This window comes from Castanea sativa, chromosome 6 (genome assembly GCF_040712315.1).
Source record: "Castanea sativa cultivar Marrone di Chiusa Pesio chromosome 6, ASM4071231v1".
In the NCBI taxonomy this organism is placed as follows: domain Eukaryota; kingdom Viridiplantae; phylum Streptophyta; class Magnoliopsida; order Fagales; family Fagaceae; genus Castanea; species Castanea sativa.
The window spans coordinates 60,033,385-60,155,425 of record NC_134018.1 but is presented as its reverse complement, the minus strand read 5'-3'; the positions used below and the strand labels follow the sequence as shown (position 1 = coordinate 60,155,425).

Here is a 122,041-nt window from a genome sequence, read left to right as displayed (position 1 = left end):
TTTGCACGAATCTCAGTACGTGACTAGAAATCTATCACATTTTTCACATGTGACTTAATTGGGAAAAGAAAAAAAAAACAGTGATTTTTTCTTATAACAAGTGGTATATTTCTATTTTTTATTTAAAAAGGTGAAATCTTTGATTGAAACTTGGCATTGCATTTTTTTTTCTTCTTTTTTGAAGAAAAGAAGCAATGATATTTGTATAATGCAGCGTGCATCTTAAACACTTTTATAATTACTCTCATTCACGTTCCTTTTTTGGTTTCTATTATTCTAGTTCTAAAAGTCTTTTAGATGCATAGGATAAGACCTTTAGAATTTCGCCTAGCTAGCTGGATTTCAAACAATGATCCAAATATGCAAGAAATTTATTTCGTCAAAAGAATTGATTGTAACAAATTCTGTCAGAATGGGAACCACATCCTGCCCTACTTGAGATAGAGAAAGAGAGAGAGAGAAAGTCCATTAAGATCATAGTTTCCAAGAAAGAAATGAAGCAGAGTGTTTCAAAAAACTGAGGCGCTTTCTATGAAAGAACAAAAACATTCTAGCCATCATCATCATCATGAGGCAGAAAAAAGACAACTTGATTATCATGATGCATGAACAGTGGCATGATTTTCTCTATGCCAGGTAGGATGAGAATAAAATGTTAGGCACTATTGAATGCTAAGTATGGTCGGAAAGGGATATATACTTTACGGCTTGTAAGTCCGTGTCGGATCAATCCAAAAAAGAAAAAGAGTGGCTACCAATTAACCACTGGTTTTACATACATAGAAATTGTAAATCCCTCGTGCAAATTTCCATTTGTTTGGCTGCCAGAGTTTGAGTAAACTTTTAAAGTAGAACTGTTTTTCCTTGTCTCATTTGCCATGCACCCAATAACCAGTTTTTTGCTAGTATGTCACAATCCCGAGTTAAGGTTCAGTACTAGCACTTTATGTGTGGTGTCTAGTGTTTTTGGCTAAAATTCACCTCATTTTTCTCCTCATTATGATCATACAGATTTTTTGCAAGCATATATCTGTTTTAGATTATCCCAAGTAAATTCTTGTGTTTTGTCAATTAATCTGCCTTTTGATTAAACAATAACGAGGGCTACCAATTATTTTTACACTTGAATAAATATGGTAATCTCTGCAATCAAACAAGGTTGTCATCTCTTCTTTAATTAGTTCCAGCAAGTACGTGACTAACTCCAGCAACTTGAAGAAATTGTTGTTGATTGCAAAGTTCTTCACTTCATCAACAATGAAGTTCAAAAAGTACTTGGTTACAAAACCCTAAGACGCAAAAAACGTTGTAACTTCTTACAGAGAGAATAAGGCACTCGGTCACTTTTTCATATGTTCTCTATGTGCATACCCACTATGACAGCCTTTAAAATAAACCTTATATATGTCTAAAATTGTGAGAAAAGAAACCCTACACAAATATTTCAGCATAGGCTGAAAATCAGATGTGGAAATTCTGATTTCGTAGATCTCGATAGATTCAGCTTCTGTCGAGCTTCCTTCATTAAGTCTCGATAGATTTTCTGTCGAAGTATCTATCGAGCTTTTATGAACAATATTTATGAACAACTTTTCTTTACTTGTTTCTTGATCTAATCTTCATGGCTTTAATACTTGGCTTGAACAACATGTTTCTTGAAGTACTAAACTCATCCTAGATCTATCCAATTACAAGCAAAGTGCATTTTAAGGATTATTTTAAGGCCCGTCTCTAGGTGGTTGCACTTGTTGTTACACGCATAATGTGGCCGGAGACAGAAATTGTTCTAGTTCATCTTTCTCTTTGTAGAAGTTACTACGTTTTTGCGCCAAAGGTTTTGTGACCAAGGAGCTTCTTGATCTTCATGTTGATGAATTAAAAAACTTTGCAGTCAATATCTTCTTCAAGTTGATGCGTTAGTCACATACTGAGATTCGTGTATCATTGTTTAGTCACGTACTAGAATTCGTGCATTGAACGGAGAGATTGCCGCTACAATACAAGTCCAATTGGGTATTGGGGTAAGGATTCAACTGTAAGTTGGTATTAGGTACTGGGATTCCTTTTCCTTGTAACCGCTTGTAATTGATAATAGTGGATTCTCGGGAGTGATGACCTTAAATTCACTCGATGGGGTTTTGCTTCGGAAGTTTTCCCCATTTGTAAATAAATCACTTTGTCAATTTTATTTTCCGCTGCATTTAGTTTAATTGGTGATTTGTTTATGCTACCACGCTATTACATGTTAAATTGACTTAATTAATTAACTTGGATAATTAATTAATTAATTAATTTGCCAAAAGAGTCAATACATTCTTGGCCTATCAATAAATTGGACACTATAAAAGTTCAGGTCTTTTGGCCAGTGGTTGAAAGTTTAGAGGGTGTATGAGCATTTTTTCCTAAAAAGCTAAACGAATGTATTAGTTTTCAACAAATAAAATGGTATATTATAGCAAGTGATATATTGAACAAGTTTAAAGACTTCCACTTGATTCCAAGAAAAGAGAAAGAAGTTGAAAGAAAAGCCCATCTGTCATCGTAAATCCTAAAGGGCGATACAACAATAGATCATGTCACATCTATGATAATTGAGGTTAATTAGTTTGAGTTCAATTCTCACTTCTCTTTTTAAGATGATCACATTATATGTAATGTTGGGATGGCAACAGGACAAGATGGGTTGGGGTTGGATTAGGGTGTCCCATTCCCATTTTGTTCTCTCTTTGAGACAATACACACACACACACACACAAAACTCTTATAGAGTGAGAATTAGGAAGGTTAGGGGCAAGGTGGATTGGAGATATTTTTTATTTTCTAATAAGGTGGCTTTGAAATTAATGAATTAGAGATGATAGAAAAAAATGAGGGACAATTGAGAGAGAGAGTGTGTGGGGTTTAGGGATGGCACTAGAATATGTATACATAAAAAATAAAAAATAAAACTATAAATAGGATCAGTGGCGAAGTATGGATTTCGGTCTAAGGAGGACAAGATTAAAAGTCAATATTAAAAACAACATCAATCTTATTTTTTATAGAATATCTAAAAAATATTAATTGATAATAATAACAAAATGATCATACAATTGTGAACAAGTGTGTATATGTTTCATATCATTAAAATAAAAATAAAAAACAAAAACACCCATTTCAAAATTACTAACAATCAAAGTAAGAGATTTATTTAAATATACAAAATTTAGACATCAAATTTGATTTGTTAAGATAAATTGAGAAATCAAATTAGTCTAGATGTGTTAAGATGTGTCAAGAATATACATGCAAAGTTTATATATATATATATATATATATATATATATATATATATTATCCAAAGTATTTAAAATTTGAGTTTATAATAACAAACCAGAGTTTAAAACATTGAAAAAGTCAAGATATAGAATAGAAATTAAATAAATAATAAAAAAAAGTAGTGGTGATACATCATCTTATAAGACTAATTTAGTAAAATTTGTAATATTAGTAACATCAATCATCAAGAAAAGTTATATGAATAGTGGGAAGAAAAAAAAAAAAAAAAACAAATCACTGGTGAAATTTAAACATGGGACAAGAATAGTGAAGTAGGTGTAAAAGTCATGCTTTGCTACTGGTGGGAAGTCTTTTTCCTCTTTTTTATTTTTTATTTTTATTTTTTTTATGTTGGCGTCAAGCTTTATTTTTCTGGAGTGTTGAGTCTTTTGTTTTGTTTTTTCATCATGTTAGGTAGGCAACTTAAGAAGAGAACTAAAGTTTTTTAGGACAAGTCAAGGGAGGCAGTTGTCCTTGTTAGGATTAGTGCCCTTAAATCCTATTGTATGATGTTATGTATGTTATTATTTATGACATTATGTATGACTTAATGTTGTAATTAATAAAGTTGTTTTATTATTATCTAAAATAATGGTAACATGAATATTGGGACATTATCATATAGTCTATGAGATGATAGTATGTGATTTACGTGAAAAGTCATAGAAGATATAAATCACAAATTCTTTGTAAACTCAGAATTTTAGTTCGTAGTCGGTGATGAAATTGGGCATTTCATCTGCGAAGACTATAACATATCAACTAAGATGATTTGTCTTGATCATGGAAATGGAGATTTCTAGTTGATATGTTTTAAAAAATAAAACATATTGAACTAGACCGGTGTGAGATTTATTATTCTCCTAACCACTGTCAAATGAATAATAAACTCACGACTTATATTTACATGAGCTTTAAATCCTGAGAGGATAATGGACCTGATCATGAAATGTAGATTACTTTGATATATCAGGAGTGGGATCTAAAGTTACGGTCAAAATCTCAGTATGTTGGGCAACTACATTTAGTGTTGATGGAACATATATTCTCAAGATGAAATTCATAATCTCTTAACGGAGATACAAAATGTTCCCTTGAGATAAGTTTAATGGGTTTGTTATTCAGAATATTAGGCCTAACTACTTTAGTAAATAGTTACTAGAGTATATATTTATGAAATTTGATTTCATAAATATATGGTGAATAACTTGAAGGATTAAACCGGGTACTCAAGGATAAGATGTAATAATTTACAAAGTGACAGTCTACATTCATGACTTTGTATTACTACGAATATTTTATGAAGGGGTTGCATGTACAATAAAGTCTTGAGAAATAATTTATAAATAAGGCCTAGAGTGCAACTATATTTATATAGTGGTATTAAATATAGTTAATGGTAACTTTGGACTTGTTAAGAGTTGACAAAAAAGTCCAAGGTCCATTAGAGCTAGTGTCTTATTGGTCCCTTTTGATCCCACTCCAAGCCACACACTCAAACCCAATTGGAAAAGCCCAAAAGACTAGTCCAATTAGATAATCAGTTAGATACAAAGGGAGAAACATACAGAATTTTCGGTAGAGAATTGCAAGAACAACATTGTGAAGTGGTGCATATGTAAGTGTTAGACACTTTCACATTCTCATTTTGAAAACTGATTGAGAGACCACACATCTTGGGCGTTAGTGGAATTGGAGTGAAGATTGAAAGTGTTCTCAAGTGCCTCTGATCTTCGGTTTTGAAATTCACCGCTCCAAGGTACACTCTCTTATTCTCAAATTCTAAAACTTACATAGTGCATGTTAACATTTATGAATGAAGTAGATCCGTTATTTTTCCGCTGCGTATATGCATATTTCCATCAAATGGTATCAGAACGGTCTTCATTTCGTATCTGTTTAACATGTTTTAAGTTTTGGAATTGTTGACAATAGTTTCATGTTGTTAGAAATTAGTTTTCTGCATGGTTGTTGAAATTATTGTTTGATAAAAACTAATATTGATGTTATGATGTTGTTTAATTTTTAGTTTATGTTAAACTAAACTTTAAGGTTATAGCATCAATGAAATTCAGTTTTGATATCAAATTATGTCCATTATGTTTATATGATGGTTGTTTTGTTTATGAAAACATTAAAAAACTGTCTTAGAAAAATTCTGAAAAATTCGAAATTCGTGATGCTCTATTGATCAAGCATCAATCGAGCTGACAAAAGTTTTCTCGATCGATCGAGGATCTGTCGAGCATCAATCGAGCTTCGTGGAATTTTTCTTGATTGATCGAAAATCTGTCGAAGATCGATCGAGTAGCCAGAACTTTTCTTAATTGATCGAGGACTGTGGATTCAGAATTTTTTCTAAATGCTTTTACATATATAAAAAGCAAGGCTATGTGTAATTTTTTTTTTATGCATGTTTTAAATTAAAAACCTTTATTTTAAAACATCTAGTGAGAGAGAGATACAAGGGTTGGATCTCACGGCCTCCATTGTTGGTTCATAGTAGTGTGAAATATATACTTTGTCTTTGTCTCGAGCTTAGCATTCCATGCGGAGAGTATTTATTTTATGGTCCTATAAGATTGAATTTCCTAGTTTATAATGGTTTGATCAAACACCTTGTCTTAGCTTCGAGTTTTGCATTCCATGTGGAGGGTGTTTGTATCATGGTACTACAAAATAAGCCTGTTAAATGGGTGAAATGTGGCTACACATGATTCTAGACAATGTTATACACTAGACTAAGTATTATAGTATCCTCTATGCTGAGTTCTTACTATCATTACTTAGAGGCTAAATGTAAAACGGCATATTATTAGTGTTTGATAAGAGTTATCATGATAGCACTAATAATAAGAATAGTTCTTAATCAATCATAGTATTTAATGTTCACTCTATCCTGAGGAATATTGAATATGAGATTGGGTTGTCGTTGTATATATTATGTTATGGTTTTATTAAGATTCCATATTATATGCTTATATGTTAAATTGATAATGTCCAGTTTACTTATTATATTCATGTTTATTGTTTTCAGATTTGAACATGGCATCATTTAGCCCACTTGTTTCTATTCTTAATCAAAACAAACTGACTAGATCTAACTATGTTCACTAGAAAAAAAATTTGGACATTGTTTTAACTGCTGAAGAGCACAAATATGTGCTTACTTAACCATGTCCTAGCTTTCCTTCGTTAGCACAAACAACGATATGATCGTTGGCAGAAATCTAATGAAATGGCCAAGTACTATATCCTAGCATCCATCTCAAATGTTCTACAGCATCAAATGCAGGATGTAAAACTTGCTTCAGACATTATACAAAGTCTGAAAGAGATGTTTGATGAGCAAGGCCGTTCTGCAAGACAAGAAACCATAAGGCAAATTTATAATACTAAAATGGCTGAAGGTACTTCAGTTAGGGAGCATTGTCTTACAATGATCTCTAATCTGAATACATTGGAGGTTTTAGGTGCCGATATTGATAGAGAATCCCAAGTAGATATGATACTCCAGTCACTACCGAAATCATTCAAGGAATTCAGACTGAATTATAATATGAACAAAAAAGTTTATTCTTTGTCTGAATTGATGAATGAATTGGTGGCGGCAGAAAGCATCCTTGGTACTTCTAGTGTTGAAGCCAATATGGGTGAAGCTTCTACTTCTCAACCTAAGTCGAAAGGTAAGAGTAAGAAGAAGAAGAAGAAGGAGGAGGACTTCATTAAGCAAGAGAGTAAGCAAATTGCCTTAGGGGTTGCCGACAAGGGAAAGAAGACCAAAGGAAAGTGTTTTCATTGTGGTGAGAAAGGACATTGGAAAAGGAATTGTCCAAAGTTTAAAGCTGCCAAGAACAAGGGTATGAAAAGTTCTTTTCTTCTTGAAATATGTTTGGTACAGAATCCCACGGATTCCTGGTGTGTGGATTCAGGTTGTACTGATCATATCTGCAATTCTTTGTAGGGGTTTCAGGAGACCAGAAAGCTGATTGAAGGGGAATTGTTTCTTACTTTGGCTGATGGGAGCAGGATTCCGATTGTAGCTGTTTGTGTTGTTAATTTGTGCTTCGAGTCTTGGGTTTTAATATTGCAAGACTATCTATTTGTACCTAATGTTCGTAGGAATTTAATTTCTACAACTTATTTAGGTAAACATGGGTATTGTATTATCCTGAAAGACAATGTTGTAATAAAGAATGATAAAATGTTTATCTATTCTGGAAATATTGTGGATGGTCTTTATATTTTAACTCCTGATAAGCATGAATTATATAATTCTGAATTAGATAATAATTCACATATGAAATCATTAAAGAGAAAGTTTCATTCTACTAGTGAAGCATATCTTTGGCACTTGCGTTTGATTCATATTAATTCAAACAGAATTCAAAGACTTATAAAAGATGGACTTTTAGGGCCCATGGACTTTGATGAAATTTCAATTTGTGAATCTTGTTTGGAATGTAAAATGACCAAATGACCTTTTAATACAAAAGATAGAAGAGCTTAAAATTTGCTAAAACTAGTACATTCAGATGTATGTGGTCCTATGTCAATCTTAGCAAGAGGTGGCTATGAGTATTTCATTACTTTCACTGATGATTACTCTAGATTTGGTTATGTGTATCTAATGAAACGAAAGTCCGAAACTTTTGAAAAGTTCAAAGAGTTTAGGGCTAAAGTTGAGAATCAATTAGGTAAACACATAAAGGTCATTCGATCTAATCGAGGTGGCGAATACCTTCTTAGGGATTTCAAGGATTACTTGACTGAAAATGGGATTATATTCCAGTTGACTGCACCTAGAACTCCACAACAAAATGGTGTAGCAGAAAGAAGGAATAGGACTCTTTTAGATATGGTTAGATCCATGATGAGTTATTCAACTCTACCAATTTCCTTTTGGGGATATGCCTTAAGTACTGCAATGTATCTTCTGAATTTAGTACCTTCGAAGTTTGTTCCTAAAACACCTATAGAATTGTGGAATGGACGTAAGCCTAGAATGAGACATCTCCGTATTTGGATTTGTCCAGCACATGTGTTAATAGGAAAGTCTGACAAGTTATAGTTTAAAACAGAAGTGGTTTTCTTTGTAGGGTATCCAAAAGGAACAGTTGGATGTTTATTCTATAGTCATAAGGATAATAAAGTGTTTATTAGCACAAATGCCAAATTCTAAAAAAATGACTATATGAATAATTTTACTTCTAGAAGTAGAGTTGTGTTGGCTGAAATGAATGAACCTGTAGTTAAACAACCGATGTATGAAACTAGGGATGGTGTGGTTGTATTAGATACACCACAAGATACTACTCATGAGATGTCTAGTACACAGGTGCCTCGTCGTAGTGGGAGAATTGTTCAGCCTTTTGTGAGATTTATAGGTTTGGGAGAAACTTATAAAGCTATCTCAAAAGAGGCTGAATTGGATCCCTACACTTATGAGGAGGCAATAAATGATATAGATGTACATCATTGGGTCCAAGCTATGAAATCTTAATTAGATTCGATGTATTCCAATCAAGTTTAGGATCTTGTAGAGGCACCTAACAACATTAAACATGTTGGTTGCAAATGGGCTTACAAGAGGAAGAGATGGATAGATGGAAAGGTTGAAACTTTTAAAGCAAGACTAGTGGCGAAAGGGTATACACAAAAAGAATGCATTGACTATGATGAAACTTTTTCGCCAGTAGCCATGCTTAAATCTATCAAAATTCTCTTATCCATTGCTGCTCATTATGATTATGAGATTTGGCAAATGGATGTCAAGATTGCATTTCTTAATGGTAATCTTGAAGAAGAAATCTACATGTTGCAACCGGAAGGTTTCATAGCAAAGAACCAAAAGCATATGGTATGCAAGTTGAAAAGTTTCATTTATGGACTTAAGCAAGCATCTAGGTCATGGAACATCAGATTTGATCAGGCAATCAAATCATTTAGTTTTGAACAAAATCTTGATGAACCATGTGTGTACAAAAGACATAGAGATAAAGTAGTAATGTTCCTAGTGCTTTATGTTGATGATATTCTACTCATTAGAAATGATGTATTCATAATGTCATCGGTAAAAGTTTGGTTGTCAAGTCAATTTGATATGAAGAACTTGGGTGAAGCTAACTATATTCTAGGGATCAAGCTTTGGCGAGATCGAAAAAATAGGATGTTAGGTTTGTCACAAGCTGGATATATAGATAAGGTTCTAGAACGGTTTAGCATGCAAAACTCCAAGAAAGGATTACTTCCTTTTAGACATGGAGTTCCTTTGTCTGATGACTAAAGGCCTAAGACTCAAGAGGAAGAAAATATGATGAGACAAGTTCCCTATGCTTTTGCTGTGGGAAATCTCATGTATGCCATGCTTTGTACTAGACCGGATATTTGTTATTCAGTTGGCATGGTCAGCCGATATCAATCAAATCTAGGACCTAAACATTGGCAAGCTGTAAAGCATATTCTCAAGTATCTACGGAGAATAAGAGATTATATGTTTGTTTACCGTTGTGAGGATTTGATTCTCATTGGCTATACAGATTCAGATTTTCAGTCGGATCTAGATTTCAAAAAATCCACGTCGGGTTGTATATTCACCTTGGGAGGTGGAGCCGAATATGTTGGAGGAGTGTTAAGCAATCTTGTATTGCGGACTCTACCATGGAAGCCGAATATGTTGCTGCTTGTGAGGCAGCAACGTAGGCTATTTGGTTCAAGAAATTCCTTTTTGATCTTGGTGTTATGAGAATTAAACAAGTTCCTATTACATTGTTCTGCGACGATAGTGGAGCGGTTGCACAAACCAAGGATCCAAGGAATCACAAGAAAGGAAAGCATATTAAGAGAAAGTATCACATCATTCGAGACATTGTTGCTCGTGGAGATGTGGTTGTAGCAAAGATTGATGGTACAAAAAATCTAGTGGATCCCTTTACCAAAGTCTTGCCCCAAAGGACTTTCGAGTCACATTTGGAGGAGATGAGAGTTAGATTAGTGCACAATAGTCTTTAGTGCAAGTGGGAGATTGTTAGGATTAGTGCCCTTAAATCCTATTATATGATGTTATGTATGTTATTATATATGACATTATATATGACTTAATGTTGTAATTAATAAAGTTGTTTTATTATTATCTAAAATAATGGTAACATAAATATTGGGACATTATTATATAGTCCATGAGATGTATAGTATGTGATTTATGTAAAAAGTCACAGAAGATATAAATCACAAATTCTTTGTAAACTCAGAATTGCAGTTTGTAGTCGGTGATGAAATTGGGCATTTTATCTGCGAAGACTATAACATATCAACTAAGATGATTTGTCTTGATCATGAAAATGAAGATTTCTAGTTGATATGTTTTAAGAGTTAAAACATATTGAACTGAACCGGTGTGAGATTTATTATTTTCCTAACGAATATCAAATGAATAATAAACTCACGATTTATATTTACATGAGTTCTAAATCCTGAGAGGATAATGGATCTGATCATAAAGTGTAGGTTGTTTTGATATATCAAGAGTGAGATCAAAACCTCAGTATGTTGGGCAACCACATTTAGTGTTGATGGAACATATATTCTCAAGATAAAATTCATGATCTCTTAACGGAAATACAAAATGTTCCCTTGAGATAAGTTTAATGGGTTTGTTATTCAGAATGTTAGACCTAACTACTTTAGTAAATAGTTACTAGAGTATATATTTATGAAATTGGATTTCATAAATATATGATGAATAACTTGAAGGATTAAACCGAGTACTCAAGGATAAGATGTAGTAATTTTCAAGGTGGCAGTCTACATTCATGACTTTATGTTACTACGAATATTTTATGAAGGGGTTGCATGTATAATAAAGTCTTGGGATATAATTTATAAATAAGGTCTAGAGTGCAATTATATTTATATAGTGGTATTAAATATAGTTAATGGTAACTTTGGACTTGTCAAAAGTTGACAGAAAAGTCCAAGGCCCATTAGAGCTAGTGTCTTATTGATCCCTTTTGGTTCCACTCTAAGCCACACACTTTGAAAATGCCCAAAAGACTAGCCTAATTAGATAATCAATTAGATACAAAAGGAGAAACATACAGAATTTTCGGTAGAAAATTGCAAGAACATCATTGTGAAGTGGTGTGTATGTAAATGTTAGACACTTTGACATTCTCCTTTTGAAAACTGATTGAGAGATCACACATCTTAGGCATTAGTCGAATTGAAGTGAAGATTGAAAGTGTCCCAAGTGCTTCTGATCTTCGGTTTTGAAATTCACTGCTCCAAGGTACACTCTCTTGTTCTCAAATTCTGAAACTTACATAGTGCATGTTAACATTTATGAATCCGTTATTTTTCCACTGCGTATATGCATATTTGCATATTTCCATCAATCTCCTCTTGCCCCCCCCCCCCCTCGGGCTTTGCCCTTGAATAGGATATCTCACTACAAAAAAATAAGAGATCTATAAAAGAGATTATAATACACATACACACACACACACACAAACATTTGAGTTGGGCAAGATAAGTAAAACTCGATTCCGTCCCTCGTCACCTCCTTAAGATGGTAAAAATCTATCATAGGTAGAGCGGAATTGAGTGAGCAAAACTCGTTTTTGTCTTGTCACTTCAAAGCAAAATAATCTACATGGGACAAAGCAGGATGGGATGGTTCATGAAGGACAAGGTATCTACCATCCTTAATCATACGTTCCATTCCCTCCTTACAAATTGTTTCATATTTTTTGGATAATGGACTAAAATAGGTTTATTTAATTATTTAAAACATATAAATAGATTAATTAATAGAATATAAAAATATATATTTAAAATATTGATGTTTAATAAAAATAGTTAACTATAAAAATAGAAAATATCAATTTTGAAAATTTTATTGGCAATTTTAATAATACAAATTGACATAATAAACAACTATAGTATTGGACCATCGGTAAGAGATTGTAGCTCCATTAAATTGGAGTACTTCTTCTTTTCAAAAAATTGGACAACTTCTATTTGACATAATAAACAACTATAGTATTGGACTATCGATAAGAGATTACAGTTCCATTTAATTTGTAGTACTTCTATACAAGTATAATTTAAAAAAAAAAAAACGTTAATACATGTATTGTACATTTTTTGTTGTTGAGAATCACATGTATTGTTTTTTATTTTAAGAAATAATTACAATATGCTACTAATCTCATATTTCGAACTCTTTCTCCCTAAACCCCAAGTAATTTATGCATCATGGGAAGGTGCCAATTCATGTGGATTGTAATTTTAAATATACACAACATAGAATATATATTTTTTGGGAGCTCTTGAGTTTTGTAAAACAAAAGGTTTTTTTCCTTTTTCATTTCTTTTATTTATTTTGACCCATTCGGGACTAATGATCAAAGGGAAAACTCAGCTTTTCAACTAATATATATGTAAAATACTTTTGCCTCTAGAATGAATTGAAATAAAATAATCCATTTCTCTTAAAATTTTTGGAGTCAATAGAAAATTGTAACAAGTTATATGCTAATAATTAATCAAGTTTTTTTTATAATAATTCTTTAGTTATAATAATAAGGAAATTTGAAATTTAGTTCTCTTCATGAAAGAGGACAGACAATGCCACTAAAATACAACAAATAAAGAAATTGAAATTTGGGAGAGAATAAGCCTGCAATCAGCCACAAGGGAGGCATTAGAAGCGTTAGACAAGCTGTCATTGTTAATCAAATCAACAACTACTTTAGCATCTAACTCTACTATTAGTGCATAAATCCTTAAATCTAAAAACATGCTTAATCCATCTCTAATCGCCCAGAGTTCAGCTAATAGGCTAGTAGTGATTCCAATGTTTCTTGAGAAGGCTTTAATCCATGCCCTGGTATCAGAGCAAAGAATACCTCCACCACCTGCATTTCCAGGATTTCCAATCGAAGAGCCACATGTATTAAGCTTGAACCAAGCCTAGTAGGCCTATCCCAATGGATTATTTTTTTCCACTCAGGCTGTCTGATTGTGTGCACAGAAAAAATACTCCGCTGCCCTTTAAGTAACTTCAGAATGGATCACTTGGTTGGGAGTTCTATTATGAAACACCACTCTGTTACAATGCTGCCAAATGGTCCATAGACCAAAGGAGAATAGAACATACCAAGGGATTAGGAGAAGGACCAACTTTGACATCCCATCTACAATATTTCTCCAACCATTCTCTACTATCTAGGGAGAAGAACCCTTAGCCAAGGTTCACTCCAAGATCCTGCCAGCAAGAGGTGGCCAAATAGCAGTCCCTTAGTACGTGAATAATGGATTCAGGATCTTGGTGGCAAATAGGGCATGTTAAGTTTACTTGCATACCTCTGGAAGTTCTACAAACACTAGTAGCTATGCTATTATGGAAACACATCAAAATAAAGGTTTGGATTCTCGGGAGAGTTTTAACTTCCAAATCTAGCTGCCATTGAAAGGCTGAAAAGAGTCCAAGTTCTGGGTTGCAAGCAGATAAGCACTGTTAAGATTAAAACTGGCCATTTGAAGTCCCAGTCCAAATAATCCTGTCCTCCTCAGAAGCAACACAGGCGTGGGGCATAGCTCGAATTTCTTTGATAATATCATTTAGCAAAATGAAGAATATTTTCCTACAATCCCAACCCAACTCCACACTATATCCTTAATTTTGGATTCCTCTTCCCCTCTAGAAAAGGGACCATAGATTATCAATCTCAAAGGCCCTTTAGAAGTCCAAAATTTAAGCCAAAATTTGATGTTGCTATCACGACTGGCACTCCACCGAGTGCCTTTGTCAAAGATATCCATACCCTTTTTCATTGCTTTCCATGTCCGAGAGGTAGGCAAGGCTTTCTCATTTTCGGATGACATTCTCCTCTGCGTTAAATATTTTTTCTTTAATACTTGAGACCACAAAGCATCTTTTTCTGTATGGAATCTCTAATTAAGTTTAGCAAGGCATGCTATATTTCTCCCTTTGGTTGTTGAAGCCTAAGACCTCCCTCATCTTTAGGCCGAGTCACCTTGTTCCATCCCACCCAGTGGATTTTCTCTTGGATTCACAAGTGCCCCACAGAAAGTTTCAGTTCAGTCTATCTAAACTATCTGAAATTCTAAAGGGGAGATGGTTGATTCGCATAACATAAGAAGGAATGGTGCTCGTGGATGCTTGAATAAGAATTCTAAAACCAGCAAAGGAAAGTAAATCTGCTTTCCACCCAGCAAGTGTTTGTTTAATTCTATCAATAATGAAATTAATGTCTTGATTTGAAAATCCAGTGTGTCTCAGTGGAAAACCCAGATATGTGCCTAAATTAGTAGTGGATCGAAATCCCAAAATATCACAGAATTCCTTTCTTCGATCTCTTTCTACATTTGGAGAGAAGTAGATTGTGGACTTGATAGGGTTCACTTTATGCCCAGTTTCATACAAAATTCATCTACAGCATCTCTTACACTTCTACAATTAGTGATATCTGCCCTTACAAAAAGGAGTAGATCATTCATGAAGAAGAGATGGGAGATAGCAGGCCCACTGTTTGAAGCTTTGATTGGCTACCACTCCCCATTAGCGCATTTCTCATCAATAAGTTTGCCCAACACTTCTATACAAAAAATGAATAAGTAGGGAGATAACGGGTTAAGGAAGGAAAGGTTCCAACACTGCACCATTAAAGAGGATAGACGTTGAAGTGGAAGAAACACAACTCATTATCATCCGAATTAAATCTGGGGGTAAATTTGCACGATAAAGCACTTCCCTGATAAATGACCACCCCAATCTATCATAGGCTTTCTCAAGGTCTATTTTGATAATCATATGGCCAATCTTCCCTCTTCTCCTACTAGCCAAGTGAATAATTTCTTGGGTTATTCGATTTTCTTTTTCATTTAATAAGAAGATAGGGCACTAGCTTTTTTATTTTTAGAAGAAAATAAGGACATGGTAACGGGCCCAGGTCCGGCGGAAAAATACAATCATGCTCCTTTTTAATCTCTCTCTCTCTCTCTCTCTCTCTCTCTCTCTCTCTCTCTCTCTCTCTCTCTATATATATATATATATATATATAAAAGGTGAAACTTTTGTCTATGCTATACTATCCAATAACTTTATATTATATGTATATTTCCACCATTGGATTACCTTGTCTTCTTATCTTCTATGCTTACAAAACATCAAGATGATCAATTGATTAATAACCATTTCATCTATTAAATTTTAACTTTTTTAACTTTAAAATTATATGCAAGTAATGAGTTTATTAATCAAATAATAAAAAACTTTCGATCGACACAAAGCTTAGCACCCACGTTAAGAACATAAAGTACATGTAATCCAATATCAAGATTTTCAAATTATTAATATGATAAAAAATACAATATAAATCAAGATTAATAAGTATCTCATCACTGTAAGTCTAATTTATAACCCCCCCCCCCCCCCCCCCCAACACACACACATAATTATTTGAGGTGCAAAACTCTAGCTAAAAGATTATAAAGAACCCCTTAAATTGGTCTACTTTAGTCGTGTGCAATTGCAATATCGGCTGCTTGATTATTTATGAAGGGCCCTTAATTTGGTCAAACGATATTTAAGCCCAATTTCTTTCAAAATTTGATTAAATTATAAAAGATGATATGCAGATGCTCTAAGTACAAAGAAATTCTGAACTATAAAGCATAAAACCTTTGCAGACCCACTGACAAGACTCCCCAGTCCCACGTCCATACCAAAGATCCATACCTTAGTAAGTTACATTCCAAACACAAACAGAGCTCTCTAACTCACAAAGATTCATTCATGCTCATCCCCAGAAAATGATCTGAGTTGGTAATTAAAAACCTGTAGATGACAGTTTTTGTCATATTTCATTTCTGAAAAGATCAGTACTATATATAACAGCACAACAAGGGTTTATGAAGGGGTAGGAATCTTTTCTGAGTACCTATATTCACATTGATCATAAACCATGACTGCCTATTAACCGCTATGCCATTTACACGTGGGAGAATGGAAAGTACAGAGGAGAAAATGCTGAAGCCGACGATGATAACAGTTAAAGCCTTCCAATCACATTTGCAGTCAAAATGTCGGTAATTGATGTATCCTTCACTGCGTCTTGGCTATTGTCTTCTTTAATCCCTTGACTATCTTCACAAACCACATCATGTTCATGACAGTTAGCACCAATGGCACCACAGATACTAAAAATAACCCAAAGAACCGCAACTGCTTAACCTGTTTGGTGAGAGAACAATAACATGAATACATAATGATTCTGCATATTGGCCAAGTACCATTCAGTTAAGCAAATGGATACCAAAAAATGGAAATATCTGGATATCAAGTTAGTTTGTACATGACAGATCCATGCAAACATTCTTTATCTACCAACTACTGTCACTAAATATTGTGTCTATCAGTGATGGAGTACCATGCTATTAACCCATTTTATGATATGTAATTTTTGGCACGAACATGTTTGGTTGATGGTATTATGAAAGTCTTCAAAAGTCAGGACCTACAATCAAACCAAATAGTACTGCGGTCCCAAAGACTAATTCCTTTCATCCATCATCTTGGTGAAAAATGAATCATTAATTATGATGCACAAAGTGGATACTGCAACCCAATCATTTCTGACTTGTGATTAAAAACAAGAAACAACAAAATTTGGCAAATTAAGCTTCTTATATGTTAGTGCATTGGTGCAAAGGTAAGTTCATTCCACCGAAAGCAACAGGTCGAGGCTTCAAGTCCAAGAATCAGCCCCTCCATTAAATAGGGGGTAAGACTACCCACCATGACCTCTCCCAAAACCCGCAAAAGTGGGAGCTTTGTGCATTGGGTGCAACCTTTTTTATATGTTAGTTTTAGATAAGACATAAGGTGTGCTTGCCAGATTTACAACAGATACAATATTCACCAGGTGAACATATACAGGTATTGTTATTACTTATTACCTGATCATAGTGCAAGTAGAAATGATAAAATAGATACATGAACAGGATTATTCTGGCAACCTGCAAAAAATGTGAAATGTTAAATGACCATGAACAAGGATAGGAAGTAATGCCAAGCTCAGGGGAGATTTGCAAGTGTCTTCTGTTGGCAAAATTATAAAAGCAAGGAACAAAAGCTATGTGAAAAAAATAAAATTTCTAAGTACCAGCCAAGCAAAGAACATAACGACCCCATTTATGACATATGCTCTAGACCTCTTCTTTCCAATTGCATCGAGATACCTTCACAAACCAAACTGATATGCATCAAAATCAGAAAAGAAATCAATACCTTTATAAAGTAAGCCAATAAATAAAAGATTACCATCTCAAATTGACCCCAGGGGTGGTCGTCTCAGAGATAAGAACCATGTAGGTGTATAGCTGCCCCTCCCCAGTAAACATTGCATATGCTACCGCTGCTATTGAAAGAAGATGATGAATCACCTGAAATATTAATATTATAACTATGTGCTGGACAATATCCACGTTAAAACTTAAAAGAAGTTCAAACTAGATTAATTCTTCTCCTCCTCACCCATGACACAATTTGTTTTCACAACTTATTAATGAATTTCACATGGGTCCACCATTAATGCTACTTTATTATCTACCATTGACAAATGACAACTTGCCACTTTAGTAGCTATGAAAAAATTTGTAAAAAAGTTGTGTTGTAAAAAAAGAACACCAAAATATAAAACATTTCACCTCTCTCTCTCTCTCTCTCTCTCTCTCTCTATATATATATATATATATATGTGTGTGTGTGTGTGTGTGTGTGTGTGTGTGTTTATGTTAGGATTTAGTGTTGGCAAGTTCAATGTGACAAATCATGTGTCAAAACAGGTTGTAAGTACATGTTATAAAGCTAGGTAAAATTATATCAAAGAATTGCTTGAGGAGAGGAAGGTTCAGAACAGCAAAATCAGAATTCGCAAGAGAAATCACTAAAGTCAAACAAATAAGTCAAGAGACGCCTGCACAATCCTTGCTACAGCAAGATTATGAAAATTTGATTCCAAGTTCTACTTAAAGTCTGACTTACCCTAACCTTTTGCTTACCAATATATATTCCTTGAGGTACTTATCAAATATATATACATTGAGGCATGATTTTCAACCTAAGGACACAGCAGTACAAAAAAACATCTAGAGTGTTTTTCTGTCTGTACCTAAACAGAAAAACCAATCCTTGTGTTTATTAAACTTCGAGCTTAAATATATTTTCCTCTCAATTTTCCTTGAAAGTTGAAACCAAAGAGTTTGTTCCTTGACAGTGAGTCCACTGTTGTTGCCTTCCGAAGAGTTCTTTGGAGTGCCAAAGTACTGGGTGGTTGCGGATGAGTTTTATCATAGAGGAAGTTCTATAAAAGGATTCAAGAGTTTTGGGGCCACAATGCTTGGAGGCAAACGATTAGTTTGCTGAGGTTGCATGGAGAGTCTATGCTATGAAGGTTTTGTATGTACAAACAGCAGTAACTTGTAACCAATTCTTCTATAGTGAATTTCCTATGTGGTATATACATATACCCACGATAATCATGATGTTAATGAATATATAGCACCTGATACATCTCTTTGTTAATGTCACCTCCACTTGCTTTTCTATTAGATTTAAATTTTGAAAATCCTACCAATAAATTCTTATTGTTTTTAAAACGTTCGCCAAATTTAATGTTAATTAGATGTTATTGATTTTACCCAATCAGCCAATCCATAAACTCATTTTTTGTGTATACTTTCAAAATATAAAAAACATGGAATTAAACATTTTATAGATAAAAAAGTTATTGATCTTTGATTATCTTGATATTTTACAAGCATAGAAAGAAAAAGGAAAAAATGAAATTCAATGGTAAATTTGTTATAAAAAAAATTAAAATTAACCTCATCTAATAGAAAGTTATTATGTACTATAACATTGACAAAAATTACACGTGTAACTTTTGTTTGTATGTATATGAGTTATATTACACACATAGATACACAGCTTGATTGTATTTATTCAAAATTGAATATACTTACATACTCAAATCCACCTAGAGCAGGATAAAACCATATGATCATCCCAAGGTCAGCCAGGAAGTAACCAACCGAAACCTGTTAAAATTATGTCAAAATATGAAACATAGTTTTTACCAGATAAAACACAGCAGGAAGTGAAACAGGCATACAATGTTGAAACAGCCCAAACTTATGACATAAGGTAAAAAACAATATTTCATCAAGACAGCTTTAATGCAAAAGAAGGTAAGATAGCATGTATTAGTAAGATGAATTCATTTCCCCTTGCATGTGTTTCATAAGTTTATATAGAGGAAAAGGAAGTTAAAAGAATCTATAACACAAGGTCCTTTGAATTGACTTACTAAATACACATAAGGTATTCATATTCATTCAAGGCCTCTATTGCAGGTTCAAGTTTCTTCAAAATTGGGGAATAAAGCTACTTATCAACTACCTCTCAGTCCCTACTGTAGCTGGAGCCTTGTGCACCAGATATGACCATTTTTATAAAATAGATTTGCAATTCCTTTCTTTTATCTTTATTTTCTCTACATCTCTACTTGTATCATTGACTATAGTTTTTCCGTAAGAACTAAGAAAGAAAGAAAAAAATAGTGGCATATTCGATTTGTCAATAGGCAGTATAAGGATCTCATAATAAAACTCTATCCACACCCAGTATTAGAAAGAATGACTTGGTTTCATGTAGATACTATAGCTCCTCACACCTTTCTAGCTCTCAAAAGAAAATCTGGAATTGTTGACTAACAAAAGTAATATTAGATATCTAAGGGAATTGTACCTACAGGCCAACATGGACTAAGATATCATATATATTGGCCCCCACAAAAGTTTCCCTTATTTTATTTCTTCCCAATGTAAAATGGCTGGCCAGAATTCAAGCTGGCTCACATTTATGCTATGAAATACTATATCAATATCGATGTGTACTCTGTATTTCATTGATGGGTAAACACTACTTACACGCCTTACAGGATTGAACTCATGACCTCACCCTCAACCCCTTGTTTATGGGATAAGGAGATGCCATTGAGTCCAAAGACTCTTATAAGAAACACACAAACATAATAATCATAAACATCAACATCAACAGCAGTAATGGCAATAGCAAATCAAATAACTTTAGGCATACTCACCCCCAGGGCAAATGTGGACAGTTGAGAACATCGAAGTGTAATAAGGCCAGCAAATTGGTCAGAATAGAGATCTGACCAGAACACAAAGTATAATGATATAGTTGCGATATAAATGGCATGAAGAGTTGATATGGCCCTGCATAAACAGTTAACATATATATAAAAATTTGCAACCAAGAAGGGGAACAAGGATCAGACTAAATAAGGAAATATTCAACACCTGTTATTCCACTCAACACGCTGCATTTTTGAAAGGCTGGCATAGCTCTTGAAGTAAATAGAACTGATCGTCCGGGTAAGATCATAGACCTGAAAAGGAGGAAACGCTTAAAAGAGGAAAACAGGGAAGAAAAAAGAGAAGATACAGAATTAGGGGAAAAAGTTGACAAGGTATGTATAGAACATATGAGAAGCAAATATTTTAAATGGACTGATGTGGCACAATTAATTTTAGCAATGATGAGAAATACCACTTTGGAAGCAAAAATTCCACCAATGATGGAAGTGTAAGGTGTAAATGAATCTGCAAGTACATAATCATTTAGCAGCTGCCCAGCATGGTTTTGGTACAATGTGATTTCCATAGTTGCCTGTTCAGAAACCAGCATTACAGGATACTCTTTAGCAAATACCTAGACGCTTTTTCTATTGCGTAATGCTCTTCTTCTCTTTGTTCTCTGCTTTTGCCTCTTTGGTGAATATATAATGCGGAAGACTAACAAAAGGAAATTTAGCTATTAGAAAATAATTAGGTAAATCATCTAATAAAAATATAAGATAAATTAGATTAATGACAAGAAAACACATGTGCTTACACCATTTACACTGATATAACCCCGTAGATAAAAAAGACTTATGTTATGATTCAAGAAAAAAAACTCAAACAAAAGATAAATATCCAATTTTGGTCTAGTACCATTACCATAGCCATCATCACATGGGGAGATAGGCACACATGCCCCAGGGGAGGGAGGGATTTAAAAGGAACAGAAATGCTAAAGCAGATACATCACAGACACACATCATATGTGTATTAAGCAACAAAAGTAACAATCTAGCATCTGCTTTGGTGCTTCTCAAAGACTTCACTTATCCTTAAAAGTACAAAAATATCAAACACAATTATCGCAATAAAAAAATAAAAATAAAAATAAAAAACGGATTAGTACTACACCCATCATGGCAGAGCAATACATGGAAAATCACCTGTTTGAATCTTAAACATTAATTTAAAATAAATAAATACAATAAAAGCCTGTCTTTTCTATACAACCTAAACCTGCCTACTAAGAAACTTTCTTCAAAAAGGAATGGAAAAGTTGAACAATACACTCATTGTGACATAGAATTCACCAAAAAAGAAAAGAAAAGAAAAGAATATTAGATCAATTTGTTTCAAGCAACACATTAAGTTTTACTGTAAAGTTTCAAAGAAAGTTAGCATGATCCCTAGTTTCAAAAGTTTCTAATAAATTCAACTAAACTTATACTACCTAGTTTCAAAACTTTAGTGATTGAAATCTATAAAAATAACTCAAATTGCAAGCTAATACACTATGGAGAAGCAAGTGATCATATGTCCCAGTGGCACAAGCAACAACACATTACAGAGAAAACCATGATTTGCTTACCTTCTTAAAATCTAAATTGACTATAACCAGTTCTTATCAAAAAGCAACAAGACCAAAACTTTAACTCCAACTATCACAAAACAACTTCAAATGAATCCCAAGAAAGACAGTAAAATTAGTTTGTTTATGTTTTTTTCGAAACATCTAAGACTTTCTCAAGAATAAATAAATAAAACACAACAAACTCATGTCCCAAAGCGCAAAAAAGATTAAAACATAAAAACATATGGGAATTAAAAGCTGGGTCAAAAAAAAGATTGTGTTTTTTGGGTTTACCTGAATATTGGAAGAAAAGGAAGTTGCTGGAAAATTATGGGTATTGGTTTTCAGATAAGCGGAGAGAGAGAGAGTGAGAGAGAGAGAGAGAGGGATTAAATAGAATACAGACAGACAGAGGGTACGAATGAGAATTGAGCTTTGGTCCCAAGCAAAGCAAAGTGGGGCACCCAATCTCCGATTCTTATACGCGTTTGTTTTTGGGTTACGTATGCTGTCTACATCTGAACTGTCCAGAATCTATATAAACTGTCCCCATGACTATAAAACAAACTGAAAAATAAGGTTATGATTGGTTTAATCTGATCTCACTCACTCCTTAAATTACTTTATTACCCATCAATCGGCATTTTTTGAAAGATAAAGAATACTATTTGCTTCTCTCGTATTAAAAAAAAAAAAAAGGGTGTAACTTGTGTCCGGTGGAAGTTTTCACTGAACACGTTAGATGGTGGACACGTGTCCACTCTTGAATACGTGTCCGAATCCAAACGTGTCCAGTGGAAATTTCCACTGGATAGAAGCCTTACCCAAAAAAAAAAATACAATTTGCTAAAATATAACGTCTTATCCTTTTTTTAGAACAACGCTAAAGTAATAAGTAGTTATTGGTTATTGAAAAAATATTATCAGTAATGGGCTAATGGACTCAAATAAGAACAAGTAAAAAATTTTCATAGCAAAAGTTTGTAAAATAATGTGTGATTGTAATATTCCTCTAAAAAAATTATATTTTGCTAATATTATTAAAATGTTCTTAATAATTAATTAATTATTAAACCACTTGAAACTTTAATACTCTCTCAAAAAAAAACTTGAAACTTTAATAGAGTATGTAATCTGTAAGCTTTACTATAAATACAAAATTATTATAGATAATCGGAAAAATTAAAATAAATGTTGAATTGTTGAAACTCTTGGTAATAGAATTTTAGTTGGAGTAAAATTATATGATACAGTTTTACATTTTAAGAATACTAAGTATTTTAACATACACAGGAGAATGGAGAAAGTCTTAAAAAAAGAGACAGTAATCTATATCCGAAATGACCTAACTCTTGGATACGTAACACATGTTTTAAACCTCTTTTAACTCACACTTGTTTTCCGACTTGGGATTAACCCATTATTCTTTCTTTTGAAAATACTAAGTATTTTTCAAAAAGGATGACTGGTATTCTAAAAAATAAAAATAAAAGTTACATTTTTTTAATTGATGACCTTAAGACGAAGTTCCTTACTTTTGATTTTAATTCTTTTTCCTTTATGTCCAAAAGTTGTGATGCTAAAGCAAAATTAAAGCAGAAGGAAAGCTATGAGGTTTCCCAATTAATAAAGCAAATCAATCGCTTCTTTTTTATTATATACAGTACATAAAAGAAGCTTTTACTTCCAGTCCTCCTTTGGAATTGTCTCTTCTCGCTGCACAAGTTAGCTTCTAGCTAACGTGCGGTGCAACAGAGTTTCTTGCTTATGGGTTCATCTCTAGGGGCGCAGCTTAAGTTCAGTGCTCCAGGACACTGAACGTGTTGCAATTGTGACATATGTTCAAAGATAAACACGGTGCGGCTCCAGCGAACTAAAGCACTGAACATAAGCCACAAGGACCACACCCCATCTCAAACAGTGCTTGCATCTCTTAAAGTGACTTTTTATATATATATATATATATATATATATCACAATAAAATAATATAAATTACGTAATAAAATAATATATTCAAAATGCATTAAACATCACACCAGCCACAACAAGCACAAACCACCACAGCCACGCCTAGCCACAACAACCACCGCTACATCCACGAGAACCACCACACAGCCATAGCCACTGCAAGCACCACCCACAACCGCAAACCCAACCACCACAATCCCTACAAATTGCAACCCACTAAATCCAAAACAAAATCACCACCCAAAACCACCTCACCGCCACTCACAACCTCTGCAAAATCGAAACCCCCACCACCCAAAACCACCATCACCGGCACCCATAACACCTGCAAATCTAAACCCCCACCAAGATGATATATAGCAATAGCAATGAACAAGTTAATGTTTCTAGCGCCATTTGTTTCATCTTTTCATTGTATATATAATGAACAGAGAAATCCCAGTTGGCAGATTAATTGAAAGAAGAAACGGGGGCAGTTACGGAGTTACCTTGGTCCTTTAGTAAAAGTGGGTCGCCATTTAATGTTGAATCCGAGAACGAATTGAGTCTTCTTGGCCTTGTGGAGTTAGCGATGGTGTGAAGAAGGTGTTTGGAGAAGAGAGGCGTTTGGAAAAACAAGCCCCCGGTTTTCTAATTGCAAAAACTTTTTAAATCTTCTACATTTAGACTGACTCCTCAGGGAGCTAAAATTGGGAATTAATACTAATTTTCAAACAATATAATTAGTCGGCATTAATACAAAATTATATTTTTTATTAATATCTTGAGTTTCGAAAACTCGATTTCAGAGTTCTGACTTGGCGTTTCTTTCACATGGCGTCTACCAGAAAATCGAGTCTCTAAAACTCAATTTATAAGCCAAAAAAAATTTAAGTTTAAATCATGTACAAATCATTCCTAGAAATACAAAAAAAAAATTAAAAATTAAAAAAACCCAAACCAGATCAGAGAGAGAGAGAATCTGAGGTATATTGTGAAATTATTTTCTTCAATGGAGTCTACGATCTCAAACCCATATTTCAACATAGAAGAAGAAGTGTTTGAAGTGAACGAATCGTAGAAAAACCGAGACGGGAGATTCAGAATTGGATCCAAAACCCGAGACGATCAAATGGAGATCTGAATCGGAGCAAAGCTCGTTGAAGCTCTTCGCCAAGTCCGCCGCAATTCCTCCTCCTCCTCCTCGTCAGCCAAGCTCTCCTCCTCCTCTTCCTAGGATGACACCGCAAGATCCAAGACGCGGCGACCGAGTTCTCATCGTATCGGCGCCACAACCACACATGGTTCACGCCGAGCTGAAGCCAGCCACGCCAACTTGAAACCCACCTACCCATGGTCCCAAGCCGATTTAAAGTCACCCACTCTGATCTCGATCTTCGACTGACTCAACCTATGTTTCTGTTTCTGGTTTTTTTTCTCTCTCTCTCTCTCTCTTTCTTCTCTAATGAGAAGGTGTAAAGGGTGTTTTAAGGGTTATAAATCAAGTCATAGAGACTCGATTTTCAGGTGAACGCCACGTGGAAAAAATATCACATCAGACGTGATCAGGCCATAAAAAGTTACTCGATTTATAGCCCAAAATCGAGTTTTTGAGACTCAAGATGTTAGTAAAATATATTTTTTTGAAACCGTGCCTACTAACTATATAGTTAGGAAAATGGGCTTAATTCCCAATTTTAGCCCTATTCAGGGATTGTAAAACTAAATATCATTATTTTATTATGACTCTCTCTCCTATTTGTCTTGTACTCACTTCATTTTCATTATTTTATAGGTTTCAGTTAGTTTAATTAGTAAAGTTTCTGATGGTTGAATAAGAGATCTTATTTTCAATCTCTGTCTACACTAAAAATTAATTGGTGTTTTGATCTGATGATAAAGAGTATCATCAAAAGCAGATGCCACAAGTTGAAACTCTCTAAAAAAATTATTTTCATTATTTTAATTAGTTTTTTATGAAAAGGAAGAGAGAAAGGGTTGGTGAAAATAATATTTTAATGAATATATGATATAATTAAGAAATAAGATATTGAGTGTGTTATAAAATGGTATGGTATAATAGATAAAGCAGCTTTTGAGATTGTAAAATGAGATTCTTGTAGATACCAAATGCTAATAGTGCTATAATAAGTTGCCATTTATGACAAGTTACTGTAGCTAGAAGCTACAAGTTTTTACGTTTAGCAACTTTGATGTAATGGAGTTTTTAGAGTTTTTTATGCTAAAATAGCATTTTAGAAATTTTAAGAGCTTTGATGAGAATACTAAGATGACTTTTTATTTAGCAAACTATATAATAATAATAATAATAATAATAATAATAATAATAATAATAATAATAATAATATTTGTTACAAGCTTTATAACTCAACTAGTTGATATCCTTTTCTTTTTAAAAAAAAATTAGTTGACATCTCTTGATATTTCGGTCCAATTTGGTCAATTTAAGTCCAATTAGTTTACTCGGTCCATTAGGTCAATTTTGGTCCATTTGGTCCCAATTAGGTTCATTTGGTCTACTTCCGTCTATTCGGTCCACTTCGGTGATGCTTGAGGATGAGAGATTTGTATAGAAAAATGAATTACTTTTTTTTTTAGAAACAAAAATGAGCCATATATCCAACTTTTTTTTTTAGAGTTTCACAACTTATGACGTTGCTCTTAATGATATCTCTTTATCATCAGATCAAGACACCAATCGGTTTTTGGTATAGGCGGGAATTGAACTCCAGAACTTTTATTCAACTATTAGAGACTATATTAGTTGAGCTAACTAGAACTTTAAAAAAAAAAGTCACTTTAGATGTCAGTAGGTTTTAATAAAATTACATTTTTCTTATATTATTAAAGTCTTTTTTTTTTCTTCTTCTAAAATAAAAAGTCTTTTTTTTTCCTGAAACAATGTGGATTTACTTATATTTGCTTCTTATTTAAGTTATTCAAGACATATAGAGGATAAATTGTTATAAGGAGTACTAGAAACAAAATCTAATGACACATTTACAAAATATATCGCCTTATATAATAATTGAATGTAAAATGCATAATGTTTTTTTTTTTTAATGATAACACTTTCAAGTTTCAAGTAATAAATTTAGATAACTTAATTTAGAAAATATAGTAAATTGTATTAACTATACTTTATTAATAAATAATCACATTATTTTAAATAGAGTTTGTAACTAACACTTTGGGCTTATCCACTAATTTCATTTTTCACCGAACAAAACAACAAATCATCAAATTTGTTGACGCATCATGCACTTGTAAGTTATTATTCTTCTACCTTCGAATTTGCAAATGGTTAAATACTTAAATGCGGGATAATTCATTATTATTTTACAATTGGATGCGAGCTATTTTGCTGCTATTTCTTGTCCAAGGTTGACCTTGCTAAACCTGGATTTATTTATGGGAGTTAAAGTTGTAAACTTGACACCGACCCAAAGATTACCGAGGACTATTGTTGCACTTTTAAACCCACAAGAGAAATAAAGTCCAAAATCCTAGAACTAAATATGGGCAGTGAACTGTAATTAATATCCAACGATAAAGTGAAAAGTAGAATAGTACAGGTCCGGCAGCAATACGTAAACAAAATAATGAATGTCAACAAAATGATGAGTGCTAACTGCCCATGACAAAGCAAAAGGAAAATATAAATGCTCCTTAATACATATCACTTCAATTATATATATATATATATCCTAGAACTAAATATGAGCAGTGAACTGTAATTAATATCCAACTACAAAGTGAAAAGTAGAATAGTATATATATATATGTATCCTAGAACTAAATATGGGCAGTGAACTGTAATTAATATCCAACGACAAAGTGAAAAGTAGAATAGTATAGGTCCAGCAAGAATACGTAAACAAAATAATGAATGTCAACAAAATGATGAGTGCTAACTGCCCATGACAAAGCAAAAGGAAAATATAAATGTTTCTTAATACAAATCACTTCGATTTTATATATATATATATATATATATATATATATATATATATAGAGAGAGAGAGAGAGAGAGGGAGAGAGTTGGATTCGAGTTATACCTGGGGTAACTCTAAGCAATGTTACACCACCCAATAACTTAATATTTAATTAATATTATGAAAATCCAACCATTAAATTATATAATCTTAACATGCATACCAATTTTCATATCAATCGAATGCTATTTACCATTTGATCCATAAACTCATATTTTATGCATTATTTTAAATTACAAAAATTTGAATTTTAACAATTGATAGATGACATGGATATTAATTTTTTATTACCTTGAAATTTTGCAAACATAAAAAATATACAAAGATAATGTAATCTAACAAAGGATTTGTCAATATTTGTATCCAATTAAAAAATATTGAATAGTGTAACATTGCTTACAGTTACACCAGGTGTAACTTAAACCCAACCCATATATATTAAAATGGAACTTGATACGAGATTCTCTTTAATATCTTTCACAATGTGACTTTTGTTGATTAGCTTAAAGGAAGATAGTAGATATTTAAAGTAAATAAATGACAATTTGTAAGTTGCACTTTTTGTGAGGAAGATATGTTGTTGGGTAATGAATTGACCCAATAGTTAATTAATTCAATTACTCAAGTTGATTAATTAAGATAAATTATATGCAAATCGTACTAATAAATTACCAAATAAACTAATATGTAGTGAAAATTTAAAAACACGATGATTTGTTGACAAATGGGAAAAACCTCTCTCAAGGCAAAAATCTTACTGGGTGAATTTCAAATCACCCCTCCTAAGAATCCACTAAACAAGATTAAGCGGTTACAAGTATAAGGTATCTTACCACTACCCTGGACTATCCCAAAATACTAACCTACAATTGAATTTTTACTCCAATCCTCAATTGCACTTAATCTTGTAAAAGACTTCTTCCTTTACATAGATCTTAGTACATGACTAATAAATTCCAAGCAATTAATTGATTGTTGTTAGCTGCAAAGTTTTTCTTCAAAGCACATTGAAAATCTGGAAGTACTTAATTACAAAACCCTAAGGCGCACAAACACAGTAACTTCTCACAGAGTGTACGAGTTCTCTAATTGAGTCTCTGTGTCTTTGATGACTTTGAAATAAGCCTTTTATATGATCTAAGGTTGTAGAGAGAGAAACCCTAATCATCCAAGTCATCATGAGCTGAAATTTAGATTTGAGAATTTTGAAATCGTAAGTCACGATAGATCGAGCTTATGTCGAGCTTCTTCGTTAAACTTCACTAGATGCTAGTATTGAGAGTAGTGTTGAAAATTAATGAAATTGCTTTTCTTTACTTGTTCTTGGACAAATCTTCATAACTTTAATGATACCACTCAGAATGTAGACTTCACATACTTCTTGATACACTAAACTCAACTTATAAGTAAAATATATTTTATCAAATGATAAGCCAATACATAGAAAATATGACCCTAACATATGTAAAATGAAGGTCCATCCATCAAATGACTTAAGGTGCCCACTTGAAGGATTGCCACAGAAAGCGTAAATTAGCATACTAAATGGATATAAAGAACACCAAATGTCCCTTCAGTTACTTTGAAGAAGAAATGAACCTTCATTTGTTCTAGAGAGTTGTTGCAAGAGCAGCTTGCAAAGTTCAGCGTAAAATGGGGTTTAAAATAGGTGTAAGTCCAATAGATTTAATAGCTCAGTTGATCAGCTTCCTAATAGAACCCTTTGTAATTGTTAAAATGGAATGGGGAAGTAAAGAATTCGTTTTAGAGCAATGTTAAGGGCAATTTTTTTTACAACTAAAATGAACATCAAGTAAGTATAGGGATTTAACAAATCTTTCAGGTGGATTTTCCCAATTGTAGCTATCCTATTCCTCAGCTACTCCAATCCACTTCATTGTAGTTTAAACACACCTGGTCCTAAGTCTTCCCCACTCCATTGTATCCCTATATTTACTCTAGCTATCATCGTCCCTATATTCAATCACAATATGCTAAGTTTTTATCCAATCATGGATTTGGTATTAGGTATATCTGTGATATTTAATGATCCTTTCACATGTGAGAGTGATTTTACATATCACAGTTGCACAAATAAAATTTTCCAATGATAAAAGCTTGTGCAAGTCCACCAAAGCAAGACCTAATCACAAACCGGCACATTTATGACCTATATACTTGGCAACAAGCTTGGGGTCACCTTCAATGTTCCACAGATGAATTTCTTGATTTAGAAGACTAAACCAGTAAGAACCTATTATCCCTCGATAATAAAAATGATGTTATTGTTTGAACCTCTTCAATATCTCTTTCGACTTTTGCTTCCCTGTCAAGTAATAGTATGGCATCTTCTTTATACATACTTATAATCTGCTTCCCATCACTCGTTATTTCCAATCAGATATCCTTCGAGTTCTTTGCCCTTTCCAACACTCCAGCTCTCTCCCATCTAGGTGCCACATGCAAATACTCTTGTCATTGACACCAGAGAATATCCATTTGCCACCTGGAGACCATCCACAAGACACCAGGCCAACACCAGCTTTCTCATAAACATGAAGGCACTCACCAGAAGAAACATCCCAGCGCCTGACAGCTTCCTCCACTCCACAGGTAAGGAGCTCATTGCAATCGGGACTCCATGAAACAGAGCAGACAGATTTCTAATGACCACATAATCTATGCTTCATAGACACACCACGATTCACATCAACCTACAAACAAAAAAAATGTATAATATGTATGACAAAACTTAGACCACCCCTTTGCAAAAATTTCCAAAGGCTAATACTTCAGATCTTCTACAAGAGTAAAAAGTGTCGAGTCCAAGAAACAAAGCTCTAGCGCTTTTGGGTTCTTTTCCCTTTTTTAACTTAAATAATGGTAATTTTCTAAATAATGATACCAGATTCTAAATACTTAAAAAAAAGTAAAACCTTATCTTTTTGACAATAACAAAATGGTAATTTTCTCCTACTAATGGATAGATTTTAGAATGATAGGATCTTAATCCAAGCCTTCATGATGCAACACAGAATTCTCAAAAGGATTTACGGCACGGGAAACAAAACCGACAAAAATGGATAGAGCTTAAGAGTTAGCACCAAGATGGGAGGGATAAAACCTAGAAATCGGCATATCAACACTTAGGTTACTCAGAGTCAATATCAAGCAATACATAGCAAGGTTTTGAATTCTGTTCTGGTGACTGTTCCGAATTGGCTACTGGAATGGAATGTTTCGGTTCAAGTGTGTACCGGTGCACTGTTTCAGGATTATGCACTAGAGAGAGAGAGAGAGAGAGAGAGAGATATATATATATATATATATATATATATATATATATTGTAATAATAATAATAACAAAGTTATTATTTTATTAAAAGAGAGATAATAATGTTATTACTTATTATATTATTGTTAAACTAAAATTTTCAAATCGATTATCAAATAAATTTTTTTAAAGACTTTTCTAATGAATTGATGAAATGGCATTTTTGCAAATAATAAAGAATATAATGACATTTATAAACGGGGAGCACCTTCCTAGAAGCTTCCCATTTACTCATCTCACGTAAGCATCAACTAATTCATCTCTCTCACCCATTTTTCATGTCTCTCTCACCCATTTTTTTATACAACTTTTTCATGTCTCTCTCACCATTCCTCCTCCCAATCCTATTCTTTATCTTCTTTTTCCAGATCCGTAACTCCCTTGTTTGACTTCTCGTCCTTTTTCATTTGTTTTTGTATTTTTAACGTACCCCATATGACATTCTCGATTCAATTATTTCATCATATTTGATTTTTTTTTTTTGGCTTTTCACTCTTCCTTTTCTAATTCAGTTCGTTTTCTCCAAATTTCATAAAATAAGGAAAGGAAATAGCTTCATAACCAACTAAGGAAAATGAATAGCCTGTAACCTTGTTGGATTGGATGTCTGTTGTGGGTTGTTACTTTTTCTGTTTGATTTTTTTTTTTCGATTTGATTGATCATTGTAATCTGTGTGCATGATTGTATTGTCACCATTTGTATACATCATGTACTCTTGGGTGGCTGTTTTCCTGGTTTCAATAAAATTTTCATTACTTACAAAAAAAAAAAATTTAATCCTAAAAATTCTTAACATTTATCCGTGTTAATGTTCTCAAGGTGTAATTCTTAGGTACTATCGGAGCACGAAGAATGGAACTTTTTCCTCTCACATTCATGGTGGAGTCTGCTCATTAAATTCATGGTGAAGTCTACCATAAATGTGAGAAGAGGAAGCATCATTTCACTATACTCCGAGACTACCTAAGAATTTTCTGTTCTCAAGAGTCAACATCCATCAATTTCAACAGCATTAAAATCGTTCAGGTCCAACAAAATCAATCAGCACCAACCATTCAACAGGCATATTTGATCATGTTACAAACAGCTTCCATTAACAGAGAACACATCACCAACTATCTTGAGTGATTTATCTCTCAGCTTGACCTTGATTGGTAACAGCACAAGTGCATTCATTTCTAATTCAATATCTTCATCACTGAGCCATCTTTAACTGCTTTTTTGTTCCATTATGCTCATTTTGTAGTTGTACTTCTAAGTAGGCCAAAACTTCACTACTCCATCTGGCAAGGTTTTCAATCAAGCCATTCAAAATCAATACAACAACAACAACAATCAAGGCTTAGTCCCAAATTTTTGGGATCAGCAATTGATCCTAAACAATTTATTCAAGGTCGATCACTTGTATTCTAGAAGACATCTTAAAAAATTTGCCCTTTATGGAACCAACCTAATATATTAAGACAAGATGAGCACAAGGATATATATATATATATATATATATATATATATATATATATATATATATATATATATATATATTAATATAAACGGCTATCCCGTCCAGGAGGTACAGGTTCCACCCTATCTGAACAAGATGAGATACTAACAGAAGCATAATATGTTAAGCCATAATTTAGTTGGTAGCTCAATTGGTTAAGTATTTCAGCACTTTTAGTCCAATGCAATTGTTCCCTGCTTAATTGTAAAATATTTATCAAATGATTGCAGCTCCAGAAAAGGTTAAAACCATGACTTCAAAGTCAAACTCTTGATTTTTGGGACCAAACCTCATTTTTAAGTGCAAAAAGGAGAAAATTACAACAGAGACAAAGCAATACTGTTACATCTGACCAAACAACGCCAATATCAGAATGTCACCACACCATACCAAGAATTGATTTGATATTTAATCCAGAAACACGGAGCAAACGTCAATTAGGAACTCTGACATGTAAGTGCGGAAGAGATGCAAATCATCATCAATGAGAAAGAAGAAGAGAGATACTCTTCATAACTACAATCACAAAGCTATAATTCATGACAGGGGTGCACTTCTCAGTGCTGATAAATAACTAAATATGGAGGGGCAAACAACAATAATGAACTCTGGCATGTGACTGCAGGAGAGAGATGCAAACCATCATAGATAGGAAAAAAGAAGGGAGACATTCTTCATAACTAAAATAAGAAAGCTATAATTCATAATAGTGCAGCACTTGTCCATGTTGGTAAATGGCTCCCCAGCAGGATTTTTTAATAACTTGATAAGTCTTAATGCGAGGTGATTCTCTCTCACCGCTACTCTTCATTCAGGTTTTGAAGGTGTTGAGTAAAATGTTGAAGAGAACCAAGGCAAGGTAATCCTCTCTCACTGCTACTTTTTATTCTGGTTTTGGAGGTGTTGAGTAGAATGTTGAAGGGAACTGAAGCAGGGAGTTTAATCTCTGGATTTAGAGTTAGGAATGGAGAAAACAGCCTTTTGGTTTCCCACGTACTATTTGCTGATGACACAATTTTGTTTTGTGATGCTACCATGAAACAACTTCTTCACATTAGGATGATGTTAACATGATTCGAAGATGTAACAGGCCTAAAAATGAACCTCAGTAAGAGTGAACTTGAACAGTAGGAGGGGTTGGAGACATTGATTAAGGTTAAAGACACTGATGTTTTGGAGAACATTTTTGTTGTATGATTGGCGGCTTGCCCTTGAATTATTCAAGTATGCATTTTAGATCACCTTTTAGAGCAAGTGGCACGGAACACCATTTTAGAGGAAATGAAACATAGACTATCGAGTTGGAAACATTGTATTTGTCAAAAGGGGGAATACGCTTTCCAGTTTACCAACTTATTATCTTTATATTTTATAAGTTTTGTCTAAGGGCCCCAATGGGAGATTCAAACTAGTAACCTCCACTTAATAAGGCTTTGTCCCCAGTTGATGTGCTGCCCATTTGGATTTGATAAGTAAGTTTTCAGTTTTCACCATCCTTTCTCTTGGGGCGAACATATTGGAGATATTGCAAAGGTATTTCTTACGGAGCTGCCTGGGTGACGAGTTCAAACTCAATCTTAGGGATTGGAAACGAGTATGTCCTTTTGCCTCTAATGGGAGTTTGGGGGTGTGCAAGCTAAGCACCTTTAGTAAAACTGCTATGGTGATTTTGGTAGGCAGATACTCATTTGTGGAGACTGGTTGTCAAGTCAATGAGGGAGTTGAGAAGCACATAGAGTTGTACCTTACAAAGGAGTATTAGTATGGGTTTGGGGGCGTGCAGTTTGTGTTAAGGAATGGAAGTCAAGTGAGGTTTTCGCATGACAAATGGTGTGGAAATCAATCCTTGAAAGAGTACCCAGAGCTATATGTAATTGTAGTTGATAAGGATGCTTCAGTCAACTCTCACTTAGAGGGCACACTCATATTATTATCAAGATTATCCATGATGTTAATGATTGGAAATCAGGTGAGGTTTTTGCAAGACTAGTGGTGTGGAAATTAATCCTTGAAAGAGAAGTACCCAGAGCTATTTGTAATTATAGTTGATAAGGATGCTTCAGACTCTCATTTAGATGGCAGACTCATGAAATATCAAGATTATCCATGATGTTAATGATTGGAAGTCAGGTGAGGTTTTTGCACGACAAGTGGTGTGGAAATCAATCCTTAAAAGAGAAGTACCTGGAGCTATATGTAATTATAGTTGATAAGGATGCTTCAGTCAGCTCTCACTTAGAGGGCACATTCATGAAACATCAAGATTATCCATGATGTTAATGATTGGTAATCGGAGTAAGTAGAATTGCTATTTTGTATTACAACCTCCCAAGTGAAGCAGGCCCTGATTGAGTGTGAAGGAGGTTAAATGGAAATGTTGGGTTTGATGTTCACCCATATTATGAGGCATGGAAATGCTCCAGTTATGTGAAGTTCCCTAGAAAATGCATTTGATGTGGTAAGGCTACAAAAAGAGTTCTTTGTGTGGACAACCAACATGGGGCACAATTTTAATATGTGATCATAGTCATCAAAATAGGAATTGAATTGTGCATTGATTTATCAATATTTTGTGTACCGTGTATCTTAAGGTACATGAACATTCAATAAAATTTATAAAGAATTATAACTATACACATATAAACTTGAAACACAATCAATTATTGACATATTTTATCATCATTTATGAGATAAGATTTAAGAAATATAAATAGGCAAATGAAAACGTATTTGCAACTTCCGTGATTTAGTAAATTATTATATAATTTCAAGTAATAAGAAATAGATAATTAACAATTCACATTTAAATGGAGTATACTCAAAAGTCAGAACATTTAAATGGACTATCTAAAAGTAACTATAACAACAACAACAACAACAACAAACCTTAGTCCAAAAGTTGTCCCAAAACTTTGGGGTCTGCTATGGATTCTCCACAAACTAATCAAGGTCGACTACATGTATTTTTCTTTGTCATTCTATCCTATCCAACATTATACTCTCTATCATCTCTTTAATTAACACAACATCTTATTTAGTACTACCAACGGACAATCTAAACGCAACTAACATTAAAAAGATAATTCATTCAATATAAATTAAAGATCACAAACTAAAATACACAGTCTAACTCAAAGTATCCAAAAATCTCCAAATACGCAGGAAAAAAAATATCAAGATAATATATATAAAAGAGTTTCAATCTCAAGTAGGACTACCTTTTTCATTATATAGTAGAAGAAAATTACTAAGTGGGTTTTTTTTTATTTTTTTATTTATCTTCTACTGTTTTTCCCATCTATAATCTTTTCTTTTTTTTTTTCAGCTACTCCTAGGCATGCATAGACCACTTAGTAATTAGTAGAAAATTACTAAGTGGTTTATGCGCATGCCTAGGAGTAGCTGAAAATAAAAAGATTATAGATGGAAAAAACAACAGAAGATAAAAACAAAAGGGAGGAGAGGGGCCAGAGCGTGGTCTCTTGGATGGCTACTCTTTTTGGAAGGAAAAAAAATGAATGAAAGAAACAAAAGATCAAAAGGATTTTTTTTTTTTTTTTTAAGTTGAATAAGCAAAACCTCAGGTACCATATAAGAGGTTACAACTCACCAATTCGAAACAATTCACAACGTAAAATTTATGAGCATCTTTGATACATCCAAATGATTCAGAACCTTTTTTTTTTTTTTTGATAAGTAATATAACTTCATTGAATAAAGAAAAGAATACACGAAAGCAAAGCACATAGGAAGTGTAATAAGGAACCAGAAAAAACAGCAAAAACTATAAAGCAGTTAAAGTACAACTATCTAACAAATCTGTCAAAGAAAATACACCCAAATGATTCAGAACTTTTTGCAAACATTTGATATATATCTTACAATACTCAATACGATTCATCAAATACTAACAACCACACATGCAATAATCTCATGAAGAAAGGAATTACTCTAATAGATTGGCGTTGCAAGTGTAGGGAAACAGTGAGACGGTGGACCATTTGTTGTTGCATTGTGATGGCACAAATGGTCTAAGTGTTTGGAGTTCATTGGATAATGCCTAACAGAATTGTTTATCTATTATATGGATAGAGGAATCGGTTAATTGGTTTAGGAAACGCTCATCCTTTGTTTGGAAACTAGCCCATTAATGTATGTTGTGGCAGAGAGAGGGATCATTGTACATTTGAAGATCTGGAACCTTGGTTGTTCGACTAAAGTTGTCTTTCACAAGATCATGTTTAAATAGCCCCCATTCCCTGGGTTATAGTAACAATCTTTCTATTGTAATTTTCATTGATTTGTGCTTGTAAATTTTATTCTTTGTAATTCTTTAGGACTACATCATGTATACATTTGTGTAAATGAGCTAGTGCCTCTTTAAAAATAAAATTTATTACTTATCAGAGGAGAGAGAGAGAGAGAGAGAGAGATCACAATACAGTCAAATCTAAACCCATTAAAAGTATCAATCTTACCTCCCATATGATAACTGAACGATCATTTGATGATGAAGCCAAGTACTTCCCATTATGTGAAAACTGCAAGAACCAGACTTCATCGCTGTGGTCTCGTAATATCTACTCAAATAGAAATAAAAGAGAGAGATTCAAGATGGAGATCTAATGACATGTAGATACCAAATTCACAATAGCAGCTTTAACTAAAGCAAATGCATAGTCCAGTAAAGGTTAACAAATTCACCAGAAAAGAAACAAAACAGAGAAATTGGAAAAGATCATGAATTATTATCAATAAGTACAAATGTGGAAATAACCCAAAACCAAGGGTCACAGAAGTTGTAGGTTTAACCCAAACCAAAACCTTCATTCCCTCCCTTTAGGGACCTCACTACTATAAGAGAAATAAATTTCTCATGCATAAGAAACTTTTCTCTCTTTCTTTATTTTTTTATTTTTTTAATGAGGCTTTATAAAGGGCGGAAAATAGATATAAATCGACATCTTGAAGCATTTGTAGCTAACAACTAAGTGCGCTTACCACAATCAAGTAAAGAGTATCTTAAGGTATTATAAACCCTCTAATTTGCTTTCTTAACTATAAGGTAAATGTATGTGTTCCAAGTGAATCAGAATGTCATCAAATTGATGTAAGCTGAACACCTAATCAAGAGATCCTCAATTTCATGCATAGCACAGTGTTTTTGAATCCTTATTCATTCACTTTTAGCTGCCTTTAATGGCCTTCTAAAGACAAATTAGTACTGCATAATGCCACTTTTTCTGATATTGCTGGATAAGTGTCCTATACTGATCATTCTATTTACCTAGTAAAGTTGTAGAATAACTCTGAATCATTCTTTTGTTTTTCAATTAGGACACACAATAACTTTAGGAATCTTAAGCTTATCAGGTGTCTTGTAAAGTAATAGTTAATAATAATAATAAGTGGAGAGAGATTACTGACAGGGTTCATGGAAGAGTATGAAGGTAAAAGTCACAGGAATTCCTGAAGCCACATAGCTGAACCTACATTTTGATTTGGGATGCTTCCGTGCAGGCCTTACAGTCAATAGACATTCTAGGATTATGAAAAGAGGGTTGCACGTTTAGGATTGAAGAACAAGTGCTGCTTGTGGATTAAGTAAAAAATATAGTAGTATAGAGTTAAAAGAAGAGGATGAAAGGACGTAAAAGTTAAAGAATCTAGATCATGTATTCAAGAATACATGAAAATTTCAGCGCTCAATTTGGTGGGAAGCCTAGGTTGTCCGGCATCAATTTGGTATCAGAGCTCAATTCGATCAATCAAAATTTCAGCAACCCAAAATCTCTTCGTTCTTTCAACCACTGTCAATCCAACATCACTGCGAACTCCTTTCAAGCCAAACAGGAAACATCCAGCCACTTTGATCAACTCTACAGCCTAACCAGCAGTACAACCCACGATCATTAACACTCCAAGCATGTCTCACAAGATTTTTGCATATTACCACCAATCAAGCCATATCTGCTCAGAAACAAAGAACCCAAATTGCACCACAACCCCAGCCCGTCAGATCAAGAGAAAGAGAGTTTGAAAGTCAACAAGCAGCCGCCAATGTCACTATTGGAGCAACGCCACTGAGATCCGCCATCACCGATCTCCCCATGCCGCTTCACGAAGCTCGGAGTTCCACCACCAGCCACCGAGATCTAACTTGCAAGTTTTGATCTCCACCTTCGAGCACCACCACTAGCCATTGCCAATGAGTTCATGCTGCCTCTGCTTTGAGGAACCCAGTGAAGCTTTCATGACTGCTCTCTCTGAAGTTTCTTCTTTCTTAGTTTACTCTGAACTTCTTTCTTTAGTTTCGGTGTTTCAATGTTTGACGTCTGTTCAGTAGATTTTAGTTTTATACTGTAGTTCTTTCTTTATTGTATTTCCAAAAAAAGGAAGTCAAAAGGCTGAAAAGTTCCAGCAAACACTAGAGTTCACTTACAAGCCACGCTCAACAAGCCCCACATAATGATCAGCACCAGCCAAAGCCCAGATTACCAAGCCCATGTTCATTTCAGATTTTTGAAGATCTATTCCAGTGAATCATGGTAGTCTCAGAAGCACCAATATTTGATGGATGTCCAGATCCATGGAACTTCATTAATTGGCTAGATGAGATGGATCAATTCTTTGATCAAATATGTCTGCCAGATGCTAATAAGGTTTGGTTTGCCAGGTTGAAATAGAAAATTAGAGCTAGAGACTTTTGGCGTAGTATCGAGAATCATCCAAAGGAAGGAGCAAGCTTGCCATAACTGATTGGAATGAAATGAAGCAAATACTTAGAGAGATATATGTTCCCCAATGCTATCAAGAGAATTATCAACCTCAATCCTCTCATAGGAATTTTCTACACCATAGAAATAGTATTCGTCAAGAAAACACCTCATTTTTCCGTCAAGAACTCACCGCCATAGCTCAAAACTTAAGAAAACTAATAAAGGTTTTGCTAGACTCTTCTACTCAGAAAAAGGATGCTCAAGTTCCACCAAAGACTAATGTTGAAATAGACGTACAAGTGCCAATAGATTATGTTTCAACATTCATGCAGCAAGAAGAACCTATTATAGAGTTTACGCAAGAAGAGAAATTTCAACAAGTTAGCAAAGATTTAGAGTGTGCCCTTGATGTGGAGGTTGATTTTGATGAAAGTGCTACTGAGCCCTTCATGATCCATGAGGTTGATGAACATCTACAGGTTGATGAAGTCCAAAAGGTTGATACTATGGTTCAAGATAAAATTGTGCCTGTTCAACACATTGATTTTGTGTTTCCAGAGGAGTTCTATGGTGTCGTGGAATTGAAGGTTATTCTACTCTCAGTGCTTCCTAGGGTGATTTCTGATCTGAAGGAAGTATTAAGCATCAAAGTCTTAATTCTTCATCACTACAAAACTCGAGGTCAAGGTTTCTTAAACCTAGGGAGTATAATGCAGGAGCATAACCAAAAGCTAGTTCAACATTTCATTTTAAATTTTCAATGGATAATTTCAGATTGTAACGTAGTTATTTGTTTAGTTTGGATTGGTATTTAAGTTTGGTTAAGATTAGTTCATCATTATCCTTTGTTTAGGATTATCGAATTAGTATTTGAAATTTTTTAGAATTATCAGATTAGTATTTGAAATTATTTAGGATTTGTTTAGGAGAGTTTATCCTTATCTTTGTGATTCTTGGAAGCTGCATATAAAGCTCCAGATAATTTCTTTTGTATGGACAGACTATGATTATTATTATTATTATTATTATTCAAATTATTTGCAGAAATTGCATTGTGTTTGTTTGATGGTGAATCCAAACACCTTAGGTGGGAAGCCTAAGGTCTACAGTGGGACTAATCTAGGTGGGAAGCCTAGGTTGTCCTGCATCAAAATCTCTTCATTTGAGTCTCAAATTCCTTGCTAGACACAAGAGCATCTGAAGGATTGGAGTCATTGGACATTCCACCATCCTCATATCTTGTAAGGAAACCAACTTCCAAGAACATGTTCCTGATCCTAGCTGGCCCTTCGGAACAGACATGAATATGATTGGAAGCTAACATATTCATGATCCTAGCCCTGATTGGATCATGGGCCTCCCCTAAACCTTTCATCCTGAAACCTCATTCGTGAGGCTGCTGCAATACTTCTGATCAGCCACAAAAGAAAAATAAATTCATCTCCTTTACGTCAGCTTCAAGCAATAACATCAACCTTTGAAAAACCTCACAAAATAAATAGTCAACTGATAACCAATAACTTTTTGATTGGTAATTGATAACCAATAACTTGCAGTTAATTGATTGTACACTGGGTAAACGACTTGTGATGTTACATATAATGAGAAAAGTACACTTCTCGTGACATAAGAGAACAATAATGACCCAACACATACATTACATACTACTAAGACTGGTTGCTACTAACAAGTACATCATAACCACAAAGAAAAGTACAAGTGCATCAGGATACTGTCAACCAAGAACAAAAGGTAAACATGAATAAAAACTATTTATGAAGCTTACACCCTCGAACAGAAAAGATTTTCCCTAACCTGTAAAGTTTGAGAAGGAATCTGATCTCTTCCACACTGATGATCAGTATACAATGACATTTCCTTATCCAAAGAGTTGTGAAAAGGGCAAGCATCTTGTTGCAAAAGAAGTGCCTGTTCGACTAAGTGTTCCAACCTTCTTTCAGGTATCATAATGGTTGGGGGAAGCAGTTTCTGCAATTCCTCCAGTAGCTTTGACCTATATTTTGCCCTCAAAATGTCTTGACTGTGAGACCCAACTAGAACAAACTGTGAAGGGCCAACTACACGGGAAGAAAGTTCACGAACTCTAGTACCATTAATGCATAGAGGAGTTATCTCAGTCCTCAATGTATTCAAGGCATCCATGACCTTTTCTGCATTTAAAAGTTCAAGAAACTTCTGCTCCAAAATAAGAAAAGAGGCTGATTTAACAATGCTTTCATCTAGTAGTCCAATTTTTTTTAATGTGAGAACACTTTCATCCCAATTGCCATCAAGTACTTGCTGCATAAACAGATTTACCACAGAGGAGTGTAAGGGTATTCCAGACTCTTCCTCTAGACGTTCACCACTCTTCTTATAACCAAGAGAATATAATGCTTTGGCTATTATACGGACAAACTCAACCCTTTTAATAACTCCTTTTGAACCAACAACCTCTTTGTCCCCTTCAGATGACAGGGGTCGACCCATCAAGTCACTTGAAGAGCCAGATACGGGCTCTATAAGAGATGAACCGTTAGAAAGACCTCTCAATTCTTCAGTGGACAATTTCACGCGTTTCGTGGCTGGTTCTTCATCCTCTACACCTCCCATGAAATGTGCACCTCAGCCCATATATTATTACCACAGACAAACAATAAGGAGAGATAACTTAAAAGCTGCCTCCAATAAATCACAAGAAATAACTCCCTGCATAAAAAAGTCAGGATTGGTCATAAATTCCTAAAATTGATTGTAACAAATAAAACAGGCAATCGCAAAGACCCTCATCACTATCAACAAATGCAAAACAATAACTTGGCTATTTTCATCGAGTACAATATTGACAATAAATTTCTAAATGTAAAGAGAAAATTAGAATACTTGGGCAAAATTATTCATCTATGTTGGTGATGTTTCTAAAGTTCGGTACAAATGTACCACAGTTCTATGTTGGTTGCACACATTGCTTGCTATCATTTCAGTGACAACAAATTACATCACACATATCATTTCAAAAGTTTCTAATAAATTCAACTAAACTTACTACCTAGTTTCAAAACTTTAGTAATTGAAATATATAAAAATAACTCAAATTGCAAGATAATGCACTATGGAGAAGCAAGTGATCATCCCAGTGGCACAAGCAACAACACGTTACAGAGAAAACCATGATTTGTTTACTTTCTTAAAATCTAAATTGACCATAACCAGTTCTTATCAAAAAGCATCAAGACCAAAAAAAAAAACAGTTGCTATTAGAGCGTGATTATAAAAAGCAATTATGATGCTATAAATATATTTTCTATTTTCCAAAAAAACCCAGATCACCGATTCATGTATTTCCTCCAATTTTCTCGAGAAACAAACGGAAAACATACACAGAAAGAGAACAAACAGCAAGAAGAAGAGGCAGAGATGGGAAGAATGGAAATGGAGAAAATGAATGCAGAGCTTTACCTCGTGAGGAGAGAGAAACGAAGGAACGAGGGACGTTTGGCAGAGAAAGAGAAAGAGAAAGAGAATGCTTTGAGATAACTCTGAGAGATATGAGCAGCACAACTCTGTATGGAGAGACTTGGTTCATTTATACTACTTCTAAACTCACCAACTCACCAACCCCTTTGCTGTTGTTCTCTTTAGTTCTATTTTCAATTATTTTTTTGGTTATTATTGTCTCCAGTAATTCATAGATACTTTTCAAAGCACAAAGAATTGTGCTGTTGTTCTTCACATTTATGGTAAAATTTGCATATTAAATTTATAGTAAGGTTTACTATTAATGTAAGAGGAGGGATCGACATTTTTTTGCGCTTAAAGAATATCTAATACTTTTCTTATTATCTCATCTTTTTTTTATAAAAGCTCCTTTTTATTTTTATTTTTTTAATAAATAGAATATATTTATAGCATCATAATTTCTTTTTATAATCACACTCTGATATAACCTGTTTTTTTTTTTGTACGGAGAGTTTGAATTTTATATAGCAAAGGCAAACTCATGTCTCAAAGCGCAAAAAAAGATTAAAGCATAAAAACATATGGGAATTAAAAGCGGGGTCAAAAAAAAGATTTTGTTTTTTGGATTTACCTGAATATTGGAAGAACGGGAAGTTGCTGGAAAATTATGGGTATTGGTTTTCAGATAAGGGGAGAGAGAGAGAGAGATTCAATAGGATACAGACAGACAGAAAGGGTACGAATGAGAATTGAGCTTTGGTCCCAAGCAAAGCAAAGTGGGGCACCCAATCTGCGATTCTTATACGCGTTTGTTTTTGGGTTACGTTACGTATGCTTTCTACATCTGAACTGTCCAGAATCTGTATAGACTGTCCCCAAGACTATAAAACAAACTGAAAAATAAGCTTATGATGGTTTAATCTGAACTCACATTTAGAATTACTTTTTTACCCATCAAGAGGCATTTTTCCCAAGATAAAGAATACAATTTGCTTCCCTCAAATAAAAATTTAAAAAAAAAATACAATTTGCTAAAATATCACGTGTTATCTTTTTTTTTTAGAGCAATGCTGATGTAATAAGTAGTTATTGATAATTGAAAAAGTATTATCAGTAATGAGCTCAAATAAGAACAAGTAAAAATTTGTCGTAGCAAAAGTTTGTAGAATAGTGTGTGATTGTAATATTACTCTAAAAAAAATTATATTTTGCTAATATTATAAAATGTTCTTAATAATTAATTAGTTATTAAACCACTTGAAACTTTAATAGAGTATGTAATCTGTCAGTTTTACTATATATACGAAATTATTATAGATAATCGAAAAAATTAAAATAAATATTGAATTGTTGAAACTCATGGTAATAGAATTTTAGTTGGAGTAAAATTATATGATAGTTTTACATTTTGGGAATACTAAGTATTTTAACACACACACACTAGAAAAGGGAGAAGGTCTTAAAGAAAGATACAGTAGTGTATATCCAAAAGAACTTAAATCTTGGATATGTAACACATGTTTTAAACCTCTTTTAACTCACACTTATTTTTCGATGTAGGATTAACCCACTATTTTTTCTTTTGAAAATACTAAGTATTTTAACACAAAGGATGATTGGTATTCTATAAAAATAAAAAATAAAAAATAAAATAAAAAGAATTGCATTTTTTTAACTGATAACCTTAAGACGAAGTTCCTTACTTTTGATTTTAATTCTTTTTCCTTCATGTCCAAAAGTTTTGATGCTAAAACAAAATTAAAGCAGAAGGAAAGCTACGAGGTTTCCCAATATTTTTTTTTTTTTTTTTTTTAGAAGAGGGAAACATCCTCATAATTCATTAATATGGAAACAGAGTCATTGTACACGGCTTGCACTACAGGTGGAGGGGTTTCCTCCATCCAGATAACATCATGAGACACGTTCTTGGCCTGCCTAGCTAACAAGTGGGCTACTATGTTGGCACTCCTTTTAGCAAACAGCACTTGTGCCCATCTAAACTCATTAAGCAGATAGAGTACATCTTGGATTTATGGCCTGGGCGAGATGATAGATTTTTCTTCAGCTCCAATGCAGGCAAGACCGATTGGTTGTCTCCTTCAACCACCATCTCCCTAAAGCCACACTCCAACGCAAACTCCACTGCTCACCGACACGCAAGAATTCATGCTTCCTCGCTGCAAGACACCAGTGGTCCATTGCCTGAAAAAGCCGCCATAACTTCTCCGCGCTCATTTCGAATTATTGCACTGAACCCAGAAGCTTCTTCACCCTCAAATATCGCAGCATCGAAGTTTAGTTTGAACCGGTTCAGAGGTGGTGGTCTCCAACAGATCGGGTTCAAGTTTGGGGGTCTTGTGACTAGACGAGATTGAGCGCTCTTAAATTCCTCCAAATAATCTTCTGCCCTTCTATTCAGAATCCTAAGTGCCTGCCAATGTTTTCCACGGACCATAGCGTTTCTTTGGTTCCACATTATCCAAGCCTGCACTAAAAACAATTCCAACTCATCAATGGTTAGCCTAGCGATCAACTCTTCCCACAATTGTAGCATATCATCCTGACCCACTTGGCACTTCTGCAGTCTAGCCGAGCAACAAGCCCAAATGTCCTGCGCCACGCCACAGTTCCATAATGCGTGGATTTCAGTTTCCGGTTCCGTCTTCACATCTATTGCCTGCAATAATCCGCTTCTTAGACAAATTTACCCGTGTTGGTAGGATGTTGCAACAAGCCCACCAGCCAAAAACCTTAATCTTGTTTGGCACCTTTAGCTTCCACAACATTTTCCACACCCCTCCTCCCACAACTCCCCGGGTGCTTTCAATCCAGTCCATTTCCTTGCATGCCTTTCTCATTTCACGATATCCAGACCTCATAGAATACTCACCCGATTTCTCACCAATCCAGACCACTGTATCAGATATAACTCTGTAGCTCAAAGGTACACGCAATATGGCTTCAGCATCATCACTATGAAAATTCCGCCAAATGAATTCTCGATCCCACCCTCTTGAATCTTGGTCTATCAACTCAGAAACCTTCATATCTTCTTCAATGTTTGGTGCTGGATGGAGTACTCTGTTTGTAGGGTGGTTAGGGATCCAAGCATCATTTAGAACCCGTATGTATCTTCCATTGCCTATCCTCCAGCATGACCCCCTTTGCAAAATAGGTTTGGCTGCCATAATGCTATTCCACGTGTAGGAGCTATTTGGCGAATAAGAGGCTTCCAAAAAATGGTTTCGCGGAAAATACCAATCTTTCATGCATTGGGAAAGCAATGATTCCTGGCCTTGCATAACCTCCATCCCTGCTTTGCCAGCATTGCTAAATTGAATTGATGTAGATCCTTAAAACCCATCTCTCCTTCTAGCTTCGGTCTAGTTAATTTATCCCAGCCTAGCCAATGAATCTTCCTCTCATTTCCAACCTATCCCCACCAAAATTGAGCACACATGGACTAAAGTTCATCGCATAATTTGATAGGCAACTAAAATACACTCATAATGTACGTGGGAATCAATTGTGTCACTGCTTTGATTAGAATTTCCTTTCCTGCCCTTGAGAGAATTTTTCCTTTCCACCCTTGTAGCTTTATCCACACTCTTCTTTGAGAAAAGAAGAAGTATGATATTTACTCCACCTCACCAAAGTTGGCAACCCTAGATAGGACTCAAACCTCTCCACTTCATTCACTCCAAGCATGGCTTCAATTATTTTCCTTTTTTGGGGAGATGTATTGCTACTAAAGTAGACTGAAGACTTCTTCATATTTATGCATTGACCAGATGCTTCTGCATATATTTTGAGAATCTCTAAAGCTTCCCATGTCTCCTTTTCAGAGGCTTGGCAAAATAATAGTGAGTCATTAGCAAACAGGAGGTATGAGATTTTCAAGGCTCTCCTGCATATAGAAACACCATGGATATATCCCTTCATTTCTGCTTTTTGCAAAAGAGATGTGAAACCCTCTACACATAAAAGAAATAGATAAAGTGACAAAGGATCTCCCTGCCAGAGACCCCTAGTGGAGTAATCATACCATATGGTTTACCATTAATCAAAACTAAATAAGAAGTTGAAGAAATACAACTCATCACTCTATCAACCCAAACTCCTGGGAAACCCAACTTCAGCATAATTTGCCTTAAAAAGCTCTATTCTACCCTGTCATAGGCCTTATGGACATCCAACTTTAAGGCTAAAGTACCTGTTTTACCTTTTTTTCGGCCATGCATCGTATGCAAAGTTTCATAAGCTACAAGAACATTGTCTGTGATCAATTTCCCTAGAACAAACGCACTTTGTGTTGGGGCAATAATTTGAGGTAATATCTGTTTCAACTTGTTTGCCAAAACCTTTGCAATAATTTTATAGATGACATTACAGAGGCTAATGGGTCTAAAATCTGACATCTTAACAGGATTTTTAATTTTTGGGATGAGAACAATATGGGTATGATTTATTGCAGGCAACATATGACCATTATTAAAAAACTCAAGAACAGCAGATACAACAGTATCACCAACAATATGCCAAAATTTCTTGTAAAAAAGGGCATTCATACCATTGGGTCCAGGCGCCTTGGTAGGTCCCATTTGGAATAAAGCTACTCTTATTTCATCTGCATTGAACTCCTTGGTTAGAATTTGTTGCATTTCTAATGTCACCTTATGTGGTACAGCTTCAAGGCATTCCTCAATTCTTGTACATGGGCCCGTGAAAAATATATAGTTGAAATACTGTATTGCTACACTTGCCACCTCTTCCATATCCTCCACCCAACAACCCTGTGGGTCCATAATTCCTTGGATAAGGTTTCTCTGCCTGCATTGGGATGCTTTTAGATGAAAAAAATTTGAGTTTTTATCACCATGTTTAATCCAATTAACCCTTGATCTCTGAGCCCAATAAATTTCCTATTTTCTGAGCCATTCATCCAACTCCTTGCTAGCTTGAAGAAATTCACCCCTATTCTGTTGCGTTGGTGGAGCCCGGTTCAACACCTCAATTCTTTTTTGCAAGCTTTTTATTTCTTCTGTACCTGAGTGAGTTTTTGAGGCACCCCATACAAGCAACTCAAAAGCACACCCGCCAATCTTCTTACTAATTGTTTCTAAGGCCAAACTACCTCCTTCTCCGTAATCCCAAGCTTCCTAAATCACCTTCTCACAACCTTCCCAATGGAGCCAAGCTTCTTCAAACTTAAAGCCACATCGCCCCTTATGGCTATATTTTGGAGCTACCTAGTTCTAAAGAATCAGAGGGAGATGATCCGATGTATGCGAAACAATATGGGTTACTGTAGTCCCAGGAAATTTAGATCGCCACACCTGGTTCGCAACCGCTTTGTCCAACCGTTTCTTGGTGTTGGCTGCCCCTGGTCGCCTATTATTCCAAGTGAATGGATAGCCAATGAAACCCAAGTCCACCAGATTACAATGCTCCAATGCAACACGGAACGCATCTAGTTGTCGAGGTGGGGCTGGTCTGCAACTGAGTTTTTCCGACGAGTTCAACATCTCATTGAAATCACTGATACACATCCAAGCACCATCAACAAGAGAACAAATATGGGAGAGGAGAGCCCAGGATTTATATTGATCTTGAGTCTCTGGCCAACCATAAAAGCCGGTTAAAACCCACTGGTATCCATCACTCTCAGTTACCGTAGCGGAAATTTGGTTGTCTGAGAACTTAAAAACATCCAACCCAATATCTTCCTTCCACAACAAAGCAAGTCCACCTCCAAGACCCAGTTTTTTCACCACAAAACGGTTCTTATAGGGGAGTTCCTTGCACCAGTAATTTATACCTTCTCTGTCCAGTCTAGTTTCCATGAGAAAACAGATAAAGGGAACTTGTTCCTTCACGATTTTGCGAAGGTTTCGAACTATCCAAGGGTTCCCAAGCCCTTGGCAATTCCAACTGAGGATTTTCATTGCTCCTGGTAAGGGTGGTCATCCACCCCTGCCCCTATAAAGTCAGAGTCACCATCGCTGATGTCTACCTTGGAGCGTTTCTGAGACAACGTTACTGCCTCTGCTGCGTTATTCACGTCCCAAATATCCTCCACAGGTCTTTTTCCAAACATGATCATGCTAGTGGATTGAGTTAAATCATTCGGCCTAACCTCCATTCTATTAACTCTAGTCCACTTAGCTGTTTGTTTTATGGGTCGTGTAACAGACAAGCCCATGTCCTCATTGATTTCCTTTAGCCCATTAATATTTCCTACATTCAAGTTTGAAGCAGCATCTACCTTTGGCACTATACACGGCACGTGATTATCCATGCAAGATTCCTCATGCGCGATACCCTCTAAGATATTTGCCTGAAAATTTTGATCAACCCCGTGCATTACGTTCTTACCAAACCAAGATTGTGGTTTGTCACTAGGTGCCAAAACCCTAGCCGCCGAATTCGCCGCTGCGTTCATCTCATCGTTCTTCATCGTGTCGTAATCCTCCTTATCACCCTACGCATCTCCAGACGAACTAGCATCACTCCAACGCGGCGAGGATCTATTCCTTCCACTTGATGCTTTCAACCAGTCCCCATACTGATAGTCCATATTGGTAGCCTTCTTTGATGCTTCAAAGTGTGTCGGACAATGCCTAATATCATGCCCTAAAACCCCACAAAAATGGCAAAACATCGGCAGCCTTTCGTACATGTAGTCGTCTCGATCTACCTCTCCCTTTCCCTCAATTGTTGATCACTCTCTCTTCCTCCCTCTCTCTGTTTGACCAAATTTTTGAGTTTAATGAATGTTTTGTTTTGATTTTTGTTTTGTTTTGCTTTCATTTTTGTTTCTTTTAAGTTCATATATTGAAATTTTCTATTATGAAATTTGTTTGAAAGCTAAGAAAATGGTTGAGAAAATGTGAGAAACTAGTAGAAAAATAGCATTTTCAGAATGCAACCAAACACATGAAAATATTTTCTAAAATAATTTTCATAATGCAGCCAAACACTTGATAATATTTTATTTTCCTAAAAATATTTTCACCTGAAAATATTTTACACTCAGAAAATATTTTACACTGAAACAAACGCAGCCTAGAATAGTAAATTGATCACTATCTTGTGTCTGCACTACGACGGAAAAAGGTGGGCATGAACAAAATAAATAGAGAGCAAATTGATCACTGTCTTGTGTCTTGCGTCTGCTATTGTATTGTTTATGAGAAATGCTTTGAAAGCTGAATTGTTTGTAAAAATTGCTAGGCCTTAGATTGGGCCCTTTTTGCTTATGTAACCACTAGGCATGGTGAAACCAGCCGCGAAGGTTACTGCTGCTATGAGTGCGACCACAAGTAAATGCAGATATTCTCCTCTCTTGAATTGATCAATGATGTCATCGTCTTTGGGGTTTGTAATTTGTTGATTTGGGTTTGTGGGTTGTGAGTTTTGTTGATTGGGTTTGTGGCAGATTGGTGCACTGATCAATGGCGGATTAGTGCACTAATCTGTGGCAGATTTGTGGGTTGTGATTCCAAATGGTGGGTTCAAGAGAATGGTGGGATTTGGAGGATGGTGGGGATCGATGGGTTTCCAAGTTGGATCTGATTTTGTGTTTCGATGGATTGGTGGGTTTCCAACTTGGAGATTGGTGTTGATTTTGTGAACAAAGAAGATGTAGATCTTTTGATTTTAGTGGGTATATGTTGGGTTCAAATTTCTGGATATGTAGATCTGTTTCTGGGTTTGATTATTGGTGTATGTTGATTTCTGGGTTTTGAATTTTGGTGGGTGTATGTTGATTTCTAGTTTTGATTGGTGTATATTTGTAGATTTGTTTAGACCCCTTAAACACAACCAGATTAACCTAGTTATTTAGCCAAGTTATTACTTAGTCCAAATTTCAGATCTAAGTTAACACAATCATATAATCATATCAATGCAAAGTGCGGAATATAAAAACACAAACATATGATGACCCAGGAAAACTAAACCGATAAAAAACCTGGGGAGGATTTAACCTAGCTATCCTCAAGGTAAACCTGAATCCACTAAGAAAGAATCGAAGTTGTACAATAGTGACTTAGACCACTAACATCCTATTGTTACCCATCAGTAGAAAACTTACTGACACGACCACGTGCAAGCTCCGAGACCTTGGACTCCTTCTTTCTTGGATTCTCCAGCAAGTACAAGCACTCCCAATTGTGTATCTTTAAGCTCTTATGGCATCAACTGAATAATCATCAAGTTCTTGAAGAAATCTCCTTCTTGATAATCCTAAGCTTGTGTGAAGGCAAGCACCTCTCAGATCTCACAAGAGATTCACACAAACAACAATATGAGCAACTCCAAAAACGTGGCTAAGGTTTGCCTTTTATACCTAGGGCAAAACATAAAACCCTACACGTCATATGGGCTTAGGGCTGAGTTGGAAATTCTGTAAAAAAAATAATCTACACGACTTTCAATCGGTCAAGTCTAATTCTCGATCGATCGAGTCAGGCAGAAATGCATAATAACTTCTGCAGTTAACTCGATTCCAACTTTACATAAATAACATACTTTGAGCAAGTCTAAAACAAGACTAAACACCTATTTTGATCATGGTTTACCAACAATACACATTAGAGTTTTAATACATTAGTTCCTAAGTACTTAGAACCTAACAAACTCTCCATTTGGCAATCCGTGACAAAACACAACTAAAAGCTCAAAGTTTACAAAAAAAAACCCTTTACAAAAATATTTTCATTATAACAAATCCAATCCTAACTATTATCCATCAGTTGCAAGTGTAGACAGCAGCTCAATTGAATCAACCCGTATTTTTCCTGAAACACTAAACAAAACGCATAAACGTATGTGTGAAAAATACAAATAAACAAAAATAAAAATCTTGATTTCACAAAACGCAAAATATAGACAAATATCAATGAATAACTCATAATCATAAGTCTATAAGTAGTGAAACAAGAAACATAAAAAAAAAACTCCCCCTAACAAGAATACATCAAGAGCCAAAAAACAATAAGCACAGAGTGAAGCACCTAGATACAATCTAATCTCCACAAGCTCACAAAATCTCAAACTCTCCAAGTCAACAAAACTCAAAACTCCCCCTGACTAGATACAAACTAATCTAATTCTACTCTACTCCCCCTTTTTGTGACGGAATGCCAAAGGACAAATCAGAATCCATCATCAAAAGGAGGTGATGAAGACAAATGTCGAAGAAGCGCCAAATCTGCTTGCAAAGCACGGATCTCATCCAAAATGTCCACCAAAATATGCCATGAGCCGCCTGAACGGTCACGACAGACTCCAAAGTACGACGAATGTCAAAGTCATCCGAAGTCGATGGTGGAGGAACATCAGCAGCAGCAGCACCTACAGGATCAGTAGATTCCTCACCAGATGAACACGTGTAGAAGTAGAAGGGGGTACAGTACTAAAAGACTCAACTCTAGGACGTTTAGAGCGCTCTTTCATCTGAGTAGCCCTCTGCCTATGAAAAGTGGCACCTATGGGAGCAATAACATGTACAGGCTCAAAAGCAGGGAAGTCAGACAAACCTAAAAACAACAAAATCCTATGAATGAAAATAGGATGAAAAAGATCATGAGCCGTAGAGGAACGCCTATAAACTTCGTTCAAAGAACGAAGAAACAGATGAGGAAAACTAATAGGAGCATCCGTAACAAGAGCATACAAGAATGCACATCGCTCCATAGGAATGGTGTGCAGATGCGAAATAGGCCACAAGGAATGACACGTTATCCTAAAGATAAGATAGGTAGACTCAGTGAGCTCAGCAAAAGTGATTCGAGGATCAGAACTCCACCGGATAGAAGTACCAGTGATGTATGACATGATGTCGTCTAGGGGAGGAGACACATCATAGGGGTAAACAGGATGCTGAATAAAAGGCACCCCAAGAGCATCAGCCATTATCAAAGGGGTAATGGTGTACTCATCACCACGAATCCAACTCCTCACAAGAGTGCCAAAATCATAAGGGTGAATAGAGAAGTTCGAATAGAACTCTCTAATTAAGATGGCTGAAGGAGGAGAATCAAAATCCAAAAGAGACAACCAGCCTCGACGCTCAAAGTTTGCCCTAATGGCAGGATCAAGCTCATCTAACAGAACCTTACGCTCAACCCAAATCTTTCTCTTAAGGTTAAGGGTCTCAAAGGTCTCTTGGTGCTTCGCACTCAAAAATCTGTCACTCTCAAAGGAAGGGTTAGAGGTAGAGGTGGATTACCTATGGGCTCTAGTCTTCCTAGGCATAATGCTAGAGTTAGAAACAGAGACACACGAGAAAGAACAAAAAAAAAAAAACACAAGGGCAGACTGCAAGTTAGTACAACAAAAAAAACCTATATGATGCATGAACAGATAAATGATTATGATGCATGCTCTAATGCGGTGACAACAAGTTCAAATTTGAAGTTTAGAATCACAAAAATTTGGCTTGAGTATAGAGTTTAAAACATAAACTCCAAAAATTTGGAAAAACCACTTGTAGAAATTATACTCAATTGACCAATTGATCATCACACAAGTTTGATAACAGTTTATAATTATCAATTTCATCAAACTAACAAGTCAATTTCATCAATCAAACTCAATTGGAACAAAAACCCCAATTCGGATCAAAACAAGCCCTAGAATTTTCAATTCTTCACAAAACACCAAATTGATCAAATTAAACACTATAGAGCATGATTATAGCATTGTATAAAAAAAACCCATTGATCAATTTCAGAAAATATGGCTTGATTCATCAAAAACCCCAAAATATGGTTAGGTCCGAAAAACTTTTTGAAAAGTGAAAAGAACACGTGAAAAGGAATCTTTTTAAAAAGTCTCTACACGATTTTCGATCGATCGAAAAATAGACTCGATCGGTCAAAAATGCTTCGATTGATCGAAAACCAATCGAGCACCGATCGAAAAAAACAGAGGCTGACCAGAAATTTTAATCGCAATTTCGATCGATCGAAAAATAGATTTGACCGGTCGAAATTCTGGAAAACATAGTTTTTGAAAAAATAGAGCAATTTGATGCAAAAACTCCTCAAAGCATTGAATATTATGAATAAAATTCATGAGTATGAGATGAAATGCTTTTCAAAAACACAAGTTTTGAACCCAATTTTCCCAAAATGAAGATTTCCAAACATTTTCCTTGAATTCTCAAGCATCAAATCTATTTTGCATAATACTCGAGGCATTTTCAAACTTTGTTGGTCAGACCAAAAACACACACAATAATATTACAAAGTTTAGCAAAGAATAACTTGTGTAGTGTGTGCAACTAGCAAAAACTTGAGATACATGTGAGGTGATATGTAAATGGAAATCAATGACAAAGTCTACAAAATTCATCACAAAGAATTTGAAAGAGACTATCACCTAAAGAGTTACATCATATAACTCTCACATCTCCTAGATCATAAGCTTGCAATCATGTAAGTTTCTTGATTTTGCCTCATATTGTACACACAGATTTTAATTGTTCAGAAACTTATTAAAAATAGCCGGGATATTGTACACACCAATTTTATTTATTTGATTTAGCATTAAGCCCAATAATGTACACACCAATTTTAATTATATAAACCGAGGCTACACCTTATGTTCTTTTTATGTATGTGCTACACTTTCATGAGTACAAAATCTTACGATATGCACTAAGGTGTTCATGATTGGTTTGTAAACAGTGGTGAGATGGTTATTTATGCCTTTCTCAAAAAGTTCAAATCCGATAGTCAAAAACATGTGACTTCAAGATCATAACAAAGTAGTTAAAAACTACAAACATCTTCCCACACAACATGCACTACAAAGCTTTAACTAGTAAAGTGCAAGAAATAAGCTCATCCAAGCTAAACACAGTACAACGACATGTTATGTGAAAATAAATTGATCAACCTTGTTTTCAAAACCAAGAAAATACATGCAAAACACATTTTGCTTCCCCCTTTCCCCCTTTTTTTTTTTTTATTATTATGAGAATAACAAACAAAAACCTAGAATGAAATGCATGAATGTTATACAATGCAAATCCTAGAAAAAAATGGTCACAAAGAGTAGAGCAATGAAGCACAAGGATCATGAAGACCAAGAAAGACTAGGGGCACAGAATCACATGAATTACTTGACGAAGTGCTTCAAACTTACTTCCATCAAGTGGTTTGGTGAAGATGTCAGCATTTTGTCGTTCAGTAGGAATATATTCAAAAACAACAATCTTCCTTTCAACCAAATCCCTAATAAAGTGATACCTAATCTCTATGTGCTTAGTCTTAGAATGTCAAACAGGGTTCTTAGAGATATCAATAGCACTAGAATTATCACAATAAACAACCATGGTGTCTTGTAATATTCCATAATCATTCAAGAGCTTTTTCATCCAAAGAAGCTGTGAACAACAACTTCCAGCAGCAATATATTCTGCCTCTGCGGTAGACAGAGAAAAAATTTTGCTTCTTACTCATCCAAGCAACAAGATTAGCTCCTACATAAAAACACCCACCAGTGGTGCTTTTTCTGTCATCGGCATTGCCGGCCCAATCAAAATCAGAAAAACCAGCAAGAGAGAGATTAGACTCCTTGCTATAAAACAATCCATAATCACAAGTTCCACCAACATATTTAATGATCCGTTTAACAGCATTTAGATGTGAAACCTTAGGATTAGATTGAAATCTAGAACAAACACCAACACTAAAGGCAATATCAGGCCGACTAGTAGTTATATACAAAAAGACAACCAATCATGCTTCTGTATAATGTAACATCAACAAACTCACCTGACAGATCATTGGTTAGTTTTGCATTTGCAGCCATTGGTGTTCTAGCATGTGCAGCCTTATCAAGTCCAAATCTCTTGACTAGATTTCTTGCATACTTTGCTTGGTTGATGTAAATTCCCGAATCCGTTTGCTTTACCTATAATCTCAAAAAATAAGTCAGTTCACCAACCATACTCATCTCAAATATCACCTTCATTTCATCTGCAAAAGATTTAGCAAGAGAGTCATTAGTAGCACCAAAAACAATATCATCAACATATATTTGAGCTACAACAAAATAATTCTTATGATTTCGAATGAAAAGAGTAGTATGTGCAAATCCTCATTTGAATCCATGCTTAGTGAGATATGTAGTTAACCTATCATACCAAGCCCTTGGAGCTTGTTTCAAACCATAAAGAGCTCTCTTCAACTTGTAGACATCATCCGGTCTGTAAGGATCAACAAAACCCTTTGGTTGTTCAACATATACCTCTTCTCGCAACATACCATTCAAGAAAGCACTCTTAACATCCATTTTATACAACTTGAAATTCAGATGACTTGTTATGGCCAAAAGTATCCAAATGGATTCCAGTCTTGCTACCGGTGCAAAAGTCTCATCAAAATCAATCCCTTCCACTTGTGTGTATCCTTGAGCAACAAGTCTTGATTTATTTCTGATAACAGTACCATGTTCATCAGACTTGTTCTTAAAAATCCACTTAGTTCCAATGACATTGACTCCCTTTGGTCTAGGAACTAATTCCCACACATCATTCCAAACAAATTGATGAAGTTCTTCATGCATAGAATTAACCCAATCAGCATCTTGAAGGGCTTCATCCACCTTTTTCGGTTCAAATTGGGATAGATAGCATGTATGAGTAATTACATTCAGGGCTTTGGATCTCAATCTCATGTTATCATTCAGACTACCCAATATATTCGTGGCAGGATGATTTAACTTAACTCTAGAAGATGGACCTTTGACCAGAGATGTTTAGGTACCTTTCTGTTCAGATGGAGGACTAAGCTCACTTTGTGTTTGTTGAGTTTCGTGAACCGGTGTGGATGGTTCTGAGCTTAATGGTACAGATACTGCATCATTCAACAACATCAGCTCTTCCTCAGTATGCTTCCCCACATAATCATCAGGTAGTGAATCATCAGCTTCTATGATCTTTTCTTGAACTGGAGAAGTATTTTCTGAAAGACTTTCTGAACACAATTCATCATTGATCACAATATTGGAAGACTCCATGACTGTTTTAGTTCTCAAATTGTACACTCTGTATGCTCTACTAGTGGAAGAGTATCCTAGAAAGTAACCCTTGTCACTCTTTGCATCAAACTTTTCGAGGTTCTCTCTATCACGCAGAATGTAACAATCACTACCGAAAATTCTGAAGTATTTGACAATGGGTTTCTTTCCTCTCCAGAGTTCATAGGGAGTTTGCTTGGAATCAGGTCTGAAATACACCCGATTGAGTGTATGGCAAGCAGTATTAACAGCTTCTCCCCAGAAGGATTTAAGCATCTTCTTATTGTGTAGCATGACACGTGACATCTCTTAGACAACCCTATTCTTTCGTTTCACTATTCCATTTTGCTGTGGTGTCTTAGGAGAAGAGAACTCTTGATGTGTGCCTTGATCATTGCAAAAAGTAGCCAGTTTTGAGTTTTCAAATTCTCTTCCATGATCACTTCTAATTCTGGCTATCACGGTACCTTTCTCAACTTGCAATTTTTTGCACAAATGAATCATTTTTTCAGGAGGCTCAGCTTTATCTTTCAAAAGCACAACTCATGTATATCTAGTAAAATCATCCACAACCACTAGGATATACCTCTTTCCACCCAAACTCAGGACTCTGGCAAGACCTATGAGATCAATATGTAATAACTCTAGAGGTCTAGTAGTTTGAACATCAATTATAGATGGATGTTTGGACTTCACTTGTTTACCCATCTGACATGGTCCATAGATGCATTTTTCAATCTTCTCAAACTTGGGCAAACCAATAACTGCATCACACTTGGAAATCTTCTCTAATTGCTTGTGACTTGCATGTCCCAACCGTTGATGCCATAAGTCAACTTGATTTATCTTTGCACTAAAACATTTGTTGCTTATACTTGGTGTTATACCATAACAATTGTCAGCTATTCTTACACCAATACACATACAATCACCTCCTCCATCAAGTATCTCACACTCATACTTGGTGAAGAGAATATTCAGCCTATTATCATAAATCTGACTAATACTGAGCAATTAGCCTTCAACCCATCAACATACCAGACATCTTCAAAAACCGGCAGCCCTGGGATGTCCACAATTCCAATGCCTCTGGTCATAGATTTGCTTCCATCACCAAATGTGATTGTACCAATCTTTCCTTCAAAGAGAGTCTTGAATAAAACTTTATTTCCTGTCATATGCCTGGAACAACCACTATCCAAATACCAAAGACAAGAATCACGTGCCTTTAAGGCGGTTAAAGCAGTATAACACAAATAATTATTATCACATGCAATTATATCAAGATGCTCAAGGAAAGATTTAACAACAGTAACAAGAGACAAAAACAACAAGTAAACAAGTTGACATATATGCAAAAAGATATTCCAAAAATCCATGACAACAGGAGTCAAGGATCAACTTAGAGATCAAAAGATCTACACACAAGAGCTACCCATTCTAATACCACTTGTAGAGTTGTTTAGACCCCTTAAACACAACCAAATTAACCTAGTTATTTAGCCAATTTATTACTTATTCCAAATTTCAGATCTAGGTTAACACAATCATATAATCATATCAATGCAAAGTGCGAAATATAAAAACACAAATATATGATGACCCAGGAAAATCAAACCGGTAAAAAACCTAGGGAGGATTTAACCTAACTATCCTCAAGGTAAACCTAAATCCACTATGAAAGAATCGAAGGTGTACAATAGCGACTTAGACCACTAACATCCTATTGCTACCCACCAGTAGAAAACTTACTGACACAACCACGTGCAAGCTCCGAGACCACGGACTCCTTCTTTCTTAGATTCTCCAGCAAGTACAGGCACTCCCGCTTGTGTATCTTTAAGCTCTTATGGCAGCAACTGAATGATCATCAAGTTCTTGAAGAAAACTCCTTCTTGATAATCCTAAGCTTGTGTGAAGGCAAGCACCTCTCAGATCTCACAAGAGATTCACACAAATAACAATATGAGCAACTCCAAAAACGTGGCTAGGGTTTGCCTTTTATACCTAGGGCAAAACATAAAACCCTACACGTCATATGGGCTTAGGGCTGAGTTGAAAATTCTGCAGAAAAAAAAATCTGCACGACTTTCGATCGGTCGAGTCTAATTCTCGATCGATCGAGTCAGGCAGAAATGTACAGTAATTTCTGCAGTTAACTCGATTCCAACTTTACATAAATAACATACTTTGAGTAAGTCTAAAACAAGACTAAACACCTGTTTTGATCATGGTTTACCAACAATACACATTAGAGTTCTAATACATTAGAACTCTAATGTATTAGAACCTAACAGTGTTGATTATTGTTTTATCTAAGTTTTGAATTTTGATTTGTTTGGTTATAAAGAAAGTACTGGAAAAGCAAAGAAAAGAAAAGAAACTAAAAATTAATTTACTAAAATCATTAAGAACATGAACAATAAGAACAAAAAGAACATAAACTAACGTTAATCTTCCAAAAAAAAATGAAAAGAAAAGAAAAGAAAATTTTATTTTGATTATTTAATTATTATTTAAATAATTAAATAATTACTAAAATTTTATTTTATTTTATTTTATTTCAAAATAATTAAAGAAAAGGAAAAAGAATGACGTGGTTTTTTGAAATATTAAAATGCTAATGTGACATTATTTAAATGCTAAATTAAAAAGAATTTTACTATTATTTTAATAGCAACGTAAGCATTCTAAGTGTCAACAATGCATCCCATTAGCCACATAGGATATTTCCGTTAGAGAAATGATGGTAAGGACCAAATCGAAACAAGTTTTTCAAACTAGGGACTAAAAATAGATTAAAAAAAAAAAGTAGAAACCAAAGTGGGAATAGAATGAAAATATAGGAACGAAAATAGTATTTCCGCCCTTTTCTTATTGTGTGCTCTTGGTTTGCAAAGTTTGTTGAAGAAAGCTAAGGTGAATGGTGATATCATGGGGGTTTCTATTTGTTGCAATGGCCCGCGGGTATCCCATTTGTTCTTTACTAATGACAGTGTATTATTTTGCCAGCCCAAGGAAGAAGAGTGTCAGAAAATCATTGACTTATTGTTGGTTTATGAAAAAGGTTCGGGTAAAAAAATTAACAGGGACAAAACCAATATCTTTTTCACTTCTAATACTCAACCACACCTCCAACTTTGTATCCAACATCTTCTAGGTGTTCCATCCATTCGTTAGTATGAGAAATACCTAGGGTTGCCAACACTAGAATGTCGTACTAAGAAGCAAAGTTTTATCTACCTCAAAGAAAGGGTATGGAAAAAATTGCAAGGGTGGAAAGAGAAACTCCTTTCTCAAGCAGGTAGGAAAGTCCTAATCAAGTTGGTTATCCAAGCCATTCCGACGTACACTATGAGTGGCTTTAACCTTCCTAAGGGTTTGGTGAAGGAATTGGAAGTTTTGGTGGGGTTACGATGGGGATAATAGGAAGGTTCATTGGGTTCGTTGGAAGAAGTTGTGTGAAGCGAAAGAAATTAGGGGTATAGGTTTCAAGGAGATTGAAAAATTCAATGATTCTCTTCTAGCTAAACAAGTGTGGCGCATGATTAATAACCTAGACTCCCTATGCCATTTAAAGCAAGATTTTTTTCCGAACTATTCAATTGTGGATGCTAAAGAACCACCATTGGATCATATGCATGGAAGAGTATTTTGAGTGCTAGAGATGTTATCCGCAAAGGTATGGTGTAGAGAATCGGGAATGGGCAGTCAGTTCGAGTTAAAGAAGATAAGTGGCTACCGGTTAGAGCTAGAAGGACTACTGCCTTCCTTCTGTTTCTCATGAAACTAAGGTGAGTACCCTCATCAATTCTGAGCTGGGCATATGGAAATCAGATATGGTGGAGCGTCTGCTTCTATCACATGATGATGAAGCTTTGGTGATCCTTGGTATCTCACTGAACGACAGACTTCCCCCTGATCGCAGTATCTGGGGCTTGACTCCATCTGTTATGTTTTCATCTAGCAGTGCTTATAAGATGCTAGTGGCTGGTAATGGTACTAACATTGCAGATAGTTCCAATCTAATGTCTCAAGAATTGTTGGCTGGTTTTTTGCAGGTCAAGGAGGATTTCAGAAAGGAGATATTTGTCATGGTGGCTTGGTGCCTTTGGAGTCGACACAATGCTCTCAAATTTGGCCACCCTATGCAGCCTATAGCCAGCATCTGTTCTAGGGCGGGGAATCTGCTCCAAGAATTTCTGTCTGCTCAGGATAACAACACACCAGCTCCTGTATCTGCTCCAATTCCCCAGTAGCAGCCTCCTGCTCCAAATATCTTTAAAGCTAACTTTGATGCGGCGTGTTCAAGTCTACTAACTCAGCGGGCATCGGGGTAATTATTCGAGATTGTGGTGGCAATGCTATTGGAGCTGTGACTGTGCCAGTCCCGCTCTCTTCATCTGCGGCTGAGTTGGAAGCTCTGGCTTGTCGAAGGGCTGTTCAGTTTGCCATAGAAATCAGACCCAGGAAGGTGACCTTTGAGGGTGATTCTGCTGAGGTTATTCAAGCCATTTCCGAAGGGAATTCTGATTTCTCTGTTTATGGGAATATTTTGGAAGATTCATACACGGCTCCGAGCTGCAGGTTTAGAGTTTTATAATTTTTGTCATGGAAATTGTAAATGCAACATTGTTGCAGACGCACTAGCCAAAAAGGCAAAGAATTGTAAGGGTTTAGAAGTCTGGTTAGAAGACTTATCCGAGGACATTGCACCTCTGCTTTTATTTGATGTTCATTAATTCTTTGTTGGAATAAATTCCCAGGCGCTTTGTCTGGTTTCTCAAAAAAAAACAATTTATTAGACTATTGGCACCGAAATCACGAACTCCCCAAAGAAAATGACAGGCACGCATTTTCGCAGCATTTCTATTATACTTTATATGATTTCACAAGCCACATAGCTTTAACAAGTACTCCTATTGAGATCCTATCCAAAAAAAAAAGCACTCCTATTGAGCAGTGTAGGTTTCCTGTCCTTATATTATTACAATAAAGAACAGAACCAAGGCTCTGTAAGAATATGATCTATGAGAATAAAAATTTAGTAAACTCTTATGGGTTACAAGAATAATACAATTTACATAAAACTTCATTTTCTCCTAACCTTGTGATTAGCTCCCGCCTTCTCCTTTGGAGAAGATGAGGATGACGAAGATGATGACAAACCTGAACGACTCTCAGCAATGTCCTTGTAAAATGCCTTCTGCACATCCTCTTTGAGTTCCATGAAACGCATCTTCTTCATTTTCTGCTCGTCAGGAGTCCCTTTCTCAAGGAAGAAAGCATCAGGCATATCATCGTCCTCCAAGAACTTGTCTAGCCTTTCTGAGCAATGGGGAAAGTAGCGTCGACCCGTCTCCACTGCCATTTACATCAACTCAATTAGTTAGCTCAAAGAGAATGATCATGTTATGAAAACATGGGGTAACTAGTACAAGTTGCATTTGATTGGTAAAAATTATTATGGCGCAAAAGGTCCAACTGTCCAAGTACGTAGGACAAAGATTACTATTCGGGTCTCACAAGTTAGTGGATTTATAATAGACTTAGGTGTCTTGGACCATAATATCTTTAACACTCTTAGACCTATAAAATGTATAAGTACATGTAGAATTAGGAGACTACAATTAATTTTCTTGTCCCATAAGTACAAGGGTCTATAATAAACTTGGACTTCTTGGATCCTAATATCTTTAACATGATTTTTTAAAGACTCTTTTAACTGTGAGCTTTTTAGAACTGGACTCCATTACTTCACCCTGTTAGTTTGACAGCTAGAGTGCTAACTCGCATATTGTATTTGCTTCCTGGACGATTATGGAAAGTTTCTCATATTTTCATTATTCTCTTTTCTTTTTCCTATTTAGATGACATGTTTGATCCAAGGGGTTTAGAATTTACAACTATAAATCAGAGACAAAGCGGCAACTTCAACTGATGAACCTGTGAGCCTGTGATTATAATAAACTTAGACTTCTTGAATCCTAATATCTTTAACATAATTGTTTAAAGACTCTTTTAACTGTGAGCTTTCTAGAACTTGACTCCATTACTTCACCCTGTTAGTTTGGCAGCCAGAGTGCTAACTCGCATATTGTATTTCCTTCCTAGACGATAATGGAAATTTTCTAATATTTTCTCTTTTCTTCTTTTTTTTTCCCTATTTAGATGATATATTTGATCCCCAAGAAGACATTTAGAATTTACAACTGTAAATCAGAACAAAGCGGCAACTTCAATTGAACCTGTCATTACAAATGTCCATGTTTTCATTTTTCAATAATGTTTTCTCAGTAACTATGCTTTTACATTCAAAACCATAAACCGTAGTGTTAAAGATATATAATCAGTTCACATCATTTTATGTATTGGTCCAAGAGGCCCAATTATGTAATAAGTTCATATACATCTAACCCTAACTAGTCTTTATATATACCCTACAGATTCATTGTACAACACACTTCATATATATCAAAGATGTAGTCGCTAGGGCTTTATATTGAGACATAGACAATCAAACGTCAGACCACGTAAATTCTCCTGTGTTCTTTCTCTTTCTCACTGCTTCCAATCACTACTATTCTATCTAGATTTTTCTATTTCTCCTTTAATTTTAACTCATAGAATCACTCAACCAAAAAGAAAAAAATAACTATAAACCATAGAATCACAAAAAGCATACCCTTTAATTTAAAGGGAAGGAATGGGCAGAAAATAAATATTTCAGATATATATGAGAAAAATTACAACTAAATTTATTTAAATTACAGCTCTTTATCATCTAGCAAGGGAAAGAAAAAAAAAAGTAGATTTCTATAGGCTTAATGAGGACTTAGCTCAAAAGTATTTGCCACATTTTTGTATTTTTCTAGCAACAAAGCTAGCTAACCATTTTTTTTTTATTAATTCAATAATTTGGAAATGAGAGATTTAATCTCTAAATGTCTCAGTGGGAAACACTAGAAGGTGCCAACCAGTTAAATTACAAAATCATTAGCCACTTTCTACAATTCTATGACACCTATAAATTTGAATCTTTTAAGTATATAGTCTGATATATCCGGTTTTTTTTTTTTTTTTTTTGGGGTTAAAAATTGGTTCATTAGAAATTTTAGGCTTATAACATGTTAGACTTATAGAGGAACTCATATAACAATTTTCTTTATTTTTTCAACTCGGGACTTACAACATTTCTTGTCAAAACCTCTCCCTTATTTATAGATGAAGAAATAGAGGATCTTCGTTTGTTCTTTGAATATAAAACATGCAACACTCTTTTTTAATCTTTCCTCTTGTTTTTTCAATATAGAATTTGCGTATTCTTTAATTAGTTATTTTTAATTACTTTGTAATGTCATTTCGATCTAACCTACAGTTGATCCTCAATCTGACTTTAAAACCTCAAAACTCTTCTAATTTTCTGTTGTTTTAACATTCGATTTTGAAATCATTGGGAATAACAAGTCACTTACTAATGCAGTCTGCATAAAATTGAAAATACCTGTTTTAAGGAGAGCCTGCAGTCTTGTTTGGAGTCTTTTAGCTCGTTTAGAGGGTGTTTCATTCAAATCAACCTCCCTTAAGTTCCCACTGGAGCCTTTTGCAGCTGAAAGGCCTGTGTACGGTGAGGTTAAATTTGCATCTGCAATCTCCATAGCTACCCTGGCTTCAGCAGGAAACAACAGCCGTGCAAATGCCACTGCAACATATTAAAAAAAAATTAGCACTTTATTATAAAATAGGAACTAGAGATTCAAAAAATTCATTTATTCTGGAAAATATTATCATAAATAATAGGGAGGGCATGAGTAATATTCAATTAGTAAATTGTTGGAATATTCACATGTGAAATGTGTTTAGTTAAGTAATAAAAAAGTCCCACATTGGATAGTATCAATATAAAGCAGCTATTCTTAACTATTGATAATATTGATTTTTATTTTTATTTTTTTAACAACAATATTGCTTTTGATTTCTCAAGAGTCTTGTGTTTCAATGATACTATCATTTTTAAAAGAACCAAGGTTTCAACCTCCCCTCCCTAGTTGTAAATGAAGAAAAAAAAAACTTCAATTTGTTAATTCCTTCAAGAATTCAATGTTTTTCTTATTTCAATACCTTAAAGAGTATGTCCTTTGTTTCCCCCAAAGAAACTTAGGGGCTGTTTGATAACATTGTTCTAGTAAGTTGTTTGTATTTTTTGGAAATATGTGTGGGTGAAAAAATGTGTAAAAATAGGTGTAATGTTGTTTAAAAACTGAAAACATGTGTTTAAACACATATACCAAACGGACCCTTAGCATTTGGATTCAAAAAAAACATACAGTCAAAGATAGATTGGCGCATGAACAAGTTGAAGGATTTGTTACATTGGTTGGGATTCTCTTGTTGGAAGTTGGTGTGCCTATACACACTAAAACTCACACACCACTCATGGAAAAGATTCACACTCTCAAAGGAAGTTAGAATGCACAAGGAAGAGGAATAGAACTCTTTTTTATTCTTATTTCTCTTTTCGCTCTTGGCTTCAAATGGACGGATGCATGGAGTATATATACTCCACAAGGAACCATAACTTCCATTGTACTTCGTACATAACATCAACAAACCCCTACAAGCATGCACTGCATAAACTTCCCACAATTTTACTTCATGTATGTTTAAATCCAACTAACTCATCTCATAAATATAACTACATTTAAAAAATCACGTAGTCCACCAATTCATATGCCCCAATCCCAAGTGCCAAAGCCAAGAGAAATTTTAAAGCAAGCCTTTAATCATTTAGCTACATCAATATGAATGTTTCACAAGAACATTCCATTTCTTGTTACTGGCGCCTTAGCTATCAAATTATTTTGATGGCCTCTTATTAAGCAACTACAATTTTTCAAGTGAATGTCGATCTTTTTCAAGGAGTTGTCTTAAGCTTAATGTAATATTTTTCATGTTTGGCACATTATAAACATAAAAGATAAACCAGTGACTCCATTCTTCAAATGAATAAAAATTTTACCTTTTCATTTCACTGAAATTTTGGATGAGTTACCGAGAGTAACATTGACAATCACTGATTCATCAAACTCCAAAAACAACTTTTTATTCTCATACATGTGGCTGCTAGAGCCAGTATCAAGATAGCACACGTGCATATCTTATTTGTCTTTTCTTTTGTATGACAACAACAAAATAAACTCTACATCTCCATTTTTATCTTCAACAAAATTGGTTTTTTCCTCAATATTGTTTATGGCATTTCAACATTCGGAAGCGTAATGGCCAATATTTGACAAGTATAATATTTAACATTAGCTGTCATACCTTATTCTATATGATTTTGAGAAACTTCCTCTTCTGCACTCTCTTGCTATTTGTCAATTTGGAATTTTCTCTTCATCACTATAAGAGCTACACCATTCCTTCCTCTGTATTCTCTTCCACAACCACCTCTATGTCGTTAGCCTCTATAGCTTTTCTCATATCCTCCTTTTCTCATTCAAGATGGACTTAGACCGAAGGATTTCCTACAAAATCTCTTACTTTTTTCTTGTTGGGCCTTTTTTTCATGGGCTTGTAAAGATCACATGAGCTAGTCAATGGCCATTGGTCCCAAATATTTATATTCAATTTCCACAACCATATAGTCAAACTTTGAAGCTAAGGACTAGAGGATTTCCTCAACCACATGGGCACCATTCAAGTTATCACCTTATCTTTTTAATTGATTCACAATAGCCAACACCTTAAAAATAATCCAAAACTATTCGAATTCTTTCATGTGTAAGGCTTCAAACTAGTCTCTCAACTTTTGAAGGCAAACTTTCTTCATCTTATCAACTCCTTTAAGAAAATTTTGAAGAATATCTCGGTGATCTCACACTTGCTTGGATGAAGTTGCATTAGAAACTTCTTTCTCAAACATTGATTCTTCTAAACCTTTATAGATCAATGTAAGAGCTTGTTTATTTTTCTTCGAGCCTTTTGCTCGATTTCCTTTTGATTTAGAGTCAAACATACTTTATCTTATCACTCCACATGACCTTTCTCTAGTATTTCCCATGTGTCTTAGGATTTGAGTAACGCCTTCATTCATGTTAGAGATATATTAGCCCATTAGCATAGGCTCAAACCTAATTCTACTTTGTGTGCAAGCCAAGTCTCCTACTTGTACTAGAAGTCTATTAGTTTAGGGTTTGGTCTACTATATATACACATGTTAGAGTTTATTGTAATACAGGATTTGTTTAACACTCTAATACATTATTGATGTAGCCATTTAGGGTTTTCTATGTGGACGTAGGCCGTAAAGTTGAACCACGTAACTCTAGTGTTTTTGTGTTCCTATTTTATGCTTCCACTTCCACATTCCTACTAGCATATTCAACATAGTGTATCAATGTTAATATTTAACATGGTATCAAAACCACCTTCCTTTAACCATGGTTTTCTATCCTTACGATGTATTTAAGAGCAATCTTTGTCTTCCTCGATGTTTTTTCACTATGTTCATCTTTTTTGGCTTCCCACTGCTGCCTTCAAAACTTTGCAGTATAGTCATGCCACCGTTACAAGTAGCATCAACATTGTTAGACCATTACCTTCCTCAAACCACCATCACAAAGCCAAACTTCATTTAAGAGATCTTCTCAACCTTATCAAATCTCAAGGTTTCATCAAGTTTCCATCTTGAGTTTGAGAGGGGGTGTAAGAGATATATTAGCCCATTACCATAGGCCCAAGCCTAATTCTACTTTGTGTGCAAGCCAAGTCTCCTACTTATACTAGAAGTCTATTAGTTTAGGGTTTAGTTTACTATATATACACATATTATGGTTCATTGTAACACAAAATTTGTACTACACTCTAATATATTATTGATGTAGCCCTTTAGGGTTTCCTCCGTAGATGTAGGTCATTATGCTAAACCACGTAACTCTCATGCGTTATTATGTTCTATACTTTATGCTTCCACTTCCACATCCATAGTAGCATATTCAACACGACGTATCAATGCTAATATTTAACAATTTGAACACTTCGATTACTAAAATTTTCTTCGTTAAACCAAGGAAATTCAATTGACACCATCACGTTGTCAATCTCATTCTCATCATAAACCCATTGGCTTTGATTCTATATTGTTGAAATTTGGTGAGCCTACACACACTCAAAACTCACATTTCACTCACAATGGAAGAGACTCATTCTCAAAAAAAGATATAACGGAGAGGGAAGGGGAAGAGAACTCTTTTGTATTCTTATTTATCCTCCTCACTCTTGGTTTCAAATGGATGGATGCATGGGGTATATATAGTCCACAAGTAACCATAACTTTGCCCTTATTACATAACATTAATGAATTCTCACATGCATTCACTCCATAAACTTCTCACGTTTGCTTCATGTATGTTTAACTCCCATACTAACTCATCCTATAAATAAAGTGCATCTAAAAAACCAAGGACATTTATCTAACTTCGCTATGGACTTAAGATATCTACTCCAACCATGACAATTTTGGTGAAGTTGAGTACTTCACTCCATATAAAAGAAACCATTAAAGAGAGTGATGTGCACCAAATGTTCAATGCAAAATGTATATGCTCTTTCAGACATAAAAGTTAGGTTGTTGGCCAATGTAAAATTTAGTACTTCATCATGAATGGAACATTCACAAAGACTCCTATTAGTGACATACTACATTGGACCCAATGTTTTGACAAACGGATATGGGTGCTCCATGAACATGCAATATATAAATTATGATATATAGGAAAAGACAAAATATATAAAACTGGGGTAGGGAAATAAAATTCTTAAATAAGTTGTTCAGATTAATTAGGAGAGGAGAGGAGATAACATTTTTACAACAAATCATAGGTGATTAGTTGTTATCGGTTCAAATTTGAATCTAATACTAAGATTACTTTTTTTTCCCCAATAATAACAACCAATAACAACAAGCCACTTAAGATTTATTGTAAAAATGTTGTGGATATATCATTTCTCAAATAACATAGTTAGTGCGTACACTCCTCAAATAGGTTAGAAGAACTCACTTAGCAAAAGTTTTGGAAGGACATTGATAAATTGATATAACGGCTACCAGTGAGAAAATGATTTTTTTATTGGACGATACTTGAATGATCATGTTGGAAAGAAGAGCGGAGGATATGAAGGAGCTCATGTAGAACGGTATGGAGGAATGAGATGTTATTTTAGACTTGCAACTACATTTGATATGATTTTGACAAACACTTGGTTCAAGAAGTGGGATTAACACTTAATTACCTTCTAAAAATTGGGCCTAATGTTAGCCATATATGTTTCATCTTTACTCGAAAAGTTTATAGTAGATGTTACAAATATAGTAAGATGAGAGAGAGAGAGAGAGAGCATAACCATTATTCAACATAGCTTGGTGATACTAGGTATTTGTATTAGAAGATGGGAAAGAAAAACAAGAGACTCCAATTGTGTAAAGTCTATTAAAGATGAGCTGTAAGAATTTGGTTAATAAAGAAGAGATTAAAGAGAGAGAGAAAAAATTATTAGTAAAATATTATATAAAAATATCAAAAGAATATTGATATTTATTTTAAATTATCTTAATCAAATATTACAATTTTTGGTCTTAAAAGCTGTGCTTAAGCCATGTATGTGTTACTCAATGTTAGCATTACATGTTTTATAACGTGCTTTTTCCATGTTACTTACTAACAGTAATTATTAAAAAAATTTACTATGTGAAAATTGCTGAAGTTTCAAGAAATTCAAAATATTACTTCCATTGGAACTCTATTACCCAAAGTTTTACGAATATTAAAACAAGTTTCACTTTTTATTTTAAATCATTCAAATAAATTATAATCTATTATAAATTTTGGATTTTGATAAAAATTTGGCCTTACACGATGTGTTTCACCATGTAACTTAAATTATTATTTTTATTTTATTTGCACTCTATTATGCTTTTCGATTTCAAGAATATAATAGGAATATTTTATTTAATTTAAATATGATTTTTAACCATGATCCCACAGACACAGTGCTAGCATGTGTGTCTATATATATATACTAAATTTGCTCACTTATACACTGAACATACTATTTATTTGGAAAAAAAAAATTATGTTTTTTTAGTTTTTTTTTTTTTTTTAAATAAGGTTTACATATGCAAGTTAATAAGAGATTTTTTTCAGCAATAAACTTGAAAAAGGATAAATAGCTTTTCTTCTTCTTTTAATGCTAAGTAAGGGGAATTAGCTACTTATCTAGGAAAGAGTCCACTGTAAGATTTTATTTAAAAATATATGGAAAAGGAACTATCATATTGCATTAATTATTCCTAAATAAAATCTCAATCAATTATTCTGATCAATATTAAGCAAGTAGATAACTGAGAGAAGTGAGAGAAGTAACGAATTGTCACCTCTGTTTTCATAGTAGTGAAGCCTCATGTTCAAATCATCCGCTATCACGTGTGATGAGAATACCATGTCTACAGACATTGATACAGACATTGAACTTCTTTGTCGCATTTCTCTCTCAAGGACATCTATGCATAACTTGTCTTTGTTGGATTCTTGCCCCTGATTTGTCTTCTCATTGTAATCCTTCGACCTAGTTAACCTCCTACTTATTGCAACAGCAGTTTGTCCATCCCATGTAGTTTCTGATGCAGAGGCTCCCTTGCTCAGCAATGCCACTAGAATTGATGGCTCCTTACGCCTTGCAGCCACATGAAGTATGGTATGTCCTCGACCATTTCTACAGTTGAGATCAGCCAAGTCTAAGTTGAGTACCTCCTTAACAATCTTAGGATCACAGTATGCAGCAGCATAGTGAAGGGCATAAGCTTGATCTAAAGTGATTTCAGATTCACTCAGTAGCATGTTCACTAATTCAACATCATCAGAGTCCAATGCCTTGTGGATTCTCCTAATTCTCCTTTCATGTAAGGGGTCCATTACTACTTCTGGCACCATAGGTTCGGCCTCCTGCTGAGATTTGAGACGCAGTGCTATGATTTCTTTTGAAACTTCATGAGGAAGTTCTTTTTCAAGAGATATATTGTCAAGATCTGATTTTTCTACTCTATGGACACAGTGAGAGAGGAGCTGGCTCAGTTGGCAGTGGAAGGCAACCACAAGAATTGGAATAACATCTTCCACAATAGCCTTATCAACAAAGTTGAGGAGACGGCGCTGCATGCATGCGCACATTGAGTACTAATCAGATTAAAGTTGAGGAGATGGCAGTATGCCTTTTCAATGAACTGCTAAGTCACTCTACTTGCAAAAATTACAGTCAATTTTACCATAAACAATTTACAAACTGACATGGAAATAAATGCAATCAATATCACTTTATCCACATAATACATAGAAATGTAAATTACTTTTATGTGATTAGTGACATATTAGTTTGTAAGGTTTATATAATAAAATTTGTAATATGCATCACTCAAGTCACTAATGGTCATTTTGGGTTTCATGAAATAAATCAATACTTCTCACATTGGTGACTTTGGTGGTGACTCATGTTATGGAACCCAAAGTTATACCATTTGACTTTGATATGACTAACAAGTGCTCCAAAAATTTGTTTTCATTCATATCCAATTGAAGCCATTTAGTAAAACAAGTTTTAAGACAAGCTCACATTCTTGAGACAAGAACAAAATGATTAGCATAATATCATGAACAAGACAGATTAACGGAAGTATGCTCGACTCACCTGAACAACCAGAACGAGCTCTTTCATCTGGAAAGTGGCAGAAGCATACATCAATTCCACAGCATAATTAATAGCAGGGCGGCATGCATCATGTGCACAATTATCATCAACACAAGTTGATACTTCTGGTGGCGATGGCTTAAGCTTCCCAGTATACAAATAAGACAAGAAGACATTAAATGCTTCATATCCAACTCTACCATAAGGCACTAAATCAGACATGGAGTACCTTGGCTTGCCTTCCTTCACCTCACCACCATTTCCCTTCTTGAAAAGTAGGTGAAAAAATTGACTCCTTGCAGCCAATATAGACCGATGGACACCCACAGGGATGTCCTCAACAACAATCTCTGCATCGCTATACTCATACTCGGAATCAATCAATAACTTCTCAAGATTGGTGCTGAGCTTGTTTAGACTCAAATTGTCAAGGTTGGAGCAGCCAGTGGCAGCTGCAGATAAATTTTGACTACTAGACCCATTTGATAGATAAGATGACGAAGCAAAAGTCAAGGACGATGACATTTCATTCCCATTATCCATGGCTTAAAATCTAGGGGATCCTACTTGGGCCTAACAAGGCTTAAGGGAATCATCAGCTAGACCTCATATAGTAACTCCAAAATTCTACAAATGAATAATACAACTAATTAAGATGACCCAATTGAGGAAAACACTTCAAAATCCTAAAACCACGCTTAAAACAGCTACAAAAAACCCGAAAAAAAAAATATTTGAAAATCCAGAGCTTGAACTTAATTTCTAAGCAATACCCATTTGCTGAAACTCACCAATCCTTTTTTTTTTTTAATGAAACAAACATAACTATCCGTAGATTTAAGTAATCACTATTCCAAAATCAAAGACACCCATGATTGATTCATAAATCTAGTCATGGTTAACAAGCAAGAACCAAATATGAACTACTAACACCTTAAAAAAAAAGTTCAGAGAGACTTATAAATCAACACTAGAACACAAGGACAACCCTTGACTTGGCTTCAATAAATACAAAAATGAAGAAGAAGAAGAAGAAGAAGAAGTAGCATAAGATGAAAAATCTGCAGCAAAGTTGAGTAAAAAGATCTTATATAAACACATATAAACACCTTGAAGTTGACCCAGCAGGGGAAGTAGCTATAGCTTCAGATGCAGTGAACAGATAATCGAATTTGATGGGGGTGGGAACAGGAGGCGGCCAGGTTATTGGAGAGTACCATTTATGGGCTCAGATGTCTGAAATAGAATTTTGCGGAATATAGACAGAGACAGAGACACAGAAAGAGAGAGAGAGACAGGGGAGAGATAGAATTTGAGGAAGTGTTTCGGAAGCTCACTGGAGGAGATTAAACTGAAAAGCACAGTGACTCAAGAATAAGGTTGACCAACAAGTACGTGTAAAGGACGTGGAAACAACATGAAAATAAAAATTAAAAGAAAGAAAGTTTGTAAATAAAGGAAAAAGAAAATATGTATATTATTCTGTTTGCCTCGAATTAAACTTTAACTCTAAACAAGGAAGAAAAAAAAAAAAAAGGTTATTCCATGGAAAGTGGTGTCATTATTGTGTTGTGGATAGGAATTAAGGAGTTAACTTGTTTGTGGGTTTTTGTATTTACTGCCAATCTGGCCATAGTTGAGTAGTTTACGTACATGTTTATTTTCTTTCTTTCTGGCTTTTTCGTTGGAAGGGGGCCCAGCTACTTAATTTATTAGGATGGATATGATTCTAATTAATCTGTATCTGCTAAGTGCTATGTGAGCTTGGTTGATTAAGGGCTTTTCTTTTTCTTTTTCTTTTTCTTTTTTTTTGGCCTTATGAGGCTATACTTTTTTTTTTTTAATTACTAAGCGTGCGTTTGGGTGTGCATTTTCAGCGTTTGTGTTTTTAGCTGGGTCGTCCTATGGCACTGTTCACGCATACCAAAGCATTTTTGGGTCCCATGGTATTATTCACATATTTAAAAATTATTTTGCTACAATGTTTTCAGTAATAAGTTTTTAATTTTTAACAAATAAGCGGTATCTAAACACACACCCTAAATAGTTGAGTTGACTGAGATGTTTGTGTATGTTTGTGTTGGATTGATATCTCATATGTATGTTATATGTCACAAGTACCTTTCAATGTTCACATACTATGAAGGAAAACACTCCTTCCACACATATGTAAGAGATAATTTTGTCTTTGAGAGGAGAGAATACATTTTGTATCAGGAGTATATTCCTTCCCTTTTATACAGAGTTCCATTCTCATTTGAGAGAAGAGATATATGCACTAGATGCATGATATATTTTCTCTTTTGAAAGAGTTTCTAATAAGAAATGTAAGTATGGACCTTATGGTACCATAAAAGAAGTTTTTTCCTCCAAAAAATGAATAAATTACACCTATGCCCATTTACATTTAAAAATGCTTTCATTTTGGTCTCTAAATTTTAAAAATTTTCATTTTAGTCCTAAATGAGTCCATATTATCATTCCATCTTTATTTATTATATAAATAGTTGTGTCACATAAACTTAAATGACACAGTTTTGTAAAACTATCTTGCTTTGGATCATTCCTAGTACATGTTAGTAATATAAAAAAAATTCATATCTACAAACGATGATTATATCATTTTTTTTCCTACTTACTATTAACTACTTAACACATTAGTGTTTTGAACAGCGTTTTGTACAGTGGACCAATGGAGCTTATATTGAGAACATTTTTTTTTTTAACAATATGCACAGGCAGCACAGCCTGACAGCTATATAAAATCATATCACTTTCAAACTTTCAATTGGTAATATACACGATAAAATCTTCTTCTTCTTTTTTAATAATAAAATCTGGATTACATAGAGGCATAGAACAATACTCGAGGTATCAAGCCCAAGCACAACTCAGTGCTAGCGATATGAAAAACCCATACACATTTATGTACGTAGTTCGTCACTTGGATGTAAACCAGGTACAAATTCTAATTTTTCTACATATTGGATGTAAACAGGTTCAAATTCTTTTTGAAAAAAAAAAAACATTCTGAATTACATTACAATATTACATGGACGCTAATGTGAGTTATTATATCCTGCTTTTTTTTTTTCTTTCTTTTTTTGAGGGGGAGTTATATCCTGCTGGGTTACTTAGAAAGTCACGCTATACGTGTAAAATGTAATTTTGTTATAATAAGAGCATTTCATTGGTTTGAGCAAAAAAAAAAATGCATTTTGTACCACTTAAACCTCACTTTATTTCATTCTCAAAAAAATAAACCTCACTTTATTTATTTTTCACCGTTACTTTAACAATAAACCATACATTCTCTTATCAAAAAATAATAATAATAATAATAAACCATACATTCAATTCTTTATTTTACAATTCATCTCATTAAAATAATATAAAATAAATTTTTTATAAGAAAAACATAAATCAGTTAAGTGGAGAGAGAAAGACAAGTGAATAAAATATGCAAGAGTACATTTGATTTTTCTTTTTTTAGAAAAGGAGCATCTTAACTGTTGCAATATCTATTATTTCCTAGATAAATGCATAATCTGATGGGTCTGTTTTGATTTTTTTTTTTTTTTTTCTATAGGGTATTGCAAAAATGGTATAGGATTTAAAAATATGATGTTTATTCTATAAAGATTATTATTTTTATTATAAATTTAGGTCATGAATGGTCAAATGGATTTATCTAGCAGATTCAAATCCCTTTTTTGATAGCAAATTTTTTTTTTTTACAGAATTTGTTGAATTGAACTTTAACCCATGGTCAGGCATCCTTTAACTTTTTTTTCTTTTAATAAAAATATTAGAGTTCAATCTTCCCTACACCAAGCTATCAAATTAAAAAACAATAAAAAAAACTTTAATCCACATTTAATACAATCTTATAATATGGAAAAGAATTTATATTAAATCACTAGTGAAATTATATTGAATCATTAACCAGGCTGGTTAACATTTTCATTGCCCTGAATTCATGAAATGATATTGTACATTGAGAAAGAAATTTTTATAAATATTATAGAATTTTAATTTATAGCATCAATTTCATAATTATTGTTCTTTATCATCAGTTCTAAATACGGGTGTGAATAAGTCAAGTTGAGAGGTTTTTTCAATCCAACTCACGATTTAAAAAAACCCAATTCACGTTAATCGAGTTGGATCCACAAATTTTGTACATTTAAAAAAATAAAAAATAAAAATCAAAGCATTAAAACAATAGATTTTATAAGATTACCAACGCAAATAACAATAATTAAATATGAGCATAGCACCAAATCAATATAAACTCTTTGATTAGCATATCAAATCAACACAAATAATTGCAAATCTAGTACATCAAACTAACACAAACAATCAAACCAAGTAAGATTGATTTTTTATTCAAGAAAATGGCAAAAGAGTAAATAACAAAACCATATTATATATTTTTAAATATATATTAAAGATGAGTGGATCAAGTGGAGTTGGGTGGATTTATGAGTCTATTGACTCACATTGAACCCTACTCGCTTAAAAAAAATTAAAAAATAACCAACCAGTAGCTAAAAACAGACTAGATAAAATTGGCTCGATTTTGACCTATTGTCAAGTTGGTTGCACATCCGCCAAGACAGCAATCAATTATGGATACAGTTGAAAATTAAAAATATTGTAGCAAAATAATTTTTACATGTGTATATTTTTCATATGACCCATTTTTAATGAAAAAGTGGTTGAACAATATGTGAACAATGTGTGAGCAATAACTTTGTCCCCTAAGCCGAAACGTGTGCAGAGGGAAAAAAAAAAAGTTGAAATGCGTCTTGACCAAAACGTGGACGCAATAATTTTTATCTAAACATTATTTAAATCCTGTATACACAATTAGTTGAAACTTGAAGTAAGAGCAAGTGGTGTGGAACAATTAGGCCCTATTTGGTATAGTAGTCTAGGGGGTGTTTAATACATAATTTTAAACAATAATTTTCAGTTTTTAAACAATATTATACATATTTTTACACACTTTTCACTCACACGTATTTCAAAAAAACTTTTTAAACTTAAAAACTGTTATTTAAACACACGTATCAAACGAGCCCTTAATAACATGTTTTCAGTTTTTAAACAACATTACACGTATTTTTACATTCATACATATTTTTAACAAATACAAATAACATTACTAGAACAAACTTACCGTAACTCTCAAAACCATTCAACCATATCCCTAGACACAACGAAATGTTGTAACTTCACCACGTGTCTCCATCCGAGGCGTGCACGTGCACGTACATTTTCTTTTTCTTTTTCTTTTTTTTCTATATTACAAAACTTCCACCGCCGCTACCTGCAAGCTGCAGCATGAGAGTCAACGAACTCCACCACCCTGGAAACAAGCTCCCCAACCGGAACGGCCGCCGTCGTATCAACCACCAACCTCGGAACATCCCCAAAATCGTACTCCGTACTCCCACCGTACCCTTCCAACAGCCTCTCCATATCACTCCACGTCGCAGGCTTGTGCCAGCTCGCCGCCTCTCCATCTCCGCCTCCTCCGCCGCCGCCTCGCCACTCGACCCTCCTCCTCCACTCGCCTTCATCATTCGGCTTGCACTCCACGACCAACAGGCGGGCCCCAGCTGACGACGCCACGTGGACAAGCCGGTCCAGGTGGGCCCTGCGAGACAGCGGAGAGTCGATGATGACGCTGAGGCCGAGGCGGACCTGCGTGGAGGCTATCCCGAAAACGACGTCGTAGGAGAGGTCGTTGAGGAGCTTGGAAGCGGAAGAGGCTGGCAGAGCCTGTTGAAGTGTTGAAGTGGAATCGCGAACGTCGTCTTTGTCAAGCAGAGGGAGTTTGAGAGCTGTGGCTATGGATTCGGCTAAGGTTGTCTTCCCTGTTCCTGGGTGCCCTTTCATTGCTATCATTATCACTTGCTTCTCTTTTTTCGCCATCTTTTTCTTGATTTTGATTGCCACTTTGCCACAATATAAATTTTATAAAGGGAGATGATAAAGATGAACCTATTAATAAACAAGAAGTCAACAATGGATAACATTAGTTTTGTTTTTATAACCAAACTATGCTGATAATGAAGTTGACTGCATAGATATATATATATATGCCTGGTACATCCATATCCATATGTAACAAGGTCATGGTGCCACAGTGGCACCATGAGTGCCACATCATGTTAATCACACTCTAATAAAATCACTATTACCTATTTACTTACTCTTTTTATTTTTTTAGAAAATAAAAAAACACACCTAATTCAATAATCAAAATCCAAAACTCAAACAAGTGATTCTGGTCAATTTAGTACTGTAATATGATTTTGAAGTCCGAACCGTACTGTCCAATCCGGTTAACCGTGAAACATTCTTATTATGGTTCTTTTCTTTTTTTTTTCAGTAAATATCGGCTGAAATTAAAAACTTGGCCAGCATGCATCTTGGACTTTTTTTAGATTTAAGGTCGGATATGACTTATTTTACTAAAAATTAAAAATAATAATAATAATAAAATTACTATTACGGTTCATAAGCTAAATGCACTGTTTATGGACAATAAACACTAAAAGAGGCGGTGTCCACCGCAAATGCAGGAGAAATTAACGTAATCCAAACGCTCATTGAATCAAAAGATTTGTGAGGGATAAAGAAAACAAACTGAGAAGAAGAAGAAGATGACAAAGTAGGGGCTGTGCAAAGCTGAAGCAGCAAGCTAGCAACCCAGCCCAGATCGCCAGTCACGAATTCATGGCCTTCGTCTTCATCTTCGCCTTCTTCTTCTTACTTCTTTTTCTCCTTCTTCTCTCTTTTTGTGTTTGTGTTGATTCTTTCAATTCTTTTTTATGTTTCCAAAGCCTCTTCACGTGACTTGCACTGGAAAAGAAAAAAAAACTTTCAATTTTTGAATTAAAGATGGAAAAATGTTTCAGCCATTACATTTTTGCAGCTGAGCCCGTGATGTGACTATTGAAAGATGGATATATAACAAATAAAATATTATAAATATTTTTAATTAATTTTTTTAATTTTTTTTAAACGAAAAAATATAGTCTTACAAAATATTTTACAACTTTTTTATCACAATTATGATGTAGCAAAGTTTGAATAATAAAGGAAAAATAGTAACTCAATAGATACAATTAAGTATATAATAATTATTAAATAATTATTTTAATTTAAAATTACTAAGTGTCTTATATTATTACAATATTACTATCACGAGTTTAACTAATTAACATATAAATAAATATTATATCTATGTATGCTTAGGATACGGTATTTCTTATTTTTGCCTCGTGAAAGTTATGATGTGAAAAAATAGATTTGAAAGATAGATTTTTATATTTAATTGAGTCATTTAATTTAATTTTTCTATTTGTACTAATTTAATATATTTATTTATATTTAAATAATTATTAAATTAATTATAACGTCATCACGGTTCGACTTCGGTTCAACCTCGGTTCGACTTCGGTTCAACTTCGGTTCAATCTTAAAAACCTTGAACCTCTTCTTTTTACAGTTCAATGAATGGTCCGGGTTTGAAAATCATTAATGATAGTAACAAACTAAGGGGGTGTTTGGTACTATTGTTTAAACAACCGATTTCAGTGTTTAAACAACACTACACGTATTTTCACAAATTTTTTCGCCCACACGTATTTTCACAAAAGAACAACAACATTACTAAAAATCTCTTATTAAACAAGCCCTAATATTTTGTTACCTTTTGATACTACGGCTTGGTTTGGATACAGATGAAAAGCTGGCGTCGGCGTTTTTCTTTTTCTTTTTTCCTACACGCGTTTCAGCTTTAGGGGACAAAGTACTGTTCACGCACTTTTCAGCCACTTTTTCATTAAAAATGGGTTCCACGGCACTATTCACACATTTAAAAATTGTTTTGCTACAGTATTTTCAATTTTCAGCTGTATCCAAACGGATCCTATGTGTTTTAATTTGTTAGTCCCTACAGCATATAGGTTTTAAATTGAAATTTTCCCATTTTTGTATTTATGTTGTAAAGTTCAATGGACTGTCCAAATTAGTGTTTGAATTATTAATATATTAATAGGTAAATTAATCTTAAATTAGGGTACATGGGCTTCAGTTAACTTAAATGGTAAAGTATTTGTCGACTGATATCTTGATTTGATGATAAAGAACACAATTATTAGAAGTGGACACTTCTAAAATTTTATTATTTTACTTTCACATTATAAATGCCCCATAATTTAGGATAAATAATTAGTAATATTACAATTATTTTTTAGTTTTTACTTAGTAAAGTTCTCTTAGTAAGTAATGGTATACGAAGAAAATAACATAATGAAAGCAAAGGGGTATGCTCCAAATTGTACATTCAAGCTCGTTTAGTATTTAAGGGAGCGCTTTTGGTCCTAACAAGTTCATTTAGACCAAAATAAATACATTAAGTTTATTAAGTAAGTCCTTTTGGTTCTTGAAATTTCAAATTAATGCTGTTAGTGCTTGACCATATCTCATGGCATATGAAACAATTTAATTGTTGTGCATTTTTTCCTGACCATATCTCAGGGCTCATGGAAGCTTTATACTTTAAGGTTATAATTATCCCTCAATTTCATTACTTTTGACTAACCAATATATTGAACTCTTTAAGGTTATATATTCAAAAAAAAAAAAAAAAACTCTTTTATAATCAAGCGGTTTCTCTTTTTCTTCGCTTTCCACACATTTTGATGGCAGTTCTTCCTCGCCAAATTCATATTCTGTAAATTTATTTACCTACAATTATTTTTGTTGACTTTTTTTTTATTTAATATTTGAAATATAAAAATTAAGAATCACTTCAATTCGTGAGGCATAATATTTTAATAAGTAAGTAAATATATATATATATATATATATATATAGATGTAAGGGTTTGAGGACAGCACCACCACTGGGCCACGTCTAAGGATCGTATGGACCCAGTGGGTAGACGAGAAAGAGTCGGCCTAGCCAAGGGGAGAGGGTCAAGGGGGAGTCCCTTGCACTCTGAGGAAGGAGAGAAGTTACATCCCTATCTGGGGGTTTCGAACTGAGGCAGGCAGTCAGGGGAGGTACTAAAGGGAATAGAAGGGGAGACCATTAAGGAAACACCGATCACCTCTACAATTTTTTTTTAGAAACAAACTAATTGTTAAATACACACACTTAATCACCTCCACATTAAATGCATTGCACTAACCAATATAGTCGCATTTATGGAGAAAGTGACACCTAAATAGTGTTTGAATAGCCTAAAGCTCACCTGGCACTTCCCCCAATGAAGGGACAGGACAAGTATCTGGGGGAAATCTACCACTCTCAAGTTGGAGGGCCAAGATGAAAGGCAAGCTACTATAAAAGGATGGGAAGTCTCATTGAATAGGGATGGGCAAGGCGAATTAGGGAGAAATTACTCAAATTTTTTTTGTTTAAAGGAACATCAATGCTTCCTCAATAGACCGAGGAAACATTAATGCAGACTTCTAATTTACTTTTCATTCAATTCTCTTCATCTTTTGTCTGGGCTATCTTCCCCAACTTTACCTCATAGGTAATAAGTTAAGGAACCCCAGTGGTGATCCACTATACCCGTCTCTAAACAATTAATTGTAGTGGGCTTGTTCCCAAACACAATATATATATATATATATATGGTTTTAAAAAAAAAATTATATAAGAAAACAAAAACCTCGTGGGAAAACATGTTGCCATGTGGCATTTTGTTAAAGTAATTTTTCAATTAGGGTTCCACCTCACCTTCTTTACATATTTTGGATCATAATAAAATTCTGTTGGTATGATATTACTGTGGGGGTAAAAAGATCCTGATGAGAATGTGGGCCTTTTGGGCCGTGTTAAGGAAGGCCGACCTGCTACTGGGTTTAGAATTTGTTGGTACTGTGGGTCGGCCCATACGCCGAGGGTCCGAGGATCCAGCCGAGGGTGAACTTACCCTCGGACGGACACCGAAGAACTCGGGGTTTCGTAATAAAAATTAGGGGATGACACGGTTAAGGCCAATGGTTAAAAGGGGTAAACCCTAGAATGCCCCAGAAGTACTGGTATTGAAGAAATGTCAAAGATAAAGGCTGCTACCTCCACATTAAAGACCCTGCACCTACCACTCTGGCCGCATTGATGGGGAAGTGACACCTAAACAGTGGAAGAGAAACTTCTGGTTACTATTCAAAGGCACTGGGAAAAGAAATATCTAGGCTAAAGGGGAGGTAAAGCAACACGTGTACAAAGTATTCAAAAGAGTAGTATTTAAAGAGCAATCTAAGACAGAAAAAGGGAGCTCCCTCTTTGTAACCAAAAAGAAAGAGAAAAAGAGAGAGAAATTATATAAGAACAGTTCTCGGCTTATGTCCGGGCAGATTGGTTCAGAGCATTCTTTGTTGTTTCTTTTTTTAGTCTTTATCATCTTTAGCTTGCTGTTTAATCCTCAAACGCTTCTAACCTGGGTTTCAAACCCACACTCTACAAATTACATTGTTTAAGGCTCATTGGGCCTGGGCCCGTAACTGTTCTTGGGGCCAGGTGCAATTGTGCACTTACAATTACTATATTCACAAAATGTTTAACCTACTCCTATCATACTTTAATAACATAAATGTGACATCTTAAATTTTCTATGATATTTTCTTAAGTAAAATAAACATTAATATGATATTAAAAAATATTTATGTCATCTCAAACTCCATAAAAATAAAAATAAAATCATTCTCAAAAAAAAATTGTAACAAAAATTATAATTAAATAAATAATCAACTTATTACACCATGTAATAACTAATTTCTATTTTCCTCTATAGTCTAAATTATTCATCCCTTTAATTTTGCATTACATTACATCATTAATTTAACAAAACCTCTTCTGTTATCGAGAACACTACTGGATGTAATTACTTTAAAATATTTTGAATATTCTATATAACCTTCTCACATTACATCATCCTTTGCTCATTACTAGTAAGTAATAAATTGAAATAATTTATTTGCTCTTATACGTGTCTTATGGAAATGTTACTATTATTTTAGGAGATTTGACTCAATTCACGCTTTATAATATTTTTATCATTGTGTAATTAATAGAAGCCACATATAACTCATGGTAATATACCTAACATTCTATTTTTAAATTGAAAGGATAGAACAGAAGTTAAAAAATGTTGAGCAAAACATCTGTATTGTATATCTTGCTATCTTGGCATATTTTTAACACCTTTTTTTTAATGATTTCCGTCACAAGGGAAGGAAGGTGAGAGATTTGGCCTAGAGATGTTTGCTTCATATATATGGAGTAAAGTCTCCACCTAATTGAACTACCCCTTATCCCTAACATTTTTCATACAACCATCTCAGTCCCTATCAAACTCAATGTTTTGACTAATTGTCACCACTATCCAAACCCAATTTCACGCTGCCGCTTAAGGGAGTCTCCCCTAGGACCATGTGACTGCGTGGCCAAACCATCCCCATTTAATCTGGAACCCTGTGGTGCAAATTTCATGCCAGCTGAATTAAGTGGCGGCCGAACATTGTGACTTGATGGAGCACCCAAATTTGTTGGTCCCTTTGATGCAGGTACCTTAGCATTGTGATGATGGCAAGGAAACCTCTTGGGTGTGCCTTGAGGCATAAGTGATCTTAGGAACCCATTTGGATTCTGTACCATCTCTTTCTTCTTCCCTGGGGAATACTTGTCGATCTCAGTAGCATTTACCATTGAAGTCAGTGAATCCACAGATTCTGATGGCAATGACACTCCAGATAGCCCGTCGTAAGATAAAATACAGGCTAGAGCTTGCATTGAGGCCGCAAGAACAGGAGGAAGATCAGTCCTTGGATGTGTTACCTAAAAAAAAAAAAAACAAAGGGTAAATCAATTGATCACAAAAGATTACAGGACTCAAGAAACTCATCTGCATTAGTTAAAGGGCAACGTATAATTCACTAACACCCAGAAGTACAAACAATGGTAGTACTTACTTTAAATAAGATTGCTGCTAATAATCGCTCTCTCAAGCAGTAAATTTGAGCAATGTCAAGTGCTGTAGACCCAAAAAAGAGCCACCGATCAACAATGACTGTCACTGAATTATCAGGAGACGACATGATCTTTTCTTCCTGTCGTCCAACTGATTTCTTATCAATATCCATTCCATCTTCATCACTTTCATGTCCATCACTGTCATCATCGTCATCTTCCTCATCTTCACCGTCATTATTTGCTGGAGCAACAGCAATCTCTGTTGCAAGCAATAATAATGGGAGTGGCCCAACCACAGTACTGTTCCTTATGATCATACCTCCATCTCCCCGAGTTACCTCATCATACATAATCAAAGGGCAATGATTATTTTTGCTGAATGACAACTTAAAATTAGTGGAATGGGGGTGCAAACGAACTTTATCACCACCCGAAGTCTCTACAAATCGTTTTGCATTTTTATGAGGTGGACGCAATCTTCCCACCATAGGATACAAACCAGCCACAAGGACTGCATGGAGTACACCTGGGTCACGCGCATTCAAGCTACAACGGGAAACATCATCGGGAATAAGCCCATTCCGAATTAGTTCATTTTGGAGCTGCTTACGCATACCAGACAACATACTCATAGTGCCTTTAGAGATAAAGTATTCAGAACAGAACCGTTCCTCTTGGCCCCTCTGCTTTGCATTATTCCAGCACTCAAATGCTGCTATTACTGCTAGCTGATCACTAGTCCCACCATACAATGATGCAAGCTCAGATTTAGCAGCATCAGCTCTTTTCTTATCTACCAGTAACATGGGAAGAGTAAATGGATCTCTATAGTCAGAGGCACATGCCAGAGTCAATGCTGGGTCAAGGCAGTTCATCATTATAGCAAAGAAAAGCATCTTGCTCGTCAGTGGATGCACAGGTAGAGAACCAAGCTTTTCCCCAAGTTCAGTAAGCTTTTCACCACCTGACAAAGCCCCAATATCTTGAAGAACTAAAATTGCATTTCGTATGGCCTCGAAAACTGGAGGATCTAATGTCTTGTTCAAGAAATCTTCTATCTTGCAATTTGGATCGAGCAGTTTCACCTGTATATGAGAAACAAAATTAACAAAATAAAACATCACAGATATTACACTAATCAAAACTAGCACTGCTTCATTTCCGAAAGTTCAACATTTGAGAAAGCAGAGGAAAAGGCATTTCTTATATTCATCAATAGAAATTCACCATCTTCCATCAAAGAAAGAGAGAAATTTATAACCACAGAGGAAACTCATACTCTAATAAAGTTCCAAGTATCTGAGGCACCAGCCTGCTTATAACAATATTATCTCAAACAGTTCAAGTATGGGAATCGGATACAATGCTTTGCCTAAAACATAGATATATTGGGCGTAGACCTAGGTCACTACCCAGGTCATAATTCACCTTGCAATACTAAATGGGTTACTGTAGCATGTCAGTGGTATGTGTATATATCTTAAAATGATAATTATACTGAGAATGGATGAACATCGATGAGTAGAACAGTAGGGAAACAAACCACAAATGGTGTATGTATTTTTTCCTAATTGGTTTTAATCCAAAAACTGCTTGTCTGCACTGATATGATAAAACATACATAGGAAATGCACTGCAAATGAGGTTTACACAATCTGGATCACAGTCACAAGGATTATCACACAACTATCAACCATAACAACTATGGCCCATAAACAGGAAGTCATTAGAAGGAGAATAGAGTACCTGCAGACATAGTTCCTCAATTGGGATTCTCTTAATTTCAGGGAGTTGAAATTCTGGCAAAGAATCTGCTCGGAGCTTTGAGTAGAGATGATAACAAATTCCGGGTTGACAGCGGCCCGCGCGTCCTTCTCTTTGCTTTGCACTTGCTTTTGAGACCCAAGAAGATTGAAGGGTTGATACATTATTATATGGATCATAACTTTTCTCCTTCATACGACCACTGTCTATAACATACACAACATCATCAATGGTAATGGCAGTTTCAGCAATATTGGTTGCAAGAACAATTTTCCGGCAACCAGGAGGTGGACGTTTAAAAACTTTCTTTTGCTCCATAGATGGAATCATAGAATGGAGACATAATACCATAAACTTGGAAGTATCTTTGAAAAATGCAGATGCATTCAGTTTCTCCCGAGTTTTATTTATATCCTCCCATCCTGGTAGGAAAACAAGGATTGCTCCTTCTTGTGAATCAGTACATATTCTCCGTATTAACTGCTCTATAAGAACAACATCAATAAGTTCAGGATTCATTTTGCCTAGATACTTATCAAGTATTTGTTGTTCCTCGATGGAGTGGGAATTGGAACTTTCCATGTGTTTTTTAATTATTTCAGCAGCTTCCTGTTGGTTTTCTCGTTCAGCCAACTCCAATGCACTAGATGCATCCTTGGCCTGTAAATGACAATCTGCCCCGAAAGACAGGAGCATGCAAACATCAGCCACTCTACCCTTTCCAGCAAATACCATCAATGGTGATAGCCCAGTCAAAGAATGCTGGTAATTGAACACCTTTTGGGTACCCTCAGAAGAAACCAGCTCCAAGAGTGGATCAAACTCATCACTTGACCAAGCCAGATTCAGGGCTTCATCTAAAGCAAGCTTTTCTTCCTCTGTCAACTCTGAGTCCTCACCCGGGACAATCGCTAAAGTATTATCAGGATTATTATTTTCCACTGATTTCAGAAGCAAAAGTACATCCTCCAAATAAAAAATGTTAACCTGCAAAAGGGGAGGAAAATGCTAAGTATTACAACTAAAATCAACACAAGATACATTGAAAACTAACAATCTCAGAGAGAGTCTTTACAGGATAAGTGAACCCAGGGACACGGATGATTGGGCAGCCACCAAAATATTGCGAAAATCGTTCAGCATCAATAGTAGCACTCATAAGTATCTGTTGGTTTTCATACAATAAGACAATCCCTCATAAAATCAGAGGTCCCAAACAGGAAAGATTTTAAAATGTAAAATAAAATAGGAAGCAACCATATAACATTCAATGCAAAGAAATACAATTAGAACTAACCAAACGCAGATGAGGACAGGAAGGAAGAAAGTCTCTGCAAATAAATAAATAAAAAGAGTTACCAGAGTAATTAATTAAAAACCAAAAGAAAATTACCATCTAATAAATATGAAAACAAAGCTGAAACCTATGCCTACCAACTGTATTCTTTTGTCCATTATGTATTCAGTTTGAAAAGAATAAAAATCTCCCATACCACACCCAAAAAAAAAAAAAATCCTAGATGAATGCAATGATGCAGCAAGCTTCTCAATGGCACTTCCAACCCCACAGAATTAGAGTGATGGGTTCAAATCCCATGGGGAACATGAGTCACATACCAATCAAAGAAGAATAAAATTGAAAAAAGAAAATGAAAGCAAAAACACAGAACTACTTCTATTCATTGGATAATTGACTCAGTATCAGATATTGATGTCTTAATGCCACATTTCATGAAGCAACCTTATCACATTTTAAAAGTTAACTAACCAAAAAAATGCATTTTTTTAATTTTCAATTCATGTTACAAGCCACACATCCATGTTTACTTGTAGCGAGTTTCTCCTAAGTATGGAGTACCTGAGAATTGCCAACATAAAATCAGAGTAGCGATCCCTTTCATGAATTTCATCCTGCAAGGTAAAACCAAGGTCACTGAAAACATTACATAACCATTCGAATTCAGATAAGTTAAGAGAATTAGGCATTAGCGAGGAGCAATCTTGTATTTTACACTTTAATTAATGATAGATATATGTACACAAAGCCACCACTCTCCGGTGATAGTCTATTATTCTCCCATCTCTCTCTCTTCCAATTACCACTTACAAGCATCCTAGGGAACATAAATATAAGAAAACTTGAAAGCCATCAATAAAAAAACCCTTGAGGATTACATGTCTAGCATATTGCCCACAACTACTACATTAAGCTAGCATCGAAATATCCAAAATATTAAAACAATGATCATTGTTGGGTTCTTGGGTCTATGAGAGTTGAAACTTAACATCTTGGAGGGTCTCTTTGTAAGCATCTGATATAAGATATTGGAACATCACCTTAGAATAAAAGCTTGAACCAATGGATTAATTTCCAACAATATAAATAAATTATATATATATATGGGTATGGATACAGGTATGGATACGATACAAGTATGAGTACGAGTACGAGGATACAGCATTTCTTGAAAAATCTAGGGTACACGTACGTCATGGATACATGTATTAATTACTTATTAATATTTTTTTTTTATTGTTAAGCATATATCAATTTAAGAGCAATAATCGATAATAACGTGAACCCATGGCCACTTAAATGATATTTAGAATACAAACCAAGATTCAAAAGAGTAAATAAAAGATAACTAAATAAGTGTTTAACATTGAAACCAATATATAAAAAATATAAATAAAATTCTTACAAGTTTAGGCTATCTCTCACTATCGGGGGTTGGGTTACAACAGTATCCAAGCCGTATCACGGGCATATCCTAGATGTATTGGCACTTTAAAAATAAAAAATAAAAATTGGGTGTGTATATTAGAGGTATCCGGTGTGATACTAGTACGATACGTATCGAATACGCGTACATGAGCAAAAATAGAGTATTAGTGCATCCTAGATATATAAATATATTTAAGTAAATAATGCTTCATTGAATAAAAATAAGGAACTAAAGCACACAGGCAGTGTACTAACTACTAAGGAACCAGCAGTGCAGCAAAGCTACAGTGCATGAAAATTACAACTATCAAGCAAACCAGCCAAAGAATTAGAAGTCCAAAGTATTTGTCCACTCGAACAAGGTCTAGAAGAGAGACAACTTCAAGTCATGAATTGATCAGTCACTTCCTTCAAAAGTATGAACATTCCTTTCCCACCAACTACCCCACATGAGACAATGAGGGATCATGGCCCAAATCAATTAACTACTCACTTTTGTCAATACTACCCAATGTGAGACTTGAACAGTTAATCAATTACACCACTTTGACTTGAAAATTTCAACAAATCTCTCCCTTCTCATGTGAGTCTATACAACACCACATTAGCTACTCTTTTAGCTAGTCTCCTCCAAAATAGAAGCCTTTTCTAAGAAATCTAGGTGTCACATGTCACCATCAAGTCAAATGCCTTACCACTACAGTTTACCTAATCTCAGATTTCGTCACTCTTGTCATCATTGTACACAAAAAGGTAAGAAGGAAACAGTGTCAAACATTATCAACTTAACAAATTCCAATGCCATATCAAAAGTATTTGCAGTCTCATTAATCATATCTACATATTTTTTCCCCCAGTAACAATTTACTGTCTAAAAAATTTCAACTATTCGAAGCTACCCCAAGTTTCTCTCTGAAAGAAAGTTCTCTTTACACAGCATTTCATCCATCTTACAGTTTTTGATTTCTTCTTTTTGTATCAGTATATTACACATGTTCAGTGGGTTTTGAATTCATGGACCCATCCTCAGTCCATTCTTGAAGAAGGAGGAAGTAGGATTATTATTAGCTGATAGCAAATGTTACTCTCCATCATATGATACAACTTGGCCAAGATGCTAATAGTCTAAGAGACTCCAAGTACACCTAGCTCGATAAGAACCTTTCACAAATGAAATGGAAAGGAAACAGTGACAGCCAATAAAAGAGTAAATAAATAAAGAAGACAACTTTTTTTTTTTTTGATAGGTAATAAGAATATTATTAAATCAAACTGAAAACATATGAAAGCCAATACAAGGTGTTCATGATGGTGAACACAAGGAAAAGCAACAAACAAACAAACAGCAACAAAGAACAAGAAAAAACTTGAAGTGCAATACTAAGAGAAGAAATAAACTCGACGATAGTGGAGCAATCCGAGCAGCCCCAACACCTAGACCAATCAAATAAAGTCTTCTGGCATAGAGCTTGTAATTGAACCAAGGATTTCTCGGTATCCTCAAAAGAGCGCCGATTTCTTTCCGTCCAAACAATCCACTTCAAACAACCAGGAACCATATTCCATATGTCTGAATTACATTTTTCCAGCCAAAAACTCCAACAATACACCAAGCTTTCCACATTGCTTGGCATGACCCATTGTGTCCCAAAGAAGGCAACTTGCCCAGTCTAGATGATAATTTTACCAAGACAAAGCCAAACACTCCCAACAAACATGCTTACCCAGATTAGGACCCTTCATTAACTAGGCATGATGCAGCATATGAAATTTTGTTGATAGTAATAAAGGAGAAATGCAAAATAAAGAGCTTGATTGTAATTTGTCCCTGGTGTATACTTCCTGTATACTTAGGTGACACTTCTTTCATATCAATATATTTTTCATTACTTATCAAAAAAAAAAGGAGAAATGCAAAATAAGGAAGTAGGTAGAACTCAACGAACCATTCACTTGAGGAGAGAAACTGGAAAAATATATTCATACTAAACTGCATGAGCTTCACTTGAAAAATATCTTGTAACTGCATAACATTTATTGCTTTTGGTCTTTCGAAATACCTTGGAACTTTACAACATTTATTATTTTGGTCTTCCTCAAGGATTCTAGTAAAGAGCAATTTCCCCAAAACAAAACATTTTTTGGCAATACCACATGGACATCATCAAAGCAATATGGCTTGTAATATGGCGCAGTTGTGCCTTATATGGACAATATGGTATGAAAGAAATATGTGGCCTTTCATGAATGTGGTACGTGGAGTGTTCTCAAAACAGGCTGAAGAGTTTCTTTTTGAGATCATTGCCTCTTGTAGGCATCATTGCTGCATCTTTATCAGATTTTTTGGATTCTTAATCTTTCCCCTTGTAGATATATGGAGGCCTTTTAGCACACTGCATCTGTTTATTCGGGCTACAATGAGTTATGCTGCACAGTCTTTGAGGTGTTGGCATGCTAGAAGGGGAGGTTTACTAGACACAGTATTCCTACAATGAGTTATGCTGCACAGTCTTTATGTGGACCGTTTGGAGGGAGCGTAGTCATAGAGTGTTTGAAGGCTCCTAGAGGACTAGGATGAATTTGAAGACGATCCTTTACGCGCTTCAAAGCACAATCCTTTATGTGCTTTGAAGACGATCTTTTACAGGTTATACTACAATGATATTTCCTCGATGTTTGGAAAAACAGCCCCTTTTAACTTAATAGTTATTCTCTTTTTTGATAGGTAATAAGAATAATATTAATCAAGATGAAAAAATGAAGAAAGCAAATACAAGGTGTTCATGATGGTGAACACAAGAAAAAGCAACAAACAACAAGAAGGAAAAAAACTTAAGGTGCAACACTCAAGATGCACTTCTCCACTTCATCCATTGTGCTCTTATCCTAAAATTCACATCCTCTTCAATCTCACCATCCTTATGAATTATTAAATCAAGATTTATAATCCCTTCATCTTTATTTCTACTTTTACAAACTTACACTTCATGTATTCTATTTTGAGAGAAACTACCTTTTTTTTTTTTTGAGAGAAACTACTAGTTAACCAAGGATACATACCACGATAATGTGAGTAATGCCAGAAATCTCTCGCTTTGCAGGTTTTGCTCCACCTTCGGTTTTTGACCTACCAGCCCCTTCAGAAATTAGCACCCTCAATAAAATCCCATTTGTGCAGAACACAATTGACGAGTTCCTCCCACCTTTGCTTTCCAATCGTATCTAGCATGGAGACAAAAATACAGTTAGTAACTGTAATAGCTCAATGTATAAAGATATTAATAAATAAATAAATAAACAAAGGATATGAGAAATCAAACTAAATAATTCTGGTCACAGATGTAAGAGGTGGAAAAAATAGCAATAAAGTAATAAATTTCAGATATTTGTTGTGCAAACCCAGGATACGTAATTTGTACTAAGATAAAGTACATTTATGCATCCATGTAAACATTCCATTGCTACTGCTTAAGTAAGCTACATACCAAATTACATACGGAAAAATCAAGATATCATATTTTGATATTTATTCCTAAGAAAGAAACAGTAACTTGCCATTATGCAAAATCCACAGCAGCAGATTCCCAACCTAATTATTTTGTTTTGAATGTCTTTGGATGGACCATCAAATTTGTGTAATTTCATAGATTCATTCTACTCTTAATCTTGCTAGGGAACATATGGGTATCTAGCTGGTATACTCTAGTTGTCCCCTTTCTACTCTTTGTAAATTTCATATTAATACAATTGATCTTACGTGACCCAAAAACCTAAAAATAAAAATAAAGTTCCTTCGCTGGTATCAATAGCATGCAGTTCAGAAAAGAAAACTATATTTTAAAAAATATTCATTATGCAAATTTCCACAAAATTGTTTTAAAAATGGTTGTATTTAAGTGTATACAAAGATAGAGGGCATCCCAGTACATTAAGAGAAGTTGTGAACATTACCTTGTATCCAACATCATCACCAACATTCCCTCCTCTTTCGTAACAGATTCTCTCAGCAACTAAATACAAAAATTACCAAGAGTTTCAAAATCATGTTCACCTTAAGCTGAGAAATTAAATAGTATATAACAACTAAGCGAACTAAGCACTTTGGAGGCCATAGCAAAGAGTGCACACCTGATGTCGCTGAGATACGTCGAGGTTGAGTACACACAATTTTACAGGCCTCACCCTTACCCCACATATTATCTAGAAGATATTGAGGGACCTGAATCATGTTTGATGAGAATATTAGTAAAAGTAACACCAAGAAAATTGAAAATTTAAATATTTTTGTATTTTAATATATAAAGTAATATATATATATCAAGCATCTAAAATTTAAGAAATCAATAAACTCCAACAACAAAATCAAGCATCTAAAATTTAAGAAATCAATAAACTCCAACAAATTTGAAAAATAATGATAATTTATCTCTTCTTTATATAATATATGCCTGCTATACATTAACCTCTGTTGTCCACTACTCAACTAAAGATCCATTAAAAAAACTTAGGCTGGTCAGTGATGGTAGGCTAAGATCATGCTTACCTGTTAGGCTTGGATTTTTTTTTTTTTTTTTGGGGGGGGTGGGATAGGTAAGACAATTTTATTAACAAAAAACTACTTCATAAAAGAAGCACGAAGCAGCCAAAAAACATATGTACAGAAAAAAATATATACAAAAACAACAACAGAGGGAATTATGTACAACAAGATAGAGCTAGTCTTCCAACTTACTTCTTATCTCTTTTTACAATCCCTACGCATCCAATAAAATTGTGTATTGCTTATCTTCAAAGGCTAGAAAGGGAGATGGTGGTCATTAACTAGCAGCGGAAGAAAGCAGCTGCTTTCCAAAAAGTAGCACCCTCCACGGGTAAAGGGAAAAGAGAGTTGAGGAATTTGATCTCAACAGTTAACTATGATGTGAGATAGTGTGTTGGAAGTGTGGTAGTGACAATTGCGGGGCCATAAAAGTATTTACAAAGCTGAAAATAGTTTCATGGAATGTGAGAGGTTTGAATGACTCCCAGAAACGTCTGGTAGTGAGAAACTTGTTAAGGGAGTAGCAGTGTGATCTTGTATGCCTGCAAGAAACAAAGCTTGTAGGCATAGATAGATAGCTTGTGTGTAGCATTTGGGGCTGTCTGTATGCGGATTGGGTGGCTCTAGATGCTAATCAGATGGCTGGTGGGGTCTTGATCATGTGGCATAGGAGGGTTTTAGAAAAATTGGAGGTTCTGGTGGGCTCGTTCTCAGTGTCAATTCAGTGGAAAGGTGTGGAGGACGGTTTTATTTAGGCATGCTCAAGGTTGTATGGCCCGAACAATAATAATTTGAGGGGTGATTTGTGGGATGAGTTGGTTGGTATTCAGCATTATTGGAATGTTCCGTGGTGTTGTTTTGGGGATTTTAATGTTGTTCGTTTTCCTAGTGAACAGAGGGGTGGGTCTAGGCTTACTCCAGCTATGGAAAAGTTTTTTGAATTTATTGAAGATTTAAACTTGATAGATTTGCCATTGGAGGGAGGGAGTTTTACATGATCTAGTGGTACTGAACAACCATCCATGTCTAGGATCGATAGGACTCTAGTGTCATAGGACTGGGAGCAACACTTCCCGGATGTGATCCAACGGATTCTACCACGACTTGTTTCAGATCATTTCCCAATTCTTTTGGAGGCAGGGGGTATGATGAGGGGGTAAAGCCCCTTCTGGTTTGAGAATATGTGGCTGAAATCGGACGGGTTTGTTGATAGAGTAGATTCATGGTGGAATCGCCACTCTTTTTCGGGTACTTATGTGTTTGCTAAAAAATTGAAAGTTTTGAAAGAAAACATTATTCAGTGGAATCGCCAAGAGTTTGGCAATGTTGGGCGCAGGAAGAAAGAATTATTGGGGGCTCTAGAGTTACTAGACGCTAAGGAAGGGGTTCTTGGACTCAATGAGATGGAGAGAAAGGAGAAAGTTGAAGTGAGATCGCAAGTAGAGCATCTTCTTTCCCTAGAGGAGATTTCATGGAGACAAAAATCGAGGATGCTATACATTAAGGAGGGAGATAATAATACAAAGTTCTTCCACAAGATGGCCAATTCTCATAGAAGGTATAACCATCTGAGGATCTTAGAAGTGGATGGGATGATTTATGAGGATGGAGCGGAAGTGGTCGCTCAGGTAGTTCAATTTTATAAAACCCTATTTCAAGAGTCTGAGGAGTGGAGACCTTTTGTGGAAGGACTGGATTTTGATCAAATAGGGGAGGTGGGGAGGGGCTGGTTGGAGAGGAGTTTTGAGAAGGATGAGATTCTATCAGTGGTCAAAGATATGGAAGGGGATAAAGCTCCAGGTCCAGATAGCTTTCCTATGGCCTTTTTTCATCACTGTTGGAGAGTAGTAAAAAGAGATATTTTAGCAGTCTTTACAGAGTTCCATCAACACTGTAAGTTTGAGAAATCACTTAATGCTACCTTTATAGCTTTGATTACTAAGAAGAATGATGCCTCCAACATTCGTGATTTCAGACCTATCAATTTGGTGGGGAGTTTATATAAAATCTTGGCCAAGGTCCTGACAAATAGATTGAAAGTGGTGTTAGATCAACTGATATCTGAATCTCAGAATAGTTTTGTGGGAGGTAGGCAGATCCTCGATTCAGTTCTTATTGCCAATGAGTGTGTTGATAGCAGAACGAAGAGTAAGATTCTAGGGGTGATTTGTAAGTTAGATATTGAGAAAGCTTATGACAATGTAAATTGGGAGGCACTTTTGAAATTGTTGAAGAAAATGGGCTTTAGAGAGAAATGGTGTAGCTGGATTCGAACCTGTATCTCCACAATGCAGTTTTTTGTGTTGGTCAATGGGTCCCCAGCTGGCTACTTTGGTAGTTATAGAGGTTTGAGATAAGGGGATCCATTGTATCCCCTTCTATTTTTAATTATGATGGAGGTGTTTAGTAAGATAGTGAAGAGAATGGAGGGAGCAAGTTTACTTAGTGGCTTTAAGGCGGATGGTAGGAGAGGAAGAGGGGAAGAGGGGAATGTGTTTCACATCTGTTATTTGCGGATGATACTATCTTGTTTCGTGATGCAAAGGTGGAGCAAGTCCTTCATGTTCGACTACTGCTGCTTTGTTTTCAGGCTGTGACTGGCTTGAAGGTGAACGTAGCTAAAAGCGAAATGGTGCCTATAGGAGAGGTAAATAATGTGCATGCTTTGGCAGAGATTTTGGGTTGTAGGGTTGGGGCCTTGCCAATGACTTATTTGGGTATGCCGTTGGGAGCTTCCCATAAGTCAACCTCTATTTGGAACCCTATTTTGGAAAAATTTGAACAGAAGCTAGCAAGGTGGAAAAATTGTATTTATCAAAAGGTGGTAGGCTGACATTGCTTAAAAGCACTCTATCTAGCCTCCCCACTTATTTTTTATCTCTTTTCACCATCCCTACACATGTGGCAAACAAAATTGAGAAGCTGCAAAGGGACTTCCTTTGGGGAGGCACTAAGACACATTTATTGAGTTGGGATAAGGTGTACATGCCTATGGCTAAAGGTGGCTTGGGTATTAGGAAATTGACCACTTTCAATAAAGCTTTACTAGGAAAGTGGCTTTGGCGTTTTGGGGTTGAGGAGAATAGGCTTTGGAGGAAGGTGGTAGCTTTGAAATTTGGGGAAGAGTGGGGAGGGTGGACCTCTAAGTTGGGAAGGGGTGGCCATGGCTGTGGTTTGTGGAGAAGTATTCGGATGGGCTGGGAAGTTTTTAACAAATATGTCCAATATAAGGTTGGAGTGGGGGATAGAGTGAAATTTTGGAATGACAAGTGGTGTGGAGATCTTCCTCTCAAATTGGCTTTTCCAGTCCTATACAATTTTGCTACAAACAAAGAGGCTTCCGTAGAGTCTTCCTTGATTTGTCAAGGGGCAGGAGATAGGAGAATTTGGAATGTTCGCTTCAATCATGGTCCTAATGATTGGGAGGCAAATGTGGTGGACGAGTTCCTTCGTCTCTTGGCATCCAATTTACCTTCAGGGACTGATGGTGACCGTGTGAAATGAAAGTTGACAAAAAATGGGGATTTTACAATCCGTTCATATTATCATAAGCTACATGATTCTTCTTCTGCTGTTTTTCCTTGGAAAGGCATTTGGAAGGTTAAGGCACCCCGCCGTGTCTCTTTCTTTGTCTGGACAGCTGCATGGGATAGGATCCTCATAGGAGATAACTTGCGGTTTAGAGGTTTTGACTTCGTCGACTGGTGCATTATGTGTCGTTGCTGTGGTGAGACAGTGGATCATTTGTTGTTATATTTTTAAAGGCTCATCGGCTGTGGTGCTTTGTCTTTAGGATTTTTGGGATTTCTTGGGTTCCATCATGTACGGTGTCATATTTTCTCTTTAGTTGGTGAAATTGGTTGGGGAAGCATTCTTCTTACATCTGGAACTTAGTTCTATTGTGTTTGATGTGGTGCATTTGGAAGGAACACAATTGGCGGACGTTTGAAGATTTGGATAGATCCGATGATCAAATGCTTGCTTTCTTTTCTGGTTCCCTGTTTGATTAAGCTAGAGCTTGGGGACTCACATCTAGTGACTCTCTTCCTCTTTTCCTTAGCTCTCTTTCTTTGTAATTTATGTTTTTTATGTTTTTGCTTTTCCTTCCTTTTTGTTCTTCTATTTTGCTGATGTTATTTTGCATCTAGCAATTTTCTTGAATATAATTTTTCTTACCTATCAAAAAAAAAAAATTTTTTTGAGAGGTTGCAACGGGATTTTTTGTGGGGCACTCCAAGACACATCTAGTGGGATGGGATAAGGTGTGTGCACCTCTGGAAAATTGTAGGTTAGGAGTAAGGAAATTAACTACTTTTAATAAAGCCTTACTAGGAAAATGGTTTGAATGAGGGGCGGGAGGGTTAAGGACTTCCAAGCTAGATAGAGGGGTACATGGGTGTGATTTGTGGAGAAGCATCCGAATGAACTGGGAAGTTTTTAGTAAAAATATTCGGTTTGAGGTAGGAGTGGGGGATAGAGTGAAGCTTTGGACAGATCAATGGTGTTCATTTCATTCAGAGACCAAATGATTGGGAAATGGGTGTTGTGGATGCATTTCTCCATACTTTGGGCTCTAATTTACCTCTAACTGAGAATGGAGATCGTATGCGATGGAAGTTGACAAAGAATAGGGATTTTGATATCCGATCGTTTTATAATAAATTAAGAGGACCCTCGACCATTATATTTCCTTGGAAAGGTGTTTGGAAGGTTAAGGCCCCTCAGCGTGTTTCTTTCTTTGTGTGGACTGCTATATGAGATAAAATCCTTACAGGTGACAATTTGAGGGGTAGAGGAATGGACTTTGTTGACTGGTGTATTATGTATTGTTGTAATGGGGAGATGGTGGATCATTTGCTACTGCATTGTGGTAAGGCTTACCGTTTGTGGAGTTTGGTGTTTAGATCTTTTGGAATTTCTTGGGTCTTGCCAAGATCAATTGTGAATACTCTATTTGGTTGGTGGAATTGACTTGAAAAGCATTCGTCTAGCATTTGGAATTTAGCTCCGCTGTGCTTAATGTGGTGTCTGTGAAGGGAGCGAAATTGGAGGACGTTTGAGGACATAGAAAGTTCTGATGATCAGTTATTGGTTTCTTTCAGTGGCTCCCTTTTTGATTGGTTTAGAGCTTGGGGACTCACCCCTGGTAATTCTCTTCCTATGTTCTTTAGCTCCCTTCTTTGTAATTAGTATCTTTTCTTTCTGTTTTTATCATCTTTTTCTGTAATTTTTATATCTGCCTTATGATTTTCAGCATGAGGTAGTTTTTTTGGAATATACATCTTTATTACTTATCAAAAAAAAGAAGAAGATAGAGTCTAAAAACGACAGAATGGAATCATCCCTAGAATTGAATCCCCAAGCACGAGAAAAACAAACAAAAGCCCTACAAACAATGCTAACAGCTGGTCCCCTTTTAGGCTTGGATTTTGAAACTTAAAAAAAAAAAAACAATGTGAGATAAATTACATCATAATTTACATACATAAAACTATATGAATCAAATCCTGGTAACATGTCCTCTTGTTTGGAATATCAAATCGCTTTGAACAAGTATAGATATATGTTCACTTTACAAGCAAAAAAAGGTGAGTACATTTTGTATCTCCAAGCTATTAAAAAATGCACTTCTAACACCCATATACCCTCCAAATTGCACTTCTCCATTTCAACCAAGTTGCTCTAATTTCATGCGTCATGTTCTCAAAAATCTCAACTTCCATTTTATTTATTTATAAATAGTGTATTTATTGAAAAGGAAACACACTGTATATAGGGAGTCTACCAGAGACCAGCAAAGAGATATTAAGTACGCTAATTCTTGGACATGAATTTTCACATTATACACATTCTTTTACTAATCTTATTAAAATGAATTTTCACATTAGAACAATGGAATAAATAACCATCTCCCCAGCCTTTTGCACATACAGCACCAATCTAGCACAATTATATTCCTTTTTTCTAATTACGATACTGCATATACCTATTTTAAACTAAAATCCAAGCTCATTTCCATAGTTATACAACCATCAACCTTTACTTTTGATTTTGTTTACTAAAAAAAATATTATTTGCAAGCAACACACAGACAAACATGATGAGGTATGGTATCTTCAAATAAGCAATGTAGAAGCCACATCATGATATCTATATTCATATGCAGACTCTTTAACAAGGAAAAAAAATTTTGGAAGACTAACAATTTTGGATCGCTTGGTTTCAAAGTTTGTCTTGTTGGTTGACTTATGAGTCTAGTTTATTCATCTTTTTTTTTTTTTGATAAGTTCTAGTTTATTCATCTTTTTGATGCTTAGTGGGGGTATGAGTCTTATTTAGTTATTTTTTTTTATAAGTAAGAATAATATATTTAGTTATTAAAAGTCTTTCCTTTTCTAACTAAGAGTTTTTAACTTTTCCATATTAAGTCAGGACTTTAACTACTACATAAGCAAGGCTTGTGGTATTACAATAAGTATGAGAACTTGATTAGCGAAATTTTTTGCTCTTCTAATGGTGCAACTCCATCAAAGTTCTTCTAGGTAAAACTCCTAGAACGCATTGGTTAGACCCCCAAGGTTCCTTTTTTCTTTTGGATATGTAATAAAATTTCATTGAAACAAAAAAGAACGGGGTTTTACCAACACAGGATGCATACAAGAATAAAACCTACAATACAGTTTCAAATGTTAACTTCTAAAATTTAACTTATCTAAAAGTTCATGAAAACTCAATGGCTGAGGTCATCGCCTAATTATGCTCGCTCAAAGAGAATCCTTAGGAATAGATGCTTTGAATTCTCTATTGTTGTATCCGTTTCCTCAAACATACATCCATTCCTCTCTCTTCCAATACACCACATCAAACATCGAGGAATAACTTTCCAACTTTAAAATCCTTCACACCTTCCCTATGTCCTTTCCAATACACCAAAAATTCAATCACCATTCGTGGCATCACCCAATTGATTCCAACCAAACAGAAGATCATACTTGATACTCCATAGTTCCTGTGCTATGGGGAAATGTAGCAAAAAATGATCTATCAAATCCCCCATGGTCTCCTAATTCTATCTCTTTCTTTCTTAATTGGATTTTTTTTTTTAAATAATTGGGATAGGTTCTTCCCTTTCTAAATATGGGAATAGAAAGTAGTTTACGAGTTCAAATCAGACTGGTAATGAACAAGTTTTGAACAACTGGAAATAAGAGGCAAGTTGCTGGATTCTCTTCACAGCATGCATCTTGGAGTTTGGAGGGCTGGGGTTAGGGCTTAATGGTGGATTACAGTTGGTAAAAGCTAGGAGATTTAGGCCTCCTAAGAAGATAAAGGAAGAGGTATAATTTGGAGAAACAAAGCAGAAAATTTTAGGTTTGGGCTGCTGTTTCATGGCTGTGAACAATAACCCAGGAATAGGATATGGACTTCTAAGGAAATTGGGAGGTTTGTTGACATGAAAAGTGGGTGATTTGGGGTTTCTATTTAAAGGATCTTAGGGTTTAAAGGGAAATAAAGTTGCTGTAAATTGAAGAGAAAATAATCCATGCATCATACCTAGTTTTCCTACAAATAAAACCTTGGTAGACTGTAGCATGCAAATCTCAAAAGCAAAAATCCTGCAAAATTTTCATAAAATTGGCCATTATTGAATAGATCAATATAAATAGCCAACTAAACCAACTCCTAGCAGGACTTGTGTGGCAAGCTACACCACACTCTGTTATGCAAACCATATGGGGATAGAGGAATCGCTAGACTTCTGAGACCGAAGAGCAATCTATGCAAGATATAAAGAATGGCTTTTTGGGATCTTTGTTTGAATATTGTACTTCAATTAGATGGGGTGTCTTGTAGTTTCTATCGATTTTTTTGGACCTCATAGTGTCCATTTGTAATTCTTTAAGTACACTCGCATTTGGGCGATCCTTCATTCTAATAAATTATTCCCTTATTAAAAAAAATAGCCACAAACATATGAAAATCCATAATACCACCCATGGGCCACAAGTACATTATATCTAGAAACATGGAAAGTTACAAAAAACACTACCCATGACTCTATAAATTAGATAAAACAACCAAGTATGGTGAAGCTAGAGGAGGCTGGTGCACTAGAATTGTAAGAGGTACTCATGGGTGTGGGATGTGGAAGAGCATTAGAGGAGCAGAGAAGTTCTTTGGACAGATTGTGTATAATGTGGGGGAGGGTAACTGTATTAGTTTCTAGCATGATCCTTGGAGTGGGCATACTCCTCTAAAGGAGCTTTTTCCTCTTTTATTTGCTTGTTCTCTGTCTGAAGAAGCCTGGATTTCTTGACTTGATTGTATCCACTTCAGAAGGGGGAAGTAGGAGCTGGAATTTACAATTCCGTTGAGCTTCTCAGGATTGGGAGCTGGATATTGTATGTTCTTTTATTGAGTTTCCTTATTCCTCTATGCCGAGGGGTGAGGGGGTTGATAATTTGACTTGGACGTTGACTAAGACTGAGGTATTTGATGTGTGCTCTTACTATAAATTGTTGTCTGGTCCTCTCACCGATGTATTTCCTTGGGAGTGTATTTGGCGTGCAAAGGTGCCTAAATGGGTGTCCTTTTTATGGACAATAGTTAGGGATAGGATACTCACCATTGATAATCTAGTAAAGAGAGGTCAATCCTTGGTTAATAGGTGTTGTTTATGTTGCTGTGATGGGGAATCTATGGATCATCTTCTACTCCACTGCAAGTTTTCTCATGCATTATGGAGTGCAATTTTTGAGGTATTCGGGATTCAGTGGGTAATGCTAAAGATAGTTAGCTCTCTCCTCTTTTCTTGGAGAAATTGGTTTGGAAAGCACCTGTCAACTGTATGGAATATGGTCCTGGCATGTTTAATGTGGTTGGTTTGGAAGTAATGTAATACATGCATCTTTGAAGATGATGAGAGACCCTTAGACCTCTTAAAAGCTCTTTTCTTCAGTACTTTGTTTTAGTGGGCGCGTGTTTGGGGTTTTACGAATTGTATTTCAATTACTGAATTCTTATACTCTGTTAGCTTAAGTTTTTGATCTTCTTGTATTTTTTTTTTCTTCATCAGAATGTTCACCATCGTGAACATGATGTTCAGCATTTTTGAATAAAAGTTTTGTTACCTATAAAAAAAGAAATACTCTATAAATTAGAATAAAACTAAACCAGAAAAATTTCTAATGCAGAAACAAAAATTACTGAGCAGTAGCTAATTTAGCCTACAGATCAAAACTAGACAAGATTCTTTTTTGATAAGTAAAAACTAGACAAGATTCTCGAAGAATTTCAATTCTTAATTTTGCTCTTTTGTGAATTTGTTGCTGCCTTATTCATTATAGGATTTTCTTCTACAATAAAGCTACTACAGTTTTCCAAAGTGATTAAAAGGTGCACCCGCTTTAAATTTTGCCAACTGTTGGATTGTAATCTTCTTTCTATTCATAAAATAAAAGACAAAAATGAGCATTCAAGTACAACGATCAAATGCTTCACACATCATGTGCAATTACATTAGTACAAAACTCAAAGGTGCATTGGGTAATTACATAAACCATATAATCAAAAAGGACTAAATTAAAGGCTAAGTTTCAAACAAGTTATGTTAATTATACCACAAAGAAGAAAAGGAAGAATTTGTAACCTGCGTGGTCTTTCCACACCCAGTCTCACCAGATATGAGAACTACCTGCTTTCAGAAAAGTGACAATCAGTAAGCATTCAGTCATCAGTCTGAAGACTAATAATCCAAACCACAGCTCAATATAGTAGGACAAACACAATTTCTAGTAACCAATACCTTACCCAAATAGATTGGGATGAGGATATATCTAACTCATATGAGGAATATCAGCAATAAAGTCATGCACAATGCAATCTGCAAGCCAGTTACCAAGCAGATAAATTTTTAAGAGATGTAATTTATTAAAATAACCTGGTGAGATTCAATAGTTGATGTAATGACATCCCTAAAGGATGCAATTGGAAGCTTAGACCTGCCTTCAGTTACCTGCATGCACAAAATCCAGGAAACCTTTCACTGTGAGACTCCCCATTACAAGAATTATAACCATAAAATAACAGAGAGCATCTAACCAACAATATTCATAAAATTTCAACTGAGTTCATAATGTCAGAAACACCTGTTTCAGATTTGCGGTCCGCTCAATTTTGGAAGCAAGTGACTCCACTTTCTTTGCAATTTCTGCCTTGCTCATTGAAGGCTTGAGGAAAATATCAACTTTACTCCGTCGCATTTTATCAACTCTTTCAGTTTTCTTCCCAACCTTTCCCTTGTCCACCTCTTCATCATCAGGTGGGTATTGAGTAAACAACTCATGTAAAACCACTTTTGCCCCTTCCGAAAATGTCAAATGAGTTAGATTGTTCGGCCCCTTCCTGGCGGCAACCTGCTTTTTAGGTTTGAAAACAGATACACGACGCTGGCCCCCATGCCTACACAAAGTACAGGTTCAAAAGAAAGCATATCAAAACAAAAGAACTCAAGCTAAATCCAAATATAGGAAGAATGCATTATTTATAAGAAATACAAAGCTACCAAAGAGCCTTGTAGCACAGCACCTCCTAATATTTCCAATGGAGAGTTTAAGGTTCAAATCCCTCCTCCCCCACATTGTAACTATTGAAAAAAAGTGCAAAGCTGGATATCCAGCAGCAGGTAAGATTCTTTTAATTTTGAATGTTGCATTCATCATGGTAAAATACAGTATAAACAGATTTAAGAGCCTTACCCTTTACTCTTGGACGTCATACCCATTTTCCTGCATAATTCATGCACCGCCGCACGTTCATCGCTTGACAGGTTATCTTCAAACTTGTAAACTGCATGCAACATCCAAAAGTCCACAATATAATATAAAAATACTTGGTAATAATTTTTCTAATATAAGAGATAAAATGATCACAAATTTGCAATAGGATCAATAGCAGATGCAGGAAGTATAAATGAATTTCTAAAAAACAATGCCTAGAAGAAAACAACATTCTCAATTCTTTTCTTTTTCTCTAGAAAGTATATTCCAGTCATATCCATTCACTAAGATAGACTACTAGTCTTCATATTCAGTTCGGAGGGGATAGAAGTTTTTGAGTTTCTCATGCCTTCTTTTTCTTTCAATTTCAGAACAAAAGGCCAAATTAAAAACACTCATTTCTAAAAAATTTCACATAGCTTTATGAAGTATCAAAAACATCTTGAAGAAAAACACCATAATAACCAACCAAAACTCACACCTACCATCAAATACACTCAACCCAGAACCAATCAATACCCACACAATATTCATTTGTTATAAATGCAAAACCCATCTCAAATTTCAAACTTTTATATACTTCCCAAAATAAAGCTCTTTGGCATGACCAAGATTCAAGACACCAAAAACAAAAAAAAGTCTAGGCAAAAGTAAACTGCCAAAAAACAGTCTTTATTGACGAGCATTTAGAATATCTTTATGAACAGACATAAACACTTGAATAAGAAACATCAAAAGCCCAGACCCAACATCAAACTGAGAACAAAAATACATTAAAAAAATTAATAAATTAATAAAAAAGCAGCAAAAGCAACACCCACATAACAGTGTCCAAAATTACATTGAGAAGAAATTTGAATACCTTCCGCCTTGGATTCAAAGAACTTCTGAAGTTGTTGGGTAATGTGAATCGTTGTGGATTCAGCAATGTTAAGCTTTGAAACGTCCACGTTATCGCGCTTCCACACTCTCTTCTTCTTGTTCTTGGCCATCTTAACAAAGCTAAAAAAAACCTCTTCTCTGGTGACCCTTTTGGGTGACCAAAACAGTAGACCCCCCCAGAGAAAGAAGAGAATGCAAGAAGAGAAGAGAAGAGAAGAGAAGGCTTTGGGTTTTGTTTTCAGAGGCTTCTTTTCTTTCTTTTCTACTACTTCTTCATATTCTTTTTCCCTTTTTTTTTTTTTTTCTTCTTTTGTTTTGGTTTTTTGGGGGTTTCTTCTGCTTCGTATACGTGTCGGGTTTTTTTGCCCTAAGTATATGCTTTTGATACCTTGCTCATTTTATTGGCAACGGCTTCTGTGATTCGGTCTTTCGGTGATTCGGTCTCCTCCACCCTTTTATATTTAGATTTTTAAATTTTACAAAAAAAAATAATAATAACGTTTATTTCAGACTCAATTCTTGTTTCACACAACATTTATCATAAATAAATAAATATATAATTATTGTTGCACACAACTGTGAACACACATTTTGTAATGAAATCATGATTTTCTCTCAGTCGTTACACACAACCGCACATACACTTTGCATTGAAGTTGCGACTTATGCAAAGTGTGTGTACGATTGTGTGCAAAAACCAAGTGTACAATAGTATTTTGGAAAAAATTGGAAACGAACACCAAGTATCCGTTTGGATTATTCGTTTCATGCGGTATCCAATGTCTGCATTTTTTTTTTTTTTTTTGGGAAAAGCACGTTTCAGCACTTTCGGTGAGTTTCATGCACTGTTCACAGATCTCACAAACCTCTTTTTTCAATAACTTTTTTATTAAAAATTGGTCCTACGACACTATTCACACATTTAAAATTTATTTTGCTACAGTGTTTTCAGTTTTTAGCAAAATAAGCGGTATCCAAATGCACTTCAAGTCTTAAACAATTTTGGTAGTCAGTAACATTTCCAAACTATTTAGGAAACTAATATCTCGAGTCTGAAATGCTCAATTTTGCTCTTTGAACTCGAGCCACAAAGCCTCGAGTTTTATGATTTTTTCACGTGGAAATCAAGTCTTTAAGACTCGAGTTCCATAATGAAATTGACAAAGAAGAACAACGCAGCAAAGAAGGCAGAGATCAAAGAACAAAAAAGAAGCAAATGCAAATGCAGATGAACAAAGAAGAAGCAGATACAGATCAACAAAGAAGAAGAGAAGGCAAATAAAAAATAACAAACCCAAACCCCTAACAAAAACAACGAACCCAGAGAGATCAAAATAGAGAACCCACACCCTCGGCTCCGCCCATGAACCCATATCTCCCTAACCACCCTTCGGCTCGGATTTAATCCAGGCGACGGCAGGCAGCTCAAACTGAACTCTGGCAGCGAAAGCTCCAAGCAAAGGATTTGTTGCAGAGCTTTTCTTCTTCCTTGGGCATTTGGGGTTTTCCTTTATCTCTTTTTTCTTTAAATGTGCAGAGCAAGAACTCGAGTGTTTCATACTCGAGTTCTATGCATAGAAATCATGCCTGTAAGACTTGAGTTCAAAGAGCAATATCGAGTCTCCCAAACTTGAGATGTTAATTTCCTAAATAGTTTGAAAACTTTACTAACTAACGAGATTGTTTTGAACTTGGTGTTATTTTCCCATTTTTTCCTAGTATTTAGCCTTTTATATTGTTTTTGGAATTCATTTAGTATCCTAAGTAGCTTAACCATAGAGATTATTGTACTTAAATAAGAGATTTTGAGTCTGAATGCTGCAATTGATACTTCTTTCTTTTTGTCTTCACCAATCTCCTCATTTATTATTTATACTTAATAAAAGCTCTCCCTATCATGTGCTAGCATCTCCTCCTCCCCAAATCAAAATCTATCTTAACCTTAAATCCCCAATAGCTCTTCCCCTCCTCCACAAATCAAAATCTATCTTGACCCTAACTCCCTAATAGCTCTTCCCCTCTCGCTTGACCAGTAGCTATACTCCTTTTTCTCATTGTTTAATTGCTCCTCTCCCTAAATCTTGCTAAACATGTAGCCTTAAATCCTCAAAACAAAATCATCAATGGCACCACCATTATGGCACCACCGTGACCCCATTGCTCCGCCGCTATGGCGAAATCCCTAAGTCCCAAAATCAAATTTGTACAAAGTATTAGAGGAATTTTTATATATTATTGTCTTGTTTCTTGATATCTATTCTAAATCTCATACAAATGCTACATGGTTCAGAAAACAATTGAATTCATCCACATATCCTGTAATGTCTCACGGGACTTCTAATCTTGTTTAACAACCATGTTAAATTTTGTTAGTGGTCCTTTTGGCTCATATTTAAACAATGCGAGGTAGTTGGCTTCAATTGGTAGTTTTAATGATTGTTAAATGGCTTAAACTACCGGAGGGTTGGTGGAAGCTTAGCACAGATGGTTCGTTCTTAGCCTCTTCGGGGTTGGCTGGTGGAAGGGGGATTATCCGAGACTCTAGGGGACAATGCATTGGTGGCTTTGCGAAAGCTTATACGGTCTCTTCGAGCTTGGCATTTGAGCTCTGGCGTTAAGGGAAGGTTTGTTGCGTTGTATTGATTTGCAGGCCCAAGCTGTGGAAGTTGAGCTTCATGCCATTGCAGCAGTGTCCTTAATCTCTAGTAATACTCGCACTAATGGAGAATTTTCTATTCTTGTGGATGATTGCAGGGACTTGCTGCTGCAACTGCCTCGAGTTAATATCTTGCACTACTTCATGGAGGCTAATGGTTGCGCCAATGCCCTTGCTAGCATGGGTTCTACAAGTTGTGATGTAGAGATATTTTTTGTAACCCCCTCCCCCTTCCCATGCTTATTTCTATTGTGGAGGCTGATATGTTGGGAACTTACTATCCCAGACTTTGTATAGCCTCGGCTGGTCTTTCAGTTTAGCTTTAATGATATTTCCAGTTTACCAAAAAAAAAAATGATCATTTCCTAGTAAGCAAGCGACAAAAGGTTTCAACGAAATCATTGAACTTTGCTTTTCTTATGTAAAAATCAAAATTCAGTGGTTAATGGTGTAGGCGAGATGAGAAGTCCTATGTTCACAACAAATTATAGGTGGCAAGTTGTTATAGGTTTTTAATTTAAGTCCACCACTTAAATTATTTTATTATCCAACAGCTCGTAATAACTTGCAACCTAAGATTTGTTGTAGAAATATTGTAGACGTAGTATTTTATCAAATGTGATAGTTTATTTTGGAGAGAGAGAGAGAGAGAGAGCGAGAGAGAGCTGTACACACGCGAGAGAGATGGAAAAAAAGTTTTTGTTTTAAGTGTTTTTATCTTTAAATTGTGTGCCACTTAAGCAAAAATCATATGCAAGTCACGTGATATAAATTTTCGTCCAACTTAATAAGAAAACTATTGTTGGGGTGTAAAGTATAACAAATGTCATAGTTTATGGTGGAAAATGTGCTTTCAAATATTTTGGAATATAAAGTGTAATATGGTGTATAGTAACTATAGTTTAGGTCATTTACGGTGGTAAAGTATACGGGGCCGTTTGGTACATGTGTTTAAACACGTTTTTAATTTTTAAACAACATTACACGTATTTCTACACACTTTTTTACTCACACGTATTTTCAAAAAATACAAATAACGTTATTAGAATAACGTCACCAAACGGACCCTATGATTTCCCCCATTAAAGATCAGCCCATGTCATTGCAAGTTGGATTGGGCTGGCCAAAACTTTGACTGGCCTAAAACATTGACTAAGACAAGCCCATGTCCAGTTGGGCTGGGTTAGCAAAAATTTGGACTAACTGAGCCAGCTTGCCACAAAATCCGGATTTGCCTAGGCATAAAAGCCCCACTACAGCTACCAGAACACACAAATCCATTTCTTGCTCTCTTTCTCTCTCTATCTCTCTCTCTCTCTCTCTTCCCCCATAAGCCACCATTGTGAGTTGGTTACCTCCACGCAAAGGGAAACTCAGTGAGTTCTTTCTACCCAGAAAGGTACCAAACACTTTTCCTCCGATTCAAGGGGTACGAATACCTTTAAGAAACCTGTTTCCCGATTGTGGATTCACCTTTCTATCTGCATATTTCACAAATTTCTGCTCAATCTGGTGCTTGCCCACCTCTATTTTTACTGTTAATGTGCCGACAAAAATAAGAAAAAGAAAGTCTTTGTGTGCTTTGCTCCTTTGGTTTCTCAATCTGTTTTCCTGTGTTGGGTTCATTTGCTTTTGATACAAATCGGCTCCCAAAGCTAAATCGCTTTCTGGGTATTGAAGATTTTGCTTTCTTACTACATAATCACCTCTAATTTGGGCCAATTCTGTACTGATTCTGTATGTTCCTGGATTTTGTTACTCATTTCTTGCTGCATCTTTTGTTTTGTGATTTTGGTTTAGTGCTTAAATTTATTGTAGTTACCTATGAACATATCTTTCTCACTCATATCTGTGTCAGATTTCTTGTTCTTGTTGGTTTTGATTGCCAGTTATGGTAGATTTGCCATTTTATTAATGTTTCTGGTGTGGGTTTTAATTAAGTATTGCTAAGAAGTATGCAGATTTCAATTTTATTTAATTTCTTTCCCTTTGTTGATTAATATTTGCTTCTATGGAGGACATAATGGGGTAACATTTGGCTCATGATTTTTTCTTCAAGATCATGTAATTAACGCAATGTGTTTGCATAAACTACTTCAGCTTCTTGTGTAAAGAAGTTAGTTCTTTTTTAGATTGTGGATCATCCGCTTAATTGGCTGTTGAATTGCTCAGTTTTGATCTAATTAGATGAGAATTTGAGTTTCTTGCCCTTGAAATGATTGAACTGATCTGACAAAGTTTCATTCTTTAAGTTTGTAATGTGTAAGGCCATTGTAATTGAGTTTGTATGATGATGTATCATTAATCATATACGGTCTTTGCATTATCATTTAGCCAAGAGCCATGTGGCTTGACTTGCACCTCCTGTTGTTTCCAACAGAGATGTCCAAGGTGCAAATCCACCCTCCTCTATTGTAACTATCGAATTATAAAATAAAATTTAAAGTCTTTGGTTACCACTTGGGCTTAAATTGGTTTTATAGAAGATTTGTTGACTTTTATATGTAACTTATGTAATTGGATCAGACTTCTCATATGGAAAGTAAACCTTTGCTGGAGATATAGGCTTCCTTCCGTTATCTTTTCCTTGGGGAAACTGAAAATTGCAAGGATTATTGCTATAGAACGGTGTTTATTCAAGAAAACCTAGTAATGAAACATCCACCTTTGAATGTATTGATATGGTATGAATGATATGTGGTTATGCATGTATGACCATCTTGATTTTTATAATTTTTCAGTATAATGATAAAAATGTATATTCTTTGGAAAATAATTAAAAGTGGTAAGCTCTTTAATTTATATAGAATTTATTGTGTACTTGGATGCTATAATTGAGTGGAATTGTTAAAAAATAAGATGTAGTATGCCTCAAAGTTATTAATGATAGAAATAACAATGGTGAATGAATTACTTTATGCAAAAAAAAAAATCTTGCAGAAAGTGATGTTGTAAATATAGCAATATTCAAGAGACAGGGTGGCTGCCCTTATGCTTATATTAGTTGGTGAAATGGTGGCACTTGCTTATTGGGCATTGGGAAAGATCTTAATACCGCAACTATTAATACACTTTTTGATTGTGAAAGATCTAAATTTGTGTTTCCTTTTATGTTTATCAGTTCAAAGAAAAGTTTCCTTCATATTTTTTCAAAAAAAATGTTGTGCTTTAGATCTGGGATTTAATAATCCTTATCTAGATCACAAGGAGAAAAACATTGGATGGATAATGCTTCAATGAGTGTACTATAGTATCATACTGAACTTGGGTAGTATAACATATGCCATCAAAGGTTTGAACTTCTGCTATATCTGTATTCTTTTATATGTTTTTTATTTTAATTTATAGAATTTATAATATAAGTCATTATTTCTGTTAACTTGGGGAAAAATATATGATATGTGTGATGTAATTTGTTGTCACTGAAATGATAGCAAGCAATGTGTGCAACCAACATAGAACTGTGGTACATTTATACCGAACTTTAGAAACATCACCAACATAGATGAATAATTTTGCCCAAGTATTCTTATTTTCTCTTTACATTTAGAAGTTTATTGTCAATATTGTACTCAATGAAAATAGCCAAGTCATTGTTTTGCATATGTTGATAGTGATGAGGGTCTTTGCGATTACCTGTTTTATTTGTTACATTCAATTTTAGGAATTTATGACCAATCCTTTGACTTGTTTATGCAGGGAGTTATTTCTTGTGATTTATTGGAGGCAGCTTTCAAGTTATCTCTCCTTATTGTTTTTCTGTGGTAATAATATATGGGCTGAGGTGCACATTTCATGGGAGGTGTAGAGGATGAAGAACCAGCCACGAAACGCGTGAAATTGTCCACTGAAGAATTGAGAGGTCTTTCTAACGGTTCATCTCTTATAGAGCCCGTATCTGGCTCTTCAAGCGACTTGATGGCTCGACCCCTGTCATCTAACGGGGATGAAGAGGTTGTTGGTTCAAAAGGAGTTATTAAAAGAGTTGAGTTTGTCCGTATAATAGCCAAAGCATTATATTCTCTTGGTTATAAGAAGAGTGGTGAACGTCTAGAGGAAGAGTCTGGAATACCCTTACACTCCTCTGTGGTAAATCTGTTTATGCAGCAAGTACTTGATGGCAGTTGGGATGAAAGTGTTGCCACATTAAAAAAAATTGGACTACTAGATGAAAGCATTGTTAAATCAGCCTCTTTTCTTATTTTGGAGCAGAAGTTTCTTGAACTTTTAAATGCAGAAAAGGTCATGGATGCCTTGAATACATTGAGGACTGAGATAACTCCTCTATGCATTAATGGTACTAGAGTTTGTGAACTTTCTTCCTGTGTAGTTGCCCCTTCACAGTTTGTTCTAGTTGGGTCTCACCGTCAAGACATTGTGAGGGCAAAATCTAGGTCAAAGCTACTAGAGGAATTGCAGAAACTGCTTCCCCCAACTGTTATGATACCTGAAAGAAGGTTGGAACACTTAGTCGAACAGGCCCTTCTTTTGCAACGAGATGCTTGCCCTTTTCACAACTCTTTGGATAAGGAAATGTCATTGTATACTGATCATCAGTGTGGAAGAGATCAGATTCCTTCTCAAACTTTACAGGTTAGAGAAAATCTTTTCTGTTCGAGGGTGTAAGCTTCATAAATAGTTTTTATTCATGTTTACCTTTTGTTCTTGGTTGGCAGTATCCTGATGCACTTGAAACTTTTCTTTGTGGTTGTGATGTATTTGTTAGTAGCAACCAGTCTTAGTAGTATGTAATGTATGTGTTGGGTCATTATTGTTAAGTATATTTTTCTCATTATATGTAACATCACAAGTTGTTTACCCAGTGTACAATCAATTAACTGCAAGTTATTGGTTATCAATTGACTATTTATTTTGCGAGGTTTTTCAAAGGTTGTTGTTATTGCTTGAAGCTGACGTAAAGGAGATGAATTTATTTTTCTTTTGTGGCTGATCAGAAGTATTGCCGCAGCCTCACGAATGAAGTTTCAGGATGAAAGGTTTAGGGGAGGCCCATGATCCAATCAGGGCTAGGATCATGAATATGTTAGCTTCCAAACATATTCATGTCTGTTCCAAAGGGCCAGCTTGGATCAGGAACATGTTCTTGGAAGTTGGTTTCCTTACAAGACATGAGGATGGTGGAATGTCCAATGACTCCAATCCTTCAGATGCTCTTGTGTCTAGCAAGGAATTTGAGACTCAAATGAAGAGATTTTGATGCAGGACAACATAGGCTTCCCACCTAGATTAATCCCATTGTAGACCTTAGGCTTCCCACCTAAGGTGTTTGGATTCACCACCAAACAAACACAATGCAATTTCTGCAAATAATTTGAATAATAATAATCATAGTCTGTCCATACAAAAAAAATCATATGGAGCTTTATATGCAGATTCCAAAAATCACAAAGATAAGGATAAATTCTCCTAAACAAATCCTAAACAATTTCAAATACTAATCTGATAATCCTAAACAAAGAATAATGATGAACTAATCCTAACCAAACTCAAATACCAATCCAAACTAAACAAATAACTACGTTACAATATGAAATTATCCACTGAAAATCTAAAATGAAATATTGAAATAGCTTTTGGTTATGCTCCTGCATTATACTCCCTAGGTTTAAGAAAACTTGACATCGAGTTTTGTAGTGATGAAGAATTAAGACTTTGATGCTTAATACTTCCTTCAGATCAGAAATCACCCTAGGAAGCACTAAGAGTATAATAACTTTCAATTTCACGACACCGTAGAACTCCGCTGGAAACACAAAATCAATGTGTTGAACAAGCACAATTTTATCTTGAACCATAGTATCAACCTTTTGGACTTCATCAACCTGTGGATGTTCATCAACCTCATGGATCATGAAGGGCTCAGTAGCACTTTCATCAGAATCAACCTCCACATCAAGTGCACCCTCTAAATCTTCGCTCACTTGTTGAAATTTCTCTTCTTGTGTAGACTCTATAATAGGTTCTTCTTGCTGCATGAATGTTGAAACATAATCTATTGGCACTTGTACTTCTATTTCAACATTAGTCTTTGGTGGAACTTGAGCATCCTTTTTCTGAGTAGAAGAGTCTAGCAAAACCTTTATTATTTTTCTTTAGTCTTGAGCTATGGCGGTGAGTTCTTGACGGAAGGATGAGGTGTTTTCTTGATGAATACTGTTTTTGTGGTGTAGAAAATTTCCATGAGAGGATTGAGGTTGATAATTCTCTTGATAGCATTGGGGAACATATTTCTCTCTAAGTATTTGCTTCATTTCATTCCAATTAGTTATGGCAGGCTTGCTCCTTCCTTTGCGATGATTCTCGGTACTACGCCAAAAGTCTCTAGCTCTACTTTTCAATTTCAACCTGGCAAACCTAACCTTATTAGCATCTGGCAGACATATTTGATCAAAGCATTGATCCATCTCATCTAGCCAATTAATGAAGTTCCATGGATCTGGACATCCATCAAATATTGGTGCTTCTGAGACAACCATGATTCACTGGAATAGACTTTCAACAATCTGAAATGAACATGGGCTTGGTAATCTGGGCTTTGGCTGGTGCTCTGTAGTGATCATTATGTGGGGCTTGTTGAGCATGGCTTGTAAGTGAACTCTAGTGTTTGCCGGAACTTTTCGGCCTTTTGACTTTTTTTTGTTGTTGTTGAAGTACAATAAAGAAAGAACTACAATATAAAACTAAAATCTACCAAACAGACGTCAAACATTAAAACACCGATACTAAAGAAAGAAGTTCAGAGTAAACTAAGAAAGAAGAAACTTCAGAGAGAGCAGTCACGAAAGCTTCGCTGGGTTCCTCAAAGCAGAGGCAGCACGAACTCATTGGCAATGGCTAGTGGTGGTGCTCGAAGGTGGAGATCAAAACTTGCAAGTTAGATCTCGGTGGCTGGTGGCGGAACTCCGAGCTTCGTGAAGCGGCATGGAGAGATCGGTGATGGCGGATCTTGGCGGCGTTGCTCCAATAGTGACATCGGCGGCTGCTTGTTGACTTTCAAACTCTCTTTCTCCTGATCTGACGGGCTGGGGTTGTGGTGCAATTTGGGTTTTTTGTTTCTGAGCAGATATGGCTTGATTGGTGGTAATTTGCAAAGATCTTGTGAGACATGCTTGGAGTGTTGGGTTGTACTGCTGGTTAGGCTGTAGAGTTGATCAAAGTGGCTGGATGTTTCCTGTTTGGCTTGAAAGGAGTTCACAGTGATGTTGGATTGACAGTGGTTGAAAGAATGAACAGATTTTGGGTTGCTGAAATTTTGATAGATCAAATTGAGCTCTGATACCAAATTGATGCAGGACAACCTTGGCTTCCCACCAAATTGAGTGCTGAAATTTCCATGTATTCTTGAATACATGGTCTAGATTCGTTAACTTTTACGTCCTTTCATCCTCTTCTTTTAACTCTATACTACTATGTTTTTTACTTAATCCGCAAGCAGCACTTGTTCTTCAATCCTAAACGTGCAACCCTCTTTTCCTAATCCTAGAATGTCTATTGACTGTAAGGCCTGCACTGAAGCATCCCAAATCAAAATGTAGGTTCAGTTATGTGGTTTCAGGAATTCCCGTGACTTTTACCTTCTTACTCTTCCATGAACCCTATCAGTAATCTCTCTCCACTTATTATTATTATGAACTATTACTTTACAAGACACCTGATAAGCTTAAGATTCCTAAAGTTATCATGTGTCCTAATTAAAAAAAGAAAAAGAAAAAAGAATGATTCAGAGTTATTCTACAACTTTACTAGGTAAATAGAATGATTAGTATAGGACACTTATCCAGCAATGTCAGAAAAAGTGGCATTATGCAGTACTAATTTGTCTTTAGAAGGCCATTAAAGGCAGCTAAAAGTGAATGAATAAGGATTAAAAAACACAGTGCTATGCATGAAATTGAGGATCTCTTGATTAGGTGTTCAGCTTACATCAATTTGATGACATTCTGTTTCACTTGGAACACATACGTTTACCTTATAGTTAAGAAAGCAAATTAGAGGGTTTATAATACCTTAAGAGATACCCTTTACTTGATTGTGGTAAGCGCACTTAGTTGTTAGCTACAAATGCTTCAAGATGTTGATTTATATCTATTTTCCGCCCTTTATAAACCCTCATAAAAAAAAAGAAAAAGAAAGAGAGAGAAGTTTCTTTATGCATGAGAAATTTATGTCTCTTATAGTAGTGAGGTCCCTAAAAGTATGGAATGAATGTTTTGGTTTGGGTTAAACCTACAACTTCTGTGACCCTTGTTTTTGGGTTATTTCCACATTTGTACTTATTGATAATATTTCATGATCTTTTCCAATTTCTCTGTTTTGTTTCTTTTCTGGAGAATTTGTTATCCTTGAGTGGACTATGCATTTGCTTTAGTTAAAGCTGCTATTGTGAATTTGGTATCTACATGTCATTGGATCTCCATCTTGAATCTTTCTTTTTATTTCTATTTGAGTAGATATTACGAGACCACAGCGATGAAGTCTGGTTCTTGCAGTTTTCACATAATGGGAAATACTTGGCTTCATCATCAAATGATCGTTCAGTTATCATATGGGAGGTAAGATTGATAGTTTTAATGGGTTTAGATTTGACTGTATTGTGATCTCTCTCTCTCTCTCCTCTGATAAGTAATAAATTTTATTTCTAAAGAGGCACTACCTCATTTACACAAATGTATACATGATGTAGTCCTAAAGAATTACAAAGAATAAAATTTACAAGCACAAATCAATGAAAATTACAATAGAAAGATTGGTACTATAACCTAGGGAATGGGGGCTATTCAAACATGATCTTGTGAAAGACAACTTCAGTCGAACAACCAAGGTTCTAGATCTTCAAATGTACAATGATCCCTCTCTCTGCCACAACATACATTAATGGGCTTCCAAACAAAGGATTTGCGTTTCCTAAACCAATTAACTGATTCCTCTATCCATATAATGGATAAAAAATTCTCTTAGGCATTATCCAATGAACTCCAAACACATAGACCATTTGTGCCATCACAATGCAACAACAAATGGTCCACCATCTCACTGTTTCCCTACACTTGCAACGCCAATCTATTAGAGTAATTCCTTTCTTCATGAGATTATTGCATGCGTGGTTGTTAGTATCCGATGAATCGTATTGAGTATTGTAAGATATATATCAAATGTTTGCAAAAAGTTCTGAATCATTTGGGTGTATTTTCTTTGACAGATTTGTTAGATTTGTACTTTCGCTGCTTTATAGTTTTTGCTGTTTTTTCTGGTTCCTTAGTACACTTCCTATGTGCTTTGGTTTCGTGTATTCTTTTCTTTATTCAATGAAGTTATATTACTTATATAAAAAAAAAGGTTCTGAATCATTTGGATGTATCAAAGATGCTCATGAATTTTACGTTGTGAATTGTTTCGAATCGGTGAGTTGTAATGTCTTATATGGTACCTGAGGTTTTGCTTATTCAACTTTAAAAAAAAAAAAAAAAGAATCCTTTTGATCTTTTGTTTTTTTTCATTCATTTTTTTTCCTTCCACCTCTCCTCTTTTTTATTTTTTATTTTTTATCTTCTATTGTTTTTTCCATCTATAATCTTTTTTTTTTCAGCTACTCCTAGGCATGCACATAAACCACTTAGTAATTTTTGGATACTTTGAGTTAGACTGTTTATTTTATTTTATTTTGATAGGTAATAAGAATATTATTAAATCAAACTGAAAACAAATGAAAGCCAATACAAGGTGTTCATATGGTGAACACAAGGAAAAGCAACAAACAAACAAATATCAACAAAGAACAAGAAAAAACTTAAAGAGCAATACTAAGAGAAGAAATAAACTCGACGATAGTGGAGCAATCCGAGAAGCCCCAACATCTAGACCAATCAAATAAAGTCTTTTGGCATAAAGCTTGTAATTGAACCAAGGATTTCTCGGTATCCTTAAAAGAGCGCCGATTTCTTTCCTTCCAAACAATCCACATCAAACAACCAGGAACCATATTCCATATGTCTGAATTAAATTTTCCTAGCCAAAAACTCCAACAATACACCAAGCTTTCCACATTGCCTGGTATGACCCATTGAGTCCCAAAGATCTGAAACATATAAACCCACAGAGAATGAGCTACCGGACAGTGGAGGAGAAGATGATCCACAGTTTCCTCATTCCGATGGCACATACAACACCTATTTGCCAAAATGCGCCCCTTAAGCTTAAGATTATCCAATGTAAGGATCTGCCCATGAACCGCTGTCCACACAAAAAATGCCACCCTCCTAGGGATCTTAGCTTTCCAAATACCCTTCCATGGAAAGTTGGAGGCTGCACCCCTAGACTGTGTATTTTAGTTTCTGATCTTTAATTTATATTGAATGAATTATCTTTTTAATGTATAGTTGTGTTTAGATAGTCTGTTGGTTGTACTAAATAAGATGTTGTGTTAATTAAAGAGATGATAGAGAGTATAATGTTGGATAGGATCGAATGGCGAAGAAAAATACATGTAGTCGACCTTGATTAGTTTGTGGAGAATCCATAGACCCCAAAGTTTTGGGACAACTTTGGGACTAAGATTTGTTGTTGTTGTTGTTATAGTTACTTTTAGATAGTCCATTTAAATGTTCTGACTTTTGAGTATAATCCATTTAAATGTGAACTCCTTTGCAACGTCTCCAAAATGTCACCCAGGCAGCTCCGTAAGAAATTCCTTTGCAATGTCTCCAAAATGTTCGCCCCAAGAGAAAGGATGGTGAAAACTTACTTATCAAATCCAAATGGGCAGCACATCAATTGGGGACAAAGCCTTATTAAGTGGAGGTTACTAGTTTGAATCTCCCATTGGGGCCCTTAGACAAAACTTATAAAATATAAAGGTAATAAGTTGGTAAACTGGAAAGTGTATTCCCCCTTTTGACAAATACAATGTTTCCAACTCGATAGTCTATGTTTCATTTCCTCTAAAATGGTGTTCCACGCCACTCTTGTTCTAAAAGGTGATCTCAAATGCATACTTGAATAATTCAAGGGCAAGCCAGCAATCATACAACAAAAATGTTCTCCAAAACATCAGTGTCTTCAACCTTAATCAATGTCTCCAACCTCTCCTACTGGTTCAATTTCACTCTTACTGAGGTTCATTTTTTTTTTGATAACATGAAACAACTTCTTCACATTAGGATGATGTCAACATGATTCGAAGATGCAACAGGCCTAAAAATGAACCTCAGTAAGAGGTTCATTTTTAGGCCTGTTGCATCTTCGAATCATGTTGACATCATCCTAATGTGAAGAAGTTGTTTCATGGTAGCATCACAAAACAAAATTGTGTCATCAGCAAATAGTACGTGGGAAACCAAAAGGCTGTTTTCTCCATTCCTAACTCTAAATCCAGAGATTAAACTCCCTGCTTCAGTTCCCTTCAACATTCTACTCAACACCTCTAAAACCAGAATAAAGAGTAGCAGTGAGAGAGGATTACCTTGCCTTGGTTCTCTTCAACATTTTACTCGACACCTTCAAAACATGAATGAAGAGTAGCGGTGAGAGAGAATCACCTCGCATTAAGACTTATCAAGTTATTAAAAAATCCTGCTGGGGAGCCATTTACCAACATGGACAAGTGCTACACTATTATGAATTATAGCTTTCTTATTTTAGTTATGAAGAATGTCTCCCTTCTTTTTTCCTACCTATGATGGTTTGCATCTCTCTCCTGCAGTCACAACGTCAGAGTTCATTATTGTTGTTTGCCCCTCCATATTTAGTTATTTATCAGCACTGAGAAGCGCACCACTGTCATGAATTATAGCTTTGTGATTGTAGTTATGAAGAGTATCTCTCTTCTTTTTTCTCATTGATGATGATTTGCATCTCTTCCACACTTACATGTCAGAGTTCCTAATTTCTGTTTGCTCCATGTTTCTGGATTAAATATCACATCAATTCTTGGTATGGTGTGGTGACATTCTGATATTGGCATTGTTTGGTCAGATGTAACAGTATTGCTTTGTCTCTGTTGTAATTTTCTCCTTTTTGCACTTAAAAGTGAGGTTTGGTCCCAAAAATCAAGAGTTTGACTTTGAAGTCATGGTTTTAACCTTTTCTGGAGCTGCAACCATTTGATAAATATTTTACAATTAAGCAGGGAACAATTGCATTGGACTAAAAGTGCTGAAATACTAAACCAATTGAGCTACCAACTAAATTATGGCTTAACATATTATACTTCTGTTAGTAGCTCATCTTGTTCAGATAGGGTGGAACCTGTACCTCCTGGACGGGATAGCCGTTTATATTATAATATATATATATATATATCCTCGTGCTCATCTTGTCTTAATATATTAGGTTGGTTCCATAAAGGGCAAATTTTTTAAGATGTCTTCTAGAATACAAGTGATCGACCTTGAATAAATTGTTCAGGATCAATTGCTGACGCCAAAAATTTGGGACTATGCCTTGGTTGTTGTTGTTGTTGTTGTTGTATTGATTTTGAATGGCTTGAAAGAAAACCTTGCCAGATGGAGTAGTGAAGTTTTGGCCTACTTAGAAGTACAACTACAAAATGAGCATAATGGAATAAAAAAGCAGTTAAAGATGGCTCACTGATGAAGATATTGAATTAGAAATGAATGCACTTGTGCTGTTACGGTCAAGCTGAGAGATAAATCACTCAAGATAGTTGGTGATGTGTTCTCTGTTAGTGGAAGCTGTTTGTAACAAGATCAAGATGACTCAAAGGAGCTATTAGGGCAAAAGTATGGGCAAGAAGAGCATCAAACGTCAAAAATGGTGCTAGTGGTGCCGTAAGATAGATTTTTGCATATGGTTGGTTTGGTCTTTAGGGCTGACAGGTTGCAGTTTTGGGGTGGATTATGGTATTTAGAGATTGTAGCTGCAGCCAGGTTGAAAAGGTATGCTACAAGAGGCCAATAGGGGTTATTTCTTGAAATAATTAGGTTGCAGAAAATTTTAGCAACAGGGGAAATTAGGTGTTTTAGGGTTTGTTTCTATGATTAATTGGTGGTAAAAAGGCTAGAAAATGCCAATGTGATTTAGGGTTTTGTTAGGGTTAATAAAGAAATATTTGAGGGGTTGTGACTTGTGATGGGTTGAAAAACAGGTTGTAGCTTGAATTTGTTCAGGAGTATGTGAGTGGTGCATGTGAACGGTATTGAAGTGGTATGCAGTGTGGATACCAAATATGCCTGTTGACTGGTTGGTGCTGATTGATTTTGTTGGACCTGAACAATTTTAATGCTGTTGACATTGATGGATGTTGACTGTTGAGAACATTGACACTGATAAATGTTAAGAATTCTTAGGATTAATTTTTTTTTTAAGTAATGAAAATTTTATTGAAACCAGAAAACAGCCACCCAAGAGTAAATGATGTATACAAATGGGGACAATACAATCATGCACACAAATTACAATGATCAATCAAATCGAAAAAAAATCAAACATAAAAAGTAACAACCCACAACAGACATCCAATCCAACAAGGTTAGCTTAATTTCTGTTAAATGTCATTCCAAATCCTCAAAAATTTGGACATTCCACTCCCTCCAATACACCAAATCAAACAGTGAGAAACAGCTTTCCAAATAGTTCCATTTCTATGATGACCAAACTGCCCTTGCCAAGAAGCAAATAACTCGATGACTGTCTTTGGCATAACCCAGTACACTCCAAACAAGCCAAACACCACAGGCCACAACTCCGTAGCAATAGGACAATGAAGTAATAAATTAATGAATTGGTTACTGGCTATTCATTTTCCTTAGTTGGTTATGAGGCTATTTCCTTTCCTTATTTTATGAAATTTGGGTTGTAGAGGCTTGATCATGGATTAATAGAAAATTTTGGTTGGAATTTCCTTCCAATGTCAAGATTTCCATCCTTCTTTATATGCTTGGTGTTGCCTCTAGGCAACCCAAGATGCTGGCATCTAAGTTCTCTCTCTTTGTACCATGGTTTTAAAAACTGTTGCGTTCCGGCCAGAATGGCCGGAATTTTCCGTCCCAGTGCAGGTAACCCCCTTATTCCGATTCGTCCTAAATGCCGGATTGTACCGGCGTTCCGGCTGGAATTTTGTCATACCAGGTGAAATGTTGGTTCCAGAGTGAAATGAATAATCAGTTTTCTGGATTCTGCTACTTTGCTTTGAGTCACTGAGTGGGTTTTTTTTGGATCTCATGGTGGGTTTACAGATGGAGAAAACGAACTGAATTAGAAAAGGACAAGTGAAAAGCAAAAAAAGAAAAAAGAAAAACAACAAATATGATGAAATAATTGAATCGAGAATGTCATATGGGGTACGTTAAAAATGCAAAAACAAATGAAAAAGGACAAGAAGTCAAACAAGGGAGTTACAGATCTGGAAAAGAAGATAAAGAATAGGATTGGGAGGAGGAATGGTGAGAGAGAAATGAAAAAGTTGTATAAAAAAAATGGGTAAAAGAGATGAATTAGGTGATGCTTACGTGAGAGGAGTAAATGGGAAGCTTCTAGGAAGGTGCTCCCCGTTTATAAATGTCATTATATTCTTTCTTATTTGCAAAAATGCTTTAACAATAATATAATAAGTAATAACCTTATTATTATCTCTCTTTTAATAAAAAATAACTTTGTTATTATTATTATTATTACAATATATATATATATATATATATATCTCTGGTGCATAATCCTGAAACAGTGTACCGGTACACATTTGAACCGAAATATTCCGTTCCAGTAGCCAATCCAAAACTGTCACTAGAACGGAATTCAAAACCTAGCTATGTGCTGCTTGATATTGACTCTGAGCAACC

General features: G+C 35.2%; 6 protein-coding genes and 1 pseudogene across 11 annotated transcripts in view; 1 reads left to right on the top strand and 6 right to left on the bottom strand.

The window, feature by feature from the left end:
- Window positions 1–15,936: 15,936 nt before the first annotated feature.
- Window positions 15,937–24,700, bottom strand: LOC142641676 (uncharacterized). Of its 3 annotated transcripts, XR_012845439.1 has the most exons (10): window positions 22,415–22,570; window positions 20,978–21,222; window positions 20,728–20,816; window positions 20,508–20,643; window positions 19,369–19,443; window positions 17,666–17,787; window positions 17,508–17,583; window positions 17,302–17,361; window positions 16,284–16,576; window positions 15,937–16,180 (listed from the first exon to the last, which is right to left on the bottom strand). XR_012845439.1 is itself a non-coding variant. In XM_075816149.1 (9 exons), exons 2-9 carry the CDS (start codon window positions 21,113–21,115, stop codon window positions 16,448–16,450), a joined length of 825 nt encoding a protein of 274 aa, XP_075672264.1. In that variant the 5' UTR covers window positions 21,116–21,222; window positions 24,578–24,700; the 3' UTR covers window positions 16,162–16,447. The 3 variants fall into 3 exon arrangements, 2 of the variants coding, with proteins under 2 accessions (XP_075672264.1, XP_075672263.1); XM_075816149.1 differs by lacking the exon at window positions 22,415–22,570 and adding an exon at window positions 24,578–24,700 and having other exon boundaries at window positions 16,162–16,576; XM_075816148.1 differs by having other exon boundaries at window positions 16,162–16,576; window positions 22,415–22,705.
- A 5,116-nt stretch (window positions 24,701–29,816) lies between these two features.
- On the bottom strand, window positions 29,817–43,392 carry LOC142637850 (WD repeat-containing protein 26 homolog; annotated as a pseudogene).
- A 1,870-nt stretch (window positions 43,393–45,262) lies between these two features.
- Window positions 45,263–46,409, bottom strand: LOC142640297 (uncharacterized). The gene is made up of 2 exons (XM_075814363.1): window positions 45,867–46,409; window positions 45,263–45,775 (listed from the first exon to the last, which is right to left on the bottom strand). Exons 1-2 carry the CDS (start codon window positions 46,407–46,409, stop codon window positions 45,263–45,265), a joined length of 1,056 nt encoding a protein of 351 aa, XP_075670478.1.
- Window positions 46,410–48,353: 1,944 nt separating this feature from the next.
- LOC142640296 (uncharacterized) lies at window positions 48,354–49,043 on the bottom strand. Its single transcript, XM_075814362.1, has one exon. It carries the CDS (start codon window positions 49,041–49,043, stop codon window positions 48,354–48,356), a length of 690 nt encoding a protein of 229 aa, XP_075670477.1.
- A 12,944-nt stretch (window positions 49,044–61,987) lies between these two features.
- On the bottom strand, window positions 61,988–73,293 carry LOC142640457 (BTB/POZ domain and ankyrin repeat-containing protein NPR1-like). Its single transcript, XM_075814564.1, has 4 exons — window positions 71,875–73,293; window positions 70,568–71,342; window positions 64,637–64,834; window positions 61,988–62,496 (listed from the first exon to the last, which is right to left on the bottom strand). The coding sequence occupies exons 1-4, from the start codon at window positions 72,415–72,417 to the stop codon at window positions 62,225–62,227; spliced, it is 1,788 nt and encodes a 595-aa protein (XP_075670679.1). The 5' UTR covers window positions 72,418–73,293; the 3' UTR covers window positions 61,988–62,224.
- A 9,703-nt stretch (window positions 73,294–82,996) lies between these two features.
- On the bottom strand, window positions 82,997–104,984 carry LOC142640384 (DExH-box ATP-dependent RNA helicase DExH6). The gene is made up of 14 exons (XM_075814443.1): window positions 104,550–104,984; window positions 103,667–103,757; window positions 103,058–103,370; window positions 102,850–102,924; window positions 102,559–102,603; window positions 92,498–92,588; window positions 92,321–92,379; window positions 91,430–91,591; window positions 87,503–87,555; window positions 86,942–86,975; window positions 86,720–86,809; window positions 85,627–86,631; window positions 83,880–84,965; window positions 82,997–83,745 (listed from the first exon to the last, which is right to left on the bottom strand). Exons 1-14 carry the CDS (start codon window positions 104,677–104,679, stop codon window positions 83,290–83,292), a joined length of 3,690 nt encoding a protein of 1,229 aa, XP_075670558.1. The 5' UTR covers window positions 104,680–104,984; the 3' UTR covers window positions 82,997–83,289.
- Window positions 104,985–108,496: 3,512 nt separating this feature from the next.
- LOC142640348 (WD repeat-containing protein 26 homolog) overlaps window positions 108,497–122,041 on the top strand; it is a 15,485-nt gene continuing 1,940 nt past the window's right edge. The window contains exons 1-3 of one of the 4 annotated variants that reach the window (XM_075814408.1): window positions 108,497–108,654; window positions 110,925–111,818; window positions 115,697–115,798. In XM_075814408.1, coding sequence (XP_075670523.1) covers window positions 111,021–111,818; window positions 115,697–115,798 — 900 coding nt within the window. In that variant the 5' untranslated portion in view covers window positions 108,497–108,654; window positions 110,925–111,020. Of the gene's footprint in view, window positions 108,963–110,924; window positions 111,819–115,696; window positions 115,799–122,041 lie in introns of all 4 variants that reach the window. The other 3 variants (XM_075814409.1, XM_075814410.1, XM_075814407.1) reach the window with 3 other exon arrangements.

Excerpts from the sequence above, each read along its gene's own strand:
- LOC142640297 (XM_075814363.1), bottom strand. The coding sequence starts at position 46,409 with ATGGAGGTTATGCAAGGCCAGGAATCATTGCTTTCCCAATGCATGAAA. Across the intron at positions 45,776-45,866 it reads AAATGTTGTGGAAGCTAAAG|GCAATAGATGTGAAGACGGA; the intron begins GTGCCAAACAAG and ends GGATTATTGCAG.
- LOC142640296 (XM_075814362.1), bottom strand. The coding sequence starts at position 49,043 with ATGAAAATCCTCAGTTGGAATTGCCAAGGGCTTGGGAACCCTTGGATA.
- LOC142640457 (XM_075814564.1), bottom strand. The coding sequence starts at position 72,417 with ATGGATAATGGGAATGAAATGTCATCGTCCTTGACTTTTGCTTCGTCA. Across the intron at positions 71,343-71,874 it reads AGCTCGTTCTGGTTGTTCAG|CGCCGTCTCCTCAACTTTGT; the intron begins GTGAGTCGAGCA and ends GCATGCATGCAG. Across the intron at positions 62,497-64,636 it reads GCAGGCTCTCCTTAAAACAG|TGGAGACGGGTCGACGCTAC; the intron begins GTATTTTCAATT and ends TGTAAATGGCAG.
- LOC142640384 (XM_075814443.1), bottom strand. The coding sequence starts at position 104,679 with ATGGCCAAGAACAAGAAGAAGAGAGTGTGGAAGCGCGATAACGTGGAC. Across the intron at positions 86,810-86,941 it reads CCTGTCCTCATCTGCGTTTG|ATACTTATGAGTGCTACTAT; the intron begins GTTAGTTCTAAT and ends GAAAACCAACAG. Across the intron at positions 86,632-86,719 it reads TCCCTGGGTTCACTTATCCT|GTTAACATTTTTTATTTGGA; the intron begins GTAAAGACTCTC and ends CCCCTTTTGCAG.
- LOC142641676 (XM_075816149.1), bottom strand. The coding sequence starts at position 21,115 with ATGCTGGTTTCTGAACAGGCAACTATGGAAATCACATTGTACCAAAAC. Across the intron at positions 20,817-20,977 it reads GAATTTTTGCTTCCAAAGTG|GTCTATGATCTTACCCGGAC; the intron begins GTATTTCTCATC and ends CCTCCTTTTCAG. Across the intron at positions 19,444-20,507 it reads TGTCCACATTTGCCCTGGGG|GTTTCGGTTGGTTACTTCCT; the intron begins GTGAGTATGCCT and ends TAATTTTAACAG.